Source organism: Oncorhynchus nerka, linkage group LG5, assembly GCF_034236695.1.
Source record: "Oncorhynchus nerka isolate Pitt River linkage group LG5, Oner_Uvic_2.0, whole genome shotgun sequence".
Taxonomy (NCBI): Eukaryota; Metazoa; Chordata; class Actinopteri; order Salmoniformes; family Salmonidae; genus Oncorhynchus; species Oncorhynchus nerka.
Genome location: NC_088400.1, coordinates 34,906,530 through 35,019,718, shown reverse-complemented (window position 1 = coordinate 35,019,718; position 113,189 = coordinate 34,906,530). Strand labels below are relative to the sequence as shown.

Genomic DNA, 113,189 nt, shown 5'->3' with positions numbered 1-113,189 from the left:
AAGGACATTTTATATAGAAACAAGTCTTTATTTTTTAAGTACTGGTTCAATAATCATATCCTACTGGTGAGTCAACCTTTTAATGCAGAAGGATTGTTACTCAATTATGAGGAATTTTTCTCTTTACAATATCCCTGTCACACCTAGAGAGTTCGCCATAGTCTGATGCTATTCCATCTGGAACTCTCATGTTATTTAGAGGTGTAGCCAGACCTCACTTTCTTGACCTACCCTCACTTAATCCAGTTGACTCTCCAATAGGGAAACTGTGTTTATCCTTGCTCCCTCAGAACAACAGGTCTATATGTGCTTTATTTCAAAGGGATATTGTATCCATTCCTTAAGTCACAAATTACTGGAATACATTGGTCACTAATATCTGTTGGGAAAAAGTCTGGTTATTACCACACAAATACTTGCTTGTTAAGAAGGTCAAAGAGCTCTCTTTCAAAATGATCCATAAGTATTACCCTGTGAATCATTACCTGAAGAAACTTAAAAAATACATTAACATTGATTGTACTTTTTGTGTTGAGCATCTATAAACAGTTTCACATTTATTTTGGCATTGTCTACATGTAAAATAATTATGGAGAGATATTCACAGTTTTATAATTGTTAATATTCTTGATGACTTTTATTTTTTATTGGTCGATTGTGCTGCTCGGTTTCCTTAACCATAATAAAGATAAAGAAAAACAATTTTACCTTATAAATCTAATTGTGCTAATGGCAAATTTTCATATTCATAAATGTAAATTGACTAATAAAAAACCACGCTTCTGTGTTTTCGATAAGGAATTCGAGCAGTACATTAAGACCATTATACATTCTTCTAATAAGAAAGCTGTTAAAACAATCAATATGTGTGCATCTTTTAAGGTCTTTGTATAATCTGTCATTTGTTCTAACCCCTAGCATATGTTATCATTGTCTGTTTGTATACTTCTTACGTATACTGATTTTTCTCCAATAATAAAAAATATATATAAAATAAAAATATACCATAGACATCCTATACAAATATGTTAGATCAACAAACAAAAAAAGAATTAAAAAATATATATATTTTTTCTATAAAATTTTTATAGGGGATATGGCATGAACCCTTAACGTTTTGAAATGGGGTCAAAATGGCAGCCATATTGGTCAGGGAGGAATCCAAACCAGTCTAATTGGAATGAATGACAGTAGAGGCATAATCCTGATTTTACTTATACAAGAAAATAGAAGGCATGTATATCAGAAATTGTTTAATACAGTGGTCACCAACCTTTTGAGTCAAGATCACATTCTGAGTCAAAATGCAAGACTAGATCTACCGCTCAGATTTTTTTTTAAATGACTGTAATATATAATTTGTTGTATTACTTGTGAGACACAGCTAAGTGAGCATAATCATTTGCGTCTTTTCTTTTTACAGGACTGATGGCCTGCATCTGATGGACAGTCTGAGGGGAGGGAGCAGTGGTGAGGCTGCCTCTCACCCGCCTCAGTGTCCCTCCATCCTCCTTCCTTGTGCTAAAAAAAGGGGACACAGTCTTCCAATTGATGGCGAAACTCAAGTTGCACTGCATTATTTCTGTTTCATGCACCAATTCATGATGTTACTCCTATGACCAGAGAAAGTGAAATATTCCTTGAAATTAAAAAAGACAAGTTACTAATACTTTGCTATACTCATTCATTGCAGCTTGCGTTTATTTATTATTTATTTTTGTTTCACCTTGATTTCCGAGAGCTTCTGGTCAGCGGAGTGGTGGCACCGGGATCCTCATCTCTCCCAAGTGGTCATTCTCTCTTTCTCCCCTTACCCATCTGTCTATCGCCTCCTTTGAATTCCATGCTGTCACAGTTACCAGCCCTTTCAAGCTTAACATCCTTATCATTTATCGCCCTCCAGGTTCCTCGGAGAGTTCATCAATGAGCTTGATGCCTTGATAAGCTCCTTTCCTGAGGACGGCTCACCTCTCACAGTTCTGGGCGACTTTAACCTCCCCACGTCTACCTTTGACTCATTCCTCTCTGCCTCCTTCTTTCCACTCCTCTCCTCTTTTGACCTCACCCTCTCACCTTCCCCCCCTACTCACAAGGCAGGAAATACGCTCGACCTCATCTTTACTAGATGCTGTTCTTCCACTAACCTCATTGCAACTCCCCTCCAAGTCTCCGACCACTACCTTGTATCCTTCTCCCTCTCGCTCTCATCCAACACTTCCCACACTGCCCCTACTCAGATGGTATCGCGCCGTCCCAACCTTCGCTCTCTCTCCCCCGCTACTCTCTCCTCTTCCATCCTATCATCTCTTCCCTCTGCTCAAACCTTCTCCAACCTATCTCCTGATTCTGCCTCCTCAACCCTCCTCTCCTCCCTTTCTGCATCCTTTGACTCTCTATGTCCCCTATCCTCCAGGCCGGCTCGGTCCTCCCCTCCCGCTCCGTGGCTCAACGACTCATTGCGAGCTCACAGAACAGGGCTCCGGGCAGCCGAGCGGAAATGGAGGAAAACTCGCCTCCCTGCGGACCTGACATCCTTTCACTCCCTCCTCTCTACATTTTCCTCTTCTCTCTCTGCTGCTAAAGCCTCTTTCTACCACTCTAAATTCCAAGCATCTGCCTCTAACCCTAGGAAGCTCTTTGCAACCTTCTCCTCCCTCCTGAATCCTCCCCCCCTCCTCCCTCTCTGCAGATGACTTCGTCAACCATTTTGAAAAGAAGGTTGACGACATCCGATCCTCGTTTGCTAAGTCAAACGACACCGCTGGTTCTGCTCACACTGCCCTACCCTGTGCTCTGACCTCTTTCTCCCCCTCTCTCCAGATGAAATCTCGCGTCTTGTGACGGCCGGCCGCCCAACAACCTGCCCGCTTGACCCTATCCCCTCCTCTCTTCTCCAGACCATTTCCGGAGACCTTCTCCATTACCTCACCTCGCTCATCAACTCATCCCTGACCGCTGGCTACGTCCCTTCCGTCTTCAAGAGAGCGAGAGTTGCACCCCTTCTGAAAAAACCTACACTCGATCCCTCCGATGTCAACAACTACAGACCAGTATCCCTTCTTTCTTTTCTCTCCAAAACTCTTGAACGTGCCGTCCTTGGCCAGCTCTCCCGCTATCTCTCTCAGAATGACCTTCTTGATCCAAATCAGTCAGGTTTCAAGACTAGTCATTCAACTGAGACTGCTCTTCTCTGTATCACGGAGGCGCTCCGCACTGCTAAAGCTAACTCTCTCCTCTGCTCTCATCCTTCTAGACCTATCGGCTGCCTTCGATACTGTGAACCATCAGATCCTCCTCTCCACCCTCTCCGAGTTGGGCATCTCCGGCGCGGCCCACGCTTGGATTGCGTCCTACCTGACAGGTCGCTCCTACCAGGTGGCGTGGCGAGAATCCGTCTCCACACCACGTGCTCTCACCACTGGTGTCCCCCAGGGCTCTGTTCTAGGCCCTCTCCTATTCTCGCTATACACCAAGTCACTTGGCTCTGTCATAACCTCACATGGTCTCTCCTATCATTGCTATGCAGACGACACACAATTAATCTTCTCCTTTCCCCTTCTGATGATCAGGTGGCGAATCGCATCTCTGCATGTCTGGCAGACATATCAGTGTGGATGACGGATCACCACCTCAAGCTGAACCTCGGCAAGACGGAGCTGCTCTTCCTCCCGGGAAGGACTGCCCGTTCCATGATCTCGCCATCACGGTTGACAACTCCATTGTGTCCTCCTCCCAGAGCGCTAAGAACCTTGGCGTGATCCTGGACAACACCCTGTCGTTCTCAACTAACATCAAGGCGGTGGCCCGTTCCTGTAGGTTCATGCTCTACAACATCCGCAGAGTACGACCCTGCCTCACACAGGAAGCGGCGCAGGTCCTAATCCAGGCACTCGTCATCTCCCGTCTGGATTACTGCAACTCGCTGTTGGCTGGGCTCCCTGCCTGTGCCATTAAACCCCTACAACTCATCCAGAACGCCGCAGCCCGTCTGGTGTTCAACCTTCCCAAGTTCTCTCACGTCACCCCGCTCCTCCGCTCTCTCCACTGGCTTCCAGTTGAAGCTCGCATCCGCTACAAGACCATGGTGCTTGCCTACGGAGCTGTGAGGAGAACGGCACCTCAGTACCTCCAGGCTCTGATCAGGCCCTACACCCAAACAAGGGCACTGCGTTCATCCACCTCTGGCCTGCTCGCCTCCCTACCACTGAGGAAGTACAGTTCCCGCTCAGCCCAGTCAAAACTGTTCGCTGCTCTGGCCCCCCAATGGTGGAACAAACTCCCTCACGACGCCAGGACAGCGGAGTCAATCACCACCTTCCGGAGACACCTGAAACCCCACCTCTTTAAGGAATACCTAGGATAGGATAAAGTAATCCCTCTCACTCCCCCCTTAAAAGATTTAGATGCACTACTGTTCCACTGGATGTCATAAGGTGAATGCACCAATTTGTAAGTCGCTCTGGATAAGAGCGTCTGCTAAACGACTTAAATGTAAATGTAAATTTTACCAGCTAGGCCAGTTGAGAACAAGTTCTCATTTACAACTGCGACCTGGCCAAGATTAAGCAAAGCAGTGTGACAAAAACAACAACACAGGCAATAAATAGGCCATACAGGCGAAATAATTACAATTTAACATTAATACTGGAGTGATAAATATGTGCAGAAGATGATGTGCAATTAGAGATACTGGGGTGCAAAAGATCGAGAGGGTAAGTAATAATATGGGGATGAGGTAGTTGGATGTGCTATTTACAGATTGGCTGTGTACATTGTTTGGTAAGCAGCTGATGCTTAAAGTTAGAGAGGGAGATGCAATTCATTCCAGTCATTGGCAGCAGAGAACTGGAAGGAAAGGTGGCCAAAGGAAGTGTTGGCTTTGGGGATGACCAGTGCAATATACCTGCTGGAGCGCGTGCTACGGGTGAGTGTTGCTATGGTGACCAGTGAGCTGAGATAAGGCAGGGCTTTACCTAGCAAAGACTTATAGATGACCTGGAGCCAGTGGGTTTGGCGACGGATATGTAGTGAGGGCCCGCCAACGAGAGCATGCAGGTCACATTGGTGGGTAGTATATGGGGCTTTGGTGAAAAAACGGATGGCACTGTGATAGACTACATCCAGTTTGCTGAGTAGAGTGTTGGGGGCTATTTTGTCAATTACATCGCCAAAGTCGTGGATAGGTTAATCAGTTTTACAAGGGTATGTTTGGCAGCATATGTGTAGGAGGCTTTGTTGCAAAATAGGAAGCCGATTCTAGATTTAATTTTGGATTGGAGATGCTTAATGTGAGCCTGGAAGGAGAGTTTACAGTCTAACCAGACACCTAGGTATTTGTAGTTGTCCACATATTCTAGGTCAGAACCGTCCAGAGTAGTGATGCTAGTCGGGCGGGCAGGTGCGGGCAGCAATCGGTTGAAGAGCATGCACTTAGTTCTACTATCATTTAATTAAAAGCAGTTGTAGGCCACGGAAGGAGTGTTGTATGGCGTTGAAGCTCGTTTGGAGGTTTCTTAGCACAGTGTCCAAAGAAGGGCCAGATGTATACAGAATGGTGTTGTCTGCGTAGAGGTGGATCAGAGAATCACCAGCTGTAACGATCGTCTGTGGTGGAAGAAGGTGAGGACCAAAGCGCAGCGTGGTAAGTGTTCATATTTTTAGTAAAATAACTGAACACTGGACAAAACAATAAATGACAAACGAACAGTCCCGTAAGGTGAATGGAAAAAACACTAAACAGGAAATAATCACCCACAAAACACAGGTGGGAAAAGGCTACTTAAGTATGATTTTCAATCAGAGACAATGAACGACACCTGCCTCTGATTGAGAACCATACCAGGCCAAACACAAAACCACAACATAGAAAAAAGAACATAGACTACCCATCCCAACTCACGCCCTGACCAAACTAAAACAAAGACATAACAAAGGAACTAAGGTCAGAACGTGACACCAGCAGCAAGAGTGACATTGATATATACAGTGCTGGTTGTAGCGTGTGGAAGTAGGGAGAACTCACATTTTATGGCTTAAAAAGGTGTTGAACAAAGTGTTTACAGTGCTGAATAACAACTAAAACATGAACTTACACATAAAACAGCAGCTCTTTGCTGTATCCGTGGAGTCTTCCTCGTGATGGTTTTAAAAGTTTTGAAATCTCACAGTATCAACTTTGCTGTGCGTTCAAGGTAGGCCTATAGGTGCAATTGATTTGTTCTCTGGGCCTGCTGGGTAGGTGGAGTCCTTCAGACACATGAAATGGTTAAAAATGGGAACACTTTGTCTTTCCGGCACTAGGGCTGCACCTACCACCAACAGCGCAAAATTAATTTTAAAAAATAGGAACGCAAGGCTTTATCGTTGTTTTTTACAGAAATGTTTGGTGATCGACTAGGAATGCCTTGGAGATTAGAGGTCGATCGAATATGATTTTTCAACGCCGATACTGATTATTGGAGGACCAAAAAAACTCGATACCGATTAATCGGCCAATTTTTTTAATGTATTTGTAATAATGACAATTCCAACAATACTGAATGAACACTTATTTTAACTTAATAAAATCAAGTTAGCCTCATAAATAATGAAACATGTTCAATTTGGTTTAAATAATGCAAAAACAAAGTGTTGGAGAAGAAAGTAAAAGTGCAATATGTGCAATGTAATAAAGCTGACGTTTAAGTTCCTTGCTCAGAACATGAGAACATATGAAAGCTGGTGGTTCCTTTAACATGAGTCTTCAATATTCCCAGGTAAGAAGTTTTAAGTTATAGTTACAGGACTATTTCTCTCTATACCATTTGTATTTCATATACCTTTGACGATTGAATGTGCTTATAGGCACTTTAGTATTGCCAGTGTAACAGTATAGCTTCTGTCCCTCTCCTCGCTCCTACCTGGGCTCGAACCAGGAACACATCGAGAACAGCCACCCTCGAAGCAGCGTTACCCTTGCAGAGCAAGGGGAACAACTACTCCAAGTCTCAGAGCAAGTGACGTTTGAAACGCTATTAGCGCGCACCCCGCTAACTAGCTGGCCATTTCACATTGGTTACACCAGCCTAATCTCGGGAGTTGATAGGCTTGAAGTCATAAACAGCACAATAGCTGCTGGCAAACGCAGGAAAGTACTGTTTGAATGAATGCTTACGAGCCGCTGCTGCCTACCATCGCTCAGTCAGACTGCTCTATCAAATCATAGACTTAATTATAACATAATAACACACAGAAATACGAGTCTTTGGTCAATAAAAAGGTCAAATCCGCAAATTATCATTCAGACAACAAATCTTTTATTCTTTCAGTGAAATACGGAACCGTTCCGTATTTTATCTACTAGATGGCATCCCTAAGTTTAAATATTGCTGTTACATTGTACAACCTACAATGTTATATCATAATTATGGACAATTCTGGAAAATTAATTACGGCCTTTGTTAGGAATAAATGGACTTTACAGTTTGCAATGAGCCAAGCTGCCCAAACTGCTGCATATACCCTGACTGCTTGCACAGAACGCAAGAGAAGTGACACAATTTCCCTAATTATAACTAGACAAGTCAGTTAAGAACACATTCTTATTTTCAATGATGGCCTAGGAAAGGTGGGTTAACTGCCATGTTCAGGGGCAGAATGACAGATTTTTACCTTGTCAGCTCTGGGATTCGTTTTTGCAATCTTCCGGTTACTAGTCCAACGCTCTAACCACCTGCCTTACATTGCACTCCACGAGGGACTACCTGTTACGTGAGGGCAGCTAGTATTAAACTGATCTTATAAAAAACAATCAATCTTAACATAATCACTAGTTAACTACACATGGTTGATGATATTACTAGTTTATCTAGCGTGTCCTGCGTTGCATATAATCGATGCGCCTATTTCGACAAACGGTGATGTTTTAACAAGCGCATTTGCGAAAAAAGCACTGTCGTTGCACCAATGTACCTAACCATAAACATCAATGCCTTTCTTTAAAATCAATACAGAAGTATATATTTTTAAACCTACATACTTAGTTAATAGTGCCTGCTAACATGAATTTCTTATAAAAAGGTGTAAAAAAAGAATAATCGGCAAATCGGTGTCCAAAAATACAATTACCCATTGTTAGGAAAACTTGAAACCGGCCATAATTAATCGGTCATTCCCGATTAATCGGGTGACCTCTATTGGAGATAAAACATAAAATATTGTCATATAATTAAAAATGCAGTTTATATAAGTTTTATATACATTTTCCTAAATAATTAATGACATGCTGTAGTGTGGTGGACTGACTTGAAAAGTTACCTTGGCGACAACTGGATGCCTAGGATGAATGGGTTCTATTTTCTAAAGGCTCTGTGTGAGATATCTTTTTACAAACCACTAGTGCTAGGCTTTCCAATACTGTCATCTGCTGTTCAGTTCAACACATGCCACATCCAAGCTGAAAGGGAACTGGTAAATTCAAGCATAGATGTATAGTAGGGTAGAAATAAGTCCATAAAACGATTGAGCTTTGCATTTTATTAACATTTCATTGATTTAAACATGATATTTGTACATTTTTAAATTTCCAGACAGAGTAGCTATTTTTGTATAATATAAGGATATAATAACAAGAAGTGATTATTTATGAACAGTGATTAGTTCTGATAGTGTAGTTAGGTATTCATAGCTGTGTTTAGTAAGAGATTAACATAAAAACCAGTGGTCAGGTTACATTTGCTTGATATTAAGTGGAGGGAGTTGGTTAGTACTTTATGCCATGTGGTTATATCTTTTGCTCCCCCTGTTTTCGTTCTCCAAACTTATTATGAGGGTGCCGTTCACTCACTTGTCCCCTCTATATCCTCTGAGGTCCTGTCCTGAGTTACTGAATGTCTATCGTTCTCATTCAGTTTCCTTCTCTTCCTCGTCTTCCTCTACTTTAGGTTGAGAAGTTAAGCCCTGGAGAGGTGTGTCCTCTTCTCGCACTTCTATTGTGTCTTTCCCCATTTCAGTAGCTCTATCACTGCTGTCTTTTCCTCTTTGTCCCCTCTTCCTCTTTCTATGGACCAAAGCTATCACCAAAATAATACCAGGTAAAACACAAAGTAGAAGGATTAATGTAACAGTTGCCACGACTCTTTGCATGTTATATCTCAACTCACACTCCTGCATGAGTTCATCTACAGATATTTCACCCTCATTGAGGACCAGCATAAGATGGCCACACTCATGACTGAAGTTGACCCAGTTTCGCAGCTCTATGTCAACAGTAGTGTCGCCGAGTCCATAAAATGTCAGAAACACTCCGTCAAGTAGATATGAACAGTCAACAGACTTCTCAGACAGAGAGCGCAGGTACACAATGTCCGTGGCATTATCTGTGGCACAGTTGTCTATGATCACTGAGCCATGGTGGGAAACCATCATGTAAATGTCACTTCCTTCTCCTCCAATCAAGTAATCTCCTCCCACAAGGGACACTAGAATGTCGTTGCCGTCAGAGCCTTTTAGTAGGGCAGGTTCGTAGCCAGACACCAAGATATCTGAGTAGATAGTGCCAATCACATTCTCAACATCCTTCAACACGTCTCCCTCAGCATCTGCCTGACGGCACTCTCCGCTCAGCAGGTTGACGTAAACGCCCTCACCCCTCTCATGATCCCCCTGGTACAGCACAGTGTCTCTCCCTGAGCCCCCGTCCACTAGATCAGCCCCTGGTCCGGGAACGAAGGTGTCAGAGCCTGAGCCGCCCATCATGGTGTCACTCCCTTCCTCTCCATAAAGAGTGTCATCTCCTATGTTCCCTATCAGGATGTCATTGCCCTGACCCCCCAGCAAGGTGTCATGGCCGGCCCCTCCATCCAGTGCATCATCCTTGATGCCACCGAAGAGTACGTTCTCCTGCTCATTACCTGTAATGTAATTGGAGTCATGGGGACAGCCCTGCACAGTGTGAACCAATGATAAATTTGATTGAGAACTCAGATCTATTTGGCAGTCTCCCAGTTTTCCTTTCATTGTCACTTTGTAAGCTTCAATCCAAGGCTTTTGAAAGCTACGCGTTTTGTTTCCAACTGGAGATCTAACCCAAAAATGCACTCCATCAGAGCTCTGGAAGCTAAGGTGTTGGTGTTGTTGCCCTGAATTATAGTTGAGCACTCTGACCTGAATTTTATGCCCCTGTGTACCTGTGCTCACAAGTACATCATGCTTGTCAGACTGAACTGTGAGTTGATCACCACCAAGGAAATCCATCTCAAACAACACAGAATCCATTCTTTCATCCTCTGCAAAGTTTTCAATCATGATGTTGGTTCCATATCCAGTGTTCACTACGTAGGTATCCTCCCCATCTCCTCCCACCATGCTACCACCTCCAGTAAAAGGATCCAGCATGTTATTTTTGTCATTTCCTTCCATGCTGTCGAAACCAGATGAGCCATACATTTCCACCACTGAGGCAAAGTCGTTGTTATTCATCTTCATGATTTCTCCAGTCACCCTATTTCGGAAATCCACAGACTGAGGCAGCTTTAAGGAGCCATCGCAACTGCTGGCATTGGACTCCAGTTGAAATGTTATTCCATCAGCTGATTGGATGTGGAGGTGTTGAGAGTTCCTTGAGTGAAACCAGCCCTTCAATAGGACTTCCTGTGAGCCATTTATGGAGAGATAAATGTCTGGTCCATTACATTTACAATTGATGAAATCATATTTTTCTCTCAGGAAAAGTACATCAGTAGCCAGATCGGGTGAGTGGTTCTCAATGGTTTTCAAACCTTGACCTGGAGTTACAACATACCAGTCCTCCCCTCCTCGCCCCTGAAGAAAGTCTGTTCCTCGCCCTGGCACAATTGTGTTGCGTTGTACGTTCCCTTTGATGATGTCATTGAAGGCTGAGCCTCGCACCTCTGTGACACTTTGGAAAGCCTCATCCTCCTGCAGATCCACATATAGAGCAGCTGTGGACTTTCTGTAATCTAGATTCTGACTTATGAGGCATTTGCTCTTAAATGAGTCAATCTGCTCACAGGCTGCCTTGTTCTCGGAGATGCTGAAGGTGACCAGATCCTTTGTGATAACAAGCAAGTGCCTGTCCGCATCTGAACGGAACCAGTTCATTAAGGTCACATCAGAACTTTGATCAGCAAAAGGCATCAGTTTGAGATGGTTTCCATCCACTTTAACTTTGAATTCATGAAGGTTTGCCTCTATCACCAGTAGGTCTGTTTCATTGTCATTGGAGTGATTTTCAATGAATATCTTTGACAGTTTTTTCTCATAAACCATATATATGTCCTCTCCTTCTCCTCCCCTCAGGTGGTCCTGACCCCCTCCACCATCAATCAGATTATTCTGTCTATTTCCTATTAGTATGTCATTGTAAGGAGACCCCATGATATTAGTAACGCTAAGGAGAAGTGGTTCGGAAGCGTTCACTGTCTGGCCGTGAGTTTTAGACATTCTATTGATACCTCTGGCAATCAGTTGGACAGAGGAAATCACTGTGGTGGAGATGTCGAACAGGACTCCGTCCTCTGACATCATGTTCATGTGGCGATATTCGTCCCCCAAAAACCAGTTCATAATCCTAATGTTATGGTTACCAAGATATCTTAAAACAATATCATTTCCTGACTTACTGACAGAAATCTGACTGTAGTTAACCCCGAGGAGTAGGACATCTGTTGATTTGAAAGGATCATAGTTATTAATAATCGTGTTTCCTCCATAGACAGGAATGATGAAAGTGTCTTTGCCGCCACACCCCTCCACATAGCTTTTTTGAGGTCCCAAATAGAACACGTCATCACCATTTTTTCCATAAAGCTTGTAGTAATAGCTCAACATGACTTCAATGCCATGGTGGTCATCTGCCTTCTGAACGGCAAAAAAATTATTTGCTTCATTGTTTCCCCAATATGTTCCAAATCTTGTGTCTGACAAAGCCTCATAACCAGAAACGACAGACATAGAGCCAACTTTTATGAATAGGAGTATTTTTATATCTATGTTTTTGTAAGTTAATCTATGTGATTCTCCAATGCCTAGAACAATGTCTTTAGTTCCATGTGTGTCAATAGTCCAACACTTTTTCCCCAAGTTTTCGTCACTGGATACAAAATAATCCATGCAGAAGTCAGATGGTCCCTGGTCTGAGAGACAAAAAGTGATACTCCCTCCATTCCAAGAATCCTCACCAGCTGTGAAATCAATGGCCTTTCTCCCGTCCTGTACCTCTGCAAAATAATAGTACTTTTGGTGGTCTGAAATTTGTTGAACAAGCCTTCGTCCCTCCTCAATCTCACGATAAGGAATGGTATAAAAAAAGCTTGCCACATCAAGGATAAAGTGTAAAGGTCCTTTCCCAAAGCCAACAAAGAATGCTCTTATTTTTGCCAAAACTCCAGCATTTGGTGGTAAATGAATGAGTTCAGTCTGAATATCAAGAAATACATAATCAAAGATCATTCGTATGGTATTTAGTGCCAGGTTGATTGGCACAATTAATGGCGCAAGTTCTGGTTGAACGATTTCAAGAAAATCCAAGGCAACTATTGCAGCATCGAAGGCAGCATCAATATACCCCAATGCATCTTTCCTCTTAAAGTCTTCCACAATATTGTAAATTCCAAAACCAATCCCTATGATTGGCATAACCACCAGGGCACGTTTCACCACAGGGCTTTTGATTAATGTTACCATGGCTCTCATTGCCTTGCGCTCTAAAAGCTGGGGAACTTGTTTTCCAACTGCAGCCAAGGTCATTCCTGTGACTCCATGTACAGTCTGTAACGTGGCTATTGTACCATGTTCAATGTCTCCCTCTTCAAAAGCATGAACAGCTCCTTGCATCCCCAACATGAGTCCCACTGCTCCAATTGCCATCCCTGTGTGCTCTAGGTGCTTCGAGACCTGGTGAGAATGGGTCCCATCTGGAATCTCCAGGCCATGAACTGTCTCCATGTTTTTCCACATTTTCTCTGTGTATAGTTGTCCCTCTGGATGCAACTCCACCTTAAATTCAATTGTTTCCCGGAGATTCTTCTTCGATGTAAGCTGGCATCGAAATTGTCCATCCTCTAGCCTAATACTGCCTTCTTTGACATGTAGTCCTTCCGAGTCCAGCCTGTCACCAAATTCTCTCCTCAACTGATTGTGAATCTGTTCAGCAAACATAGCAGAGGACCTGGCGTAATACGAAGAGAGCTTGAGTGAATGCTCTACTTCTGAAGCGGAATGTAGATCTTTCAATGTCACAGAGCCATCATGGGACCCACCCAAAAGTCCAGTGACCTCATTTAGGGTTGATTGTTTGCCAATTTCCTTTAAGAAATAATTATAATCCTCTATGAATGAACTTTTTGAATTCTCATTCACTAGCGCATACTCATTTGCAAGATTCAAGATTTCATCTTCTACCTTGTTGTTATCCATTTTTTTCAATTTCCACCATTCTTCAAACACATTATTCTCTTTTTCTGTAAGGTCCATAAGATTCTTCATTAATTCCTTTGGGGTCTTACGTCTATTTTCTGATTTGTTTTCTAATTTGCTAGAATCTCTGTCTGAGGACGAACCCAAAAATCCTCGCCTACTTGGATCCACCCAAGAACCACCTGTTGTCATTGGATGATTCTCCATGAGGAAACTCAAACCTTTCTCTTTCACATTATTGTCTGTGCTGTGGGCCATATCTAAGGCCATCAGGACAAGAGGAAATGTACGGAAATTTCTGGAGGACTCTGATATTATTGATGCCAAGAAATATGTTCTGTACCATGCCTCCTTCATCATACCTTGTGAGCCTTTATTAATGTATTCCCCTTGAAGAGTTTCTGTCACAAAATTAGGATAACTTTCTTTGCCATCTCCTATATTTTCACAGATGGCTGGATAATGTTCTTTGCCAATCTGTTCCTCAACACAACGTTTTATCTCATCTATTCTGTTTTGATCTCCCTTTTCATTGTTGTCAAGCTTTTTCCCCACTGGAAACACATATAAAGATTGGGGGTTTATCTCATAAATCCAGTCATGTAACATCAGGTAGGTGGTCTTATCTTCTCCAAGCTTTGCATTGTGATGGATCACACTTAGGATATCCTCCCCTGACTTCATTTCATAGCAGTTATCAAGAATACCTTTAATGACATTGTTATCTTCAATCCATTTTTTCTCCTTTATTGTATTTCTTCCGTTTATCATTTGCCTCTCAATATTGCATATCCGAAACTCTTCATTGTCCAAATTTATCTGTAACTTTTTTGAATTTTTATCACTTTTCATTGGTTCAAAAATTGCCCAGGTTAAAGCTTCAAGTTCATCAGTATATTTTCTACGTGCATAAGATTCAACAAATCTCTTTGGATTGTCTGGCCATGTGTCTCTGTATTTTTTAAAACGTTCTTGAACAGAAGTTTCCCCTAGAAAGTTTCTCTCATTTGAAAAAATCCCATCCCCCCTGTTGCTGAACTGTTCTCTAGTGACGACATTTCCATCTCTGTCTAACATTGCCACCACTTTCTTGCTGTCATCCTTATGTCTTGTTTCCAATCCAGTGGGGGTTATTTCTACAGTTATCTTCTCCCCAGAGTGGCTGACTTGGAGCAAAGAACTCCTTAGGTGTAGTTCTGTCTCAATAGACCTGGTGTGGAGCTCTTTTAACAGGGTGTTCTTGAAGGCTTCATCAGACCCAACTTCACAGGCCACCACACTTGTGGTTTTAATATGGTCACTAGTCCTGGCAGTACGTCCAATGATGTCAGCCACGTCTTCGGCTTTGTACCCTCCAACCCTCATCTCTCCTTCGCTGTCTCTGCTCCCATGGCCTACAAGGACCAGTCTGCTCTCTTCTGACAGTGGCACCGGGTCGCCTTTGATCACTTTAGGCTGTTGGTTTTCCAGGATGTACACAGAGGTCACAGTGGGATGTTTCTCATATAGAAATTTAGCAGCTTCCCGAACAATGGGGTTATCTTCCAGTATTAGGATGTGCTGTTTATCATACTGTGTGGTGTGATCAATGGGTCTCTTTGGAGCATGGTACTCAGCTGCAGTGTCAGTGTGATCCATGATTTGAAAGATGAGAAGATCTCCCGGGCTGGTAGTTTCCAAGACAGCATTATTGTCATGATACTTAAAAACCCTCATGAAGTCATTATGAAATGAAGAAGTGGTATTGATGTCAAGGGAGAAAACGGATGCTGATCTCAATGATGGTGTCAACATTAGATTTGCTAGTGAGGAACCAGAGTAACCGGACAGAGTATGTCCATCCTCTGAGGCAGTACCAAATATCTTCACAACTGTGCCACTGTTAACGATTGGGAGACATGAATCATTGTACATACAAGCATCACTGACCATTACTGAATAATGAGGATCTATGCTGTACTCCTGTTCTACTCGCTGACGAGTCCACTCTTCCTTGTCCATTATAAGGAGAAGTTTGTTGCTGTAGGTGTAAGACATTTCAGAAGCAGACAGCAGCAAATCTTGGATCTTTTGTCTATCAATTTCTTCCAGAAACCTTTCAAAATCCTGAGGGAAAAAAACAATAAAAGACAGATTTAATCCGGGATTCGAAAGATTTAACCACTCTAAAATGCATAGACAGAGCAAGGACTGACCATCCATGGATGCGAAGGCTGACCCTCCATGAGATGAAAATGTTTTTTAACCATTTTTTTAAACTTCAGTGGGGTCCGAAATGATTGACACCATTGATAGGTAGCCTAGCGGTTAAGAGTGTTGGGCCAGTAACCAAAAGGTTGCTGGTTTGAATCCCTGAGCCAAGTAGGTGAAAATCTGTGCCTTGAGCACGGCACTTAACCCTAATTGCTCCTGTAGGTCGCTGTGGATAAGAGTGTCTACTAAAATATAAAATGTATAAAGATGAGCAATAATGACTGTACTCAAATGCTGAGCTATATTGTACGCCCAAAAGTAATACTTGTTTTTCTCAAAAAGGTAGGCATCAAAATGATTGCCACCCGAAAGATTTTTATGAATAAAGTAGTAAAAAGTTTAGTATTTGGTCCCATATTCCTAGCACGCAATGACTACATCAAGCTTGTGAAACTTGTTGGATGCATTTGATATTCGTTTTGGTTGTTTCAGATTATTTTGTGCCAAATAGAAATTAATGTAAGTAATGTATTGTGTCATTTTGGAGTCACTTTTATTGTAAATAAGAAGTGAATATGTTTCTGAACACTTCTATATTCATGTGGATGCTACCATGATTACGGATCATCCTGAATGAATCATGACATGCTAACCTCCCTGTTTTAGGTAATGGTGAGAGGTTAGCATGTCATGGGGGTATGATCTTCAACCCTCTGTTACTTTCTCATTCTTCATTGTTCATGATTCAATCAGGATTATCAGTTTTTGCTCATCTTTATCAAAGTTTTCAATATTTTCGGACACTATGGTTTACAATTGCATTGTTTACAAACAATGGAGTACAGCCAGGCTGAACAAGATTATATTTTGGGTTCTGTTGGGCTACGACAGTTGAACTAAAATGTATTTTATTTGTTTAACACTTTTTTTGGTTACTACATGATTCCACGTGTGTTATTTCATAGTTTTGATGTCATAGGTGGCTCGTTTCAGCTAGTTGTATCTTGTTCTTGATACTATGTCTTGTTTTGTGGTGGTTTGACTGATTTCATGTCTATACTAATATGTCAAGAATGTGTTAGCTAGCTAATCAACAACTGTAACAATGTATTTAAGAGACTTCAAGTAATCATTGTGCAAATGTAATCATGTTTTCAGTAAACATTTGCAGACTAAATATAGTTTAGAAACCAACTGACATACACTCCTGAGGTGTTGAACTGTTACACCCTCTATAACCACTGTGGTAATTATTAGACCCTTCTGGTCATCTGTGAACATTTGAACATCTTGAAGAACAATCTGACCGAAATGGCCATGTACCTTTTAGGGTGGGGGGCCCCCTGAAGGTAGGTGCCAAAAAGACTAGAACCATCTCTCCCACTTTTACTCTATGATTTGACGATTGGATGTTCAATGTTTCTTTTGAATTTTTTAGTTTTTAATAGGAATAGTTTCACCATATCAAAAGGAGAGCTCTGTTCATGTATCAGGGTTGACCTTAAAATGAGGGACAGACGTAGATTAATCAGTAATCACGTGAAATAAATAATAAACTTCAGAAATAACTTTGCCAAAGTTACAAACTAATTTAGGGCTTTACAATGATGATGAAAACGTGGATACATTTTTGGGTTAAGTGTGTTAAGTCAAATCAAATCAGGTGTTGACCTTACCGTGAAATGCTTACTTACAAGCCCTTAACCAGCAATGAAGTTCAAGAAAGACTACAAGTAAGTTGGTCCACAATTGTGTAATTGTCTTGTATTTTTCAGAAGCATCCAGCTGCAGATGGAGTATGCTGAGGTCTGCGAATGTCTCAGATGGTATTTTTGCATCTCAGTTGGTATTTGCCTGTTAGATTTGCGGGTTTCTGTGATGTACTTCTGAATGTTATTGCTGAACAAATGAGTTAGCTAGCATGCTCTAAATGTAATGGTCGCATTAGCTCACTGCTAATACATAATTGATGTTACAGATTCATGCTATCTACACCATCAACAACATCTATCCTTGCACATCTAATATGCTGTCTCCTATCTACAGTGCCTCCGGAAAGGATTCAGACCCCTTGACTTTTTCAACATTTTGTTACGTTACAGCCTTATTCTAAAATGGATTAAATTATTGTTTTTTTCAACAATCTACACACAATACCCCATAATGACAAAGGCAAAACAGGTTTTTAGAAATTTTAGCTAATTTATTACAAATAAAAAATAGAAATATCACATTTTTAGACCCTTTACTCAGTACTTTGTTGAAGCATCTTTGGCAGCGTTTACAGCATCGAGTCATCTTTGGTATGGCACTACAAGCTTGGCACACCTTTCTTTTGGGAAGTTTCTCCCATTCTTCTCTGCAGATCCTCTCAAGCTCTGTGAGGTTAGATGGGGAGCGTTGCTGCACAAGTATTTTCAGGTCTCTCCAAAGATGTTTGATCGGGTTCAAGTTCGGGCTCTGGCTGGGCCGCTCAAGGACTTGACCCGAAGCCACTCCTGCGTTGTCTTAGCTGTATGCTTAGGGTCATTGTCCTTTTGGAAGGTGAACCTTCGCCCCAGTCTGAGGTCCTGAGCGCTCTGAAGAAGGTTTTCATCAAGGATATCTCTCTGTACTTTGCTCCGTTCATCTTTGCCTCGATCCTGACTAGTCTCCCAGTCCCTGTCGCTGAAAAACATCCCCACAGTATGATGCTGGTGCCAGGTTTCCTCCAGACGTGATGCTTGGCATTCAGTCCAAAGACTTCAGTCTTGGTTTCATCAGACCAGAGAATCTGGTTTCTCATGCTACCCACCACTGCGACCTGTATGCTCTCGTTGGCTGGCCCTCGCTTCATACTCGCCGCCAAACCCTCTGGCTCCAGGTCATCTACAAGTCTCTGCTAGGTAAAGCCCCGCCTTATCTCAGCTCACTGGCCACCATAGCGGCACCCAACCGTAGCACGCGCTCCAGCAGGTATATCTCACTGGTCACCCCCAAAGTAAATTCTTCCTTCGGCCGCCTCTCCTTCAGTTCTCTGCTGCCAATGACTGGAACGAACTGCAAAAATCTCTGAAGCTGGAGACTCTTACCTCCCTCACTAGCTTTAAGCACCAGCTGTCAGAGCAGCTCACAGATCACTGCACCTGTACATAGCTCATCTGTAAATAGCCCATCCAATCTACCTCATCCCCATACTGTATGTATTTATTTATCTTGCTCCTTTGCACCCCAGTATCTCTACTTGCACATTCATCTTCTGCACACCCTACCATTCCAGTGTTTAATTGCTATATTGTAATTACTTCGCCACCATGGCCTATTTATTGCCTTACCTCTCTCATCCTACCTCATTTGCACATGCTGTAAAAAATTTTTTTAAATCTTCCAAAAATCTTCCATTTAAGAATGATGGAGGCCACTGTGTTCTTGGGGACCTTCAATGCTGCAGACATTTTTTGGTACCCTTCCCCAGATCTGCCTTTATACAATCCTGTCTCGGAGTTCTACGGACAATTTCTTTGACCTCATGGCTTGGTTTTTGCTCTGACATGCACTGTCAACTGTGGGACCTTGAATAGACAGGTGTGTGCCTTTTCAAATCAAGTCCAATCAATTGCGTTTACCACAGGTGGACTCCAATCAAGTTGTAGAAACATCTCAAGGATGATCAGTGTCAACAGGATGCAACTGAGCTCAATTTCAAGTCGCATAGCAAAGGGTCTGAATACGTATGTAAATACGTTATTTCAGTTTTTTTATTTTATTAATTTGCATAAATGTATAATAACCTGTTTTTGCTTTGTCATTATAGGGTATTGTGTGTAGATTGCTGAGGATTTGTATTTATTTAATCCATTTTAGAATTAGCTGTAACATAACAAAATGTAGAAAAGGTCAAGGGGTCTGAATACTTTCCGAAAGGCACTATATTATCATGTTCTTGTATTTTGTCATTGTTGTCATTGTTTATGTCTTACGCCAGGACATGGAAATCGATTATATCGTAGTCCATGTGGGTTTTAATGGCATTATGAAGGGCAGCTCTGTTGAAACACTAATAAAATACCCATTATCTGGTCCTGTACCCTCTCTGAATCGTGGCATTGAACACTTTAGTGGGATTATTTTTCTTCACAACTGGGGCGGCAGGGTAGCCTAGTGGTTAGAGCATTGGACTAGTAACCGAAAGGTTGCAAGTTCAAATTCCCGAGCTGACAAGGTACAAAATCTGTTGTTCTGCCCCTGAACAGGCAGTTAACCCACTGTTCCTAGGCCGTCATTGAAAATAAGAATTTGTTTTTAACTGACTTGCCTAGTAAAATAAAGATAAAAAAGTGATTATTGTTGACAATTTCTACACCTTTTGGAAACAAAACACGTTTCATAAGGAGGATGGGGTCCACCCGAATAATTTGGGTTCCTGGATCCTTTCACAGCATTATAAGGCTGCTTTGAGACAATGACTTATCAATGACCCAAGCCCAGCTCAGTTAATCTCTACCATTGTGTCGCTGAGTTGTCATAATGCTTCAGCAAATGTACATTAAACCAGGGGCCTTGTTAGACACAATGTAAGTAGACTAATTTATGTCCCTCTAACTGCCGTGAATGCTTCTGCTGATCCTACAGCGATTGTATACAGGTATCATGTGCCTATGAACCAGAGTTATACTGTTAGCAATGAGAAGGTGTGCACTAGCAGGAAATTCACTGTGTGCCTCTCACCCTGCACTAACATAAATAACATGAGCATTTCTACTTCTGCTAAGCTTCCAAGTAAAGTAATGAAAACAATCAAGCATTCCCGAAAGGTGCTAAAAAAAAGCCCACGTTAACATATGTATCTTAAGAAACATGGTTCATGAAATTAATAACTTGCTATTAACAGATGGCATTCATATTCTGATTATCTCTGATAATCTCAGCCCAGATGTACTCCAGATTACGGTGGTCAGTCCAGATGAGAAGAGGGTGTCTAGCCCCCTCAAGCCAATGTCTCCACGCCTTCAGTGCCTTGACGACAGCCAACAACTCCAGGTCCCCCACTTCATAGTTTCGCTCTGCCGGGCTGAGCTTCTTCGAGAAGAATACACAAGGATGGAGCTTCGGTGGCGTACCCGAGCGCTGAGAGAGCACAGCTCCTATCACAGCCTCGGATGCGTCCACCTCCACTATGAACGCCAAAGAGGGATCCGTATGGGCCAGTACGGGAGCAGAGGTAAACAAAGACCTCAGGTGACTGAAAGCTCTGTCCGCCTCAGCTGTCCACTGCAAGCGCACCAGGCCACCCTTCAGCAGTGAAGTAATGGGAGCCGCTACCTGAACAAAACCTCAGATAAACCTCCGGTAGTAGTTGGCAAAACCTAAGAATCGCTGCACCTCCTTCACCTTGGTGGGAGTCGGCCAATTAAGCACGGCTGAAATGCGGTCACTCTCCATCTCAGAACAGGCATATCTCAGCCTCTACTTACAGGTCATGCTCCAACAGGCGACTAAGCACTCTGCGCACCAGGGACACATGCTCAGGGCGTGCAGCGGAGTATATCAAAATGTCATCAATATACACCACACCACTATATACACCCTGAAAATCTCGTCTACAAAGGCTTGGAAGACTGATGGCGCATTCATCAACCCATATGGCATGACGAGGTACTCATAGTACCCTGAGGTGGTACTGAAAGCCGTCTTCCACGCGTCTTCCTCCCGGATATGCACCAGGTTGTAAGCGCTCCTGAGATCTAGTTTGGTGAAGAAGCGAGCCTGTTCATTGACTCAATCACTGTGGATATGAGCGGTAGCGGGTAACTATACTTCACAGTGATCTGGTTCAGACCCCGATAGTCAATACACGGGCGCAGACCTCCCTCCTTCTTCTTCACAAAAAATAAACTTGAGGAGGTGGGTGAAGTGGAGGACCGAATGTACCCCTGACGCAGGGATTCGGAGACATGTGTTTCCATAGCCTCCATCTCCGCCTGTGAGAGGGGATACACGTGACTCCTGGGAAGTGCAGCATCTACCAGGAGATTTATCGCACAATCGCCCTGTCGATGGGGTGGTAATTGAGTCGCCTTCTTTTTAGATAAGGCGAGAGCCAACCCGGTGTAACAGTATAACTTTAAACCGTCCCCTCGCCCATACCCGGGCGCGAACCAGGGACTCTCTGCACACATCAACAACAGTCACCCTCGAAGCCTCGTTACCCATCGCTCCACAAAAGCCGCGGCCCTTGCAGAGCAAGGGGAACTACTACTTCAAGGTCTCAGAGCAAGTGAAGTAACCGATTGAAATGCTATTAATGCTATTTAGCGCGCACCGCTAACTAAGCTAGCCGTTTCACATCCGTTACACTCACCCCCCTTTTGACCTTCCTCCTTTTTCCGCAGCAACCAGTGATCCGGGTCAACAGCATCAATGTAACAGTATAACTTTAGACCGTCCCCTCGCCCATACCCGGGCGCGAACCAGGGACCCTCTGCACACATCAACAACAGTCACCCACGAAGCGTCGTTACCCATTGCTCCACAAAAGCCGCGGCCCTTGCAGAGCAAGGGGAACTACTACTTCAAGGTTTCAGAGCAAGTGACGTAACCGATTGAAACGCTATTTAGCGCGCACCGCTAACTAAGCTAGCTGTTTCATATCCGTTACACCGGCATATTGAGGAAGAATGCGCACGGTGGAGACTTGGTCTGGACTCTCTATCGTAGTAGCACCAACGGAAATCCCTAAACACCTCCCCGGGCACTCTCGTGACCACCCCGTGAGAGCCCTCTGTGGCCAAGAAACAGTGGGGTTATGACAAGCTAACCAGGGTATGCCTAGCACCATGGGAAACGCAGGAGAATCAATAAGGAAGAGACTAATTCTCTCCTTGTGACCCCCTGCGTCACCATGTCCAGAGGAGCGGTGACCTCCCAAATCAACCCTGACCCTAATGGTCAACTATCTAATGCGTGAACGGGGAAGGGCACAGCCACAGGAACAATGGGGATCCCTAAACTATGGGCGAACACTCTACCAATATTATTCTCAGCCGTGCCTGAATAGACGAGCGCCTTATGCTGGGAATGCGGAGAAAACTCAGGGAAAGTGACATACACAAACATATGTGCAACAGAGGGTCTCTGGGTGAGAATGGTGCCGGCTCACCTGGGGTGACGCCAGAGCACCCTGCCTGCTGCCTCGATACCTAGAGGAACCAACCCAGCACCGACCGGTAGTGTGACCTCTGCGGCCACAGATGGTGCACGAGCTGGAACCCCCTCCGGTCTCCCTGCGCACCGCCTCTCCCAGCTCCATGTGTATCGGAGAGGGGGTGCGTGGGGATGGAACTAACAGACCCCGATCTGAACGTCAGGTCCACCAGCTGGTCGAACGTGAAGGTGGTGTCTCTGCAGGCCAACTCCCGACGGATGTCCTCTCGCAGACTGCAACGATAATGGTTGATCAATGGTTGACCCTGTCGCTCCATCCCGCGCCAGCAGCCAGGGTCCGAAACTCCAGGGCGAACTCCTGGGTGCTCCTCGTCCCCTGCCTCAGATGGAAGAGGCACTCACCCGCCTCTCTACCCTCGGGGAAGGGAGAGATTAATCCCACTGGAACCAGGAGAAGGAGGGGCGCGTAGTGGAGACCCTGATTGTGCTGGTGGAGGTGCTGGGAGAACTCCCTGTCTCTCCCAGCAGCCCATTGTCTGGACAACGCGGGTTATGGCGGTGCCAAGATGGTGGAGCATTGCTGCGTGCTCCCGGACGCGCTCCTCCACCTCTATACCCGGGGTACCTGCTCCTGCTGACTCCATAAGTTTGGTCCGGTATTCTGTAATGTGTGCGTACTGGCGGCAGAGAAGTCAAGCACAGGAGAGCAAAGACTATGTTACAACGGTGCAGTTTAATAATAAAATCACAGAGAACAAACACAAATAAATAAATACAATGGGACAAAACCCTTCGCACGCCAGACAAACTCTTACAATCAACAATGCCGGACAAGGACAGGTGGGGAACAGAAGGTAAATACACAACATGTAATTGATGGGATTGAAACCAGGTGTGATGGAAGACAAGACAAAACAAATGGAAAATGAAAGGTGGATCGGCAATGGCTAGAAGACCGGTGACGTCGACCGCCGAACGTCGCACGAACAAGGACTTCGGAGGAAGTCGAGACACACCAACAAACTATGATGGTCCAAACACACCTAGAAAGTCGTGAAGAGGGCAAGACAAAACCTATTCCCCCTCAGGAGACTGAAAATATTTGGCATGGGTCCTCAGATCTTCAAAAGTTCTACTGCTGCACCATCAAGAGCATCCTGGTTGCATCACAGCCTGGTATGGCAGCTGCCCGGCATCCGACCGCAAGACACTACAGAGGGTAGTGAGTACGAATCAGTACATCACTGGGGCCAAGATTCCTGCCATCCAGGACATCTATACCAGGCAATATCAGAGGAAGGGCCTAAAATTTGCCACCGATGCGGTGCTGGAGTGCCAAGTCTATGTCCAAAAGGCTCCTTAACAGCTTCCACCCCCAAGCCAACAGTTGAACAGCTAATCAAATGGCTACCCGGACACATATGCATTCACCATTTTTTTTACGCTACTGCTACTCGCTGTTTATTATCTATGGATAGTCACTTTACCCCTACCTACATGTACATATTACCTCAATTCCCTCAACTAACCTGTACCCCCACACATTGACTCGGTACTGGTACCCCCTGTATATAGACTCATTATTGTTATTTTATTGTGTTACTTTTTTAAACTTTTGTTAATTTAGTAAATATTTTCTTAACTCTTATTTTTCTTAAAACTGCATTGTTGGTTAAGGGCTTGTAAGGGTTAAGGGCTTGCATTTCACAGTAAGGTCTACACCTGTTGTATTCAGAACATGTGACAAATAAAAATTGATTTGAACTCAGTAAAATCTTCATTATTATAGTATTATTTAATTATTTAAATTATATTATTGCATGTTGCATTTTTATTTTTGTTCAGTATATACAGTGCATTCGTAAAGTATTCAGACCCCTTGGCTATTTCCACTTTTTGTTACATTACAGCCTTGTTCTAAAATGGATTCAATCAAATGTTTTCTTATAACTAGCCATTTCTAGAATATTGTCACAGATAGAACAATGAGCCAGATATTTAACCAGATGTAATGTGAAACATCCTATTGGTGTTTCCACTCACTACCAAATATGGTGATGAGAGGAAGCCCAGTGGCCGGCAGTGGAAGAAGATGGAGCGAGATGGATTTTGGCCAACATTCTGAAAATTTTCTCAACGACTAAACATTTGATCTCCATACAGTTTTCTGTTACCAAAATTAGAATCTGTAGAAAATTGAGTTTTTTGTAGACTTTGGGTAAGGGCGAATTGCATTTTGTAGTCTTTGGGTAAGGGCGAATTGAGCTATTGCACACGTGCACTTCACAGAGTAGGTGTTCCCTAATGGAAATATGCAAATAAATACTAGAACATGCCAATAGGATCTCACTAGCTTGTGCTTGGCTCTGCCCACGTCTTTGTTTGTTCTGCCCACTATGAAACGACAGGCTCTGGTCTATCTTGGGTTAGTTATAAAAATCTTAGATTTTGCGTTGTAAACTGCTGACTCAAGACCTGACGCTGATTCCACGGTAACATATCCAGATTTTGTATTTACACTCATGATTGCACCGAAAGGAAGATAGTTCCTGCATGATAGAATTCTGATCTTGAGTCCTTTCTTTCACCCTGTGAACCCCGTTCATTGCTGCATATATTATTACATATTTTTTCTATGGTTACAGTAATCAAAGATGGAATTGCATTAATCAGATCTAATGATTTACCGGTGGGGTGCTGCTATATTGGTGCTGCTATGATTTGCGGTGGGGTAATGCTATATTGACTAGCCCATATATTATTAATTTGAAAGTCCAAAAATGGATATAACCTACCAATCCCAGTTTGCACATTTAAATTAAATGACTGGAATAAATATGAATAAAGATATGCTACTGTAACTGTACATGTCTGAACTAGAATTACAATTATAGCTCATAAATAACTGTTCATACATGCAGTTTAACAGACACTTTCTTACCTGGTCCATTTGAATGACGCATGTTGTAAAATTGTCACATCCCCTAAGACCATCAAATAAAGCCATGGGCTTTTTCTCCACATATGCCCTGAGGAAATACAATAGATCGGTAATACCTAAATCATTTGCTGTTATGTGATTCCTCTTTCAATCGTCTGTACTGGGCAATAATACATTTTGTCACTTCTCTGAGTGGATATGTTACCTGTAATTGCTGAATCTCTTTGTCCTGGTCCTGTGCATTGTTATCTCTCTAAACAGAGATAAACAATATTAAACATCTCATTCAACAATGGCTAAGAGAGGTTTGACAGAGATATCAAGGCTGAATTAAACCCACCTGGTGTCTGCTCCTGTGGTCCTACGTGTCATTTGATCAGGTAATCCTTTCAATCTGTGCAGCGCAGCCACATCAGACCTCAACTCGTCCCAGTCTTTGTCCTCAAGTTCTACGGAAATAAGTTAATTATTGTTAATATTTTACACCGTTTTTAAAATGTGGAATACAAAACAACTACACTAAATTAAACCCACTTTTAAACTTGCATTGTATTGTGAAAACAGCACTTCTTACCAAACTCTTTTGTTAGTCCAAGGAGACACACAAGGAGCATGACCCTCAGTGCACCTTGAAATCCTTGTCCCGCCATTACAACTCCTGCCAAAACATTTGATAGTGAAGGTCGAATACACTCTTAGTAAAAAGGGTTCAAAAAAGGGTTCTTCCACTGTTCACTTAGGAGAACCCTTTTAGGTTCTACCAGGAACCAAAATGGCTCTTAAAAGTGTTTTCCTATGGGGACAGCCAAAAACCCTTTTAGGTTCTAGATTGCACTTTCTTCAAGAGTGAAGGCAGTGGGATCACAATTTGTTAATCTGAAAGAAATCATTTTCACTGGAGCCCACAGACATCCCTTGGAACGTTGGTTTCACTTTTGGTTTATGTGGGAAATCCCCCAAAACAGGAAATAACACATTGGCTCTGAAGTGTGAATAACATCTGAAACACAAGTCCAGTCCCATCACATACACCACCTTTCTGTCTTTGTCTTCAGCTATGGTTGCAGTCAAATGATAAAGTTCAACAAAACGTTTGGGTTACGGATGTAACCTTGTTTCTCTCAGTAGAGTGACGAGTTGCCGAATGACCTATGGGAACTCCTTACACTTCTTGCGACCTGATTGAGATGCTTAATATCAAAGATGTTTACAGTCATCAGAAGTTCCCAGAGGTCGTTCGGCGACCAGTTACGAAAACAAAAGAGAACCCTTATTTTTGAATATGAAAAGAAAACAATTGAGTAATACTATCCATAATATCAATGTTATATTTGTTCAGCTTTTACTCAAAAAAAGCTATGAAAGAAAATAGAAAACTGCCTATGCCAATCAACAACGGCCTATGGACTGTATATAAGAAAATACCATATACAGTTACATTTTCAGTAAACGATCAGTCAAGTAAACCAGTCACTATTATTATAATTTTATCTCATATGGTCACTAAATTATTATTTAGGAATATGGTCGTACCATATTGCTTAAATCCCTTTCTTACTGCACCCCTTTGTTTTGAATGAAACCTTCCATACATGTTTGCCCATAGTCGAAGTGGCCAGAAATATACTTTTTGGGCCTGAATGCCAAAACATTCAGGTTATAATGGTGTTCAAAGTTGAGCTATTTTTCAGTTTTGACTAGGTGATATACAGCTACAATTTATGCACAGTTGTGGAAAAAGTACCCAATTGTCATACTTTAGTAAAAGTAAAGACACCTTAATAGAAAATGATTCAAGTAAAAGTGAAAGTCACCCAGTAAAATACTACTTGAGTAAAAGTCAATGTATTTGGTTTTAAAAGTAAATGTAATTGCTAAAATATACTTTGTATCAAAAGTAAAAGTATAAATCATTTCAAATTCCTTATATTAAGCAAACCAGAAGGCACCAGTTTCTTGTTTTTAAAATATATGGACAGCCAGGGGCACATTCCAACACCCAGACATAATTTTCAAATGAAACGTGTGTTTAGTGAGTCCGCCAGATCAGAAGCAGTAGGGATGACCAGGGATGTTCTCTTGATAAATGCATGATTTTGACAATTTTCCTGTCCTGCTAAGCATTCAAAATGTAACAAGTACCTTTGGGTGTCAAAAATGTATGGAGTAAAAAGTACATTATTTTCATTAGGACTGTAGTGAAGTAAGAGTAAAAGCTGTAAAAATTATAAATAGTAAAGTGCAGAGACCCCAAAAAACGACTTACGTAGGTATGTAAACAGAGAGGTGTACTTTCTTGGGGACCTTAATATTGATTGGGTTACATCAAGCTGCCCGTTCAAGAGAAAGCTTCTCACTGTAACCAGGTTATTAACCAACCTACCAGGATGTTTACAAACACTATAGGAACAAGATCGTCCACATGTATCGGATCACATTTTTACTAATACTGTAGAACTTTGTTCTAAAGCTGTATCCGTACCTATTGGATGCAGTGATCACAATATTGTGGCTATGTCCAGGAAAGCCAAAGTTCCAAAAGCTGGGCCTAAAATAGTGTAGAAGTGATCATACAAAATATTTTGCTGTGACTTATGTGGATGATGTTAAAAAAAACGTGTGGGTCTGATGTGATTAATAAGGAGCATCCAGATGCTGCACTTGATGAATTTATGAAATTACTTCTTCCAATTATTGATAAACATGCACCTGTTAAGAAACTGTCTGCTAGAACTGTTAAGGCTCCATTGATTATTGAGGAATTGAAAAACTGTATGGTTGAAAGAGATGAGGCTAAATGAGTGGCTAATAAGTCTGGCTGACTAAACTCAACAACAGAAAAGAAGAAACTGTAACGGCAGATTTCCTCCTTTTCGTCTGAAGAGGAGTAAGGATCGGACCAAGATGCGGCGTGGGTAAGTGTTCATGACGATTTTAATAAGAAACGCACTGAACACTAATGAAATACAAAAAACAATAAACGAATACGTGAAATAACCAAACCGAAACAGTACCGTGTGGCGAAAGACACAGACACGGAAACAAACACCCACAAACCAAAAGTGAAACCCAGGCTACCTAAGTATGATTCTCAATCAGAGACAACTAACGACACCTGCCTCTGATTGAGAACCATACTAGGCCGAAACAGAAACCAAACATAGAAAAACCAACATACTGCCCACCCCAACTCACGCCCTGACCATACTAAATAAAGACAAAACAAAGGAAATAAAGGTCAGAACGTGATAGAAACTGTATTATGTGCTAACTGTGCCACTAGAGATCCTGGTTCGAGTCCAGCCTCTGTCTCAGCCAGCCGCGACCGGGAGACCCATGGGGCGAGGCACAATTGGCCCAGTGTCGTCCAGGTTAGGGGAGGGTTTGGCTGGCCGGGATGTCCATGTCCCATCGCGCTCTAGCGACTCCTGTGGCGGGCCGGGCTCATGCACGCTGACACGGTCGCCAGGTGTACAGTGTTTCCTCCGACACATTGGTGCGGCTGGCTTCCGGGTTAAGCAGGCATTGTGTCAAGAAACAGTACAGCTTAGCTAGGTCGTGTTTCTGAGGACACACAGCTCTCAACCTTCGCCTCTCCCGAGTCCGTACGGGAGTTTCAGCGATGGGACAAGACTGTAACTACCAATTGGATACAACGAAATTGGGGAGAAAAAGGGATTAAAAAATATTGAAAAAATAAAAAAGGACGAGAAATTCAACTCCATCTTTCTTCGAATCAGGTGGCTTATTCATCACAAAACCATTTGATGTTGCCAATTGTTTTAATCATTACTTAATTGGCAAAGTGGGCAAACTTAGGCAGGAAATGCAAACAACGAACAGTGAGCCATCGTATTCATGCATAAAAAAAAACAAATAATGAAAGAAAAGAATTGCAAGTTTGAATTTTGTAACGTTAGTGTGGGAGAGTTGTTAACGATCAATAATGACAAACCTCCTGGCACTGACCACTTAGATGGAAAGCTACTGAGGATGAAGATTGTGGGAGCTGTACTGTCAGTTTTCATGGCTGCCTTTGATATTATTGGCCATACCCTGTTGTTGAAAAAACGTATGTGTATTGACTTTTCAACCTCTGCCATATCGTGGATTCAGAGCTATCTACAGTTGAAGTCGGAAGTTTACATACACCTTAGCCAAATACCTTTAAACTCAGTTTTTCACAATTCCTGACATTTAATCCTAGTAAAAATTCCCTGTTTTAGGTCAGTTAGGATCACCACCTTATTTTAAGAATGTGAAATGTCAGAATAATAGATTTATTTAAGCTTTTATTTCTTTCATCACATTCCCAGTCAGAAGTTTACATACACTCAATTAGCATTTGGAAGCATTGCCTTTAAATTGTTTCACTTGGGTCAAACGTTTCGGGTAACAAGCTTCCCACGGTAAGTTGTGTGAATTTTGGCCCAATCCTCCTGACAGAGCTGGTGTAACTGAGTCAGGTTTGTAGGCCTCCTTGCTCCCACAAATTTTCTATAGGATTGAGGACAGGGCTTTGTGATGGCCACTCCAATACATGGACTTTGTTGTCCTTAAGCCATTTTGTCACAACTTTGGAAGTATGTTTGGGGTCATTGTCCATTTGGAAGACCCATTTGCGACCAAGCTTTAACTTCCTGGCTGATGTCTTGAGATGTTGCTTCAATATAGCCACATAATTTTCCTTCCATGTGATGCCATCTATTTTGTTTAGTGCACCAGTCCCTCCTGCAGCAAAGCACCCCCACAACATGATGCTGCCACCCTCATGCTTCACAGTTGGGATGGTGTTCTTCGGATCTCAAGCCTCCCCCTTTTTCCTCCAAACATAACAATGTTCATTATGGCCAAACAGTTCTATTTTTGTTTCATCAGACCAGAGGACATATCTCCAAAAAGTACGATCTTTGCCCCCATGTGCAGTTGCAAACCGTAGTCTGGCTTTTTTTATGGCAGTTTTGGAGCAGTGGCTTTTTCCTTGCTGAGCGGCCTTTCAGGTTAAGTCGATATAGGACTCGTTTTAAGGTGGATATAGATATTTTTGTACCTGTTTCCTGCAGCATCTTCACAGGGTCCTTTGCTGTTGTTCTGGGATTGATTCGCACTTTTTGCACCAAAGTACATTCATCTCTAGGAGCTGTTGTAAGGGATTTCTTCCATTGACGGAGAGGCGGACCAAAGCGCAGCGTGGTTGTTTTGATTCATGTTTTAATAAATCACTTCACATGAACAAACTAGCAAATACAAGAACCGTGAAAACCCAAAACAGCCCTATCTGGTGCAAAACACAGAGACAGGAACAATCACCCACAAACACACAGTGAAACCCAGGCTACCTAAGTATGATTCTCAATCAGAGACAACTAATGACACCTGCCTCTGATTGAGAACCATACTAGGCTGAAACATAGAAATACCCAAATCATAGAAAAACAAACATAGACTGCCCACCCCAACTCACGCCCTGACCATACTAAATAATGACAAAACAAAGGAAATAAAGGTCAGAACGTGACAGCTGTATGGCGGCTGCGTGGTCCCATAGTGTTTATACTTGCGTACGATTGTTTGTACAGGCGAACGTGGTACCTTCAGGCGTTTGGAAATTGCTCCCAAGGATGAACCAGACTTGTGGAGGTCTACAATTTTTTTCTGCGGTCTTGGCTGATTTCTTTTGATTTTCCCATGATGTCAAGCAAAGAGACACTGAGTTTGAATGTAGGCCTTGAAATACATCCACAGGTACACCTCCAATTGACTCAAATGATGTCAATTAGCCTATCAGAAGCTTCTAAAGCCATGACACCATTTTCTGGAATTTTCCTAGCTGTTTGAAGGCACAGTCAACTTAGTGTATATAAACTTCTGACCCACTGGAATTGTGACAGTGAATTATAAGTGAAATAATCTGTATGTAAACAATTGTTAGAAAAATGACTTGTGTCATGCACAAGGTAGATATCCTAACCGACTTGCCAAAACTATAGTTTGTTAACAAGAAATTTGTGGAGTAGTTGAAAACAAGTTTTAATGGCTCCAACCTAAGTGTATGTAAACTTCTGACTTCAACTGTATCTAACAGAACTCAAAGGGTTTTATTTAATATAAACTTTTCTAATGTCAAACATGCAAAGTGGGGTGTACTGCAGGGCAGCTCTCTAGGCCCTCTACTCTTTTATAATTTTACCAATGACCTGCCACGGGCATTAAACAAAACATGGGTGTCCATGCATGCTGATGATTCGACCATATACGCATCAGCAAACACAGCTTATGAAGTCACTGAAACCCTTAACAAAGCATTGCAGTCTGTTTTGGAATGGGTGGCCAGTAATAAACTAAATCTCTAAAACTAAGAGCATTGTATTTGGTACAAATCATTCTCTTAGTTCTAAACTTCAGCTGAATCTGGTAATGAATGGTGTGACTAAATTACTTGACATTACCTTAGATTGTAAAATGTCATGGTCAAAACATATACATTCAATGGTTGTAAAGATGGGGAGAGGTCTGTCCGTAATAAAGAGATGCTCTGCTTTTTTGACACCACATTCCAAAAGGCAAGTCCTGTAGGCTCTAGTTTTGTCTTATCTTGATTATTGTCCTGTCGTGTGGTCGGGTGCTGCAAGGAAAGACCTAGTAAAGCTGCAGCTGGCCCAGAACAGAGCGACACGTCTTGATCTTCATTGTAATCAGAGGGCTGATATAAATACTAGGCATGTCAGTCTTTATTGGTTAAGAGTTGAGGAGAGACTGATTGCATCACTTCTTCTTTTTATAAGAAACATTAATATGTTGAAATCCCAAATTGTTCACAAAGTCAACTTACACACAGCTCTGACACACACACCTACCCCACCAGACATGTCACCAGGGGTCTTTTCACAGTCCCCAAATCCAGAACAAATTCAAGAAAGCGCACAGTATTATATTGAGCCCTTACTGCATGGAACTCCATTCCATCTCATATTGCTCAAATTTTCAGCAAACCTGGTTTCAAAAAACAGATAAAGCAACACCACATGGCACAACTCATCTCCCCAATTTGACCTAGATAGTTTGTGTGCATGTATTGCTATGTAGGCTATGTAGTCTTTTTTATTTATATTTTTATTCATATAGTTCTGTCCTATTAATGTTCTGTATTATGTCATGTTTCATGTTTTGTGTGGACTCCAGAAAGAGTAGCTGCTGCTTTTGTAATAACCAGCCTCAATATGGCTTGACATTAACCAGGTTTCCATCCAACATTTTTATGCGAGTAGAGTACATGTCGGATAAAAAACGTAGACCAAATTGTCGACATTACAAAATACGCTAGACAAGGTGCGATCTTTTTGTCTCTGTAAAATGAATTATGGCGGTGGAAATTATTTTATGCACAAATATTGATATAACAGCCATCATATTGAAGTAAACTTGGAATGGTCCTTCCACTACGACTCAGGAAAGCATGCAGTTTATTAGGCTACAGATTAAATAAATTATAGTTAACTTCACAGGGTGGTGAAAACGCACAGTGATGAGCTTGATGCACCTTTCAATAAATATCAAGGGTCTTATTCTGGTGACGTGATGATTGATTCTTGGCTGCCGTTTGACAAATAAAAACAATCTCGCACTTTTGTGCATAATAATCTCATCATAAAGTAGGCTATTCCCGCACTGTACTGTATCTGCAAGCTGTTGGCTAAAGTGCACGTTCCAGTAGCAGAGTGGGCACATGGGCTGTACCTATGCAACATTTTTGTGACAACAATCAGTAGGCCTAGTTGAAAATGTGATGGAAACCCATTTAACTTGTATTATTTATTCGTTACATGGGAATTTAACCTCAAAGATGATTTTTATGTGCACTACATATTTACGCACGTACTTTATCCTGAACAAGTCAGTTAGATAGAAACAGAACGCTGTTGGGAAATTGCACCTTTTTTAATGCAGATTTTAAAATGTTCACCTAAAAATAATCTGTTGCCAATCGGATGGAAACCTACCTATAGACAACCTAAAGACTCTGACAAGTGCACTGGTCCAGTGTCACTTTGATTATGCCTGCACATCATGGTTCACCAGCAGCACTCAACATCTAAAGAATAAACGACAAACCTGCCAAAACAAGCTTGTAAGAATTGTCCTTAAACTCCTCCCTCATGCTCATCTGGAGGTCGAGCATTTTAAGCAGCTAGGCTGGTTATCTGTGTCAAAAAAGAGTATTATTAATTCAACGTGGTCTGATCCACAAAATTCTCAGGTACCTATCCAACTATTTTTTATTTGTCAGAGATGTCCACCAGCATAATACCACAGCAGATACTCTAATATCCACTGTTTTAAATTAGTCTATCTGGCAAGAACACATTTTTATATACCGGCGCTTTTTAAAAGAATGTAAAAAGTGAACAGTAAAACCTTTTATTGTCTGTATCTCTGTAATGTTTCTATATCTATGCAATTGTATATGTATTTATGCCAAAAGAAAATATGGACCAAAATGGAAATAAGTCCCTGACTTTATTGTACAATCACTGTCACTTTTAAAAAATCTTTGTACTGTGTGTATATATACTACAAGTCCAAAGTTTTAGAACACTGACTCATTCAAGGGTTTTTGTTTATTTGTACTTTTTTTCTACATTGTAGAATAATAGTGAAGGCATCAAAACTATGAATGAAAACATATGGAATCATGTTGTAAGCAAAAAAGTATTAAACAAATCAAAATACATTTTATATTTGAGATTCTTCAAATAGCCACCCTTTCCCTTGATGACAGCTTTGCACACCATTGGCATTCTCTCAACCATCTTCACCTGGAATGCTTTTTCAGCAGTCTTGAAGGAGTTCCCACATATGCTTAGCACATGTTGGCTGATTTTCCTTCACTCTGTGGTCCGACTCATCCCAAACCATCTCAATTTGTTTGAGGTTGGGGGATTGTGGAGACCAGGTCATCTGATGCAGCACTCCATCACCCTCCTTCTTGGTCAAATAGCCCTTACACAACCTGGAGGTGTGCCGGGTCATATTCAGGTAGAAAAGTCTCAACGTCAGCAGTGAAGGGGCGAATGTGGGATGCTGGCCTTCTAGGCAGAGTTGCAAAGAAAAAGCCATATCTCAGACTGGCCAATAAAAATAACAGAGTAAGATGGGCAAAAGAACACAGACACATGACAGAGAAACTCTGCCTAGAAGGCCAGCATCCCGGAGTCGCCTCTTCACTGTTGACATTGAGACTGGTGTAATGAAGCTGCCACTTGAAGACTTGTGAGGCATCTGTTTCTCAAACTAGACACTCTAATGTACTTGTCCTCTTGCTCAGTTGTGCACCAGGGCCTCCCACTCTTTCTATTCTGGTTGGAGCCAGTTTGCACTGTTCTGTGAAGGGACCAGTACACCACGTTGTACGAGATCTTCAATTTCTTGGCATTTTCTAGCATGGAATAGCCTTCATTTCTCAGAACAAGAATAGACTGATGAGTTTCAGAAGAAAGTCCTTTGTTTCTGCATATTGAGCCTGTAATCGAAGCCACAAATGCTGATGCTCCAGATACTCAACAAGTCTGAAGAAGGCCAGTTGTATTGCTTCTTTAATCAGGACAACAGTTTTCAGCTGTGCTAACATAATTGCAAAAGGGTTTTCTAATGATCAATTAGCCTTTTAAAATGATAAACTTGGATTAGCGAACACAACTTGCCATTGGAACACAGGAGTGATGGTTGCTGATAATGGGCCTCTGTACGCCTATGTAGGTATTCCATTAAAACATCTGAATTTTCCAGCTACAACAGTCATTTACAACATTAACAATGTCTACACTGTATTTCTGATCAATTTGAAGTTATTGTAATGGACAACAAATGTGCTTTTCTTTCAAAAACAAGGACATTTCTAAGTGACCCCAAACTTTTGAACGGTAGTATATATGGCATTAAAATGTTGAAAATCTGATTTCCCCTTTTCAATTTCCCCTTATTTTTATAACAAGTAAATAAAATATGTCTTGATTGCGTATGTCTTCATACCCCAGAGTTAATACTTGGTGGAAACACCCTTGGCAGCCATTACAGCTGTGAATAATTTTGAATAAGATTCTTAGGGTAACATTTATCCATTCAATTTGGTTTGGAGTCATTGATGGCCAGCAATATTCAAACCTTGTCTCTGATTTTCAAGCAAATTTACGTCAAGACTGAGTTTGGACCACTCAGGAATGGGTATGGGTATAGGTATGGGTATGCTCATCACCAGCAGGGACTGGGGAGTTTGTCAGGATCAAAAGAAGGATGAAAGGAGCAAAGCCCAGGTAAAAAAGTTAAGGAAAACCTTGCCTCAGTCTTCTGAATACTTACCCCTGGGATAGAGTTTTATTTTTAAGCAGGACAATTACACACATTTTAATGCCAAAGACATACCAGAATGGCTTTATAAGAAGCAGCAGTTGCATGTATTCATGGATGCCAAAAGAAGCCAGGCTTTCCCCAAAACATGTAACAATATATGTATATTCTAAATAATATTTAGTCTATCTGTGCTTCAGGATTTTCTTTGAATTTGCAAGAGGCTGAATGTATCTCACCTAAGAAAGCATCCGGTGATAGCAAAACCGCACCCCTCTGTCTCTGTACATGTAGCCCATCTATCTGATGCTGTCTGGTCAAAAATAATATGACATTGTTGCTGCCTGTAGCATTGAATGCAAGGGAAGCCAGCGAGCATTTGGCCTCCCTTGATAAAAAAAAGTATAAAATAATAGCCAATCAGCTTTGAGCTAAACTGGGTGAGCTCAGCTGTGAATAGTCCTGGCGCACCCCCAAAAAAAGACAACCAAAACTAAAAGCCGTATGACAGTCATAGACCATTTCTTCAACTTGAAAGAGAGGAGGTTGGCATTGGCGTTTCTCCACAAGTAGGGTGAGTCAACATGTTTTTTCTGCTTGCATGAAAGCACACACACAGAAATCAGAACCCACACACACAGAAATCAGAACCCCCCCCCCCCACACACACACACACACACAGAAATCAGAACCCACACACACAGAAATCAGAACCCCCCCCCACACACACACACACACACAGAGAGAAATCAGGACCATGGACAGCCAAATCATATTTAGCTTACATTGATTGAACTAAATTGTTTTTGGTAGATTGATGTTGAAATGTTGAAGTTGAAATGATGCTGGAATAGTGGAAGCAGCTCCTGTTTTCTTTGAGACTCTCTGTGGTTGTAAATCAATAGTTGTTCAGTAGTTAATAAATGTTGGAAACATTAACTTGGTTGACCATGCTGTAGGTCATGTACTGTAACTGTTTGTTACATGTAATACGCTTTGTGGACTTCAATGGACAGAGGTTGCTCTCCAGTTTTGTGATGAAACAAAGGTGTGGGTGAATTTATTCTGCCACTGTGTCTTCTTATTGACTAGGCCTTTAGGACTATATATCACAGTCACAAGGCATATGAACTAACAGGTTATAGAGCAAACAACGTAATTATCACAACACAGGTTGCATTCAAGACTGCATTTTTATTAATTTTGACATTTTTCTATAATTTTTCTTTCACTTTGGAAATGTGAAGTAGGTTGTGTATATCTGTAGAAAAACAATTGACTATTTATTGTTTTTTTTTAAGCAGCTTACTTTCTCTAGGCACTGTAATAGCATAAAGATTCCAATTTAAGTTGAATATCAACGGTGGGTGTACCGGCGGCCATCTTTCTGGTGGTAATTGGAAGTTGAAATTGCAATTCAATTTAAATGGCTATGGTTTACCAGCTAAATTGCAGTGGTTTGAAGGGATAGGTCCATTCTATTGCTATTATTGAAATGACACCCAACCTGTATTCAATAGCATGCTGTGTCTCAACCAATGATGGGCCCAACAAAAACACCTCAGATGATGTAAAATAGGGTCTAAGCTACAACATATCTGAAAAATACACATCTGAGTTTGCACGTTTTAAGATCATTGATGTCCAAAAAACAACAACATAAAAACTATCTAGATTTCCAAAATAGTTTGACAACCCTGTTTGAAAGCTTTCAAATTATATCAAACTCAACTGTTTATCTTTTTCAGTGATGAAGACATGTCTCATGGTAGGGTGGGGTATGCAAAATGGGTCAACTTTGAGCACCTTTTTTCTCCTGAGTGTTTTGGCATTCAGGTCCAAAAGGTATCTTTCTGACCACTTCTATTATGGGAAAACATGTATGGAAGGTTTTGTTCAAATCAAAAGGGATGCGGTCAGAAAGGGATTGAATTCATATGAAAAGACCCATTAGATTAAATATCCTGCAAAACCATCACATACATCCGCATCACCTTGTATAGATTTTCATGTGTCACTAGGTTAATAAAAGAAGTTAAAAAAAAAATATGAAAATATTGTCACTTACCTTGATCCTGGCCTGGATTCGAAAAGATACATTCAATTTGTCTGACAGCAGTTTCTCTGAATAAGCCTCCCGCAAACCATGCACTTACTATATACTGTTCAGTCAAAACAGAAGTGAAAGTGGGGACCTAAAATAGAGCAAACATTGATGCAATCTCCATAGACAAACATTGGCAGTACAATTGCCTTACTAAAGAGCTCAGTGACTTTCAGTGACTTTCAACGTGGCACCTTTCCATATCTGTCTTGGTAGAGATGCCCCAGTCAACTGTAAGTGCTGTTATTGTGAAGTGGAAACAATTCAGTTGCAAAGTGGTAGGCCACAAACGTTCACAGAACAGGACAGCTGAGTGCTGAAGCACGTAGCGCTAAAAGTAATCTGTCCTCGGTTGCAACACTCACTACCGAGTTCCAAACTGCCTCTGGAAGCAAAGTCAGTACAATACCTGTTAGTCGGGAAATAGGTTTCCATGGCCGAGCAGCGGCACACAAGCCTAAGATCACCATATGTATTGCCACGCGTCAGCTGGAGTGGTTTAAAGCTTGCTGCCATTGGACTTTGGTGCAGTAAAAATGCATTCTCTGGAGTGATGAATCCTGCTTCACCATTTGGCAGTCCGACAGACGAATCTGGGTTTGGCGTAGACCAAACATTTGCCAGCAATCAGTCATCACTTCTTCCATGTCTTTTCAAATCATCCCTTGGTGTGGACATTCTTCCGTCTTATGAGAGGGGTGAAAGGGGCATATTGGAGTATTATCTTTGGAGTGGATTGCTTTTGGTGATGGAGTTATGGTGTGACAGAGAGAATACAGTAGACGGCATGTGTCAAAAAAGTGATTGATGAGGTATTTTATGGGTCACGTGTTTATGCCCATATATGTACATCCTGTCCGAAAGTTCTCAAGGTATCAAGTGAGTGTTTATGTAACCTGATAGTGCAGCTGTTCATTTGAAGTAAAGCCTGTGTTTACATTAAAGCTGTCAAGGTGATTGATGGTGTAACGGTTGTCGCATGAAGAAGGTGTGGACCAAAGCGCAGCATGGTACGTGTTCATCTTTTTTATTTGAACTGAACACTGAATAACAAAAACAACAAAGAGAACGAACGAAACCGAAACAGTTCTCTCTGGTGCAGACACAAAAACAGAAAACAACTACCCACAAAATCCATGTGGGAAAAAGCTACCTAAGTATGTGTGTGTGTGTGTATGTGCGTGTGTCCACAAATATCCAGAAAATCACATTGTATGATTTTTAAGTAATTCATTTGCATTTTATTGCATGACATAAGTATTTGATCACCTAACAACCAGTAAGAATTCCGGCTCTCACAGACCTGTTAGTTTTTCTTTAAGAAGCCCTCCTGTTCTCCACTCATTACCTGTATTAACTGCACCTGTTTGAACTCGTTACCTGTATAAAAGACACCTGTCCACACACTCAATCAAACAGACTCCAACCTCTCCACAATGGCCAAGACCAGAGAGGGTGTAAGGACATCAGGGATAAAATTGTAGACCTGCACAAGGCTGGGATGGGCTACAGGACAATAGGCAAGCAGCTTGGTGAGAAGGAAACAACTGTTGGCGCAATTATTAGAAAATGGAAGAAGTTCAAGATGACTGTCAATCACCCTCGGTCTGGGGCTCCATGCAAGATCTCACCTCGTGGGGCATCAATGATCATGAGGAAGGTGAGGGATCAGCCCAAAACAACACGGCAGGACCTGGTCAATGATCTGAAGAGAGCTGGGACCACAGCCTCAAAGAAAACCATTAGTTACACATTACGCAGTCATGGATTAAAATCCTGCAGCGCACGCAAGGTCCCCCTGCTCAAGCCAGCGCATGTCCAGGCCCATCTGAAGTTTGCCAATGACCATCTGGATGATCCAGAGGAGGAATGGGAGAAGGCAATGTGGTCTGATGAGACAAAAATAGAGTGTTTTGGTCTAAACTCTACTCATCATGTTTGGAGGAAGAAGAAGGATGAGTACAACCCCAAGAACACCATCTCAACCATGAAGCATGGAGGTGGAAACATCATTCTTTGGGGATGCTTTTCTGCAAAGGGGACAGGACGACTGCACCGTATTGAGGGGAGGATGGATGGGGCCATGTATCGCGAGATCTTGGCCAACAACCCCCTTCCCTCAGTAAGAGCATTGAAGATGGGTCGTGGCTGGGTCTTCCAGCATGACAACGACCCGAAACACACAGCCAGGGCAACTAAGGAGTGGCTCCGTGAGAAGCATCTCAAGGTCCTGGCCTAGCCAGTCTCCAGACCTGAACCCAATAGAAAATCTTTGGAGGGAGCTGAAAATCCGTATTGCCCAGCGACAGCCCCGAAACCTGAAGGATCTGGAGAAGGCCTGTATGGAGGAGTGGGCCAAAATCCCTGCTGCAGTGTGTGCAAACCTGGTCAAGAACTACAGGAAACATATGATCTCTGTAATTGCAAACAAAGGTTTCTGTACCAAATATTAAGTTCTGCTTTTCTGATGTATCAAATACTTATGTCATGCAATAAAATGCTAATTAATTACTTAAAAATCATACAATGTGATTTTCTGGATTTTTGTTTTAGATTCAGTCTCTCACAGTTGATTCAGTCTCTCACAGTTGAAGTGTACCTATTTTTTATTTTTTTAATACAATCCTCTACATGCTTTGTAAGTAGGAAAACCTGCAAAATCGGCAGTGTATCAAATACTTCTCCCCACTGTACATAACGATACCCAAACAACAGGTGATTTTTCCTAGGGTGGGGATCAACAAAAAAAGGTTTATACCCCTTACACCCCAAGGAGAGCTGCTCTACAAGGGGTGGCTGTCACAGTCAATCATGCCATCCTCTTTTTGAAAGGGTAATTGTACTCTTTAAGTTGGGCCCTTTACTTATAACTTAAACAGATTCAGATTTCTATGGCCATGCCTCTGGGAGCCTGTCAGCTTGTAACTGGTGAGAGAGTGATATTTTGTGCTACAAACATACTATTTGAAGAGATTTTTGACCATTCAGGGATCTACTACCAAACACTCATGAAATCATAATTTTTTTGTCTACACTAAAGAACGTGAATTTGGTCATAAAAATACTTGTTGACAAGTTAAATGCATGGAAATAAAGATGCTTAAAATATTTGACATTCTGGAGAGATTTCTGGGCACTATAGGGGCCTCCTAGGCCTTGTTAAGGACAGATGTCTATAAAGATGGATTGGTATGAGATATCTGTTCCATTTTGGGGGGACATGTTGACAAGATGTTGGGGAATCACTCAAGGGGGAATATTGACCAACTGAGCATCTCAGTGTACAGCTCAATAGGCATTTTGTTACATTTCAGTCTTCTGTGATGTATTTAAAGTGGCATATTGGGTTCCAAACTCAAAAATGAATACATTTAAACTATATCTGACATGTTACTGGTGTCTTTTTTAAAGTCAATAACCATGTGTGTAAAGTGTACGCTTTTGTTTCACAGTAGATTTGTTTAAGACCAAGAAACACCTGATTTAACCCACTGCATTAATTATTAAGGGGTAAAAATGAATCTGTTTAAGTCATAAGTAAAGAACCCAACTTAAAGAGTACAATTACCCTTTCAAAAAGAGGATGGCATGATTGACTGTGACAGCCACCCCTTGGAGAGCAGCTCTCCTTGGGGTGTAAGGGGTATAAACCTTTTTTTGTTGATCCCCACCCTAGGAAAAATCACCTGTTGTTTGGGTATCGTTATGTACATATGCCCTCCTATTGTTGAATTGTTTAGAAAAAAATATTGTTTCAAACACCCCTGCAGAGACACACACACACACACACACACACACACACACACACACCCCTCACAGGGGGGATAGACAGAGGTCATGACATCCTCGGGAAAAACAACTGTTTATGGCTTTCCTTATGTACATATAGCCCCCTACTGCTAAATTGATTAGAAAAAAACATTGCTTCAAACACATTCCACAGTTCAACGAGGTCACTACCCATCAATCACCTTGACAGCTTTAATGTAAACACAGGCTTTACTTCAAAGGAACAGCTGCACTATCAGGTTACATAAACACTCACTTGATACCGTGAGAACTTCTGGACAGGATGTACATATATGGGCATAAACACGTGACCCATAAAATACCTCATCAATCACTTTTTGACACATGCCGTCTACTGTATTCTCTCGTGACTAAAGCATCACAGTAATTGTTCTAAAATTCCAATGAGCACTGCTGACTATTGACACCAAAGAAAGATACCAAAGATACTTATTGATCTAAAACCAATCCTTGTCTTCACATACTGTATACACAGAAACACTTTATGCTTCTAAATGGAATAAACAAACTCATATTACAGCTAAACAGCTAAAAACATCACCATGTTTACTCACATTTTTCTTTTACACAGGCTGTTGACTGTACATGCATTTCACAACACAATAGCTGTGTCCCCTCAGTCTAAAATGGGTTAATGTCCTTGTCATAAGTCTCTATGGTGTATGGTGAGTACCTATCCAATCCTTTCATTTCCTAGTGGACAGGAAGGAGAGAAGGAAAGGAAGCCATTATGAGGATTGGAACACAGCCAATGAGGAACCACAGGTGAAATCACCACAGTTTGTGTGTCTAATGGGGACCCTATTCATTCAAGCCCAGTTAGCTGTCAATCCACCTTGGAAATACTGTATTCAAAATCAAGAACATCAACTGCATGTCAATTCAAATGCTTTCACACTGCATAAAAGGACTACAGATTCTGACTCAACCACAACACCTGCTTACCAGTTTTGATTGAATAGGGTCCGAAACGGCTAGTGGAGTGAAAGATTCAAACGTTTTGCTACGCACTAGCACCAAGTCACAAACGTGATTAAACTTAGAATCAATCAAATACTGTTCCGGCGACACCACATGAGCTGGAGTGTAAAAAATGAGATCCTCCTTCAAATGAAGGAGTCATTTCATGACTGCATTTCTTGTAAATTCTACATCACCAGGAATGCGGACAAAGTGCTGACAACAAGAGAACAGGTACTCAGGCGTACCATCTCTACTATGAATGAAACATGACCTCCAGGCCAAGCAAATGACTGGAGAAATACAACACAAGTCTCTCTAGTTTATAATGCATATTTAGGATTGGCTGGTGGTCTCGTCCCTGCATTCATTCCATCAGCTACAAAAAATGAGCAGCAACAAAGATATGTAGGACAACAAATGGAGTGCAACATTCAAGATTCCATTCAAACACAATGATACTTATGTTTGGAATACATTTGTGAGGCATTAAGTGAGGTGAATACTTATTCTGCAGCGAGGTTGACTGCTACAGAGACAGATTATAAACAATAGGAGGAACTTGGCTACAGACTTGAGTATGCACTAACTGAATATTAAGATGGGAGTGTGTTTGTCTGTGCGGATGTGCATATTTCTGAGGCTACTGTCGTAAGTCTCCACTTGGAATATCTAGCCTCCTCAAACAATTGAATGAAAGATTTACGTATTGTATGACATGCAATGTCTCACATTCCCTTCATAGAATTGTTATTGAATGGCCATTGTGGGGTTTTAGGCAAATAGTGAGTGTTTTTCTCTCTAATCTACTACATGTAAGCATTTTGATTTGTTTGTTTACATTAGCACTTTGTAAAACCAAGTACTAAACTATTTTTACATGTTAATCCAGTATTTGACACAAGTGACTGTCAAGCAGATTAATGTCTGAATTTCAAAGGTCCTGAAACAGATTAATGTCTGGAATTTAGAAAAAGGAGGGCAGTAGGTGATGAACTCACCATGTTCTCACCCCCAACCTCCAGCAAGATGGATGAGTCAGATGAGGCCAGCTAAATGAAACTGATGATCGTTATGTACTTTTAGGTTTGTGTTAAGGGGACCGTGTGTGAGGCCATTCCTCTTCATGAGCATGCATCCTCAGAGTTCACTGTTCTTGGTAGAGTTTAACCCTGTGTGTTTTTGTGTGTATTTCCTACCTGGGGATGTTTAGGAAGATGAGGCCTTCTAAATGAAATATGTCTTGATTGCGTGTCTTCACACCTCAGAGTTCATTCTTGGTGGAAACACCTTTGGCAGCCATTACAGCTGTGAATCATTTAGAATAAGATTCTTAGGGCAACATTTATCCATTGTTTTTGTCAAAAATGCTCAAGCTCATTCAATTTGGTTGGGAGTCATTGATGGACAGCAATATTCAAACCTGTTCTCTGATTTTCAAGCAATATTAGGAATAGGTATTGGTATGGGTATGCTTGTCACCAGCAGGGACTGGGAAGTTTGTCAGAATCAAAATAAATATTAAAGGAGCAAAGCCCAGATCAAAAATGTAATACTTACTCCTGGGATAGTGTTGTATTTTTCAGCAGGACAATTACACAAATCTTTATGCAACCAGAATGGCTTTCTAAGAGGTAGCAGTGATGTGTATTCGTGGATGCCAAGGGAAGCCAGGATTCCCCCCAAAATTTGACCAATACAAAAATTATAATAATATTTAGTCTCTGTGTTTCAGAATTTTCCTTCAATTCGCAAAATGCTGAGGACCACAACAGAAATAAGTCCCAGAATGTATTGTGTGTTATCCTCAATGATTTTACTAATGTGCATGTATGGCGTTAAGTTTTATGTGTGCTTGGTTTTTTAAATGGTCGAACGAATAAACTAAACTGAAGTATCTCAATGGAGAATGCATCCAAGCGAGCAAAATAGTGCCCATCTGTCTCTGTACATGTAGCCCATCTATCTGATGCTGTCTGGTCAAAATTAAATTATTAGTTTTTGTTGTTTTAAAGAATGAAAAAGTAATTTGACAACCCTGTTTGAAGAGTTTGATATCATTTGAAACCGTTTATCTTTTTCAGTGATGATATCACGATCGTTATAAGGAGTGGACCAAGATGCAGCGTGGAATGTTTCCATCCTTTTATTTGGAAGAGAAACTTAACAAAAACAATAACCCGAACAAACGAAACATGCCGCTGAGTAGTGCTCACAGGCAACTATACCTAAACAAGATCCCACAAAGCAAAATGGGGAAATGGCTGCCTAAATATGATCCCCAATCAGAGACAACGATAAACAGCTGCCTCTGATTGGGAACCATACCAGTCCAACAGACATATAATTCCCCTAGATAACCCACTCTTAATCACACCCCGACGTAACCAACATAGAGAATAAACAGCTCTCTATGGTCAGGGCGTGACAGATGAAGACATGCCTCATAGTAGGGTGGGGTATGCAAAATGGGTCAACTTTGAGCACATCGATCTCCTGAATGTTTTTGCATTCAGGTCCAAAAAGTCACTTTCTGACCACTTCTACTATGGGCAAACATGTATGGAAGGTTTTGTTCAAATCAAAAGGGATGCGGTCAGAAAGGGATTGAATACATATGGAACAGCCCATTAGATTAAATGCGCTGCAAAGCCATCACATAAGTCACCAAGATATTGTAGTTGCTCTGAATAAGCCTCCCTCAAACCATGTATTTATACTGTACTGTAGCTTGGGGGATACAATCAAAACAGAAGTGAAAGAGGGAACCTAAGCAGACAATGTGTTTGTTCACATTCAGCCCTCTTTAAGGGAACTGATTGCATATTAATTAGAAGTTAACCTGACAAAAGACTCACAACGAAGAGATTACAAATCTGTTCATTAACTATGCATGCTTTAAGTTCCCTTTGCATTAGAAAAATGTCTTAACGTTCTATTCTAAGTGAACTGTTTTTTTTTTTTTACTACTGACCATTTATATACACACAAGTGTGCAAAGAAGATGGGTAGGGAACACAAACAGGAACAGGACATGGGTTCACATGGCTGAGACAGAAATACCAATACATACACTGAACAAAAACATAAACGCAACATGTAAAGTGTTGGTGCCATGTTTCATGACCTGAAATAAAAGATCCCAGAAATGTTCCATACGCACAAAAAGCTATTTTCTCTCAAATTTTGTGCACAAATTTGTTTACATCCCTGTTAGTGAGCATTTCTCCTTCGCCAAGATAATCCTTCCACCTGACAGGTGTGGCAAATCAAGAAGCTGATTAAACAGCATGATCATTGCACAGGTGCACCTTGTGCTGGGGACAATAAAAGGCCACTATAATTTACAGTTTTGTAACACAATGTTTTGAGGGAGCGTGCAATTGGCAAGCTGACTGCAGGAATGTCCACCAGAGCTGTTGCCAGAGAATTGAATGTTTATTTCACTACCATAAGCCACATCCAACATAATTTTTAGAGAATTTGGCAGTATGTCCAACCAGACCACATGTATGGCATCGTGTGGAAGAGCGGTTTGCTGATGTCAACATTGTGAACAGTGTGACCCATGGTGGCGGTGGGGATATGGTATTGGCAGGCATAAGCTAAGGACAACGAACACAATTGCAATTTATCAATAGCAATTTCAATGTACAGATATACCGTAACAAGATCCTGAGGCCCATTGTCGTGTCATTCATCCGCCGCCATCATCACCATGTTTCAGCATGATAATGAATGGCCCCATGTTGCAAGGATCTGTACACAATTCCTGGAAACTGAAAATGTCCCAGTTCTTCCATGGCCTGCATACTCACCAGATGTCACCCATTGAGCACATTTGGGAATCTCTGTTCCAGTTCCCGCCAATATCCAGCAACTTCGCACAGCCTTTGAAGAGGAGTGGGACATCATTCCACAGGCCACAATCAACAGCCTGATCAACTCTATGTGAAGGATACGTGTCGAGCTGCATGAGACAAATGGTGGTCACACCAGATACTGACTGGTTTTCTGATTCACGCCCCTACTTCTTTTTTAAGGTATCTGTGACTAACAGATGTATATCTGTATTCCCAGTCATGTGAAATCCATAGATTAGGGCCAAATTAATTTATCTAAATTTCCTTTTTTCCTGATATGAACTGTAACTCAGTAAAATCTTTGAAGTTGTTGCATATTGCGTTTTGATTTTTGATCAGTATAGATCCACGGTGTCTTGAGTTAATTGACAATGAACACATAGTAGCTTATTAATATACAGTAGTAGCGTATTAATCAACCTTTATATATTGAAATTTTTTTTTGACAAATGAGGCTACATGCCCAACACAAAACCAAATGAAAAAAGAACAGAATGTCTGCTATATATTTTTGGTGTAAACAGTACTTGCACTGGCTACCTTCCACAAACAGTCAAATATACTGTACCTTCACACTCCCTCTTTGCTGTGTGCTTCTTCCTTTATTAACATAACTCTTACACAGCACAAGCCCTCAATCTCTCTGGGAAACAGGACGTAAATAGTATTTTTCATTCAACAGAGTAACTACTTTACAATTTTACATCCACGTTCCATTTTCTCCTTGTTTTTTCACAGCGAATATTAGGATGTTGTCCTTAATGTTTTGTACACTCGGTGTGCATTTTTGAACATATAAATTAATTATATACATCCATTTATTTTTAAACAATATAACTTATAAATGCCTTGTGTCACACCCTGATCTGTTTCACCTGTCTTTGTGCTTGTCTCCACCCCCCTCCAGGTGTCGCCCATCTTCCTCATTATCCCCAGTGTATTTATACCTGGATTCTCTGTTTGTCTGTTGCCAGTTTGTTTTGTTTCGTCAAGCCTACCAGCATTTTTTCCCATGCTCCTTTTTGTCTCAGGTTCCTGTTTTCTATCTTTCCCGGTTTTTGACCATTCTGCCTGCCCTGACCCTGATCCTGCCTGTCGTTCTGTACCTTGTCACACAACCTGGATTACTGACCTCTGCCTGCCCTGACCATGTCTGCCACTCTGTACCTTTTGGTTTTTGTAATAAACTTTTGTTACTACTGTCCGCATCTGGGTTTTCTCCTGAGCCTTGACATTTCGTACCCCATCAAACCCCAAAATATAAGCATGTTTTACTCCAAAGTTTGTAGACAATGTAAACAACACCCAGTAATAATTAATCAATATACACATGACAGGGTAAATATGTTTTTCTTTTACCAAACTGATGCTTGTCAATCTTATTCTTCCTGTTTTTAAAACATGGTTAAAACAATAATTTTGCTACCATGGATGGCCAGTCCTTGCTTCCATAACTGTCTATGAATTTGAGAGTGGTTAAATTTCTCCAGCCCCATCCCTCAGCTAAATAATAAACAGAGTTATTTTTTGTTTCAATTAAGGATTCTAGCTTTAAAAGTTGTTTCAGATTACACTAAATCCAGGTAAGAGTGGCTGGGTAAAGGTAGTTTGGACTTTGTGGAGAAGGGCCATGGAGTCCCAGCCTTGTGATCAAGATACAGTCCGATTTGCCTTTATTTTCGTGATTGGGGGGGGGCTGAGGCCAGGAAATTCTGTGCTAGAACTGAAGTCAACCTTCAGTTGACTTCTGTAACAGTAAAATCCTTGGTTTCATGCACGTTAAACATCAGAAGCCTCCTCCCTAAATTATTTTTTTCACTGCTTTAGCACACTCCAACCAACCCTGATGTACTACCTATGATGTCTGAATCCTGACTTAGGAAGGCCACCAAGAATTCCGAAATTTCCATCCCCAACTACAACATTTTCCACCAAGATAAAACTGCCAAAGGGGCTGGAGTTGCAATCTACTGCAGAGACAGCCTGCAGAGTTGTCATACTATCTAGGTCTGTGCCCAAACAGTTCAAGCTTCTACTTTTAAAAATCCACCTTTCCAGAAATAAGTCTCTCCCTGTTGCCGCTTGTTACAGACCCCCCTCAGCCCCCAGCTGTGCCCTGGACACCATATGTGAATTAATTGCCTCCCCATTTATCTTCAGAGTTTGTACTGTTAAGGTGACCTAAACTGGGATATGCTTAACACACCGGCCATCCTACAATCTAAACTAGATGCCTGGTTATTCTTTAAAAGTGCTTTCCTCACCATCTTAAATAAGCATGCCCCATTCAAAAAAAATGAGAACCAGGAACAGATATAGCCCTTGGTTCACTCCAGACCTGACTGCTCTTGACCAGCACACAAACCTCCTGTGGCGTACTGCATTAGCATCAAATAGCCCCCGCGATATGCAACTTTTCAGGGAAGTTAGGAACCAATATACACAGGCAGTTAGGAAAGCAAAGGCTAGCATTTTCAAACAGAAATTTTCATCCTGTAGCACAAGCTACAAAGGGTTTCGGGACACGTTATTGTCCATGGAGAATAAGAGCACCTCCTTCCAGCTGCCCACTGCACTGAGGCTAGCAAACACTGTCACCACCTATAAATCCACGATAATTGAGAATTTAAAAAAGCATTTTTCTACGGCTGGCCATGCTTTCCACCTGGCCACCCCTACCCCGGTCAACAGCTCTACACTCCCCATAGCAACTTTCCCAAGCCTCCCCTATTTCTCCTTCACCCAAATCCAGATAGCTGATGTTCTGAAAGAGCTGGACCCCTACAAATCAGCTGGGCTAGACAATCTGGACGCTCTCTTTCTAAAATTATCCGCCGCAATTGTTAGAACCCCTATTACTAGCCAGTTCAACCTCTCGTATCGTCTGAGATCCCCAAAGATTGGAAAGCTGTCACGGTCATCCCCCTCTTCAAAGGGGAAGACACCCTAGACCCAAACTGTTACAGACCTATATCTATCCTACCCTGCCTTTCTAAGGTCTTCGAAATGTGTAACTTCGCATTGTTGTTTGTGTCGCACTGTTTTGCTTCATCTTGGCCAGGTCGCAGTTATAAATGAGAACTTGTCCTCAACTGACCTACCTGGTTAAATAAAGTGAAAGTGTAACCAAAGCTATACCTGTAGAACTCATAGCTGGACCTAGAGTAGTCCAACATTCAAGACACCCTACTAATGCCTAAGTACGACACAGCCTTCCCAGTTAGCCTCCCAGTAATAACGTCATTGGAGGCCCTCTCTGCACAGAGCTTTAGATGAAAAGCTCTGTGGAAGGCTTAGGTGAACCATATGAGCCGAATGACACTTCCTTCTTGTCCCCAGACAGAATGAGATGCCTATTTGCTGTGCTGGCATCCACTGTCAGCTGGATGAAATATGTACAGGGAGGAAAAATAATATCATGGCATTCAAGTTATATTCATATTGACAAAATATATACAACATATCATCTAATAAGTCAATTTAATTCACCTCTTGAAGGCCAACGTTAAGCCCTACCAGCTCTCACAGTCTCACGCCTGAATTAGACGTTCATCCATGTTTCTCAAACGTCAAATTTCAAAGTGTTTCAGGTTAAGTTCAGGCATTAACTCAGGATGTTAAAGTTAAGGGATAAGGAGAGCTTGGGGCCTATAGGTGTGTTAGTTCATGGGTGTTTAATATTGCACAAAGTTTATCTGAGGGAGACTGGGTGTGTGCGCCAAAACATGTATTATGTCCAGAACTCCTCTCTGGTCTTGGGAACTGAACAACCTGGACATCTGTCACTGTGAAGGAGAGTCAACTATAACCTCACGCCTTATAACAAAGATACGTTTTATATGTTATTGAGCAAGCGACTTAGTCATGCATACATTTTAAGTATGGGTGGTCCTAGAAACGAACCTACTATCCTGGCATTGCAAGCACCATGCTCTACCAAATGAGCTACAGAGGACCAGTGGTCACAAAAACAAAATAGCAATCAATCAGATTTAGTCTATAGAATATATAACAGGGGAGCCTGGTCCTAGATCAGCACTCATACTCTGAGACACAATTGTGAATACAGGCCCAGGTCAGAACTCACCTTGAGACACTCCCAAGGCAGGTCTCAGTTATTTTACTTCATTCTCTTGCCTTCCTGTGCCCTCTGCTGGTATGTAGTCCATCTCCCTCAACGTTTTCTGCATGATAAAAACAGTCAGCATTTTATGGTATCCATATATTTTGAAAAAACAACAAGGTAACAGGGATGACTAGCACAGAAGTTATGATATAAAGATGTAGCATCTCAAATCGGTTCTACCCTTACCTGTTGCCTAGCCCTCTGCTGCTGCTGAAACAACCATATGACCGTGGTGTTGATTCACGGAGAACAGATGCAGTGATCACAATGACATACATTTCAAGCACTTAATTGTAATGAGGGCAAATGTTCTTAATTTCACCGGCGGCGAACAGGGTAGGCCTATGCTTCATCAAGCCGGGAACTTGATGTTGATGCTTGAGATGAGTTTCACGAAACGAGGCGACTCAAATTAGGCAGGACTAGACAACTTTTTGTTTCTTCACGAGGCAGAAATCCCACTCGTCGTCGTCCGGGTCTAGCATAACAGTTACCTTTCAAAGATACTTGGAAGACTGATCATTAGTTTCTCCATAACCCCCACCATCATAACATTTTTCTTCAGCACAGACATTGGGGTAAATGTATTTCTGCACTGAGGGCAGCTGTAGATACCGTTTAAATCCTCGCCATTCCAACAGTATGTCTGTCAAACAATTCATGCAGTAACTGTGTCCATATGGGATAGTCACTGGAAACCATTTTGCAGCGCAAACAACTTTCTATTTGACGAGGTCAGGTAGGCTCCTATCCATGTCATTCCGTTCCTAGTGAAAACACCCCAAGTATATTCAGTTCACGCCTTTTCCTTCAATAAAAAACAAAAACAAGGTAGACCTTCGAAAAACAGTCTCATTCGAATGCTACCCAGTTGTTTTAAAGAGTTTAGGTACCTTTATTATTATTTTTCAAGTATTTTACATGCGGTTTCCACAAAGCAACAACCATTAACACTGACAATTATTTTCATCTGAGGAAATGCATCTTTTTTGAAAACGTGAACATAACACTTGCACACCAAAGTTACAGTAAATCACATGAAAGGCTTATAAAACACCTTTACGTTCCCACGAGAATCATGGTGGTGTATAATTGTTCTCTTCTCTATTAACTAAGTGTTCACAGCATGCAATCCATCCCTCTACCCGCAAACGCTACTACACAACTTCCAATACTTTTCTCCCCTTCTCCACAGAAGAGATGGATGGAAGTTACTGTGGTGTTACAGATGGCCTTATTAGTCACTACTACAGTCACTGTAATGCTGAACATGAAAATAGCAGACTACAGTAAGATCACTTTAACCACAAGATGCCATATAACTAGAATATGACGGCAGCATTTATGATGAAGAATGAAATTAATATGGACATAACAAACATGAATATTTTTGCTAAGCTCACCAAATAAATTGCAATACATATGTCATTTATAATAACATTAAAACAGACAATGAATGAAAAATATTACATTTATAAAGTCTGTGAATCCCAAATGAACATTCAAGCACAAACTGTATTCCACTAGCCTTAGCAAGACAAAGCTTAATCAAAACGATGGAGAACTGCAGAAATCGATCCCTTATGGTTTCCAATAACTTTTTCCCTTCAGTCTGGTTGCCATTGAAAAGTGAGTGTCAGCGAGAGTGAATTCTGAAATGACAGAACCATTACACATAGACCAAGGGTTAAAACTACGCGCGTTCCCTTTGAGTCGGTGTGCGTCATGACCTGCCCATTAGTGACCTGCAAAAAAATGTAAAACAAAAATTCAAAAGACATGTTAGAAGAGTTGTAGTCATTAACATTGCCATGAGTTTGATTGGTGCATCAACAATATAATTGTATTGTCACATGTGCCAAATACAACAAGTCCTTTTAACCAACAATGCAGTTGCTGTTTAAAAAAATATGAAATTAACCTGATATAACAATAATCAATGTTACATCAGGTTGGGGATTTCAGCCACTGGTCTTACTCAACTGTTCAGCATATTACTGATACACTGTACTACATTTCAACATGATCACCTTCCTAGGTAATGAATACTATATCTGATGTGGCATTTCCTTACATGAAAATGCTCTCGTCCATAGAGGGAGAATCAAGAAGCTGTTAAACAGCAACTTAAGTGACCAAACCAAGTGCAGGGGTTCCAGTATAGTGTACTATATGACAATAACATGTACATTTTGGGCACTCTAGAGACATGACTTCAATAACAATATGAGGCATGGGATCCCCCAGTACTAGTCCATGTAGGGTACTACCTGTGAAAGGACACTGCTAGACCATCTCGTACTGGTTGTTGGTGATGTATCGAGACAAGCAGCAGGCCAAGAACACCCCAATGAGCTAGGCAGAAAGTTAAGAGTTTCAATTAGGATGTGAAGACAAAATTGACATTCACTCACTTCATGTATTAAAAGAAAAAGAGAAATCTATAATTTTCTTGATGATCTAACAACATTTCAAGATCTATGCTTCTGGTAACAACATTGTATATTTTCTCCCCTAGAGATTATTATGCCTACAGGCCAATATCAAATAAAGTCTCTTCAATGGATGTACCTGGAAGAATGCAATTCCAAAAGACATTCCGGCAATGATTCCCAGGTTAGACTCCATCAAAGTGGTCACCTTCGAGAAGCAGCCCTGAAACATGTTAAAAGGAAAATAAATATGGTTTCACAAGGTTATAGCTGTTCATTGCGCATACTGGACTGGCAACACTTAGCCTAAAAGACTGGTAAACTATGAACCACAGCTCTGATATAATTCTGTATGATATGATTGATAATGATATGCGGCAGTGCTCTCACCGTGTCATACACCATATCGCGAGCCCTGTCAAGGTCCTTGAGGTCCTCGACAGCGCAGACAGTGTTCTCTTTGCAACAGCTGTCAGGGATGCCTTGGTCTTTGAAGTACTTTGTTGTGTTCCAGTCCGTGTAACTTACCACTCCACAGCAGTGCAACTGCACAAAACACACATTTACTAATTATCAAGAGGAAATAACAATTTTAACTTCCAATTCTTAATTCTATGGTTGACTTAGCCATGTGGACAAATCAAGTTTCAATGTCACGTGCACAAGTACAGTGAAATTACTTTGCTTGCTCTTTCCCAACAATTCAGTAATTAATGTTGGTAGTACTGTACATGTTTTTATTTTAAAAAGTCAAGTAGAACATGAGAAATTAAGCAAGCTACATACAGGGTCAGCAGCTACATACAGGGTCAGTACCAGACTCCGTAGCTATTAGAGGTCGACCGATTAATCGGAAATTGGTATTTTTGGACGCCGTTTTTTTTTTACAACTTTATTTAACTAGGCAAGTCAGTTACGAACACATGGCCTAGGAACAGTGGGTTAACTGCCTTGTTCAGGGTCAGAACGACAGATTTTTACCTTGTCAGCTCGGGGATTCAATCTTGCAACCTTACAGTCCAACGCTCTAACCACCTGCCTCACGAGGAGCCTGCCTGTTACGCGAATGCAGTAAGAAGCCAAGGTAAGTTACTAGCTAGCATTAAACTTAATTCATAATCACTAGTTATAACTACACATGGTTGATGATATTACTAGTGTATCTAGCGTGTGCTGCGTTGCATATAATCGATGCGGTGCGCATTCGTGAAAAGGACTGCCGTTGCTCCAAAGTGTACCTAACCATAAACACCAATGCCTTTCTTAAAATCAATACACAGAAGTAGATATTTTTAAACCTGCATATTTAGCTAAAAGAAAGGTTAGCAGGCAATATTAACCAGGTGAAATTGTGTCACTTCTCTTGCGTTCATTGCACGCAGAGTAAGGGTATATGCAACAGTTTGGGCAGCCTGGCTCATTGCGAATTAATTTGCCAGAATTTTATATAATTGACATAACACTGAAGGTTGTGCAATGTAAAAGCAATATTTAGACTTAGGGATGCCATCCGTTAGATAAAATACGGAACGGTTCCATATTTCACTGAAAGAATAAACGTTTTGTTTTCGAAATTATAGTTTACGGATTCAACCATATTAATGACCTAAGGCTCGTATTTCTGTGTGTTATTATGTTATAATTATGTCTATGATTTGATAGAGCAGTCTGACTTTTTTATTTATTTTATTTCACCTTTATTTAACCAGGTAGGCTAGTTGAGAACAAGTTCTAATTTGCAACTGCGACCTGGCCAAGATAAAGCATAGCAGTGTGAACAGACAACAGAGTTACACATGGAGTAAACAATTAACAAGTCAATAACACAGTAGAAAAAAAGAGAGCCTATATACAGTGTGTGCAAAAGGCATGAGGTAGGCAAATAATTACAATTTTGCAGATTAACACTGGAGTGATAAATGATCAGATGGTCATGTACAGATAGAGATATTGGTGTGCAAAAGAGCAGAAAAGTAAATAAATATAAACAGTATGGGGATGAGGTAGGTCAAATTGGGTGGGCTATTTACCGATAGACTATGTACAGCTGCAGCGATCGGTTAGCTGCTCAGATAGCAGATGTTTGAAGTTGGTGAGGGAGATAAGTCTCCAACTTCAGCGATTTTTGCAATTCGTTCCAGTCACAGGCAGCAGAGAACTGGAACGAAAGGCGGCCAAATGAGGTGTTGGCTTTAGGGATGATCAGTGAGATACACCTGCTGGAGTGCGTGCTACGGGTGGGTGTTGCCATCGTGACCAGTGAACTAAGATAAGGCGGAGCTTTACCTAGCATGGACTTGTAGATGACCTGGAGCCAGTGGGTCTGGCGACGAATATGTAGCGAGGGCCAGCCGACTAGAGCATACAGGTCGCAGTGGTGGGTGGTATAAGGTGCTTTAGTAACAAAACGGATGGCACTGTGATAAACTGCATCCAGTTTGCTGAGTAGAGTATTGGAAGCTATTTTGTAGATGACATCGCCGAAGTCGAGGATCGGTAGGATAGTCAGTTTTACTAGGGTAAGTTTGGCGGCGTGAGTGAAGGTTGCTTTGTTGCGGAACAGAAAGCAGACTCTAGATTTGATTTTAGATTGGAGATGTTTGATATGAGTCTGGAAGGAGAGTTTACAGTCTAGCCAGACACCTAGGTACTTATAGATGTCCACATATTCTAGGTCGGAACCATCCAGGGTGGTGATGCTAGTCGGGCGTGCGGGTGCAGGCAGCGAACGGTTGAAAAGCATGCATTTGGTTTTACTAGCGTTTAAGAGCAGTTGGAGGCCACGGAAGGAGTGTTGTATGGCATTGAAGCTCGTTTGGAGGTTAGATAGCACAGTGTCCAAGGACGGGCCGGGAGTATACAGAATAGTGTCGTCTGCGTAGAGGTGGATCAGTGAATCGCCCGCAGCAAGAGCAACATCATTGATATATACAGAGAAAAGAGTCGGCCCGAGAATTGAAACCTGTGGCACCCCCATAGAGACTGCCAGAGGACCGGACAGCATGCCCTCCGATTTGACACACTGAACTCTGTCTGCAAAGTAGTTGGTGAACCAGGCAAGGCAGTCATCAGAAAAACTGAGGCTACCGAGTCTGCCGATAAGAATATGGTGATTGACAAGAGTCGAAAGCCTTGCCAAGGTCGATGAAGACGGCTGCACAGTACTGTCTTTTATCGATGGCGGTTATGATATCGTTTAGTACCTTGAGTGTGGCTGAGGTGCACCCGTGACCGGCTCGGAAACCAGATTGTACAGCGGAGAAGGTACGGTGGGATTCGAGATGGTCAGTGACCTGTTTGTTGACTTGGCTTTCGAAGACCTTAGATAGGCAGGGCAGGATGGATATAGGTCTGTAACAGTTTGGGTCCAGGGTGTCTCCCCCTTTGAAGATGGGGATGACTGCGGCAATCCTTGGGGATCTCAGACGATATGAAAGAGAGGTTGAACAGGCTGGTAATAGGGGTTGCGACAATGGCAGCGGATAGTTTCAGAAATAGAGGGTCCAGATTGTCAAGCACAGCTGATTTGTACGGGTTCAGGTTTTGCAGCTCTTTCAGAACATCTGCTATCTGGATTTGGGTAAAGGAGAACCTGGAGAGGCTTGGGCGAGTAGCTGCGGGAGGGGGGCGGAGCTGTTGGCTGAGGTTGGAGTAGCCAGGAGGAAGGCATAGCCAACCGTTGAGAAATGCTTGTTGAAGTTTTCGATAATCATGGATTTATCGGTGGTGACCGTGTTACCTAGCCTCAGTGCAGTGGGCAGCTGGGAGGAGGTGCTCTGAGTGATGGTAGGCACCAGCAGGCTCGTAAGCATTCATTCAAACAGTACTTTCCTGCGTTCTTTCTACAAGAGCTATACAATCCATGGCAAGAAGGACAAATGGTCCACTTGGTGTAGGCAATGCTTCAAGATTTACGCTGTTTATGACTTCATGCCTATCAACTCACAAGATTAGACTGGTGTAACCGATGTGAAATGGCTAGCTAGTTAGCGGGTGCGCGCTAACAGCATTTCAAACGTCACACGCTCTGAGACTTGGAGTAGTTGTTCACCTTGCTCTGCATGGGTAACGCTGCTTCGAGGGTGGCTGTTGTCGATGTGTTCCTGGTTCGAGCCCAGGTAGGGGCGAGGAGAGGGATGGAAGCTATACTGTTACACTGGCAATACTAAAGTGCCTATAAGAACATTCAATAGTCAAAGGTATTATATTAAGTTAAAATAAGTGTTCATTCAGTATTGTTGTAATTATCATTACAAATAAATAACTTTATTTAAAAAAAAAAAAAAAAAAAATAATAATAATAATAAAAAATAAAAAAATCGGCCGATTAATCGGTATTGGCTTGTTTTAAAAAAAGAAAAGTTTTACCCCCTTTTCGTGGTATCTTGTCTCATCGCTACAACTCCCGTACGGGCTCAGGAGAGGTGAAGGTCGAAAGCCATGCGTCCTCCGATACACAACCCAACCAAGCCGCACTGCTTCTTAACACAGCGCGCATCCAACCCGGAAGCCAGCCGCACCAATGTGTCGGAGGAAACTCCTTACACCTGGCGACCTGGTTAGCGTGCACTGCCCCCGGCCCGCCACAGGAGTCGCTAGTGCACGATGAGACAAGGATATCCCTACCGGCCAAACCCTCCCTAACCTGTACGATGCTAGGCCAATTGTGAGTCGGTATCTGCTTTTTCTGGTCCTCCAATAATCGGTATCAGCGTTGAAAAATCATAAATCGGTCGACCTCTAGTAGCTATATACAGGCTCAGTAGCTATATACAGGCTCAGTAGCTATACAGTGGGGAGAGCAGGTTTTCCTACTTACAAAACATGAAGAGGTCTGTAATTTTTATCATAGGTACACTTCAACTGTGAGAGACGGAATCTAAAACAAAAATCCAGAATATCACATTGTATGATTTTTAAGTAATTAATTTGCATTTTATTGCATGACATAAGTATTTGATCACCTACCAACCAGTAAGAATTCCAGCTCTCACAGACCTGTTAGTTTTTCTTTAAGAAGCCCTCCTGTTTTCCAATCATTACCTGTATTAACTGCACCGGTTTGAACTCGTTACCTGTATAAAAAGACACCTGTCCACACACTCAAACAGGACATCCGGGATAAAATTGTAGACCTGCACAAGGCTGGGATGGGCTACAGGACAATAGGCAAGCAGCTTGGTGAAAAGGCAACAACTGTTGGCGCAATTATTAGAAAATGGAAGAAGTTCAAGATGACGGTCAATCACCCTCGGTCTGGGGCTCCATGCAAGATCTCCCCTCGTGGGGCATCAATGATCATGAGGAAGGTGAGGGATCAGCCCAGAACTACCACGGCAGGACCTGGTCATTGACCTGAAGAGAGCTGGGACCACAGTCTCAAAGAAAACCATTAGTAACACACTACGCCATCATGGATTAAAATCCTGCAGCGCACGCAAGGTCCCCCTGCTCAAGTCAGCGCATGTCCAGGCCCATCTAATGTTTGCCAATGACCATCTGGATGATCCACAGGAGGAATGGGAGAAGGTCATGTGGTCTGATGAGACAAAAATTGAGTGTTTTGGTCTAAACTCCACTCGCCATGTTTGGGGGAAGAAGAAGGCTGAGTACAACCCCACGAACACCATCCCAACCGTGAAGCATGGAGGTGGAAACATCATTCTTTGGGGATGCTTTTCTGCAAAGGGGACAGGACGACTGCACCGTATTGAGGGAAGGATGGATGGGGCCATGTATCGCGAGATCTTGGCCAACAACCTCCTTCCCTCAGTAAGAGCATTGAAGATGGGTCGTGGCTGGGTCTTCCAGCATGACAACGACCCAAAACACACAGCCAGGACAACTAAGGAGTGGCTCCGTAAGAAGCATCTCAAGGTCCTGGAGTGGCCTAGTCAGCCTCCTGACCTGAACCCAATAGAAAATCTTTGGAGGGAGCTGAAAGTCCGTATTGCCCAGCGACAGTCCCGAAACCTGAAGGATCTGGAGAAGGTCTGTATGGAGGAGTGGGCCAAAATCCCTGCTGCAGTGTGTGCAAACCTGGTCAAGAACTACAGGAAATGTATGATCTATAATTGCAAACAAAGGTTTCTGTACCAAATATTAAGGTCTGCTTTTCTGATGTATCAAATACTTATTTCACGCAATAAAATGCAAATTAATTACTTAAAAATCATACAATGTGATTTTCTGGATTTTTGTTTTAGATTCCGTCTCTCACAATTGAAGTGTACCTATGATAAAAATGACAGACCTCTACATGCTTTGTAAGTAGGAAACACTGTCGATTTTGCAGGTTATCAAATACTTGTTCTCCCACTGTGTATATACAGGCTCAGTGGCTACATACAGGCTCAGTGGCTACATACAGGCTCAGTGGCTACATACAGGCTCAGTGGCTACATACAGGCTCAGTGGCTATATACAGGCTCAGTGGCTATATACAGGCTCAGTGGCTATATGCAGGCTCAGTGGCTATATGCAGGCTCAGTGGCTATATGCAGGCTCAGTGGCTATATGCAGGCTCAGTGGCTATATGCAGGCTCAGTGGCTATATGCAGGCTCAGTGGCTATATGCAGGCTCAGTGGCTATATGCAGGCTCAGTAGCAGGCTCAGTAGCTATATTCAGGCTCAGTGGCTATATACAGGCTCAGTGGCTATATACAGGCTCAGTGGCTATATACAGGCTCAGTGGCTATATACAGGCTCAGTGGCTATATACAGGCTCAGTGGCTATATCCAGGCTCAGTAGCAGGCTCAGTGGCTATATGCAGGCTCAGTAGCAGGCTCAGTGGCTATATGCAGGCTCAGTGGCTATATACAGGCTCAGTGGCTATATACAGGCTCAGTGGCTATATACAGGCTCAGTGGCTATATACAGGCTCAGTAGCAGGCTCAATGGCAGGCTCAGTGGCTATATCCAGGCTCAATAGCAGGCTTAGTGGCTATTTACAGGCTCAGTAGCAGGCTCAATGGCAGGCTCAGTGGCTATTTACAGGCTCAGTGGCAGGCTCAATGGCAGGCTCAGTGGCTATATACAGGCTCAGTGGCTATTTACAGGCTCAGTGGCTATTTACAGGCTCAGTGGCAGGCTCAATGGCAGGCTCAGTGGCTATATCCAGGCTCAGTGGCTAGATCCAGGCTCAGTGGCTAGATCCAGGCTCAGTAGCAGGCTCAATGGCAGGCTCAGTGGCTATATCCAGGCTCAGTGGCTATTTACAGGCTCAGTAGCAGGCTCAATGGCAGGCTCAGTGGCTATTTACAGGCTCAGTAGCAGGCTTAGTGGCTATTTACAGGCTCCTCAATGGCAGGCTCAGTGGCTATTTACAGGCTCAGTGGCTATTTACAGGCTCAGTAGCAGGCTCAATGGCAGGCTCAGTGGCTATATACAGGCTCAGTAGCTATATACAGGCTCAGTAGCTATATACAGGCTCAGTAGCAGGCTCAGTGGCTATATAGAGGCTCAGTGGCTATATAGACGCTCAGTGGCTATAGAGGCTCAGTGGCTATATAGAGGCTCAGTGGCTATATAGAGGCTCAGTGGCTATATAGAGGCTCAGTGGCTATATAGAGGCTCAGTGGCTATATATATTTTTTTAAAGTGTCAGTTTCAGGGTCAGTGCAAATGCCATATTTACAATGTGCAGGGACACTAAATCATACTAAACTATCATACTAAATCAGATCATGTTAAAAGGTGGTTCTATTGTACATCAATGAGTTATTCAATAATGGTGGAGGAGGATCATAACCTAATACAATAGTATACCAACAAGCTCTATGCAACTCTGAAAACAGATAGTGAAGCGTAAACATCTGTACTAGAGAAGTTGTTTATAGTAATACTTCTACAGGGTCTTTGACCAAATTCAGCTGCCATTTCTCTAAACAGCATGTTTTGTGTTATTTGCAAAGGAACCAAACACAGTTAGGCTTCGCATTGAATAACAGGATACCACTTACAGTCTTCTGGATGTTGTCAACCGCAGAGCTTTTGGGGTCAGTGGTATTGTAGTTCGTCACAGCGTCTTTATAGGCATCACCTAATACAGCCTTTATCTGCAAGAAACCAAACATGAACTGGGTTTGATTTGGAGCCAACTGAACCCTATAGTAATGTCAAGTGTCTTGTAAGTCACCTCAGAAGTACCTGCACATTGGTGTATGCTCATCTATAGTTCACCGCAACATTTCGACCAGAACGTCTTCCAGACGTTGCAGTAAACTATATGGGAACATCCCTCAGTGCACAGGTATGTCCATTCTTTATATATAACCGTTTTGGTACCCAGCACCTGGTAAATGGTTAGATGTGGGAACACTACTTTTGAACTAATACCTCATGTCTGAATAAGAAGCCAGAGATGCCGGCCACAAACTCAGCTATGAACACCAGCACCAGGAACATGGCATACTGAGGGGAGAGAAACAACTCATCAATTTACATACAACAAAGACAAACATTTGAGGAGAATGTGCAAATACAAAATGTAACACATCACAGTGTAACTGACCAGCTTCAGCATCCATGGGCTACCGCGGCATGTAGCGAAGCAACCAAACAGGCCAAAAATGATGATGATGGCTCCAGTCCCGATGAGGACATATGGTGCGTTGGTGCTCTTCTCAGAGGCCAGCTGGAAATAAGCTTCCAGGCTCACCTTCCCCCATACTCCGACAGCCAGAAGGATAACCCCTGTAAACTGGGAGAAAGCACAGACAGTCAGCTCCAATCTCAGGTAATGTCCCCAGGGGATGTTTCAGAGATTTGACCTAGTTCTGAAACAAACTCAAGATTTAAAGCGAAAAAAAATAAAAAACTTTATTAATACACCTAAAACCTAAAAATGATATTCAGCTCAGTGTGATGTCAGGGGCAAGTACAAATCTGAAACAACTTTGAAGTTGGTATAAATGCCTACAACAAGAAGGGAAAGTCAGCATGGAGCTTACATGGAATATCAAAAGGGATTGATATTCAATCGATCCCTATCCCAGTCTGCGGTCCCCACATGCTTCAAGATGGCCACCACTGTTCCTGTTCCCAAGAAAGCTAAGGTTGAACTAAATAGCACTCATCTCTGTCATCATGAAGTGCTTTGAGAGACTAGTCAAGGACCATATCACCTCCACCTTACCTGTCACCCTAGACCACCTCCAATTTGCTTACCGCCCCAATAGGTCCAGACGATGCAATCGCCATCACGCTGCCCTAACCCACCTGGACAAGAGGAATACCTACGTAAGAATGCTGTTCATTGACTACATCTCAGCATTCAACACCATAGTACCCTCCAAACTAATCATTAAGCTTAAGACCCTGGGTCTCGAACCCACCCTGTGAAACTGGGTACAGGACTTCCTGACTGGCCGCCCCAGGTGGTGAAGGTAGGAAACAACATCTCCACTCCGTTGACCCTCAACACTGTGGCCTCACAAGGGTGCATTCTCAGCCCTCTCCTGTACTCTGTTCACCCATGACTGCGTGGCCATGCACGCCTCCAACTCAATCATTAAGTTTGCAGACATTACAGTGGTAAGCTTGATTACCAAGAACGACGAGACGGCCTACAGGGAGGAGGTGAGGGTACTCGGAGTGTGGATTCAGGAAAATAACCCCTCACTCAATGTCAGCAAAACAAAAAAAGATGATTGTGGACTACAGGAAACAGCAAAGGGAGCACCCCCCTATCCACATCGACAGGACAGTAGTGGAGAAAGTGGAGCGTTTTAAGTTCCTCTGTGTACATATCACCGACAAATTGAAATGGTCCACCCACACTGATAGTGTGGTGAAGGCGCAACAGGATGCAGAATTTTATTTGGCTTGTCCCCGAAAACCCTCACTACCTTTTACAGGTGCACAATTGAGAGCATCCTGTTGGGCTGTATCACCGCCTGGTACGGCAACTGCACCGCCCACAACCGCAGGGCTCTCCAGAGGGCGGTGTGGTTTGCACAACGCATCACCGGGGGCAAACTACCTGCCCTCTAGGACACCTACAACACCCGATGTCACAGGAAGGCAAAAACGATATTCAAGGACAATAACCACCCGAATCACTACCCGTTCACCCCACTTCCATCCAGAAGGCGAGGTCAGTACAGGTGCATCAAAGCTGTGGCAGAGAGATTGAAAAACAGCTTCTATCTCAAGGCCATCAGATTGTTAAACAGTCACCACTAGCACAGACAGGCGGTTGCTTAGCTACAGACTTGATATCATTGGCCACTTTTAATAAATGGAACGCTGGTCACTTTAATAATGCCACTTTAAGAATGTTCTCATCTCATATGTATATGATGTATACTGTATCCTTCACTATCTATTGCATCATAGCTGCTCGGTCACTGCCCAACCATATATTTTATACTTATATATTCTCATCACATTCCTTTACTAGATTGTGTGTATTAGGTTTTGTTGAGGAATTGTTAGATATATTACTGCACTGTCAGATCTAGAAGCACAAACATTTCGCTACACTCGCAGTAACATCTGCTAACCTAGTGTATGTGACCAATAAAATTTTATTTAACCCAGCCCCCCTCACTGACACAACCAATAATAGCCCATGGTCTCACATCAGTGAGCTCAGCATCTTCCTTTGTATAATATCCCTTACTTTTACCAGAGTCATATACTCATGGACTGCAGTCATCAGTCAATTGGACCATGAATTATACAAATCACCCTCCATATAGCAATAAATGACAGATGTGTTGTCATGAACTTTGAACCCATAAAAGCCACGTTTGATTAATGTCATAGATAGAATAATAAACTGTGAAGAAACACCATTTGAGATCATAATAGTTATTTAGTAAGTGTCGGCTGTCTGAGATTGAGATACAATCAACAACCAGGCCCAACTTTGAAAAGTCGTTCCCAACATCTGACAGTTTGTCTACGAATGTCACCACGATCCCCGCAATCAAACCGTTAAAATGTTTAATTTTTTATTTTATTTGACCTTTATTTAAGCAGACAAGTGACTTAAGAAGAAATTCCTATTTTACAATAACCGCCTACCCCGGCCAAACCCTAACGACGCTGGGCCAATTGTGCGCCGCCCTATAGGACTCCCGATCATGGCAGGTTGTGATACAGCCCGTGATCGAACCAGGGTCTGTAGTGACGTCTCTAGCGCTGAAATGCAGTGCCTTAGAACGCTGCGCCACTCGCGAGCCGCAACGCTCAAAACAAAAAAGAAACAATGTAACGTGGCTTTGCAACGTTGTCGCCGTTGGATAAACGCACAACTTTCACAGACAAGCATATGCGCATAAATAATGTAAAGTAGCTCGAGGCTTCGCTATAGCCAACAATTAAGTGATTATTTTCCAACAGTGTTTTCTAACTATTACAGGGAAATTAAGTTTTATTTTCAATAACTCGAGTTTTTACGTTTCAGCCAAAGCATTACGTTATTCGTTTGGAAATTCCTTTTGGAATTTAGGCATCGCCGCTAACTTAGCCCATTGTTACCGTAGCTTGCTTGCATCAGTTATTTACAAGTGAACACTTACCCAAAATATGAGACTGTAAGAAATAAGAAAGGTCTTGAGACATGTAATCACTGGCTTAGTTTGAAGCCTTCTTGATGGGGGAGACATTATGGCTATTTCGCAGAAATTGGCAATCAAAAAGTATTGTTGTTACAAAGTGAGAGAAAAAAAAAACACTTCCACAACGTCTTGCTGGAAAACTTTTGTCGACAAATCACAGAATCCAAGGAGAAGGGAAGTGTCGTCACTGATCCCAATTCACTTTCCTGTGAAGAAAAAATGAATTCCTAGGATTTATGGGAAGTTTTTATTTCGCTTGTATTTATGATGTTCCAAAATAATATAATAGAACAGAATATAATAACTTAATTTTTCATAGAGGAGACGTCAGTTGTGGCTAATCGGACGAGACAGTATACACATGACAAATACAAACGCTACAAGATATACAAGAGTAATGCCGCTATGCACGTGCAGAAATAACAAAGCGGTCTTCTCAACCGTTTCGGTAAAAAGCTGAGGGATGGGGCTGGAGAAATGCAACCACTCTCAAATTCATATATATAACTATGGATGCAAGGACTGACCATGATATCAAATTTATAGTTTTGAGGTGGTATAGTTTTTGTTTTTATTAATTTGTTTACAAACATTGGAGTGAAACAAGCTTATATTGATTGGGTGCGACAGTTGAATTTGGCTCATTGGGTCAAACGTTATATTCTTCAAGAATCAAATGGGCAAATGTCATTAATTCAGAAGTCCAAAAATGGATGAAGCAACTGCAGATTGCCCCTTTAAACACACTAAAAATACGTACAGTCATCAGGGTGAAAACTCAGGTCTTTATCTCGTAAAACCAAGGCAGACACGAGTGGGCTATCGGCATCAGCAGCCTGTGGCTTTTTAATAGAAATGTAGTTAATTGTGACTTTTGCCGGAACTAGCACGTCCGACTTGCTGCGAACTGGTTGAACGCTGGTTTCAATCGCTGATTGGCGCTTTAATGTATAATTTATTTTCCCCTCTTGCGTGCGCAGTTAGCCCAACCAGTCGGTATCATAGTCGTTTATGGTAGCCCTTATATGTAGTCCAACAACGCCTCCCAGCGGTAACTTCTCGAACAGTAAATGTGATAAACGAGGAGGACTTTGTCAAGTAAAAATTGGCGCAAGGCTGGTTTGTCTGGAGCGTTGGTGGGATTATTCTTGATTTAGAGAGATATAACAAAAACAACGCTAATGATTTTGTCAGTAAACAAAACAACGATTAAATGAATTAACGGTTTCATTGTTGCTTTCAAATTTTCTGCGCTGTATGTTAGTCAATGGTCTCCACCTTGGCTACAGTAAATGCCCAGTGGAACCACTTTTAATCTGAATATTTGCGCTTCAAGACCGTGTTGGCATGTCACGATTCCACATCCTTTTCCTCTTCACGCTGACCTTTATTAGAGAGCTGCTGGGACACAATGAAGGTAAGATTTAGATATACTGCACTTTGACTTAGACTATTAATATGTTTCTTTACTCACAGTTTCAACTTTGCATTAGCCTTGATGTACAATATGTATGCACATGTTATTCTATAACTGATGTTGCATAAGCAGTTATGATTTGGACACTCTCAAACTATACTTTTGTAAGCTACTATAAAATCATTAATGCCAGGAGAGACAAATGCTTTCCTTGTCAATCTCATCTATGGTCCATGATACAGTCCATGCAATGGGGAGTGAGGACATACCTCCATCACCACAGTTATAGGGCAGGTAATGGAAAGCAGCTGCAGTGGCATCTTTAGAGGCAACTGACAGAATACAAAGAGAGCATGGGGTATTTCCTGAAAATAAACTCATCCACTCTTGTAACATTCTTTTTCAGTTAAGGAGAGAGCAAAGAAGCCCAAATATGCCATCTATGCATTTCGTCATGAATAGATATGTTTTGCGGGTGAATAGAAGTCCTCACTATAGTTACCTGTGTTTGTTATCTGATGTTGGGTATGTCACCCCTTTTCAGAGCCCTGTAATTACAACTCCAATCACAGACAAATGACTGAGTGTGCATGGACCAGCTGTGTCAAGGCCCTAATTTAACCCCTACAAGACAGTGATTTGTGTCACCTCAGATCCACCCAAACTCATACCTACTGCCAGTTGATAACAAAGCGAAAATCTAGTCGGCTAATGGATTGATTCTGGCTATGTCTCGCCATTGCTGTTATCACAGGTTCTCGTCCTTTACCACTTCTCCAACTGAAATACAACGGTTGCTAATTGGGAATGGCCTTTCTAAACCTCAGCATGAGAATATGTCCATTGAAGTACAGTTGGACTGCAGTGAATAGTGGGCTTGTGAAATCCACCCCCTCCAATGTGACTCATTTCTCCTAGCTGGATGTTCTCCCTGCAGTGGTCATTGCATGTCTTCCTGGTAAAGTAACCGTCTCAATGGGAGCTGTTGGACGTGTGCCAGGCTGGTCTCACTGTGATGCACGTTGTGTCAGTCTGCCTTTTTACAACCTCACCGTCATCAGGCGGCCACAGCAGCAGCCTGCATTACTGCTTTAATGGAAAATAGGCTGTTAGGATGAAGAGGTGTTTGACTACTAATGTCTACCATGTTGAGACATGTTGCAAAGGATTTCAATCACTGCAGAATGATTGTTGATTGTAGAATGGTTGGAACATGTTTAACTATAAAGTTGATGTTTATATTTTATTGTACAACTGCTGCTGAAATGTAAACTATCATGAATAGCGAAAAGACTGTTTATAGACAGTAAATGAAAGATTATCCTCACTTGGATTTGCTAACATGAGGGAGACTCGGGTGATAGAAATCTACTGGCATGTTTTTATGTTATTCAGAGTCAGACTAGAAACAAGGCGTTTGATGAAAAGTGTTGTAACATCATTGTAACTTCTTCCAGTGGAAGTTTAGCAGTTTATTGCAAGTGCCCAAATTACTAACATTAGAAACTTTATTGAGTTGTGTCACCATGAATTTAATTTTCATCGGTCTAAATTAAAAGTAATGACTCATTAACTTCCCCTGTAGGCTGGGCACGCTAATCTAATATCTGAACAATGTTGTTACAAATACTCAGGGATAATACTCAGCTCAAAAAACCATCAAATCTGGCAGCCCTCTTTCTAAACAGTAGAGTCCCTTATAAATATCCTTCAAGGGATTATGTTCTTGAAATAGGCGAGACCACAAGTGAGGGGAAAGAATGAGGGTGTTAAGGGAGACCTACTGTATGGAAAGTTAGATTCAGCTCCTAGGTTTAAAGATACAGTGTAATGCTAAGTAGGCAAAAAGAGATGTTAACAGCTTTAGACTCAGTACTAACTAGTAATTACATTCAAAATGGAGTAGGGGACTTCTGCTCGCCAGCTTCATCTGTTTCATGTGTCATGATTTCAGTGCACATTCAGCAATGTGTGCCCAGTTAAGTCATTTCCCTACACTCTTTACCATTACCTTTTACTTCCCATGTGATGCTAAAACACTTTTACGTTGCGATAAATGAAACGTCAGCCAACTAGAAAGTCAGTCTTTTGTCAGAGGCATACTGGTTTGACTGGACTTCGGTTTTGGATCCAAACCCCTGGAGAGGTTTTTTACATTTTTTTTTTTAGATTTCCCTTATTGGAAATCCAGGTGTTAAAAAGGAAGCTGGCTCAGGAAGGGACCAGAAACCAGGTTGTGTGGAACTGAGACTTTGTGGAAAAACCATTAGCATGCCAAAATACGTTCTCTACATGACCTATATTCCACTCTTCATGTTCTACATCAAAATCATTTGATATTCATCACAAATAAGCAAATAAATACAAGAGTAGGTTTATGAGTGGGAAAAAACAGTACATATCGTCCATAAAATCAAATCAAATGTATTTATATAGCCCTTCTTACATCAGCTGATATCTCAAAGTGCTGTACAGAAACACAGCCTAAAACCCCAAACAGCAAGGAATGCAGTTGTAGAAGCATGGTGGCTAGGAAAAACTCCCTAGAAAGGACAAAACCTAGGAAGAAACCTAGAGAGGAACCAGGCTATGAGGGGTGGCCAGTTCTCTTCTAGCTGTGCCGGGTGGAGATTATAACAGAACATGGCCAAGATGTTCAAATGTTCATAAATGACCAGCATGGTCAAATAATAATAATCACAGTAGTTGTCGAGGGTGCAACAGGTCAGCACATCAGGAGTAAATGTCAGATGGCTTTTTATAGCCGATCATTTAGAGCATCTCTACCGCTCCTGCTGTCTCTAGAGAGTTGAAAACCGCAGGTCTGGGACAGGTAGCACGTCCGTTGAACAGGTCAGGGTTCCATAGCCGCAGGCAGCACAGTTGAAACTGGAGCAGCAGCACGGCCAGGTGGACTGGGGACAGCAAGGAGTCATCATGCCAGGTAGTCCTGAGGCATGGTCCTAGGGCTCACGTTCTCCGAGAGAGAACTAGAGAACATACTTAAATTCACACAGGACACCGGATAAGACAGGAGAAATAGTCCAGATATAACAGACTGACCCAAGCCCCCCGACACATAAACTACTGCTGCATAAATACTGGAGGCTGAGACAGGAGGGGTCAGGAGACACTGTGGCCCCATCCGATGATACCCCCGGACAGGGCCAAACAGGCAGGATATAACCCCACACACTTTGCCAAAGTACAGCCCCCACACCACTAGAGGGATATCTTCAACCACCAACTTACCATCCTGAGACAAGGCAGAGTATAGCCATAAGTATAGTCCATAACTACATTAGTGGCTAACAAATGGTTTTATTTTGTTTTATGCCTTTTTGCTATGACTGATCAGAGCTAATAAGTTTGACATTGGTTTCAGACTCTGGAACCACACTGCACAGCAGCTACAATGAGGTTGTTCCAGAGGAGGAGTACTATACTCCCAGACTGGACTACAGGAGTAAGTAAGGAGAACCACACAGTCACAACACTAACATTAGGAATAAGCTTGTCATAATGTAAGTGGACACTTACACTGAATTGGAAATCTACGTACCCCACATCACTGTTTTGAAATCATTATCTCTTGATATCAAATGGGTCTGTAGCACACTGGTCTTGGCGCTGTGTTCCAGTGTGTGATTAAACAGTGTTGTTTCGATGCAGATCCAAGATGGTGTCACTTTTTGAGCCTGGCCAATGGGGATGTGACCTGCCACTCCCCCCGTGGAGGGAACTACCGCAGCACCCTCGGCACCCTCTGCGAGATGACCTGTGACCGCGGCTACAAGCTGCTGGGCAGAACCTCTGTGCAGTGCATGCCCAACCGACGTTGGTCTGGAACCAGTCACTGCCGCCGTGAGTACAGGCTGAATACAGACAGATACATGTCATCTATTGTTAATGGAAAAGGGCCTACGTTTTCTTTAGAAAAACCTCCATAGGAGTCATTTGTATCTCTTTTTGACTATGGTGTGTTGACTCCACAGAGGTTCGTTGCAACACGCTGCACCTGATCTGGCACGGCACGTACCACTGCACCCAGGGATACATGGTGGACTCCAGGTGTGATTACATCTGTGAGCCGGGGTACCGGATCGAGGGGGACCACTCTCGCACCTGTCTGGTTGGGGGGTCCTGGAGTGGGGCAGAGCCCATCTGTGAAGGTACAGCCTACACAGTGCCTCCAGAAAGTGTTCACACTCCTTAACTTATTCCGTATTTTGTTGTGTTGCAGCCTGAATTCAAAATAGATATCAATTTCTTTCTCACCAATATACATACAGTACCCCATAATGACAAAGTGTAAACACATCTTTAGAAATGTTGGAAAATGTATTGAAAATAAAATACAGAAATTTCTCATTTACATAAGCATTCACACCTGAGTCAATACATGTTAGAATCAGCATTGGCAGCGATTACAGCTGTGAGTCTTTCTGGGTAAGTCTCTAAGAGCTTTGCACACCTGGATTGTACAATATTATTTTCAAAATTCTTCAAGCTCTGTCAAATTGGTTGTGGATCATTGCTAGACAACCATTTAAGTCTTTCCATATATTTTCAATCATATTAAAGTCAAGACTGTAACTTGGCAGCATTCACTGTCTTCTTTGTAAGTAACACTAGTGTAGATTTGGCCTTGGTGTTTTAGGTTATTGTCCCGATGAAAGGTGAATTCATCTCCCAGTGTGTGTTGGAAAGCAGACTGAACTAGGTTTTCCTCTTGGATTTTGCCTTCGCTTAGCTCTATTCCATTCATTTTTTTATCCTGAAAAACTCCCCAGTCCTTAATGATTGCAAGCATATGTTTGTTTGTTTCTTTCATAGGCCTGGGCAGCTCCCAATGGGCATGTCTCCCACAACACAAACACAACACAACACAGATAGATACTCATCTAGTGCCTCTCTTTCCACATGTTTCATTTCCTTCTTTTGTCTTCGACTCAAGACATATTTCTAATCTTCAAAGTTCCCTTCCCCCAAGAGGAACTGATTCAGTTGACCAAGACCAACAGATGTTAACATTTAACAAAAAAAGTATATATTATTGTTCTTCACTGGTTTACCAAACTGATGTTGTTTCAGATCATGATCCTCCCAAAATAAAGTGTCCCCTGTCTCGGGTGAAGGTCGCAGAGCCTGGGAAACTAACCGCCAGAGTGTCCTGGGACCCGCCGGTTGCCACGGATACTGCTGATAAAACATTAGAGTATGTCAGTCCTTATTTACTGCCTTTTCCCCTCTTCTTCCCCTTTGCTTTATCTGGAGGTGAAACATGTGTTTGTTGTGTCTGTTTGCAGTGTAACGCTGATAGGCCAGCGGCCAGATAGCAACTTTAAAGAGGGGATAAACATTATCCGGTACACAGCACACGACCAAGCCAGGAACAGGGCTGCCTGCAAGTTCATTGTTCGGGTTGAGGGTAAGACATCACTGTCAATGTCAGACGCAATGATCTGACATTTGGACTAGAGCAAAACCCATACTTTACAGGACAAACACATTATACAAATAAACATTCAACGTTCAATTGATACATTTCATCACGCAATTAATACTGGATTTTTTTTACTGACTATAAATCGAATTCCTTCAGTGACAAACAACAATCATATTTCCCTTGTGGAGAACTTCTATAAACCCTTTATAGACATCCAAGAGTCATCATATTTCAGTACTGTTCGAAGATGGCTGCTTTGGGCCCGTATTCATATAGCATCTCAGAGTAGGAGTGCTGATCTAGGATCAGGTCCCCCCTGTCCATATGATTTTATTTATTATGATCTAAACAACATAACTGAACATAGATCAGCAATTGGTTTGTGAAATCAGGCTCTGCTCTCTCTCCCCGCAGTCAGGAGGTGTCCAGTCCTCAAGACCCCTCTCCATGGTTACCTCACCTGTGACTCTGACGGGAACAACTACGGGGCGGTGTGCGAGTACCACTGTGATGGGGGCCACGAGAGGCGGGGGACCTCCCGCCGAGTCTGCCAGTTCGACCGCAGCTGGACTGAGGCCCCCGCCGACTGTGTCAGTTAGTATTGAGAGCCAATGACAGAGAATCTGGTTTGTTGTGTTCATAATTTAACCCATACATGTAAAGTGATTACACCAACAATACACTGTTTTTTATTGCGCATTTAGCAATGGAGTTTAAAACAGACGTGAACACAGCATCTGCCCTCCTGGACCAGTTCTATGACAAGAGGAGGCTTCTGATCGTGTCGGCACCTAACGTAGCCCATGGAGACTACAAGCTCCAGAACCTTATGGTGCAGGTTAGTCAAGAGACTGTATTCAACAGCGCCAGAACTGTAATGTGTCATTGGTAAATGGACCGACTGATCTATATTGAGTAGTTATTTAGGAGGCAAGGTGATCTATAGATCTGTTAGTCTCGGCTCACCTTTAAAGTCCTTTGCAATGTCATACACGCCCAGAAAGACAGCTGGATGGTTAGGGCATTATCTGCTAGTCAGGGAAATTTTGCACTCAACTTACTTCCACAAGAGAGCGCCACTGCTAGCTACTACGGGATTTAATACAAATGAAATATAAGCAGCTTGTTTTTATGATTGTGACCATTCTTGGGGTGTTTTCATGCCTAGAAGGCAGATTGTGGTCTGGACCTACGACAAGTGACGGTGATTGAGCTGCTAGGCTCCCCTCCTCGAGAAGTGGGCCGCATCAAGGGACGTCACCTGGACACTGAGGTCATCGAGGGTCTGAGGTAAGGGGATCTCGCATAATCATGTTGGCTGCACTCCATCTTCAGGCAATCAAATACACCATCACTGTCTCGACACTAAATGGTTATCTGGTGCTGTGTGTTGTACAGGCAGGCTTTCAGGATCTCCAGATCCTACTTCAACATGGTGCTGTTGGACAAGGATGGTTTGGACCACGAGAGATTCATCACTCCCACCACATCCGATGAGCTCTTCTCATACATCGACGATAACCTGTTGGATGAAGAAGAACGACATCGGCTGGAGTTGCACAGAGACTACTGTGACTAAGACAGTGGTTTGGGGAGGTCAGACACTTATGTAGATAGCGCAGAGGAAAAAGCTTTGCTATGTAGAGATACAATCATGGACACCAGGGTGGCCCAGAATAGAGAGAGAAACAAGGAAACACACAGGTAACAGCTCTGGTAGTGAAATGTTTCCACTGGCTGATAGATAATGATCTGATAGATTTAGAGATAGAGGTAGCCTGTTTTTACAGGTCTAAAAGTATAGAAACATATGTACGCATCTTTTTTTACTTCACTACCCATACTGCACTGTAACAAATGCGGATGATTACAGGTTTAGGCATTTCACATATTTATTAGGTGAATGAATCAAATTTGATACAGTCATAGAAGTGGAGGCTGCTGACGGGAGGACAGCTCATAATAACGTCTGGAACGGAGAGAGGAATGGCATCAAACCATGCGTTTGATACCATTCCACTTATTTCGCTCCAGTCATTACCACGATCCTGTCCTCCCCAATTAAAGGTGCCACCAACCTCCTGTGAGCCATAGTAAAAGCAAACTTGACTCAAGTTACAGTATGAAAGATAATGACATTTACTTTCAAAGGATAGAGGTTGAGAAATAAAATTGGTCACTTTTAGTGCAACTGATCATATTTACATATATATTTCAATGTACTACATGCTTGACATCCCTATCACAGGTACAGTAGTTTTCATTTGATTGCCGTGAAGCACCACACAAGATATGATATGGACCAAAAATGGACACAATTTTTCAGTGCCTTCGAGTGCAACAGAGATTCAGCCTGAAACTGAAAACCCGGCAACCACCATGAAGCACCCTAGTTAATAATGAATGGTTTGCTGATCATGGATGGAATTTAGCTTGAAGAAATATGTGAAAAAAAATGTCAATTAAACATGAGTTGTTGAATTTGATCAACTCTTTGGTTAGTGCTGTTTGTGATTTTAAAAAGCATTTGCACATTAAACACACAACCTTGCATTCAAACATATGAAATTATACCTTGGCTAGCAAATACCTGAAGACCTCAGATGAATTTACTATATATGCTTTCAAAAGCACTTATTTTGGTGCTTGCGGTTAAACACAGCTGTGATAGTCTTTTGGTTACAGATAATAATGGTGATAAAAAGTTGAGGGATTGCCCTTTGTCAATTGCTCTTCTCTCAGGTTATGAGATGGGGTCCTCACTTGCTCTTGTTCTTGCCCATAGAGGAGCGTAATGGAAGAGAGCCCTCTGCCCATGAGTCAGGGTATTGCATCATCTTCTGCCACAGAGACACCTCCTCCCCTGTTGAGTCCGCCTCCACTTCCTCCTTGCCAACCTTCAGCGTGGCTGAAAAGTAGGGCAACAGAAATGCAGTGAACTAAAGTAGGTCTGACCTGTCCACACAATACAGGAGCCCTAAGCGTAGTGTGACATTTGGGAGTTCACTGCTTTTGAAGTGATTTAAACAATGGGCCGACTGCCTATCACCAGAGGGGGTAACACCAGAGGAGGTTGCCTGTTGGGCAGGAGAGTTGGGCCAGTAACCTGCTGAATCAAATCCCTGAGCTGACAAGGTAAAAATCTGTCTTTCTGCCCCTGAGCAAGGCAGTTAACACACTGTTCCCCGGGCGCCGATAACGTGGATGTCAATTAAGGCAGCCCCCTGCACCTCTCTGATTCAGAGGGGTTGGGTAAATGCAGAAACACATTTCAGTTGAATGCATTGTTGTACTACTGACTAGGCATCTCCCTTTCCCTTTTAGATGTTTGACCTCTGAGGTAGCTTTTCTTTACTACCAACTTTAACATCGGCAAAATAGGTGACCTGCAACGGAATGATAAATATTGAATCAAACATTTAAAAACGGAAGAGGAATACTGCCGATGGATGCTTCCCTACCATAACACTTCCCCTCCATAAAGCAACAAGGTGTTGTGTCATTACCTGTGCCTGTGCTGAGTCGAACCCCACCCAGGAAGTCATTACTGGAGATGGCCTCCCGGTCCCACACGGTCAGCTCCAGACACATCTTACTCAGCTGGTCCAGGGTCAGGTCTTTGTACACAAATGTGTGGTCGTAGTGAGGGTTCAGAGTCTTCTTCACCACCGGAGTCTTCCTCTTAGTGGACTTGGACTTCGATGGCAACAAGTATCTAGGGTTAAAGCATAATGAGTGAAAACTATTACATTTTGATGAAGGCTAGGTGGGAACAATGTTTTTAATTCTAGTAATCAATAAAGTATGTATTTTTATTAAAATTAGTGGGAGTTGCACCATCTCCTGAGTGAGAATGATGAAACAGAAGAAATTCATAATCTCCGAGTGAATGTGAAGATTTAAAGTGATATCATGCCAAAAGCGAACCCTTTCACAAAGGAATCCGACGTGTCCCCTGCTTTCATTGCCGTCAGGTTCTTGGCCTCTTTGATCAAGACGTGCAATTCCCCTCCCTCCTCCGTCTTTGACTTGTTGCCTAGAGAAAGAGTCTTGCCTAGGGGGGATAATGGTGTCAGACAGCCACTGGTAAGGATTTGAAACACATACAGTGTCGACTGAGCTTTTCTGTTCCTCTGTTCTGTCGACACTGGCAGTCCTACCTTTAGTCTTCTCGGTGGGTGGTTTCTTAGTCGAGACGTACTTCAGGGAAATCACCAGTTCTCCTTTGTACTGAGAAAAGGCAGAGGACTGCAGTGGTGATGCCTATGAAGAGAAGAACAGCTGAGGTAAAACCACTAGACTACAGGTTAATAATGTATACTGTAATAATGTATACTGTGGATTTAAAATGATTGATGTGTAGGGCCTGGAGTGTTCCAACCATGAAACCTGATCAAGAACAACTCTGAGACCTGATGATGGCGCCTACTCAGGCTTACTTTTCCCATGAGCGCCACACACTCCTCGTATTGGCCGTCGAGGTCCCTGCAGTCCAGAGGCACCTCTACCTCTCCCAGGAAGGCATTACGGCCCAAGCGGTCATGGTGCCAGACAGAGAGCTGGAGGGAACGAGTGAGCACCTGGGAGCGGCTGATGGAGAACTGGAGGAGAAGAAGGGAAAAAGTGTGAGGGAGTGGCAGGACAACGTCAACATCAATCCCTTCCCTCACTGATCTGTGAAACGACATCTTTAGAGTTTCTCCTTCCACCCTCTCTGGCCTTCTAATCCGAGTTCCCTGTTCTGTATACTCAGTGAATTAAAAAAGGGCAGAAACAAAATCAATATTTGTTTGCCGTTTACTAGAAGCAATAAACTCTTTATCTTGAAGGTCAACATCAATCTTACTGCCTAGTGAAGGTGGAGGCATTATCGACTTAATGACCAGCCATTGAGAGACAAATAATAAGGGATTTGTCCACAGCCCAGGTTCATCAGTGTCCATCTAATTCTACTGCAGTTCCAGAGAGTCCATCACCTTTAGGATCTCATTGTAGGTGGGGTCCACTGTGTTTCGTTTGATGCTGGTTTTCTTTTTACCAGTGCGAGACTTGTCAGGGAGAAGATAGCACTTGACATACCTGCAGGACAAAACGACATGAGAATAATATTTTTCAACACATTAAAGCCCCCATGCAATCTTGGTAATTATATTTTTTAAATCATCACTGCATGTCAAATCACTGTGTGCATGTTTATTTAATGAAAATAACTCCAAGATATATGTTTTATCACTTATTTCCCTGAGCCTCCTTTGGCCCTTGAAATTCTCACTGATCATGTAAGCGTGAGGAACAAAACTTGAATGCATTTACATTCAAAGCCCTGATTGGCTGATATGTCTAGAGCCCACCCCCTTGCCCAGATGAACAGCCATTGGTGTATTATAATCAATCACAAAAAATGTGTACCTACATTTCCAGAATACAAATTATAATTTTTATTCTGAATTAAATGGAAAATCTTCCCTTTGGAACTCTGATAAATGACCTCTGGGTACATCAAAAATGTTGTAAACAGGACATCTAAGATGATCTACGTTATGTCATACAGTAATAACACTGAAGTGTGTGTTTAGAGTAAACAACAGGATTACTGGGGATCATTTTCTACAGCGTTGCTCATCTACTATCATCATGAAAAGAAGACAGGAAACCCACGGAAGGGTGTTTGTCTCACTTTAAGGAGTGGGGGTGTACTCTCACTGTTGGCAATGACATGATATAATGCATCCGAACAGCTTAGTTGAAATACAATTCCAGATAGGCGTCAACCATTACTTTTATCCATCCTGTGTTTTCAGATGAGGGGGATATGAAGGAGAGGATACAAAAGGAAGAAGCATCTTCACACTATTGAGATGCACCCATCAATTCCTACTGAGACAACTATTAGACCCTAGTCCCGAGAGGACACTCACGGGTTGGAACGCTGGCGTGTGGCGTCCCCGTGGGCCAGCGAGTGGCACTCCTTGACGAGGACGGCCAGGCTATGGGTGGTGTCATCGTAGCTGAGAGAGAACACAATGTCCCCGCTCACCTCCACGCAGTCATAATCTCCTGCCTCACTGTAAATACTCATCAGACTCCCCAGTGTACTCTGTGGTGGACACATTCACAATTCACCAAGTAGCTGTTAGTAGTTAGTTCAACTGCATTGATATTGAATACAATTCTACAACCTGGACGAGAAAGGTAAACGTATCGTATCCAATCAAGAAACAAACTTGTTCCTGGAAAGGCGCACAAACGAGGCCGAAACTGTGACAATGAAAGTCAGGTCACAGTCAAATTTTCCTGCCCTGAAGCAATTTTGAGCTTGAGCCTTTGTTGCCATGGTAACTTAATTAGGCAGCAGCTCAACACACGAACCAGGATATCCTGAATTGTCTCCAAAACGTTGTGTCGTTGACTTATCAATTCTGTTTCTAAAAATATCTTCAGGGACTAAAACTGGCATCACACACACTAACTAGAACCTATGAAAATAAGATAAGTGAGAATCACATGCATTTACCTTGGAGCCGCGAAGATTTGAGGTACTTGAGCCCACTGTCTTTCTATGGATGCTCACCAAGTTATCAATGTCCTCATCATCCTCCTCGTCATCCTGCAATGACAACAAGCAAATCTGAACTCATGCAAAAGACAACGCAACTGCATTTGTCATCAATACTAAGAACTATTATGCCTCAGTGTATTATGAGGAAGTGGGCTTCTGCTCACCGGCACATTGAGGCCAGGCACAGACTTGCTTCTGTCACCCATAGAGCCCTCCGATACTTCCTTACGCAGGTCCAGCACAGATGTGAATTCTGATTGAAACACATGAAGACATTAAATGAGCATGCCTTCATTTACTCAAGCAGGCCTGAAAGCCCTTAAAAAGAACCTTATTTAATTATAGCTTGGGAATCAGAACTACTGAGACGACCGACACACAAGAGTCTCACCGGAGGGTTTCTGACCTTGTCTGACACTCTTCTTGAACAGCCCGTCGTCTTCCAATAAGACAGACCCTGTGCAGGGACTTACACTACGACGATTCACTACGGAGGACTATGGAAAGAGACAGGGGTTACAGTCTAATATGTATTGGCTGGATACATGAAGATGACAGGGTTAGGTTCAATTCCATATTTTACCAAGTGGACCTGTTACTTCCCAATTTGACTGTGCTGAAATGTAACTAATCCCAACACCTGATGGATGTGTAAACTCACCGTGTCTAAGTTGGCGCTGTGGATACCTGTGCTTTCTACTTTGACTGGAATACTGGACACACTGGAACCTGCTGGACTGGACCGACCTGTGCTCTTCTTCTTCCTGGGTCATAAACACCATTCATAATGAGGAGCCATCGCAATGAGTCTCGTTAGCATGTAGCGCTAATGCCATATGCCTATTTTTGGGGATGTAGACTTACATTGGTAAGAAAGGAGTCCCAAGAGAGGGCTCCGTCTCTGTCCTGACAGTGTTCAAGCTGGCTTTCTCTGCAGATTTAGTGTCACTGCGCTGGTGCTGTTGCTTCTTCTCAGCTGCCACTGGTTCTTCAAAAACTTTGTCTGGCGGACTGTGAAAATAACAATGAGTGTCAAAGTTCTGAGTTGAAACTCCATCCACATATTACAGTAACTGCGTCACACTCTAATGATCATGAAGCCTGTGTTGTCCCCCCAGATATAAAGAGGGCTCACTACTTGTTGGAGGCCGCTAGGTCCATCAGTCTGGGTCGGGGAACAGGGATGGTCGGCTGGCCAGGTTTCAACTCTGTACTCTTCAACAGTTGCTCTCCCATGGTCTCCCTCTTCCTCACTAGAACAGAACACAGAGCTTTAGCATAACAGACAACTGGTAACATGCTGTCAGTGGCTTTATTCATTCATTCAGACAGGGAATAAATTACTTTTGATGGCATTTGTAGGAAGTGCAATTCAAAAAGTACATGAACAAAAGCTATGCAGTAATGGAGCTTCCCACGTATCAATAATGAAACTGAGTAGAGGAATTAGGACAAATTCCTATGCTGTCACAACATTAACATTTCATTCTGCACCAGAAGTGAGAGTTTTTAAGTTTCCAACTGAACAGAGCAATGCCCACATCAGTTTCCTGGACTCACATGGGGACCTCTTTTTGAGGGAAGCTCTCACTATGTCGTGTCCAGGGGTGGTGGTGAAGCGGTTGACTCGCTGGTCATAAAACCAGTCTCCAGTGCACTTCTTTAGATCACTGGAGAAAGTCACACCACACGTTGTTACCACCGCGTTAACACATCATGGATCAAATATATGGACCAAACCCGAAGAGTAACATGCTGACATTGCAAAAACTCTGCACTGGTGTCAAAATATACATAATTCGACACCAGTTCAGAATGCAACAGATATGCATAGCGGATCCACTTTATGTAAACCCGCTTAAATCCTTGTCCTCTCCTCGAGCGGCGTTCTACAGCGAGATGCTTTAAAACATATGATATCACGCTTTGCATATAGATACAGCAAACACAGGGATACTGGTTATGCTAAAGGATAGGGTGGGGTAACATACAGTACAGAAAAATGGGACTCTTACGCCTCTTTGGCACACACACTGCACACCCAGGATCCATTGGGGCGCACTGCGCGGCAGTTGCGGCACACTTGGTGTTTACATGCCCTACATTGGCTGGAGCTGGCAGACAGTCGACCCAGTGGTTCCTGGCAGCGACCGCAGCTGCGCTCACTGTACCTCCCACTGCTGCGCTTGGCCCCCTTCCTCTTTATGTCCAGCAGCTCTGTCTTCAGCTTGCTGAAACACAGGGAAGGAAGATGTTGGTTAGACCCTCTCCTGTTGGTGTCTGTGTTGAAATCTTTGCCTAACTGGATGTTGAAAGTCTAAAAGTGACTTCCTCCTTCATCTGCACTGATGTGAAATACTGAGCCGATGAGGTGAAAGCTAAATTCCCACCAGCATCCACTGTATTGCTTCCACCTGTCCTGTTTTTTCAGATCTGTGCAGAAAAAGGAAATGGGACAGGGTGAGGAGGAAGCCACTTTAGGACTATTGAGATGCAGCCGGGAAGGAGAGTTCTCACCGGACACGCTGCTCCTCGGCCTGCCTTAGCTCCTCGTCCCGCCGCAACACCTCCAGGATCAGCTCCCGCTCCGAGTCGGTCAGGAAGGCCATGTTGATCATGTCTGCAGCCTGTGGCATGGCACCTCCGTCCCAGACTAACCTCCTCAGGGATAGTCAGCCTAGACCAGACAGGCTAACCAAAGAGCAGACCAGAAGGCATGAAATGGGAACATATGATTTTATCTCTATAAGTTGTCCTTTCTGCTTGAAAATTATTTTCTCCTGCTTTACCAAGCACTGTAGCTACCATTTAAAAATCACTCTCATGATGTCATACTAGATACTGTAGAATTCTATATTATTCTACAGTATCTCATTCACTTAATACTTACATATCTTGCATTACTCATCTCATATGTATATACTGTTAATTTCTATACTATATCTTAGTCCGTTTCGCTCTGACATTGCTCGTCCATATGAAGTCAAGAAGTTTAAATGTATTTGGCTAAGGTGTATGTAAACTCTGTTTTTCACAATTCCTGACATTTAATCCTTGTAAATATTCCCTGTCTTAAGGTCAGTTAGGATCACCACTATTTTAAGAATGTTAAATGTCCGAATAATAGTAGAGAGAATTATTTATTTCGTCTTGTATTTCTTTCATCACATTCCCAGTGGGTCAGAAGTTTACATACACTCAATTCGAATTTGGTAGCATTGCCTTTAAAATTGTTTATCTTGGGTCAAACATGTCGGGTAGCCTTCCACAAGCTTCCCACAATAATTTGGGTGAATTTTTGCCCATTCCTCCTGACCGAGCTGGAGTAACTGAGTCAGGTTTGTAGGCCTCCTTGCTCGCACATTCTTTTTCAGTTCTGTCCACACATTTTCTAGAGGATGAGGTCAGGGCTTTGTGATGGTCACTCCAATACCTTGACTTTGTCCTTGAGCCATTTTGCCACAACTTTGGAAGTATGCTTGGGGTCATTGTTCGTTTGGAAGACCCAAGCTTTAACTTCCTGACTGATGTCTTGAGATGTTGCTTCAACATATTCACATATTATTCACATATCTCAAAAAAGTACCGTCTTTGTCTCCATGTGCAGTTGCAAACCATAGTCTGGCTTTTTTATGGCGGTTTTGGAGCAGTGGCTTCTTCCTTGCTGAGTGGCCTTTCAGGTTATGGCGATATAGGACTCGTTTTACTGTGGATATAGATACTTTTGTACCCGTTTCCTCCAGAATCTTCACAAGGTCCTTTGTTGTTGTTCTGGGATTGATTTGCACTTTTCGCACCAAAGTACATTAATCTCTTGGAGACAGAATGCGTCTCCTTCCTGAGCGGTATGATGGCTGCATTGTCCCATGGTGTTTATACTTGCGTACTATTGTTTGTACAGATGAACGTGGTACCTCCAGGCATTTGGAAATTGCTCCCAAGGATGAACCAGACTTGTGGAAGTCTACAATTTTTTTTCTGAGGTCTTGGCTGATTTATTTAGATTTTCTCATGATGTCAAGCAAAGAGGCACTAAATTTGAAGGTAGGCCTTGAAAAACACCCACAGATACATCTCCAATTGACTCAAATGATGTCAATTAGCCTATCAGAAGCTTCTAAAGCCATGACATAATTTTCTGGAATATTCCAAGCTGTTTAAAGGCACAGTCACAGTATGTAAATTTCTGACGCACTGGAATTGTGATCAGTGAATTATAAGTGAAATAATCTGTCTGTAAACAATTGTTGGAAAAATTACTTGTGGCATGCACAAAGTAGATGTCCTTACCGACTTGCCAAAACTATAGTTTGTTAACAAGACATTTGTGGAGTGTTTGAAAATTGAGTTTTAATGACTCCAACCTAAGTGTATGTAAACTTCTGAATTCAACTGTATATAGTCTTAATTCATTCCTACTTAGATTTGTGTGTATTGGGTATATGTTGTGTCATTTGTTACAGTATGTGACCAATAACAGCGAAAACCAGTGTAAATCCCATCTAATCCCAAACATCAGCAGCACTGAAGATGGAGTAAGGCTTCTTTATCCCCAGCTAAAGTCCATTTGATGGAGGAGCCACTTTCAGTACATAAGCACCAACCTCACATAAGGTGCAGGCTGCTCAGACAGAGCACAGCATGACAGTGGACCCCTGCAGGAGAGAGAGTGTGTTCAAACCGTGGAGGGCTTGCTGTGAGGGGAGAGGACGGAGACAGGTAGAGAACCCATGAGCGGAGGGCTTGCTGTGAAGGGAGAGGACAGAGACAGGTAGAGAACCCATGAGCGGAGGGCTTGCTGTGAGGGGAGAGGATGGAGAACAGGTAGAGAACCCATTCCCCGAGGGCTTGCTGTGAGGGGAGAGGACGGAGACAGGTAGAGAACCCATGAGTGGAGGGCTTGCTGTGAGGGGAGAGGCAGGGGAACAGGTAAAGAGCCCATGAGCGGAGGGCTTGCTGTGAGGGGAGAGGCCGGAGACAGGTAGAGAACCCATGAGTGGAGGGCTTGCTGTCAGGGGAGAGGACGGAGACAGGTAGAGAACCCATGAGCGGAGGGCTTGCTGTGAGGGGAGAGGACGGAGACAGATAGAGAACCCATGAGCGGAGGGCTTGCTGTCAGGGGAGAGGACGGAGACAGGTAGAGAACCCATGAGCGGGGGGCTTGCTGTGAGGGGAGAGGACGGAGACAGGTAGAGAACCCATGAGCGAAGGGCTTGCTGTGAGGGGAGAGGCCGGGGTAAAGAGCCCATGAGCGGAGGACTTGCTGTCAGGGGAGAGGACGGAGACAGGTAGAGAACCCATGAGCGGAGGGCTTGCTGTCAGGGGAGAGGACGGAGACAGGTAGAGAACCCATGAGCGGAGGGCTTACTGTGAGGGGAGAGGACGGAGTCAGGTAGAGAACCCATGAGCGGAGGGCTTGCTGTGAGGAGATGACGGAGACAGGTAGAGAACCCATGAGCGGAGGACTTGCTGTCAGGGGAGAGGACGGAGACAGGTAGAGAACCCATGAGCGGAGGGCTTGCTGTGAGGGGAGAGGATGGAGACAGGTAAAGAGCACATGAGCGGAGGGCTTGCTGTGAGGGGAGAGGCCGGGGAACAGGTAAAGAGCCCATGAGCGGAGGACTTGCTGTGAGGGGAGAGGACGGAGACAGGTAGAGAACCCATGAGCGGAGGGCTTGCTGTGAGGGGAGAGGACGGAGACAGGTAAAGAGCCCATGAGCGGAGGGCTTGCTGTGAGGGGAGAGGACGGAGACAGGTAGAGAACCCATGAGCGGAGGGCTTGCTGTCAGGGGAGAGGACGGAGACAGGTAGAGAACCCATGAGCGGAGGGCTTGCTGTGAGGGGAGAGGATGGAGACAGGTAAAGAGCACATGAGCGGAGGGCTTGCTGTGAGGGGAGAGGCCGGGGAACAGGTAAAGAGCCCATGAGAGGAGGACTTGCTGTGAGGGGAGAGGACGGAGACAGGTAGAGAACCCATGAGCGGAGGGCTTGCTGTGAGGGGAGAGGCCGGGGAACAGGTAAAGAGCCCATGAGCGGAGGGCTTGCTGTCAGGGGAGAGGCCGGGGAACAGGTAAAGAGCCCATGAGCGGAGGGCTTGCTGTCAGGGGAGAGGACGGAGACAGGTAGAGAGCCCATGAGCGGAGGGCTTGCTGTCAGGGGAGAGGACGGAGACAGGTAGAAAACCCATGAGCGGAGGGCTTGCTGTGAGGGGAGAGGACGGAGACAGGTAAAGACCCATGAGCGGAGGGCTTGCTGTGAGGGGAGAGGCCGGGAGACAGGTAGAGAGCCCATGAGCGGAGGGCTTGCTGTGAGGGGAGAGGACGGAGACAGGTAGAGAACCCATGAGCGGAGGGCTTGCTGTGAGGGGAGAGGACGGAGACAGGTAGAGAACCCATGAGCGGAGGGCTTGCTGTGAGGGAGAGGCGGAGACAGGTAAAGAGCCCATGAGCGGAGGGCTTGCTGTGAGGAGAGGCCGGGGAACAGGTAAAGAGCCCATGAGCGGAGGACTTGCTGTGAGGGGAGAGGACGGAGACAGGTAGAGAACCCATGAGCGGAGGGCTTGCTGTGAGGGGAGAGGCCGGGGAACAGGTAAAGAGCCCATGAGCGGAGGGCTTGCTGTCAGGGGAGAGGACGGAGACAGGTAGAGAACCCATGAGCGGAGGGCTTGCTGTCAGGGGAGAGGACGGAGACAGGTAAAGAGCACATGAGCGGAGGGCTTGCTGTGAGGGGAGAGGCCGGGGAACAGGTAAAGAGCCCATGAGCGGAGGGCTTGCTGTGAGGGGAGAGGACGGAGACAGGTAGAGAACCCATGAGCGGAGGGCTTGCTGTGAGGGGAGAGGATGGAGACAGGTAAAGAGCACATGAGCGGAGGGCTTGCTGTGAGGGGAGAGGCCGGGGAACAGGTAAAGAGCCCATGAGTGGAGGACTTGCTGTGAGGGGAGAGGACGGAGACAGGTAGAGAACCCATGAGCGGAGGGCTTGCTGTGAGGGGAGAGGCCGGGGAACAGGTAAAGAGCCCATGAGCGGAGGGCTTGCTGTCAGGGGAGAGGCCGGGGAACAGGTAAAGAGCCCATGAGCGGAGGGCTTGCTGTCAGGGGAGAGGACGGAGACAGGTAGAGAGCCCATGAGCGGAGGGCTTGCTGTCAGGGGAGAGGACGGAGACAGGTAGAAAACCCATGAGCGGAGGGCTTGCTGTCAGGGGAGAGGACGGAGACAGGTAGAGAACCCATGAGCGGAGGGCTTGCTGTGAGGGGAGAGGACGGAGAACAGGTAAAGAGCCCATGAGCGGAGGGCTTGCTGTGAGGGGAGAGGACGGAGACAGGTAGAGAACCCATGAGCGGAGGGCTTGCTGTCAGGGGAGAGGACGGAGACAGGTAGAGAACCCATGAGCGGAGGGCTTGCTGTCAGGGGAGAGGACGGAGACAGGTAGAGAACCCATGAGCGGAGGGCTTGCTGTGAGGGGAGAGGCCGGGAACAGGTAAAGGCCCATGAGCGGAGGACTTGCTGTGAGGGGAGAGGACGGAGACAGGTAGAGAACCCATGAGCGGAGGGCTTGCTGTGAGGGGAGAGGACGGAGACAGGTAGAGAACCCATGAGCGGAGGGCTTGCTGTCAGGGGAGAGGACGGAGACAGGTAGAGAACCCATGAGCGGAGGGCTTGCTGTCAGGGGAGAGGACGGAGACAGGTAAAGAGCACATGAGCGGAGGGCTTGCTGTGAGGGGAGAGGCCGGAGAACAGGTAAAGAGCCCATGAGCGGAGGGCTTGCTGTGAGGGGAGAGGACGGAGACAGGTAGAGAACCCATGAGCGGAGGGCTTGCTGTGAGGGGAGAGGATGGAGACAGGTAAAGAGCCCATGAGCGGAGGGCTTGCTGTCAGGGGAGAGGACGGAGACAGGTAAAGAGCCCATGAGCGGAGGGCTTGCTGTCAGGGGAGAGGACGGAGACAGGTAGAGAACCCATGAGCGGAGGGCTTGCTGTGAGGGGAGAGGCCGGGAGACAGGTAAAGAGCACATGAGCGGAGGGCTTGCTGTGAGGGGAGAGGACGGGGACAGGTAAAGAAGGGCCCATGAGCGGAGGGCTTGCTGTGAGGGGAGGACGGAGACAGGTAGAGAACCCATGAGCGGAGGGCTTGCTGTGAGGGGAGAGGACGGAGACAGGTAAAGACCCATGAGCGGAGGGCTTGCTGTGAGGGGAGAGGCCGGGGAACAGGTAAAGAGCCCATGAGCGGAGGGCTTGCTGTCAGGGGAGAGGACGGAGACAGGTAGAGAACCCATGAGCGGAGGGCTTGCTGTGAGGGGAGAGGCCGGGGAACAGGTAAAGAGCCCATGAGCGGAGGGCTTGCTGTCAGGGGGAGGAGGGGGAGACAGGTAAGAGAACCCATGAGCGGAGGGCTTGCTGTGAGGGGAGAGGATGGAGACAGGTAGAGAACCCATGAGCGGAGGGCTTGCTGTGAGGGGAGAGGCGGGGAACAGGTAAAGAGCCCATGAGCGGAGGGCTTGCTGTGAGGGGAGAGGACGGAGACAGGTAGAGAACCCATGAGCGGAGGGCTTGCTGTGAGGGGAGAGGACGGAGACAGGTAAAGAACCCATGAGCGGAGGGCTTGCTGTCAGGGGAGAGGCCGGGGAACAGGTAAAGAGCCCATGAGCGGAGGGCTTGCTGTCAGGGAGAGGACGGAGACAGGTAGAGAGCCCATGGCGGAGGGCTTGCTGTCAGGGGAGAGGCCGGGGACAGGTAAAGAGCCCATGAGCGGAGGGCTTGCTGTCAGGAGAGGACGGAGACAGGTAGAGAACCCATGAGCGGAGGGCTTGCTGTGAGGGGAGAGGACGGAGACAGGTAAAGAGCACATGAGCGGAGGGCTTGCTGTGAGGGGAGAGGCGGGGAACAGGTAAAGAGCCCATGAGCGGAGGGCTTGCTGTGAGGGGAGAGGACGGAGACAGGTAGAGAACCCATGAGCGGAGGGCTTGCTGTGAGGGGGAGGATGGAGACAGGTAAAGAGCACATGAGCGGAGGGCTTGCTGTGAGGGGAGAGGCCGGGGAACAGGTAAAGAGCCCATGAGTGGAGGGCTTGCTGTGAGGGGGAGAGGACGGAGACAGGTAAAGAGAACCCATGAGCGGAGGGCTTGCTGTCAGGGGAGAGGACGGAGACAGGTAGAGAAGCCCATGAGCGGAGGGCTTGCTGTGAGGGAGGATGGGGAACAGGTAAAGAGCCCATGAGCGGAGGGCTTGCTGTGAGGGAGAGGCCGGGAACAGGTAAAGAGCCCATGAGCGGAGGACTTGCTGTGAGGGAGAGGACGGAGACAGGTAGAGAACCCATGAGCGGAGGGCTTGCTGTCAGGGGAGAGGCAGGGGAACAGGTAAAGAGCCCATGAGCGGAGGGCTTGCTGTCAGGGAGAGGACGGAGACAGGTAGAGAACCCATGAGCGGAGGGCTTGCTGTCAGGGAGAGGACGGAGACAGGTAAAGAGCCCATGAGCGGAGGGCTTGCTGTGAGGGGAGAGGCCGGGGAACAGGTAAAGAGCCCATGAGCGGAGGGCTTGCTGTGAGGGGAGAGGACGGAGACAGGTAGAGAACCCATGAGCGGAGGGCTTGCTGTGAGGGGAGAGGATGGAGACAGGTAAAGAGCACATGAGCGGAGGGCTTGCTGTGAGGGGAGAGGCCGGGGAACAGGTAAAGAGCCCATGAGCGGAGGACTTGCTGTGAGGGGAGAGGACGGAGACAGGTAGAGAACCCATGAGCGGAGGGCTTGCTGTGAGGGGAGAGGCCGGGGAACAGGTAAAGAGCCCATGAGCGGAGGGCTTGCTGTCAGGGGAGAGGACGGAGACAGGTAAAGAGCACATGAGCGGAGGGCTTGCTGTGAGGGGAGAGGACGGAGACAGGTAGAGAACCCATGAGCGGAGGGCTTGCTGTCAGGGGAGAGGACGGAGACAGGTAAAGAGCACATGAGCGGAGGGCTTGCTGTGAGGGGAGAGGCCGGGGAACAGGTAAAGAGCCCATGAGCGGAGGACTTGCTGTGAGGGGAGAGGACGGAGACAGGTAAAGAGCACATGAGCGGAGGGCTTGCTGTGAGGGGAGAGGCCGGGAACAGGTAAAGAGCCCATGAGCGGAGGGCTTGCTGTCAGGGGAGAGGACGGAGACAGGTAGAGAACCCATGAGCGGAGGGCTTGCTGTGAGGGGAGAGCCGGGAACAGGTAAAGAGCCCATGAGCGGAGGGCTTGCTGTCAGGGGAGAGGACGGAGACAGGTAAAGAGCCCATGAGCGGAGGGCTTGCTGTCAGGGGAGAGGACGGAGACAGGTAGAGAACCCATGAGCGGAGGGCTTGCTGTCAGGGGAGAGGACGGAGACAGGTAGAGAACCCATGAGCGGAGGGCTTGCTGTCAGGGAGAGGACGGGGAACAGGTAAAGAGCCCATGAGCGGAGGAGCTTGCTGTGAGGGGAGAGGACGGGGACAGGTAGAGAACCCATGAGCGGAGGGCTTGCTGTGAGGGGAGAGGCCGGGGAACAGGTAAAGAGCCCATGAGCGGAGGGCTTGCTGTCAGGGGAGAGGACGGAGACAGGTAAAGAGCACATGAGCGGAGGGCTTGCTGTGAGGGGAGAGGACGGAGACAGGTAGAGAACCCATGAGCGGAGGGCTTGCTGTCAGGGGAGAGGACGGAGACAGGTAGAGAACCCATGAGCGGAGGGCTTGCTGTCAGGGGAGAGGACGGAGACAGGTAAAGAGCACATGAGCGGAGGGCTTGCTGTGAGGGGAGAGGACGGAGACAGGTAGAGAACCCATGAGCGGAGGGCTTGCTGTGAGGGGAGAGGACGGAGACAGGTAAAGAGCCCATGAGCGGAGGGCTTGCTGTCAGGGGAGAGGCCGGGGAACAGGTAAAGAGCCCATGAGCGGAGGACTTGCTGTCAGGGGAGAGGACGGAGACAGGTAGAGAACCCATGAGCGGAGGGCTTGCTGTCAGGGGAGAGGATGGAGACAGGTAGAGAACCCATGAGCGGAGGGCTTGCTGTGAGGGGAGAGGACGGAGACAGGTAAAGACCCATGAGCGGAGGGCTTGCTGTCAGGGGAGGACGGGGAACAGGTAAAGAGCCCATGAGCGGAGGGCTTGCTGTCAGGGGAGAGGACGGAGACAGGTAGAGAACCCATGAGCGGAGGGCTTGCTGTCAGGGGAGAGGACGGAGACAGGTAAAGAGCACATGAGCGGAGGGCTTGCTGTGAGGGGAGAGGCCGGGGAACAGGTAAAGAGCCCATGAGCGGAGGACTTGCTGTGAGGGGAGAGGACGGAGACAGGTAGAGAACCCATGAGCGGAGGGCTTGCTGTGAGGGGAGAGGCCGGGGAACAGGTAAAGAGCCCATGAGCGGAGGGCTTGCTGTCAGGGGAGAGGCCGGGGAACAGGTAAAGAGCCCATGAGCGGAGGGCTTGCTGTCAGGGGAGAGGACGGAGACAGGTAGAGAACCCATGAGCGGAGGGCTTGCTGTCAGGGGAGAGGATGGAGACAGGTAGAGAACCCATGAGCGGAGGGCTTGCTGTCAGGGGAGAGGACGGAGACAGGTAAAGAGCCCATGAGCGGAGGGCTTGCTGTGAGGGGAGAGGATGGAGACAGGTAAGAACCCATGAGCGGAGGGCTTGCTGTGAGGGGAGAGGCCGGGGAACAGGTAAAGAGCCCATGAGCGGAGGGCTTGCTGTCAGGGAGGGGGGAACAGAGACAGGTAGAGAACCCAGGGGAGGCGGAGAACCCATGAGCGGAGGGCTTGCTGTGAGGGGAGAGGATGGAGACAGGTAAAGAACCCATGAGCGGAGGGCTTGCTGTGAGGGGAGAGGCCGGGAACAGGTAAAGAGCCCATGAGCGGAGGGCTTGCTGTCAGGGGAGAGGACGGAGACAGGTAAAGAACCCATGAGCGGAGGGCTTGCTGTCAGGGGAGAGGACGGAGACAGGTAGAGAACCCATGAGCGGAGGGCTTGCTGTCAGGGGGAGGATGGAGACAGGTAAAGAGCACATGAGCGGAGGGCTTGCTGTGAGGGGAGAACCGGGAACAGGTAAAGAGCCCATGAGCGGAGGACTTGCTGTCAGGGGAGAGGACGGAGACAGGTAGAGAACCCATGAGCGGAGGGCTTGCTGTCAGGGGAGAGGACGGGGAACAGGTAAAGAGCCCATGAGCGGAGGGCTTGCTGTCAGGGGAGAGGCCGGGAACAGGTAAAGAGCCCATGAGCGGAGGGCTTGCTGTCAGGGGAGAGGACGGAGACAGGTAGAGAACCCATGAGCGGAGGGCTTGCTGTCAGGGGTGAGGACGGAGAGGTAGGATGGAGACAGGTAAAGAGCACATGAGCGGAGGGCTTGCTGTGAGGGGAGAGGCCGGGGAACAGGTAAAGAGCCCATGAGCGGAGGGCTTGCTGTGAGGGGAGAGGACGGAGACAGGTAGAGAACCCATGAGCGGAGGGCTTGCTGTGAGGGGAGAGGACGGAGACAGGTAGAGAACCCATGAGCGGAGGGCTTGCTGTGAGGGGAGAGGATGGAACAGGTAAAGAGCCCATGAGCGGAGGGCTTGCTGTCAGGGGAGAGGATGGGAACAGGTAAAAGAGCCCATGAGCGGAGGGCTTGCTGTCAGGGGAGAGGACGGAGACAGGTAGAGAACCCATGAGCGGAGGGCTTGCTGTCAGGGAGAGGACGGAGACAGGTAAAGAGCCCATGAGCGGAGGGCTTGCTGTCAGGGGAGAGGATGGAGACAGGTAGAGAACCCATGAGCGGAGGGCTTGCTGTCAGGGGAGAGGACGGAGACAGGTAGAGAACCCATGAGCGGAGGGCTTGCTGTCAGGGGAGAGGACGGAGACAGGTAGAGAACCCATGAGCGGAGGGCTTGCTGTCTGGGGAGAGGACGGAGACAGGTAGAGAACCCATGAGCGGAGGGCTTGCTGTGAGGGGAGAGGATGGAGACAGGTAAAGAGCACATGAGCGGAGGGCTTGCTGTGAGGGGAGAGGCCGGGGAACAGGTAAAGAGCCCATGAGCGGAGGACTTGCTGTGAGGGGAGAGGACGGAGACAGGTAGAGAACCCATGAGCGGAGGGCTTGCTGTGAGGGGAGAGGCGGGGGAACAGGTAAAGAGCCCATGAGCGGAGGGCTTGCTGTCAGGGGAGAGGCCGGGGAACAGGTAAAGAGCCCATGAGCGGAGGGCTTGCTGTCAGGGGAGAGGACGGAGACAGGTAGAGAACCCATGAGCGGAGGGCTTGCTGTCAGGGGAGAGGACGGAGACAGGTAGAGAACCCATGAGCGGAGGGCTTGCTGTCAAGGGAGAGGACGGAGACAGGTAAAGAGCACATGAGCGGAGGGCTTGCTGTGAGGGGAGAGGCCGGGGAACAGGTAAAGAGCCCATGAGCGGAGGGCTTGCTGTGAGGGGAGAGGATGGAGACAGGTAGAGAACCCATGAGCGGAGGGCTTGCTGTCAGGGGAGAGGACGGAGACAGGTAAAGAGCCCATGAGCGAAGGGCTTGCTGTGAGGGGAGAGGCCGGGGAACAGGTAAAGAGCCCATGAGCGGAGGACTTGCTGTGAGGGGAGAGGACGGAGACAGGTAGAGAACCCATGAGCGAAGGGCTTGCTGTGAGGGGAGAGGCCGGGGAACAGGTAAAGAGCCCATGAGCGGAGGGCTTGCTGTCAGGGGAGAGGACGGAGACAGGTAAAGAGCCCATGAGCGAAGGGCTTGCTGTGAGGGGAGAGGCCGGGGAACAGGTAAAGAGCCCATGAGCGGACGACTTGCTGTGAGGGGAGAGGACGGAGACAGGTAGAGAACCCATGAGCGAAGGGCTTGCTGTGAGGGGAGAGGCCGGGGAACAGGTAAAGAGCCCATGAGCGGAGGGCTTGCTGTCAGAGGAGAGGACGGAGACAGGTAGCAAACCCATGAACAGGTAGAGAGCAGTAAACACTACAGCCAGGAAAGCCGGCAAACGGGTGGCGAGCAGGCATTTACCACAGCACTTTAATAAAAGATGTACGCAAAAGCATTGAACAGGGACTATGTGATTCTTATCAGAGTGCTGCAGTTTGTGTGTGTGTGTTTTTTATTTACGTCACCTTTATAATTAGAATTTAGCAATTAAACACTGGAGTGATAAATGTGCAGAAGATGAATGTGCAAGCAGAGATCCTGGGGTGCAAAGGAGCAAAAATTAAATTAAAATAACAGTATGGGGATGAGGTAGTTGGATGGGCTATTTACAGATGGGCTATGTACAGGTGCAGTGATCTGCTCTGACAGCTGGTGCTTAAAGTTAGTGAGGGAGATATGTCTCCAGCTTCAGTGACTTTTGCAATTCGTTCCGGTCATTGGCAGCAGAGAACTGAAAGGAAAGGCGGCCGAAGGAAATGTTGGCTTTGGGGGTGACCAGTGAAATATACCTGCTGGAGCGGTTGCTACGGGTGAGTGCTGCTATGGTGACCAGTGAGCTGAGATAAGGTGGGGCTTTACCCAGCAAAGACTTATAGATGACCTGGAGCCAATGGGTTTGGCGATGAATATGAAGCGAGGGCCAGCCAACCTGAGCATAGAGGTCGCAGTGTTAGGTAGTATATGGGGCTTTGGGGACAAAACGGATGGCACTTTGATAGCAAATTGGATGCAGTCTGAGTAGAGTGTTGGATGCTATTTTGTAAATGACATCGCCGAAGTCAAGGATCTGTGGGATAGTCAGTTTTACGAGGGTATGTTTGGCAGCATGAGTGAAGGATACTCTTGAGAAATAGAAGCCAGGTCTAGATTTAATTTTGAATTGGCGATGCTTAATGGGAGTCTGGAAGGAGAGTTTAAAGTCTAGCCAGACACCTAGGTATTTGTACTTGTCCACATATTCTAAGTCAGAACCGTCCAGAGTAGTGATGCTGGACAGCGGGCAGGGCATTTAAGAGCAGTTGGAGGCCACGGAAGGAGAGTTGTATGGCATTGAAGCTCGTCTGGAGTTTAGCTAACACAGTGTCCAAAGAAAGGCCAGAAGTATACAGAATTGTGTCGTCTGCGTGTACAGGTGGATCAGAATAACCAGCAGCAAGAGCGACATCATTGATGTATACAGAGAAAAGAGTCGGCCCGAGAATTGAACCCTGTGGCACCCCCATAGGGACTGCCAGAGGTCCGGACAACAGGCCCTCCAATTTGACCCACTGAACTCTATCAGAGAAGTAGTTGGTAAACCAGGCGGGGCAGTCATTTGAGAAACCAAGGTTGTTGAGTCTGCCGATAAGAATGTGGTGATTGACAGAGTCGAAAGCCTAGGCCAGCTCGACGAATACAGCTACATCTCAGGCAATACGAAAAAGAGGTTGAACAGGCTAGTAATAGGGGTTGCAACAATTTTGGCTGATAATTTTAGAAAGAGAGGGTCCAGATTGTCTAGCCCTGCTAATTTGTAGGGGTCCAGATTTTGCAGCTCTTTCAGTACATCAGTTATCTGGAGAAATGGGGGAGGCTTGGGCAAGTTGCTATGGGGGGTACAGGGCTGTTGACCAGGGTAGGGTTGGCCAGCTAAAAAGCATGGCCAGCCGTAGAAAAAGGCTTATTGAAATTCTCAATTATCATGGATTTATCGGTGGTGACAGTGTTTCCTAGCCTCAGTGCAGTGGACATCTGGGAGGAGGTGCTCTTATTCTCCATGGACTTTACAGTGTCCCAGAACCTTTTGGAGTTTGTGCTGCAGGATGCAAATTTCTGTTTGAAAATGCTAGCCTTTGCTTTCCTAACTGCCTGTGTATATTGGTTCCTAACTTCCCTGAAAAGTTGCATATCGCGGGGGCTATTTGATGCTAATGCAGTACGTCACAGGATGTTTTGTGCTGGTCAAGGCCAATAAGGTCTGGAGTGAACCATGGGCTATATCTGTTCCTGGTTCAACATTTTTTGAATGGGGCATGCTTATTTAAGATGGTGAGGAAGGCACTTTTAAAGAATAACCAGGCATCTTCTACTGATGGAATGAGGTCAATATCCTTCCAGGATACCCGGTTAGAAAGGCCTGCTCGCTGAAGAAAAGGCCTGCTCGCTGAAGTGTTTTAGGGAGCGTTTGACAGTGATGAGGGGTGGTCGTTTGACCGCAGACCCATTACAGACGCAAGCAATGAGGCAGTGTTCGCTGAGATCCTGGTTGAAGACAGCAGAGGTGTATTTGGAGGGCAGGTTGGTTAGGATAATATCTATGAGGGTACCTGTGTTTAGGGATTTGGGGTTGTTCCTGGTAGGTTCATTGATAATTTGTGTGAGATTGAGGGTATATCAAGCTTAGATTGTAGGATGGGAGGGGTGTTAAGCATGCCCCATTTTAGGTCACCTAGCAGCATGAGCTCAAATCAAATTTTATTTGTCACATACACATGGTTAGCAGATGTTAATGCGAGTGTAGCGAAATGCTTGTGCTTCTAGTTCCGACAATGCAGTGATAACCAACAAGTAATCTAACTAACAATTCCAAAACTACTGTTTTATACACAGTAGCTCTGAAGATAGACGGGGGGCAATCAATTCAAATATGGTGTCCAGGGCACAGCTGGGGGGAGAAGGTGGTCTATATCTAGCGGCAACGGTGAGAGACTTGTTTCTGGAAAGGTGGATTTTTAAAAGTAGAAGCTCAAGTTGTTTGGCACAGACCTGGATAGTAAGACAGAACTCTGCAGGCTAACTCCGCCCCCTTTGTCAGTTCTATCTTGTCAGAAAATGTTATAGTTAGGGATGAACATTTCAGGGTTTTTGGTGGCCTTCCTAAACCAGGATTCAGACACAGCTAGGACATCCGGGTTGGCAGAGTGTGCTAAAGCAGTGAATAAAACAAAACTTAGGGAGAACGCTTCTAATGCTAACATGCATGAAACCAAGGCTTTTACGGTTACAGAAGTCAACAAATGAGAGGGCCTGGGGAATGGGAGTGGAGCTAGGCACTGCAGGGCCTGGATGAACCTCTACATCACCAGAGAAGTATTTGGATAAGGGTACAGCTAAGGGCTATAAGAACTGGTCGTCTAGTACGTTCGGGACAGAGAGTAACAGGAGCAGGTTTCTGGGCGCCGTAGAATAGCTTCAATGCATAATGTACAGACAAAGGTATGGTAGGATGTGAATACAGTTGAGGTAAACCTAGGCATTGAGTGACGATGAGAGAGGTATTGTCTCTAGAGACATCAATTAAACCAGGTGAGGTCACAGCATGTGTGGGAGGTGGGACAAGAGGGTTAGCTGAGGCATATTGAGCAGGGCTGGAGGCTCCACAGTGAAATAAGACAATAATCACTAACCAAAACAGCAATGGACAAGGCATATTGGCATTAGGGCGAGGCATACATAGCCGAGTGATCATAGGGTCCAATGAGTAGCTGGACGAGCTGGAGACATGGCGATTCAGACAGCTAGTGGGCCGGGGCTAGCAGAAGGGCCTTAAGAGGGACGTCGCGATGGAAGAAGTCTGTTGTTGTAGCCCCCTCATGCGGTTACGTCGGCAGACCAGTCGTGATGGATCAGCAGGGGTCCGTGTAGTAAAAGGGTCCAGGCCAATTGGCAAAATAGGTATAGTAGCCCAAGAAATTGACTGATGGACCACTTCAGCTAACAGTCCGGTATGCTCTAGTCAGCTAGCGGGCCACGGCTAGCAGGCTGGCAGATGGGCATTCAGGGGACGTCAATAAAATTGGTCCAGGCCAATTGGCAAAATAGGCATTGTAGCCCAATGAGTGGCTGATGGTCCTCTTCAGCTAGCCGGGAGATGGGCCTAGCATAGGCTAGCTCCAGGCTAACTGGTGCTTGCTTCGGGACAAGGACGTTAGCCAGGAGAAGCCAATCGGATAGCAGCTAGCTAGCTACGATGATCCAGGTGACGAGGTTCAGAGCACATTGGATGAGGCAGGTTGCAGGAGAGTATGTTGAAGTTAAGAAAAATATAAAACAATATATGCAAAGAAAAAAGTTACATAAAGATATATACCCGGGACACGACAAGACGAAGACAAAAGATGTCAGACTGCTATGCCATCTTGGATATGTGTGTGTGTCTTGACTAATCAGATTCAAAGTAATCAAAGGTCAGGCTTGGTGCATGTCTACAGAAAGCAGAGCACTTTCCTTCCGTTTAGCAGACAGATAGACACAAGCAAACACTCTCTACAGTATGAGCCTACACCTAAACATAAGCGATCTGATATGCTGCATCAGTCTGATCAGCTGGGGGCCTATGTGCCTGGTCCCATCTGGCCAGGGAAACAAAGCGGTATAGCATAAGCCAATTTATTTCTGTTAAGAGAACATTTGAATATTCAAAACTTCTGTCGGCTAAGCTACCTAGACCTTTTTAATCCGACAATTTGTGACTGGAATTAATCAAAATGAACAAAATAGTGATGACATGTGCATTAACACAGTCTAGCCTGTGTAACATTTTAATTATAGGCTTACACAGGGTTATAATTTTAAAAGATTGGGAATGGGCGGTGCCCATCGCTGGGCCTACATGATGCAAACCTGTATATAGCAAGCATTGCCCTGTTAGTTATATTGTCCAATCACAGCTGTCTCTGTGTCTCCCCTGTTAGTCTAGTTTTAAAATAGAATACATATGAACAAATACAATGTTGCTGCAGTTTGACAGGGTTTTCAAATCAAATTAAATGTTATTAGTCACATGCGCCAAATACAACAAGTGTAGACCTTAGAGTGAAATGCTTACTTACGAGCCCCTAACCAACAATGCAGTTTTTAAAAAATACAGATAAATAGAAATAAAAGTAACAAGTAATTAAATAGCAGCAGTTCATCCTCCCTACAGGGCAATACATTTTTCCAGGAGTTAAAACTGTGTGACCCGATTAGAAAAACTCTCGTAATCATAGACCATTTAAAACAGTTTTTTTTGCAACTGATTAATCACTATATGATACCCTACACAGAAATGGACTTTAAAGTCTGAAAGGTACTTTCTCATTGGCCAAGTCAATAGTATTTTTTGGTTGCCTGAAAAAAATGGGAAAAATAGTTGTTTACACGCAGAACTTAAAAAAACATGCAGGAAATTATGTTTTACTGGCCTGCTACATCAGACACGCAACTTTTGCAGAGCATGAGCGCGCTGGCTCCACGAAAGGCATGCTCTACTCGAGCATAAAAATTATTATTTTCTATATGGTTCTATTTTCAACATTTCGACATGACGTGACACAATCGCACGGTAAAACAACGGCTTCACAAATGATTTTCAATGGAAGGAAAGTGGTGAGAAGCGGAGTGGGCAGGGACCGTTGAGCGATGCAAGTATGAGCAAGGGAGCTGAATAGGGCGGGACTAAAGTTCGGGAACATGAACTTTACGCAAATCTTCTCCGACATTGCTGCACGAGTAACCAATCAAAGCTCACCATAGCTTCCAACCCCCACTAGATTGGCTGACAATGGTTTCTGATACATAGCGAAGCTAGAACAGCTACGTGAGTTAGAGCTATATAGTGTATCTCAAATCAAACTTTATCACATGCGCAGAATACAACAAGTGCAGACCTTACCGTGAAATGCTTACTTACAAGCCCTTAACCAACAGTGCAGTTCAAGAAAGAGTTAAGAAAATATGTACCAAATAAACTAAAGTGAAACATTATAAAAAGTAACAATAAAGAGGCTATATAAAGGGGGTACCGGTACAATTTGTACATGGAGGTAGGGGTGAAGTGACTATGTATAGATAAATAGCAGCAGCAGCAGTGTACATGGAGGTAGGGGTGAAGTGACTATGTATAGATACAGTGTACATGGAGGTAGGGGTGAAGTGACTATGTATAGATAAATAGCAGCAGCAGCAGTGTACATGGAGGTAGGGGTGAAGTGACTATGTATAGATACATGGAGGTACATGGAGGTAGGGGTGAAGTGACTATGTATAGATAAATAGCAGCAGCAGAGTGTACATGGAGGTAGGGGGTGAAGTGACTATGTATAGCAGCAGCAGCAGTGTACATGGAGGTAGGGGTGAAGTGACTATGTATAGATAAATAGCAGCAGCAGCAGTGTACATGGAGGTAGGGGTGAAGTGACTATGTATAGATAAATAGCAGCAGCAGCAGTGTACATGGAGGTAGGGGTGAAGTGACTATGTATAGATAAATAGCAGCAGCAGCAGTGTACAGAACAAATAATCCTGTGGCCGTTTGATTAATTGTTCAGCAGTCTTAGGTTTTGGGGGTAGAAGCTGTTAAGGAGTCTTTTGGTCCTAGACATGGTGCTCCAGTACTGGTTGCTGTGCGGTATCAGAGAAAACAATCTATGACTTGAGTGACTGGAGTCTCTGACCATTTTTGGGGCCTTATTCTGACCCCGCCCGGTATAGAGGTCCTGAATGGCAGGAAGCTTGGCCCTAGTGATGTACTGGGCCGTACTCACTACCCTCTGTAGCACGTCACGGTCAGATGCCGAGCAGTTGCCATACCAGGCAATAGGATAAAGTGGCTCACGCTTTGCTAGCCGTGGCCAAAATGTACGCTTCTAGTGTAGCAGGTAAAAAATAAAAAATAAGTGACTTATTTTGTGACGCCTCTATTGGAACTCTTTGTAGTTTATTTGTTTAAATCCCCTGCCTAATGGGACAACCACAGAGCAGGCAATCCTTAAGGTCCCTGCTACAACTTGGTTCAGGAGTTTTACCTGGTTACTATCAGGAGAAAGAAAGTGTCCCCACCTCTGAGTACAGGACGGACGGACGAGAATGTTAGTGGATCCTCTAGCGAGCCTCCATGCAGAGGCTGCTGCTGCCACCATGCCAGCCCGTCAGAAGCCTCTGACTCTGCCTTGCTAATGTTGGCTGGGTAATAAGGGAGATGGAGCTGACAAGCAGACAGACAGCACAGTGATCTAGCTTAGAGCCAACACCCTGAGATGACCGTGCTGCAGACAGAACAGAGTAGAGGTGGACTAGTGGAGGATATCAATCTCCCTAGCATTTCACACTAGGACGTACAGTACTGTGTCAATCCCACTGGATTAAACACCAAACTATAACGCCTAACTACAACAAACTAAGCCTATAAATTTTTACTATGCCTGAGTGGCGCAGTGGTTTAAGGCACTGCATCTCAGTGCAAGAGGTGTCACTACAGTCCCTGGTTCGAATCCAGGCTAGATCTTATCCGGCCCATAGGACGGCGCACAATTGGCTCAGCAGTGTTCGGGTTTGGCCGTCATTGTAAATAAGAATTTGTTCTTAACTGACTTGCCTAGTTAACTACAGGTTAAATAAATAAAAAATTACATCATGTAGAAAATCCTTTGCAGGGAAAGAAAACAGTCTGACATATTTCTCAAAGTAGATCTTGTGCTTTTAGAGTCTGACACAAACATAAATCAACATGTTTTACATAAAGATAGCATTTTTAATTTCAGCTTGTCATCCTATGGTAAAATAGGAAAGGACATGGGAAAATAGTCTCCAGCTAATCTTATTTTGACAGACACTGGCACACACATATACAGTATTGGGAATGATAAAGTAGGACTAATCGGATCCTTGTGTTTTTAAACCCCATAGAGAACCTCTCTGTCCGGGTGAAAGGTTGCTTGGAGGAATGGGAACAGGAAAGGAAAAAACAACACGAGCTCAGCATTATCGCAGGGTCCCACCCTCTAAGGACACAGAACGGCGGGTGGAAAGCACTGGTTAAACCATTTGTTTAATCCTGACATCAAGTCTGTCATCGGCCATGTTCCAGTCATGAGCTTCAAGCTCCAGTTGAGTCCAGCGCCTCAGAAGACGTTGAATAATGTTGAGAATGAGTTGAAGAAACAGGAAAAACACACTTCTTGATTTTAATCATTTGCATTCAAAAGGTCACTAAGCACAGGGTTGTTGTGCTATGCTATGTCACTCGTGGGGGAGGAAACGTCGTCATTGTTTGAACGCTTGAGGCTAATCGACTCACGCTTGAGTAGTGTACAATATATGTAGGGCAGCTCAGTTCAGAAGAAGGCTGTTCATGTCAAGGAAATTGCATGAATAGCAACGTTAGTAGGAATTATGTGGTTGTAGGAAAACCTCCACAAAAAGTGCTTTTCCGGGGCATTGTGTTTAGAGGCTATATAAAATAATGATAATTCCAATTGAACAATCCATGAGAATAGCATAGTATGTGCAATTTCCTGGACAGTTACTCAACATGGAATGTATAACAAAATATGTCACCTTATTGGGCAAATAGTTATTTGCCTCGGCTTGTAATATATCTCAAAATAAAGTAGGGCTATAGGCTACAACAAAACAAAATGTAGCTTAAACAATGTAAGGGATGGATTTAATGTTGGCAACACATCCAGTTTGGAAAAAAGCAGAGTTATCATCACACATGATCTGAAGACAACCCGACATAAGAACTGCTTTTGAATGAGTGAATGCACATATAGTTCATGTTAGATAAAAGGTATTTTAGCAACAGTCCAGATTGTTTAATTACCTTGAAAAAAACGTAAACTTTACTCCGACTGTGATCCGAATCAATTCACCACTTTATTTCCACAATCCAGGAAGGGAGGACGTAAAAAAAAGAGAACAGAATAGGCGCGTTTTAGAGCAGACTGATAGCGGGTAAAACAAGTGGCATATAGTTTCTGCGCCATGTCGATGAATGGAGTATAGTAAAGAATTCCAAAGAGAGGTTTCCCGTGTCAGGAAGACGTCTTCAGCAATTAACTGTTGTGCGTAAAATAACTTTCATTTAAACTGTAATTAAATATAACCGTTTGAATGCATGTTATAGATCAGAATGAATCACGACAAACTCAACGTACCTCTCTACCCTTTGCTGCAATGTATCGTCTTGACTCCTTCCCAGTCTAACTCCCTGTCTCTCCTTCCTGCATTCTGAAACTTGACTTTCAGCGTTGGTGGTTAGAAACCTAAAATCCCGGAAGATATGGAACGGTTGTGACAGCGGTGGTGCGGCAGAGGTACACAATTTTTCCGCAACAGGTGCATTTCCTCTGCTCTATTTCCCCAATTCTCTGAGAACGGCAGAAGCAGTGCCAATTCATTATTACCAATAGTTTCCACAAGTAAATAATCAAACCCCGTTCAAATAATTGTGTAAATAATGCATTCTGTCGAGTACTATTAGATTATGGAAATAATGAGCAGCAAAAATGCATTTAATTTGATTTATTTAACCTTTATTTAACCAGGTAAAGCCCATTGAGATCCATAGTCTATTTTTCAAAGGGAGACCTTGAAGGCAGCAACAATCAATACATTACATCATTAAAACATACAACAATACAATACAACATGATCCAGCCTAAAAAAAACATTTACACTCCTCTGTAACAGTCTCCCATCAACATTTTAAATTCATTTAGTGGCACTAACATATCTAGATGAAGCATGGATTGTAGATTATTCCATGCATCTGGTGCACAAGAAGAGAAGTCAGTCTTGCCTAATACTGTGAATGTCCTGGGGACTTTAAAACTAGCAACCACCTAGCAGACCGGGTATGGTAACTGCTGGTGGTGAAGGAGACCAGACTACAGAGGTAAAGAGGGAGTTGACCCAAAAGGGCTTTGTAGATAAACACATACAAATGTATCTTTATGCACATATAAAGTGAGGTCCAACCTACCATTTGGTACAATGTGCAATGGTGGGTGAGTGACTTGGCATTTGTAATAAAGCACAAGGATGCATGATAAACAGAGTCCAGTCTCTGTAAGACGGAGGAGGTTGCATGCATATACAACAAGTCACCATAATCAATTACAGAGAGAAAAGTGGCCTGAACAAGCTTCTTTCTAGCCATAAGCGGGAAGCAAGCCTTATTACGAAAATAAAAACCCAATTTCAATTTAAGATTTGTCACAAGATTATCCACATGAACATTAAAGGACAACTTGTCATCCAACCAAATACCTAGGTTTTTGTAGGATGATACTTTTTCAATGGATAAGCCACCAGATGTGACAATGCTAACGTTCTCTGGCAGAGTTCTAGCTCTGGTAAAGGTCATTCATTTCGTTTTTTGTACATTCAAGACCAGTTTGAGACGATAGTGACTGAAAAGCAGTCTGGAGCTCATCAACAGCCTGAACCAGAGAAGGAGCACATGGATATATGTATCATCTGCATATAGATGTAACTTTGCTAGTTGCATCCCATTTCCCAAATCATTAATAAAAATTGAGAACAACACAGGAGCTAAAATGGAACCCTGGGGTACACCTCTATTAATCTCAAGAAAGCTAGACTTGTGATTATCAGTATATACACATTGTGTTCTGTCAGAAAGATAGTTCCAAAAACAATTTTCTGCCCCTTCACTCTGGCCAATGTTTCTGAGTCTAGCTAGCAACAATTCATGGTCAACTGAATCAAAGGCCTTTGATAAATCCACAAACAGAGCAGCACAATGTTGTTTTTTATCAAATCCATGAATGATGTCATTTGCCACTGCTATAGCTTCAGCTGTGGTGATGTGCCCAGATCTAAAGCCAGACTGAACCCCGCTCAGGTATGTTCTTTTCAATTAAGAAGTTTTTTAACTGAGTTCACTAGGGAGTCATAGACTTTGGCCAGGATAGGGAGTTCAGAGATAGGACCATAGTTATTAGCATCTGAGGGATCTCCACCCTTTAGCAGTGGGAGAACATAGGCTGATTTCCAAAGGCTGGGTATGGAATTGGTCAAGAGACTCAAGTTGAAAATATGAGCCACAGGCTCAGTAATAATACCAGCTGGTATCTTTAAGAGGTAGGGATCCAGATTGTCTGGACCTGCAGACTTTTTAGTGTCTATTGCCTTTAGTGCTTTATACACCTCAGTATAAGAAACAGGCTCAAAGTTAAAATGGTTCACATGAGGGCCTATATCATAGCTGACTGTAACAGAGCTTACATTAGAGGCCTGGGCCCCACCATTATCAAAAACCGAACCAGCAGATATGAAGTGCTTGTTAAAAACCCCTACAATATCTGCTTTATCCTTCACTTCATTAGAAGCCATCCATCATTAAATGGTCAGGAAGGCGAGAGGATACATTAGAACCTGACACTGATTTGATTAGCTTCCAGAACATGGTAGGTTTGTTTAGGTTCTCTGTGACTGCATTTAAATAGTAATCTGATTTGGACTTCCTGATCAATCCTGTGCATTTGTTTCTTAGCACTCTGAAGGAGGCCCAGTCAACAAGAGAATTTGTATGTCTAGCTTGAGCCCAAGAGATATTTCTCTTTCTAATGAATTCAGTTATCTGAAAAGCAGGGATTGTCCCTTCCACTGAATCTATATTTCTTCACAGGGGGATGCTTATTACAAATCCACACAAATTTCATATAAAAATAGTCCCAGGCAGTGTCAACATTGGGAATCAGACTTACTCTGTCAATATTGTGGTACAGATCATGTAGGAACGCTTGCTCATCAAACTGTCTAAAATGTATTTTAAAAATATAACGGGGTTTGGCTTTGGTCATTTTTGTATTTTTAACACAAGCAATTGTACAGTGATCACTGACATCATTACAGAATATCCCAGTCGATGTGTATTTGAGGGGTATTCATTAGAATAATGTCCAATAGCGTTGATTTGTTAGGTGCTCTGGGATTTGGTCTTGTAGGCACATTAATTAAATCAGCGAGATTCAGAGTTACACAGATCTTTAAAAGAGTCTGATACAGATATAAGCATGTCTCAGTTCAAATCTAAAATAATGAATTCAGAGTCATTTAACTTGTGCAGGACATCAGAAAGAGAGTTAAGTGCGTCTCCCAAAGCCGAGGGCGGTCTGTAGCAGCCGAGGGCGGTCTGTAGCAGCCGAGGGCGGTCTGTAGCAGCCTAGTACAGTGATGTGGGAGTCTTTATATACGTTCACTTTAACTGCAACCAATTCAAAATGTTTGGCTTTGGTAAATCAAGAGAATTTCAAGTTAGCTATTGAAGAAAAAAAACATTTTTTTTGTGTATGTGATTATACAGTAGGCTTAGTAGCCCTTATTTTATGCAAATATTTATTCCTATGGTTACAATATTTATAAAGACATTTTACAAATGTGTCCCCAGAGAGGCATCATACAGGCTACTATACTTGGCAAGTCAGTTAAGAACACATTTTTATTTACAATGACAGCCTACCAAAAGGCAAAAAGCCTCCTGCGGGGATGAGGCTGGGAAAACATTTTTTTGTAAGAAATGCAAATATAGGACAAAACACACATCATGACAAGAGTGACAACACAACACTACTTAAAGAGAGACCTAAGACAACAACATAGCATGGCAGCAACACATGACAACACAGCATGGCAGCAACACAACATGGCAGCAGCACAAAACATGGAACAAACATTACTGGGCACAGACAACAGCACAACGTGCAAGAAGGTAGAGACAAAAATACACTGCTCAAAAAAATAAAGGGAACACTAAAATAACACATCCTAGATCTGAATGAATTAAATATTCTTATTAAATACTTTTTTCTTTACATAGTTGAATGTGCTGACAACAAAATCACACACAAATTATCAATGGAAATCAAATTTATCAACCCATGGAGGTCTGGATTTGGAGTCACACTCAAAATTAAAGTGGAAAACCACACTACAGGCTGATCCAACTTTGATGTAATGTCCTTAAAACAAGTAAAAATGAGGCTCAGTAGTGTGTGTGGCCTCCACATGCCTGTATGACCTCTCTACAATGCCTAGGCATGCTCCTGATGAGGTGGTGGATGGTCTCCTGAGGGATCTCCTCCCAGACCTGGACTAAAGCATCCGCCAAATCCTGGACAGTCTGTGGTGCAACGTGGTGTTGGTGGATGGAGCGAGACATGATGTCCCAGATGTGCTCAATTGGATTCAGGTCTGGGGAACGGGCGGGCCAGTCCATAGCATTAATGCCTTCCTCTTGCAGGAACTGCTGACACACTCCAGCCACATGAGGTCTAGCATTGTCTTGCATTAGGAGGAACCCAGGGCCAACCGCACCAGCATATGGTCTCACAAGGGGTCTGAGAATCTCATCTCGGTTCCTAATGGCAGTCAGGCTACCTCTGGCGAGCACATGGAGGGCTGTGCGGCCCCCCAAAGAAATGCCACCCCACACCATGACTGACCCACTGCCAAACCGGTCATGCTGGAGGATGTTGCAGGCAGCAGAACGTTCTACACGGCGTCTCCAGACTCTGTCACGTCTGTCACGTGTGCTCAGTGTGAACCTGCTTTCATCTGTGAAGAGCACAGGGCACCAGTGGCGAATTTGCCAATCTTGGTGTTCTCTGGCAAATGCCAAACGTCCTGCACGGTGTTGGGCTGTAAGCACAACCCCCACCTGTGGACGTCGGGCCCTCATACCACCCTCATGGAGTCGGTTTCTGACCGTTTGAGCAGACACATTTGTGGCTTGCTGGAGGTCATTTTGCAGAGCTCTGGCAGTGCTCCTCCTGCTCCTCCTTGCACAAAGGCGGAGCTAGCGGTCCTGCCGCTGGGTTGTTGCCCTCCTACTGCCTCCTCCACGTCTCCTGATGTACTGGCCTGTCTCCTGGTAGCGCCACCATGCTCTGGACACTACGCTGACAGACACAGCAAACCTTCTTGCCACAGCTCACATTGATGTGCCATCCTGGATGAGCTGCACTACCTGAGCCACTTGTGTGGGTTGTAGACTCCATCTCATGCTACCACTAGAGTGAAAGCACTGCCAGCATTCAAAAGTGACCAAAACATCAGCCAGGAAGCATAGGAACTGAGAAGTGGTCTGTGGTCCCCACCTGCAGAATCACTCCTTTATTGGGGGTGTCTTGCTAATTGCCTATAATTTCCACCTGTTGTCTATTCCATTTGCACAACAGCATGTGAAATTTATTGTCATCAGTGTTGCATCCTAAGTGGACAGTTTGATTTCGTAGAAGTGTGATTGACGTGGGAGTTACATTGTGTTGTTTAAGTGTTCCCTTTATTTTTTTGAGCAGTGTACATCACACAAAGCAGCCAGTCATTGCATGTATAAACATTTGTAAAATCAGTTGTACAACAACCGGTAAACAACAGTTTAATTTTCACATTGTATAAACCTATAAACTATGTTTTTCATTAAAGAAAACTCCATTCTGATTCATTTAAATTAGTGTGCAACAATTTATTAATAGCCACAAATGGCAGAGTACGCCAGATGGACTGGTCCATTTTTAGCCTAGTGGGCCTGTCTAATTTGGGGTTTTAGCGCAAAATTCTCATTATCTTGCTAATAATGGGGGCCTCAAGGTGAAAAAAATGGGCCGGTGTGTTAGAAAGGGGCGATTTTTGGTCCCAGTGCGCCACTGGTACGACTACACAAATAAGAGTCATGCTACAGTCCTGTCTTTTGTCTCCTCAGAGTGGCCTGCATTCTAAGAATAGTACTACATGGTGAATGTGAGGTGCGTATGACTTGACATGCTCAATGTGCTGGACGCCAGTCCAGAGTGATGTCCTGCAGTAGAGAGGCAACGTGGATGGCTGTGTCCTTTGTCCAGGCACCCCAAACTTCTCTGTCACTCCCCTTAGGAGACACCTCTTCTTGGTCTCCTACAGAAATGTCCACTCTCTCCATGACAGGAACAGAGGAAGTGTCACAGTCTGTAATATGAAGTGGTGCGGTAACATTCTGGTGAATTTGCAACATGCCACCGGTCCTTTTCCTCAGTAGTCGACAGGCAACAGGCCAGCCACCCGCAGAGCTGGACCCAAATTCACCCGGTCAGCCAGGTTACACAATGTGAGCTGGAAAAACACCCAAAACGATTATTCTCAGATCACATAAACTGGTTGAGTTCTGATCTCCAGTATAAAGATGTTGTTCCTTACTTGCCGGTTGTCTCTTGTGGTCGGTGCAGTGATGCCACACTCCATTTAACTCCCAAGTTTCTTTGCAGGGCTTCTACGGCATCTGGGTTCCACTCACAAGCATGAACATGGCTGGCCCCCGCATGCACCAAGAATGGGATAGTTAAGTAGCCAATACCTAATAAAGAATAACAATATAAGGAATAACAATATAATCCTGTAGTGCTAAATTATGCATAGATTATGAATATTTTCTGTAATTCATGGATAATATACACAGATATATACAAGATGTATTTTCTTACCTGCATATAAATCCACCACAGTCTCCCCACTGCAGTTGAATGAGGCAACCCTGAGCTTCTCTGTGATGTTGCCAGCAGAGAACATGCGCACCTGGTCACATCAAACTCATCCCTCAAAGAAAGTTGTAAAACATGACAAAACAATTGGACAAGGAGTACATAACATGCAACTATTCCATTGAGACTACAAAGTAACAATTCTGGTACCATTTTTTTTTAAAGAATACTGGTAGTGATGTCATTGAAAGGGTTAAAGGAGTCATTACCTGATATTGTTGTGTACTTGTGTCACCCAGCTGTCCTCTCCAACTAGCATGGTCACTACCGGAGTTCTTAATCCATCCTTGGAGATTCAAGCATTCTTTGCCAAATGTTCTGCACCCAGTGCTTGGGCCACTGCTGGCCACAAATCTGGACCTGTAACAGATGCATTGGAATAAACACACACACACACACTAAACCCATACAGAACCTAAAATTAGGCCTGTATCAATATGATAACAGTTTGTATGCTATACTATAGCATACCTGTTTTCTTCCATACTGGCGCTGGCCACCGTGATGCATATCGTCTTTCAGATCCTCAGTCCATCTCTCACCATGGGATTCTAGTAGGTCCTATAAGACATTCACCAGCTTGTCACTGCTTGAGATCCTCCTCTCTCTCTTTGACAGCAGAGGAGCCTGTTGCATAGAGAAAAGCAGAACAATTACAGCAAATTGTTAGATTTCAATCCAAAAAGTCAATGAAGCTAGAGATCAGTAGATGATTAAGACTTTGCATATGGGTTGTTCCATTTGATTTTAATCACTTTTTTAATCGCACCCCTTTTCATTTGAACAAAACTTCCCATACATATTTGCCTATGGTGGAAGTGGTCAGAAAGTGATTTTTTGAACCTGAATCCCAACACATTCAGGAGATAAAGGTGCCTAAAGTTGACCCATTTTGCGTACACGACCATACGACGAGAAATCCATGTCTGCAATCACTGGAAAAGATAAAACGGTTGAGTTGAAAAAAAAGTTTTTTAATAAAAATTGTAATTTAACCTTTAAGGTCAATCTCAGATTTGTTTCCATTTTCTGCATATCTTGTAGCTTAGACCCTATTTTACATCATCTGGGGTGTTGTTCTTGTGACCGCCATCGGTTAAGACACAACATACATATTATATATAAGATAAGAAAGAGTATGGAAAGTTTGTTGAAATCAAAAGGGGTGTGGTCAAAAAGTGCTTAAAACCAAAATGGAACCACCCATACATATTGGACATTGTCAGAAAGGTAGAAAGAGGTTTTACTGGCTGGTGTGTTTATGGATATATTCAATCGCTCCCTATCCCAGTCTGCTTTCCCCACATGCTTCAAGATGGCCACCATTGTTCCTGTATCCAAGAAGGCAAAGGTAACTGAACTACAGTTGAAATCTGAAGTTTAGATACAATCTTAGCCAAATACATTTAAATTCAGTTTTTCACAATTCCTGACATTTAATCCTAGTAAAAATTACCTGTTTTAGGTCAGTTAGGATCACCACTTTATTTTAAGAATGTGAAATGTCAAAATAATAGTAGAAAGATTTATTTCAGCTTGTATTTCTTTCATCACATTCCCAGTGGGTCAGAAGTTTACATACACTCAATTAGTAATTGGTAGCATTGCCTTTAATTTGATTAACTTGGGTCAAACGTTTTGAGTAGCCTCCCACAAGCTTCCCACAATAGGTTTGGTGAATTTTGGCCCATTCCTCCTGACAGAGCTGGTGTAACTGAGTCCGGTTTGTAGGTCTCCTTGCTCACACATGCTTTTTCAGTTCTGCCCACAAATTTTCTATCGGATTGAGGTCAAGGCTTTGTGATGGCCACTCCAATACCTTGACTTTGTCCTTAAGCCATTTTGCCACAATTTTGGAAGTATGCTTGTGGTCATTGTCCGTTTGGAAGACCCATTTGCGACCAAGCTTTAACTTCCTGACTGATGTCTTGAGATGTTGCTTCAATATATCCGCATAATTTTCCTCCCTCATGATGCCATCTATTTTGTGAAGTGCACCAGTCCCTCCTGCAGCAAAGAACCCCCACAACATGATGGCCAAACAGTTATATTTTTGTTTCCTCAGACCAGAGGACATTTCTTCAAAGAGTACGATCTTTGTCTCCATGTGCAGTTGCAAACCATAGTCTGGCTTTTTTATGGCGGTTTTGGAGCAGTGGCTTCTTCCTTGCTGAGCGGCCTTTCAGGATATGTTGATATAGGACTCGTTTTACTGTGGATATAGATACTGTTGTACCTGTTTTTTCTCTGGCCTTCCTGACCATTTACCTTTTTGCACCAAAGTACATTAATCTCTAGGAGACAGAACACATCTCCTTCCTGAGTGGTATGACAGCTGCGTGGTCCCAGCTGCGTGGTCCCATATACTTGCGTACTATTGTTTGTACAGATGAACGTGGTACCTTCAGGCGTTTGAAATTTCTCCCAAGGATGAACCAGACTTGTGGAGGTCTATAATTTGTTTTCTGAGGTCTTGGCTGATTTCTTTAGATTTTCCCATGATGTCAAGCAAAGAGGCACTGAGTTTGAAGGTAGGCCTTGAAATGCATCCACAGGTACACCTCCAATTGACTCAAATTATATCAATTAGCCTATCAGAAGCTTCTAAAGCCATGACGTCATTTTCTGGAATTTCCCAAGCTGTTTAAAGGCACAGTCAACTTAGTGTATGTAAACTTCTGACCCACTGGAATTGTGATACAGTGAAATAATCTGTATGTAAACAATTGTTGAAAAAATTACTTGTGTCATGCACAAAGTATATGTCCTAACCGACTTTCCACAAATTTCCTGTTAACAAACTGTAGTTTTGGTGTGGTTGAAAAAACAAATTTTAATGACTCCAACCTAAGTGTGTGTAAATTTCCGACTTCAACTGTAAATGACTACCGCCACGTAGCACTCACTTCTGTCATCATGAAGTGCTTTGAGAGACTAATAAAGTATCATATCACCTCCACCTTACTGGCCACCCTAGACCCACTTCAGTTTGCATACCGCCCTAACAGGTCCACAGACGATGCAATCTCCATCACACTGCCCTATCCCATCTGGATAAGAGGAATACCTATGTAAGAATGCTGTTCACTAACTACAGCTCAGTATTCAACACCATAGTACCCTCCAAGCTCATCATCAAGCTGGAGGCCCTGGGTCTCAACCTCACCTTGAGCAATTGGGTCCAGGTCTTTCTGACAGGCTGCCACCAGGTGGTGAAGGTAGGAAACAACATCTCCCCCTCGCTGACCCTCAACACTGGGGCCCCACAAGGGTGCGTGCTCAGGCCCCTCCTGTACTCCCTGTTCACCCACGACTGCATGGCCATGCAAGCCTCCAACTCAATCATCAAGTTTGCAGACGACACAACAGTAGTGGGCTTGATTACCAACAACGACGAGACAGCCTACAAGGAGGTGAGGGCACTCGGAGTGTGGTGTCAGAAAAATAACCTCTCACTCAACGTCAACAAAACAAAGGAGATGATCGTGGACTTCAGGAAACAGCAAAGGGAGCACCCCCCTATCTACATCGAAGGGACAGCAGTGGAGAAAGTTTCAAGTTCCTCAGTGTACACATCAACGACAAACTTAAATGGTCCACCCACAGACAGTGTGGTGAAGAAGGCGCAACAGCACCTCTTCAACCTCAGGAGGCTGAAGAAATTTGGCTTGTCACCCAAAACCCTGACTAACTTCTACAGGTCCACATCCTGTCGAGAGAGCATCCTGTCAGACTGTATCATAGCCTGGTATGGCAACTGCTCTGACCTCAACCGCAAGGTTGCGGTCTGCACAACGCATCACCGGGGGCAAACTATCTGCCCTCCATGACACCTATAGCACCCGATGTCGACAGGAAGGCAAAAAATATCGAAAACAACAACCACTGGAGCCACTGCCAATTCACACCACTACCATCCAAAAGGCGAGGTCAGTACAGGCGCATCAAAGCCTTGACCGAGAGACTGAAGAATAGCTTCTATCAAGGCCATCAGACTGCTAAACAGCAATCACTTAACTCAGCAGAGAGGCTGCTGCCTACATAGAGACCCAATCACTGGCCACTTTAACAAATTGATCACTAGTCACTTTAACAATGCCACTTTAATAATGTTTACATATCTTACATTACTCAAAGTATATAATACAGTATATGCATATGATATCTAGTTGCACCTTTCCTATGCCGCTCGGTCATCGCTTATCCATATATTTAAATGTACATATTCTCATTGACCCCTTTTAGATGTGTGTATTAGGTAGTTGTTGGGGAATTGTTTGATTACTTGTTAGATATTTCTGCACTGCTGGAACCAGAAGCACAAGCATTTCACTACACTCGCATTAACATCTGGTAACCATGTGTATGTGACCAACATCATTTGATTTGATTACTCCGCCCAAAATCTGAGAGTAAAAGTAACATGTCGGAAACAAAATGTCACGACAATCCGGATAGAAACAACGAATTTGTCAGTTAACTTTCCAAATGTAGACAAAAAAATATTCTAGACAAGCTGGGATATTTTTTGTCGGTAAAATGAGGTATGCGGGAAATGGCGGTGGAAAGCCTTTATGCGCAACTATTTATATAACAACAATAATATCTAAGTAAACTTGGGAGTTACCAATGATATGTTGTGCGCTCCTCCCAGGAACTCAGGAAAGCATGCAGTTTATTAGGCTTCAGATTAAATATGTTGTGATGAACTTCACAGGATGGTGAACAGTGATGAGCTTGATGCATCTTTTCAATAAATATCGAGTGTCTTATTCTGGTGATATTATGATCGACGCTTGGCTGCCGTTTGACAAATAAAACGTATATTTATTCTGCGCCCAATACGTGTGTGGTTTAGACCCAGTGGCCTGGCGCCCCCTGGAGGAGAATATAGCAACGCCGTACAGGCTCCAAGATCTGGTATATTTCAACATCTCAATCAAAAAAGCTAAACTCACCTTTGACCCTATCATCACGCAAATGCTTACAGTATGGCGTTCAGTGGGGAACAATTGCAAATATATTATCACCCCCATATTATTTATTTTATTTTCAATCCCAGCCCATGTCCACGCAGGAGGCCTTTTGGTAGGCGTCACTGTAAATAACAATTTGTTTTTAACTGACTCGCCTAGTTAAATAAAAAAAATATGCCATTGTTTAATAATGAGTCTCCTTTTGGGTGGCCAGCCTATATGTTTTCCAGCTTGAGGGGGGAATTCATACTCTCTCTGACATTGTGGACAGTCGAAACCTACATGCGTTCCAAGACATGAAAAAGCAATACCATCTGCCTGGTTTTAATTTTAATTGCAGCTTTGTTCTGCTCTAAGTGCTTATGGAGTACGTTGGGGATCTGATCATCTCATCCTATCCACAAAATAATAATGGCAAGGGTAAGGGCAGTCTCCAAATTATATATATCAATCAAACGTATTTATAAAGCCATTTTTACATCAGCCGATGTCACAAAGTGCTGTACAGAAACACAGCCTAAAACCCCAAACAGCAAGCAATGCAGATGTAGAAGCACGGTGGCTAGGAAAAACTCCCTAGAAAAGCAGGAACCTAGGAAGAAACCTAGAGAGGAACCAGGCTCTGATGGGAGGCCAGTCCTCTTCTGGCTGTGCCGGGTGGAGATTATAACAGTACATGGCCAAGATGTTCAAACGTTCATAGATGACCAGCATGGTCAAATAATAATAATCAC

General features: G+C 44.0%; 5 protein-coding genes across 11 annotated transcripts in view; 1 reads left to right on the top strand and 4 right to left on the bottom strand.

Annotated features, from left to right (window-relative positions):
• Nucleotides 1–8,499: 8,499 nt before the first annotated feature.
• LOC135571787 (uncharacterized) lies at nt 8,500–38,176 on the bottom strand. 3 transcript variants are annotated; one of them, XM_065018587.1, is made up of 6 exons: nt 38,106–38,176; nt 26,268–26,351; nt 26,034–26,142; nt 25,899–25,946; nt 25,694–25,781; nt 8,500–15,522 (listed from the first exon to the last, which is right to left on the bottom strand). In XM_065018587.1, exons 2-6 carry the CDS (start codon nt 26,341–26,343, stop codon nt 8,881–8,883), a joined length of 6,963 nt encoding a protein of 2,320 aa, XP_064874659.1. In that variant the 5' UTR covers nt 26,344–26,351; nt 38,106–38,176; the 3' UTR covers nt 8,500–8,880. The 3 variants fall into 3 exon arrangements, with proteins under 3 accessions (XP_064874659.1, XP_064874658.1, XP_064874660.1); XM_065018586.1 differs by lacking the exon at nt 38,106–38,176 and having other exon boundaries at nt 26,268–26,583; XM_065018588.1 differs by lacking the exons at nt 8,500–15,522; nt 38,106–38,176 and adding an exon at nt 20,418–23,962 and having other exon boundaries at nt 26,268–26,637.
• A 13,595-nt stretch (nt 38,177–51,771) lies between these two features.
• On the bottom strand, nt 51,772–65,068 carry LOC115129381 (tetraspanin-7-like). The gene is made up of 8 exons (XM_029659648.2): nt 64,863–65,068; nt 61,847–62,035; nt 61,672–61,746; nt 61,296–61,391; nt 53,723–53,878; nt 53,472–53,555; nt 53,171–53,255; nt 51,772–52,645 (listed from the first exon to the last, which is right to left on the bottom strand). The coding sequence occupies exons 1-7, from the start codon at nt 64,947–64,949 to the stop codon at nt 53,187–53,189; spliced, it is 756 nt and encodes a 251-aa protein (XP_029515508.1). The 5' UTR covers nt 64,950–65,068; the 3' UTR covers nt 51,772–52,645; nt 53,171–53,186.
• An 80-nt stretch (nt 65,069–65,148) lies between these two features.
• Nucleotides 65,149–74,253, top strand: srpx2 (sushi-repeat containing protein X-linked 2). Its single transcript, XM_029659647.2, has 10 exons — nt 65,149–66,318; nt 69,704–69,784; nt 69,991–70,182; nt 70,314–70,490; nt 71,413–71,536; nt 71,628–71,749; nt 72,182–72,361; nt 72,472–72,605; nt 72,936–73,057; nt 73,166–74,253. Exons 1-10 carry the CDS (start codon nt 66,249–66,251, stop codon nt 73,344–73,346), a joined length of 1,383 nt encoding a protein of 460 aa, XP_029515507.1. The 5' UTR covers nt 65,149–66,248; the 3' UTR covers nt 73,347–74,253.
• Nucleotides 73,642–101,228, bottom strand: sytl4 (synaptotagmin-like 4). Of its 5 annotated transcripts, XM_029659642.2 has the most exons (18): nt 101,096–101,228; nt 100,762–100,812; nt 80,844–81,017; nt 80,342–80,557; nt 79,887–79,996; nt 79,462–79,579; nt 79,191–79,337; nt 78,988–79,090; nt 78,718–78,823; nt 78,491–78,579; nt 78,282–78,374; nt 77,686–77,864; nt 76,744–76,846; nt 76,207–76,368; nt 75,928–76,030; nt 75,695–75,821; nt 75,274–75,482; nt 73,642–74,675 (listed from the first exon to the last, which is right to left on the bottom strand). In XM_029659642.2, exons 3-18 carry the CDS (start codon nt 80,960–80,962, stop codon nt 74,527–74,529), a joined length of 2,133 nt encoding a protein of 710 aa, XP_029515502.2. In that variant the 5' UTR covers nt 80,963–81,017; nt 100,762–100,812; nt 101,096–101,228; the 3' UTR covers nt 73,642–74,526. The 5 variants fall into 5 exon arrangements, with proteins under 5 accessions (XP_029515502.2, XP_029515504.2, XP_029515501.2 ...); XM_029659644.2 differs by lacking the exon at nt 100,762–100,812; XM_029659641.2 differs by lacking the exon at nt 101,096–101,228 and having other exon boundaries at nt 100,762–101,088.
• A 4,615-nt stretch (nt 101,229–105,843) lies between these two features.
• The window catches only part of trmt12 (tRNA methyltransferase 12 homolog), an 8,906-nt gene continuing 1,560 nt past the window's right edge, over nt 105,844–113,189 (bottom strand). The window contains 9 exon segments of the mRNA XM_065018187.1: nt 105,844–106,755; nt 106,757–107,015; nt 107,018–107,054; nt 107,139–107,151; nt 107,153–107,190; nt 107,192–107,295; nt 107,423–107,507; nt 107,510–107,534; nt 107,689–107,839. Coding sequence (XP_064874259.1) covers nt 106,665–106,755; nt 106,757–107,015; nt 107,018–107,054; nt 107,139–107,151; nt 107,153–107,190; nt 107,192–107,295; nt 107,423–107,507; nt 107,510–107,534; nt 107,689–107,839 — 803 coding nt within the window. The 3' untranslated portion in view covers nt 105,844–106,664.

Coding starts and splice junctions, on each gene's coding strand:
- LOC115129381 (XM_029659648.2), bottom strand. CDS start 64,949: ATGTCTCCCCCATCAAGAAGGCTTCAAACTAAGCCAGTGATTACATGT. Junction 53,556..53,722: donor GCGATATGGTGTATGACACG/GTGAGAGCACTG, acceptor AACATGTTTCAG/GGCTGCTTCTCGAAGGTGAC. Junction 53,256..53,471: donor TTGGAATTGCATTCTTCCAG/GTACATCCATTG, acceptor CTTTCTGCCTAG/CTCATTGGGGTGTTCTTGGC.
- srpx2 (XM_029659647.2), top strand. CDS start 66,249: ATGTCACGATTCCACATCCTTTTCCTCTTCACGCTGACCTTTATTAGA. Junction 72,606..72,935: donor TCCAGAACCTTATGGTGCAG/GTTAGTCAAGAG, acceptor TTTCATGCCTAG/AAGGCAGATTGTGGTCTGGA. Junction 73,058..73,165: donor GAGGTCATCGAGGGTCTGAG/GTAAGGGGATCT, acceptor TGTGTTGTACAG/GCAGGCTTTCAGGATCTCCA.
- sytl4 (XM_029659642.2), bottom strand. CDS start 80,962: ATGCCACAGGCTGCAGACATGATCAACATGGCCTTCCTGACCGACTCG. Junction 79,338..79,461: donor CTAGCGGCCTCCAACAAGTA/GTGAGCCCTCTT, acceptor TTATTTTCACAG/TCCGCCAGACAAAGTTTTTG. Junction 75,822..75,927: donor ACCCACCGAGAAGACTAAAG/GTAGGACTGCCA, acceptor TATCCCCCCTAG/GCAAGACTCTTTCTCTAGGC.
- LOC135571787 (XM_065018587.1), bottom strand. CDS start 26,343: ATGGCGGGACAAGGATTTCAAGGTGCACTGAGGGTCATGCTCCTTGTG. Junction 25,947..26,033: donor ACCACAGGAGCAGACACCAG/GTGGGTTTAATT, acceptor ATCTCTGTTTAG/AGAGATAACAATGCACAGGA. Junction 25,782..25,898: donor AAGAGATTCAGCAATTACAG/GTAACATATCCA, acceptor GTATTTCCTCAG/GGCATATGTGGAGAAAAAGC.